Here is a 140,246-nt window from a genome sequence, read left to right on the forward strand (position 1 = left end):
AGACGGGTCCCATAACCATGGTCATATCTTTTTTATAAGTACACTTGAGAAAGATTATACGAGATTAACTTTTCGGAAAAAAAAAAGTAAGAACCGTGGTCATACATAAAAATTTATTACAGAGTTTATGTGACGCACAGACTAAGCAATTAGGGTTCTGCTAACATGAAATAAAGTTACGCCTTTTGCTGCGAAGTTCAATAACCGTTCGGCTTTCAATGTGTCAAACACTAAGTAACCTAGGTAACACCTCCTTTTCCTTTCGTCAGGGAAGCTAATGAAGTGACCTTGTCCAGCTAGAGAATCAAGGAATGCTCACCGACAGAGACTTGGAAAGGTAACTAACTAAAATAAAAGTAGTGTTGTTTAACCAAACTGAAAGTATTCGTAGGCCGACTAATTCTATGTCTCCAATAATGTTCCACCGAACTGAATATAGCGCCAATTTGTCAACCTAAGGTTGTGAACCCAATGATTTAGTGGAGTTGTTAGTGTTTTTCTTAGGACCTGAGAAATTTTCGTGTAAAGTTTCTTATAAATCTTTTGTTTGTGTGTTGAGATGAGAATCCTCTTACGTTGCAAAACCACTTATTTATAATAGCCATATATTTGCTTGGTTTGGCTTGTAATAAGGTTGGGCATGGGCCAGGCCGGGCCCAAATTTGAAGGAACAGGACCCTACTCGTTTTAAAATGTAACGGGGCAGGGCGAGTTGGATAGAGTGATTTTGAGTTTGAGACTTGAACCTAACCTAGTTCGAGGCAGGTCTGCGGGTAGAAGCAGATCTGAGATCAAAATTTGAGGGCTTTGACGAAGAATTAGCAGAAGAAGCAGACATTGGGGCCGATTTGCCAGAGGGCTTGAAGCCGAAATCAGAGGCCAGGAGACCTTTAAAGTCGTTGTGATTGGAATTTCTGGGTCTCATTCTTTCTCTTTCCTCCTCCTTGTGTTATTGGTTTTTGGCTGTACAAAAAAAAAAATGGAAGGATCTCTGAATTCTCTTAAAAGGTAGATGTGGAAATATATGAAAAGTTAAAGAGGTGATCTTGTTGCAAAAGAGAGCAGGGTCTGTGTGGGGATCTGAGGGAAAAAAACTTTGAGAGAGAGACATGAGGTGAGGGATGAGGGTAAAACATGTATCTGGGATTCGATGTGAGGTGAAAGAGATATGGTAAATTTGACGAAATCAAAATCGTAAAATCGAGAAGATGGGTGGTGCGGGTGCCTGGGTTCTGAGATGTCGTCGAGGACTCGAGGAGGACAATCGAGGTTGTTGGGCCATCGTGGTGGTCGCCAAGGCCCAAACTCGCAATGGCGATGATGTCAGGGTGGTGGAGGAAATAACTGACGGAGAGTGACAGAGTGTGGGTGGAACCGTGGAGGGGAGAGGACAACGCGCGAGAGACGGCAAGAGAGAATCGAGTTCGAGGACTCGAGTGAAAGAGTCGAGGTCGAGGATAAGGAGACCTAGGGTAAAACTAACGGATAAAATTGGATGGAGAGATGATCTCTTCAATCTCGTCCGTCCATTGTAATTACAAATGGGCATGTCCAGGGCCCCGTTTTTCTATACATCTGAAAACAAGCCGCCCCTAAAATTTCATCGACCTGCCCCACCCCGCCCTATTTCTCTTATTAAAAAATTAGAAACGGTCCGTACCCATCCCGAACCTTGATCCCATACCCGTTTGCCCACCTCTAGCCTGTATAGTCGAATTGCAATTCTAGCTCGTTGAAAACCATTACAATATATTGACTCAATCTCTGCTAAAGTGACTTGAAGGTGCCCAATGACTGCGTGCTATATCCTTCAGTCGTCTACCCATGAGTTTTTTCAAGATAGGACAAAGCTTATCACTCCGCATATTCTTTGAGGTTGAAGCTTATCACTTTGTGTTGCTAATTTCAACATAGGACAAAGCCTGTCATGTTATCAGTACCACGTGCCAAAACTCCCAAATCAATTCCAACTATACTGCTTGCTTCCCGTCTGCATTTATCTTGCATAAGAAAATGTCAAAGATAATTTCAAGATCATTTCAATAAATTTCAATAGTATAATATTATGATAAAAAAAATACAAATATTATCTGTTAATAATAACGGAAAGTTATCTTAATATCTGAACAATCATCCAACGGCTTAAATCATGTAAATAGATAGTGCAAAAGCGGATCCAAAATAATACCTAAATCCTATATAAATAGAGAACAACTTACATGATAGGGGGTACTCCATCACAATGATTTTCTTTGTCAATAAAATAAGATACAGAGTACGTGAACAAAAATATACACATGCTAGCTCTGCTTAAGCCATCTCTAGTCAAGGACTAGGTCATCTTCAGTCATGGAAGGCTAAACATAGCCCATGACCATATGTAGCCCTCGAAAATTTAATATTTTAAAGACTACTTTTAATGCTAATTTTATGATCTCTAATCACGGCAATATATTTTATTTTTCTTCGCATTTTATCACTTATTGGTTGGAGATTAATTTTGTCAATTCTAGAACTAAATGTGACCTGTAATGGAGATGACCTTACATACGTAACGGTCTTCAAAACCGCAACAATTAAGTCAAAAAGTTGAACATGCAACGAGAGTGAATAGAAAAACACACACACACACATTATCCTGCTTCTTTTTAATAGACAATGTAGAATAATTTTAATTAGAAAATAAATAAAATAGATTTAGTCATATCTTTCTGAGTAGATTCAATTTGTAGACTAAATTTTGTAAACTAAATGATATGGAAGTTGATGATTGAATTATTATTTGATCGTTGATAAACATGCTCATTTTTTATTGATGATACCTCATTTGGTTTGCTAATTTAGTCTATACATTTGGTCTCCCTAGCATTACTCTATCTTTCTAGACTTGTTTTTTCTTTTTTTGTTTCTTCGAGAGGGTTGATGTGCCTTGTCAGCGACAACGCAGATTAAGGATAATTCAACGCTGATAACTGCATGCGCGTGCTTTGATTAACAAAATTATCGACATAATTAATCAATGCCGTGCTTGACTCTTCTTGATCAATTGAGTCTCATCAGTCTCACCGCGTTTAAGGAATCTAACTAACGTTAGTGTAAAATTAACCATTCAGAAGCGTAGAAAAACATGCAGATCAAAATTACCAACGGCTCATAAACAATTATTATACATCTACGGTATCAAAAACGACATATATGCATTTTAAAAGTTAAAATTTTTTGAACTATTCAGAAAAAAACTATATCGTACTAGTGCATAATCATATAATATCCAAAACCAAGTGATAGAGGGAATTGGACTTTGTAACAAACGTACCTAACCCTATCTATCGGTTGAAGATTTTATGCCTTGTGTAGGCAAAGCCATGTGGGTAGTGGTATTAGTGATACCCCATGTACCTTGTTTTGTTTCTAATTATTTTCCTGTCTCAATATTATCTCCGAATTCACTAGTGTGTGTGAATGATCAATATCTGCGGCTATCCTCTTTTAATTTTCATCAAACACCGAATGCTGAGTGTTATAGTTTTATGTTGATACCAAATTAACTCCTAGGTTGAAAAGTGTTAGGAATTTGGCTTGTCATGTTAGTGTCTTATTTTGTTTAGAATTGTATTAAGAAAGGTGCACAAATTCTTTTCCTAAAAAGCATTAGGAAAGAATTAAGTTTTCTTGTACAATTTAAATTTGGAATCCTCTAAGCTTAATTGGGATAGGAAAGTACTTTCCTATCTCATATAGAATAGGAAACCCAATCAAGTTATAGGCATGTAAACTGCACCTTATACCTATAAATAGGGTGCGGCAAGGCTGAAAACATAGAGAAAAAACAGAGACAGCCGATAGAGGAGAAATATTAGTTCTAGGTTTTGCAAAAGTACTGTAACTTTATTGTTAATCAAAGAAACTATGGTTTCTCTATCCAGATAAATCACAACCACAACTGAACGTAAGCAAAAGTTATGCCGACCCAGTGTATATAAAACTTGTGTGTTTCTAGTTATTCTCTAATTTGCTAAATTTAACCTTTGCCGGATACATCAATAGAAAAATTCACTAGAAGAGAGCCAAAATTGTAACAAAAAGACCATTAAAAATACGTTGCAACATATTTAGGTAAACTATGCACAGAGACACATATTTGCCGTTTGTTATTGTCCATCAATGATTCAAATCCAGTTATTTAAAAATTATCAGATTACATATGTTGCGCTTGATAGAAGCCAAACTAGAAGAATAACTACGTATTCAACTAGGAAATCCAAAGAACCCACATGGAAAAGAACACTTGTTTTTTGTGAAGGGAAAAGAACACTTCAAATGAGACAAATTGAGATATATTATTGACTGATAGATGAGAAATGAGAAACTAAGAATACTAGATGATTCATGAGTATGCTACGTAAATGTGATCCATATATGGATCCTGGATAAATAAATGCATACATCAACTGAGAGATACAAATGTGTGTACTTTATTTAACACGAAAGATGAATCTAAGCTGAAACTCTTAAGATTTTATAGATTGGCGAAGGATCTATCACTAATTATATCAATATTGTCCAGAATTTACACATCTCTCGATGCAATTAGAAGTTAAACCACTTAATATAAGTTGTAATAGTTTATTCACCATGCCTCCTCATGTAAGACCACTATTTAGTGAGCTAGACATGAAGCCAATTCCACATTAGTCATCTAAGGTAAACCCAGTAGTACGCTCCGATACCATATTGTTAAGATTCAAAGAGACGGGTCAAATGGTCCAACACAAATATTGTTTCCAGCTTAACCATCTACTCGCCTAACATGAATATGAAATTTATCCTAAAATGACTCGGTGTAATTAAAAATAAAACCACTTGTTTGTACATCGTAATTTATTTTGTCCAATTCTCGATGTGTAATTTCTAACAAAAACGATGAACTTGACTACAAATCATATACAGGCATTAAACCTAAGTAGATAAATGTACCAAAGCCTAAATGTGGAATGCATTAACCATGTGATAAATTCCCTATTAGTATTGTGTTTATTTACGAACATAATTTTCCTTAAACATTTTCATTTTAATCTTGAGTTCGATATTATTTCCTAATATCAAGTTGTGAATTATATACAATTTTTGTTTGTTTGTTTTGCAAGAAGCATTGTTCTTAGAAGAAAAAGCTCACATGAGTGAGTTTTTTTTCTTTGCAATATAAGTAGTAAAATTTCACTTGATGGCAGACAACTTGTTTCAGAATAAAGTTTAGTTAAAAAAAAAAAAAAAAAAAAAAGAAGGATATTTTGTGTGACATCCCACATCGCCCAGGGGAGTGATCCTTGTATGTATATTCCCATCCCTACCTAGCACGAGGCCTTTTGGGAGCTCACTGGCTTCGGGTTCCGTAGGAACTCCGAAGTTAAGCGAGAAAGAGGCTAGAGCAATCCAATGATGGGTGACCCACTGGGAAGTTGCTCGTGAGTTTCCAAAAACAAAACCGTGAGGGAATGGTAAGCCCAAAGCGGACAATATCGTGCTACGGTGGTGGAGCGGGCCCGGTAAGTGATCCGCCCCGGGCCGGGATGTGACATTTTGGATGCGGTCTCTAATCCTTAACATTTTTTTATTAAAACCTTAATAGTATTCAAAGTTTGATCAAGGTCCCTTGACTTTGTACACCTCATTATATTACTATTAATATTTATATTTTTATAGTTTTGACATTAATTGTTTGATATTTTATGAGATTTATAATCCTATAAATTTAAAATCCCTCATTATAATAATATTAGAAATGGTTACAATAAAAATATTCAAACATTTTGATTGAATAAATGGATAAAAATTATGTAAAAATAATAAATAATAAATGGCAAAAGAATGTATCCATAGGGTTAAAAAAAATTAGTATATTTCACATATAACAAAGTGGTACATTAATAAAGAAGAATGGGTACATTATAAATAAATTAGGGTACAGATAAAAGATTAAAAATTATGAGTACAAATGAATTTTTAAAAATATAGGTGCTAAAAGAAATTAATACATGGGTACAAAATAAAACTAAAAAGAAAATACTACAAATTTAAAAAAAAATGTTGCAAATTAAAAGTGGGTACAAACTAAAATATAAATATATGATACAAAGTTTAGGCATAAAACAAAAATATACCATATGTAATTTTTCTATCATTGATTAAATATACAATGTCATGTGACGGTATACACATGGGTAAAAATACAAATAAAACTGTAAAAAATATGGGCACAAAAAGAAACTAATATATGGGTACAAATTAAAAATGAAAACAAAATTGGTACAAATTAAAAAATATTTTCAAATTAAAAATAGGCACAAACTAAAAATAAAAATATATGATAAAAAATTTAGCCATAAACATAAATATACTAATTGTAACATTTTTAACACTAAAGGAATATATTTAAAATTAAAAATATTTTATTATTCAAATAATTAATGATGTTATTAATACCCAAGAACCTTGATCAAAAATTGAAAATGAATAGGATTTTAATTAATGGAGTAACAAAAAGAAGGATGTGAACCTAATTTTCCCAAAAAAAAAAACTGTCATCTTGTTATATCTTGAGGTAAATGAAGGGGTTGTGATTTTCACACATCCTTAGCTACTTTTCCCACACCCCTCCATATTTTTTAATACTTAATTTGTATCCTACTATTTAATCTTCCATATATACCCCTCCCTATTTAATCTTTCATTAATTACCATAAAAAAGTAGGAAGGGTATATAAGGAAGATTAAATAGTAGGATACCAATTAAGTATTAAAAAATAGGAAAGGGTGTGGAAAAAGTAGTTAAGGGTGTGTGAAAATCACAACCCAAATGAAATGATGATTTCTTAACGACAATCGAATTCACAGTAATAAAAGGAAGATATATACATATATATATATATACACACATGTATATTTGCATTGTATTTAGTATATTATGTTGCCGACCTATTAATTTGTTAACATAATATGTTGAATGATAGTGCTATTCACACACCTATTTTTACCTTCTACACACCCTTGTTAACTATCTTCTTCAATTCATTTGATTCAACAATCGAAAATTGAGAGGGGTGTGTGAGAATAAAAATGGGTGTGTGTGTAACACTAGTGTTCGATGGAAAAAATAATAATATAATAAATGCTAAGTCCGGATAACTATCTAACTTTTAGGAGTAATTCTAAATTGGTCCTAACCTTTAAAAACATTGCAAATAACTACCTAAAGTTTTGAAAAATGGATGTCTATTAGGTTCACTTACGTTTAGTGATAACATAGATAAATATTAAACCTACCAAATGACCAATTTTCAAAATGTTAATCTGAAAATTACTTATATACATACTATAAAATTAGGTAGGTTTTTTTATACTTAAAACGAATAATAAATATACATATTATAAAATTATTATAGTGAGTACTAACATGTTTGGTTTATGATATGATGAAATTTAAGAATCCAAAGTACGTGGCAGCTTGGAAGCGGAAAAATGATGATGAAGACCACATATATATGCCTTCCCCGTTTTCAAATCAATCAAGTAGTTAGTTGGGGAATCATGAAACCCTACTTTTAATTCGGGATTTTGAAACCAAAACAAAAGTGATATGATTCTTGTAATAACATAGAGGAACACATGGGGGAGAGAGAGATCTAGAGAAAGAGAGAGAGAGAGAGATCATATATTAGAACTGTTCCAGAAGGCAGGTATGAATGATGGTGATAGCGTACTACTGCTTGCATATCTCTATATATTTAGCTCAATATGAAGGACCATGTGAGTGCATGTTACATCTGCTACCTAGTCAAATGGGTAACATGCCGACAACGTACGTGGCAGTGATTCACCAAAGCCTTCGGATTCAATGATACTAGCTAGTCGTTTCATTGATATTGATATCATAACCTACATATTATGAGAGGAATTATATATAATAAGTGTCAATAATCACTTATTATCTGATAATCTTTGAATTTTACTTAATTAAAATAATGTTGATAGTATCTAGTACTGAATACTAGATGACTAAAGATGTCTTTTTTAAGCGTCTATATTTCTATTTCCGCATAAGAACGTAGTTGAAAATTTACTGTATCGATTAAGTGTAAAACCTTGATAAACACATATAAAAGAAATGTGATTAGGTAAAACAGAGGTAAGCACCTAACCGACAATGACCTTACACAAAATAATAAACACAGATTTGGTGTATGATAGTTGGGGCCTCTCCTCTCTCCAACATGTTGATTTATTGATACTCTGTGCGTAGGGCGGGCGAGAGACATTTGAGGGGGAAGGAGTCAAATCTCAAAGACCCCATACAAATAATGGAAGGCTGTTGCATGTGATGGTTGGTGGGGAAGTTACGGTAGTTATGGAAGTTAAAGTGCCAGAACATGTCATGATAAAAGCAAACGCAATGCCTTCCCACCAACTTAATCCGGGCATGCAATTTTAAGGATGCTTGATATAAGCACGAAATTTCGAAACTTTATCCATCTTTCCCATAATTAATGGCTCAATCATCGTTTGTCTGTAAATTTGACATACATAGCTCGATTCATTACCTATTAACTTAAATCTTTCGAGACAACCAATTAGTTATCTCGTTCTATACATTTTTGTTAGTTTGTCAAGTTAAGCGACATTATCAGTTTAGTCGTTTAACACCACAATGTGTTTAATTGTCTGGCAAAATTATAAGCCGTTTTTTTCGGATTACATTAACTAAGATTACACGTCATCACTTGTCACCATTAGGGTTAATTGATTTAGTATTGTTGCGTAAACGGCCAAGTTATTAACCTATAAAATAAGTTAAAAAGTAACTGATCATACAAAATTAAGATACGAATCAATTGTTAATTGATCTGAGGGGAGGTCTAGTAAGGAGCATGATTAAGTACTGGACCACAATACCTTTAAAAATTCATACCAATAGGTCCTCCTCGGATTCCATCCGGCTCTGTGTGAAATATGCACATATAAACTGATCGAAATATAAAAGTAATTGCAAAAAAACTATAAAGTTGGCAGTTAAAGTTAGGTGGTTTTGTCAAATTTTAAATAATTATTGGGGTCGGAATGGAAACCGAAGGTTGAAGAAAGGAAATCTCCTTTGAGCCTATTGAAAGTCTAAAACCCCTTCACGTGTAAAGAGGGACAGATGAGTGCAGCAAATGTAAAAGCCTTATCCAGAATGCATGCCTATATTAATCAACTTGATGGTGACCCTTAAGATGTTTAGTGAGTAAATAGTCTTAGGTCCAATGGGGTGAAACCACTCAGCATCCTTACAATGAATCCACGTGCACTTTTTGTATTAGGGTTTTTCATTTCTACACCCTTCTTAATGTTGGTCCTTCGTTCTCTTTTGATTGTTCAACACAGTTGCTGGAAAAAAAGGTGTACATGTGATGAACAAGAGATCTGTAGAAATCATTTCCCTTATTATATGGTTTGTTTCGATCATTTTTCAATTTTCCCTACTATTGGATTTGATTAAAGAGTGTATTACTCGGTTTGATTAGATTAAAATATCGCTTCAATAAAGGAAAAAAATTAAAATTTCTCTCTCTTTTTCAGTAATTATTTTATGTTTTATTTTATCATTATCTTTTACAGTTGAAATCCAAGGTAGGTGGTGGTGTCAACCCAGAATAGTGGCCTGCTGCTTTCATGCTTGATGACCAAATTTAGGCTTAACAACAAGAAGCACAACAATCTCTACTTCTGTTCATGAATAATTAAATATTTATATGATTTGAATCATGAATAATTAAATATTTATATGATTTGAAAAACTTGACAACCTTCTTTATATCTTTCAAAAGGTTCATTGGATTCCCACATTTTGCAACCCCTACAGCTTTACAGCTTTTCCCACCATCTGCTTTTGCCTGGGTGGATCCATTGGTGGGCTGAAAACCAATACCTCTTATCATTTTGTTGGGAGAAAGGCATGTTCTTTTGGGCCTTTTTCTTCTTCTTTATTTTACTTCCATTGGCTGAATAACGTCCTACATAACAACTAACTCTTAGTCTAACGGTAATTATCTTCTCGTTCATGAAATTTCGATCAAATTGTGAATGTATCAACCAACTCTATCAATTTCGTTCAAAGGCCCTGTAAACCCAAAAAAATAAAAAATAAAAAATAAGGCCCTCGTTAAAGTTTGACTGCACAGCTGCATCCATAAAAGCAAAGCCATGCATCAAATGAAAACTTGGGCTCTGCCTCCAAATGCATCAGATAAAATTTGGGATTTTATTGGAAGCAACCAGAATGTACAAACAAGGTTCTTCATTATATTGTTCCAGAAAAATGAAAACCAATAAGCTTAAATCGTTTTACGATCTATGTGTACAAATTGATCGTAAGCCACCAAAACTGAACTGGGTTGTTCCCAGATAAAATGACAAACGCACCAGCGTTTCTTCGTTCTATTGAGGATCCCACAGACGGTTGAGCAAGTTAAATCCTCCGAGTAACCTTGATCTATCTTCTAGACTACATAACTTACGGATTTTATGGAACAAAGTGGAATACCAAGGCTAGCCGATGGTTTGATGCCCCCCCGCTCACTATTCATCAGGAAAGGCTCAGCTTCAGTAACTTGTTTCTCATAGCCTGAAGCACAACCTTTCTAGGTAAAGTGTGAGGCATCAGAGAAAATGTGTTTTGCTCTCTATAACGATAATGCCATTGAAAATGGACATGCAGCAACTTCAGGGATTTTGAGCTTCTCCGTGCTTTCTCTAAGGCCAAGGGTCACTGTATATGAATGAGAAATAAAAGTGAGAAATGGAAGGCACATACCCTAACAAGGATAGCCTTCCCGACATGTATTTCATTGTAAACAGACTACGAACAAGGAGAAGTTGATACTCCAATTACATTGAAAGCTTAAGTAAACTTGGTATAAGTTGCCCCTGGTAATTAATATTCACAAGAATGCATATCACATCCACCCAGTCAAAATTCCACATCCATTAGAAATCCATTAGGTCAACTAGTTAGTGTACTGTGTAACTTTATCTTGTCAGCTTGTATCGTAACAAATGTAATTTTATAGTCCAGATTGAGTAACAAACTTTTGTCACATGATAGATAATGAATTACATTCATCCTGAAGCTCATATGTCACATAAACAACATTCTATAATATAAAACGAGCATATATAAAGCTACGTGGTAGTTTTCACATTAATAAAAAAATATCACACTGCTTACCTATGGCTTACAAAGTATACAAAGCGATCCTAAAGAAGGCTAGGACTGGAACGAGTGTTCCCATCAAAAGGCAAACTTGAAGAACTTTCCTTCTCTTCCTTTGGCACAGAAAAGCAAAGTGACAAAGAGTCGACTCTAAAATAGATTCTCCATCCAGAAAGTACACCTACAAAATATAATTTTAGCAAAAAACACTTGATGACTGACGAAATAGCACAACTTGTATCGTTGTTTATGTACCGACCACAGACAATGTAAGTGGTTCAGCTGAATAGACACTACGCCAACATTAATTCACTCCCAAATTGTACAAACTTAGGAGGTACTAAACTGAATGAAAATGGTAGCAATACTAAAGGCTAAAGCATCCCAAAACCTATCACGGGACAAGCAGAACTAAACTTTAGTCTTGAACTGGCTTGGTCATGCTAAGACCACAAAGAAAGACCTCAGCCTAGAGGTGGCAAATCGACCCATTGGGTTGCTAATGAGTACCCATTGAGACCCATTTAGTTTGATTTCATCTTACACTATCACCACCACTACCAATCTCACCTCTATATTAAGGTGATATCAAATTAAACGGGTCTTAACGGGTACCCATTAACAACCCAATGGGTTGATTTGCCACGACTACAGTCAGCCCATGGTCAGCTTGATGGATTAATCAGGGTAAAAGTTGGAGCAGGCTTATAACAACTGAGCTAGGCTTAGCCCAAGCTCATCGGGATGAATTTTGGCCTCACGTATATGAACAACCTCAGCCAGATCATTCTCAAAGTAAGCTCAACTAACAGCATCTTAGGCTGCACAGAATAGGACCACCTTAACAGGAAGAATATGAGACCAAACTTGTTTCTCTTGGGGAATCTTTTAGGCTAAATTTACAATGTTATGGCCGACTAAGGGTGATAGGAAGGCCTTAATTTCATAAAAAAAAAAAGTCTATATTTGCATGGATCTGATGTGGCTAAAAGCATTATTAGATAAGCACGGGTATTGTGTTGTCTTTTCTCTGTTTGGAGCAGTCTGGGTTACACTCAGGTTCTATTGATGGTATCTTTGTATATCTTTTGGTGCTTATGGAGTGGAAGAAAGAGCAGGGCATTGATCAAATAGATCTCCATGCTCTTAGCAGCAAATAAGCCTACTGCTAGCCATGTGAGGTAATTTCGCAGAGGAAATGTGGAATTTGAGGTTAATATCTACGTGATTAAATACTATTGGTTCCTAGGCCTTACAAAACCTTCCTCAAATAATCTCTCTGCAAGCCAGACGGTATGCATGCATGGACATTCAATTTTGATATCCATGGTCATGCAGGGTTCTGATCAGGCTTGAAAAATCTTAATAAGACAATAGTAGAATAAATAAAATAAATAAAAAACTTACGGGCAAACTGTTGAGAAGGGCAAGTGTTAGAGAGACTTGGAATGTGCATATCAAAATCCTCTCTAGTACATTTGGAAGATATGTAACCAAGGGAAATGCCCAGCGAGGTCGATATGCAGTTAACTGAACCGAGCGTGCCATGAAGATAATGTCCCCAACAAACACAAAAGTCCCGCCACAGTTAGATTCCATGCCTTCAGATGTTCTTGAATCCACAAAAGATTTTCTTCTAACTCGCAAGCATTCCAGAGAATAGGGCCTTGAATATGTGACCTCAACCCATACCAAGCCTGGAATTGGAATTGGACTTGAGCAGGACTCGTCCTACAGGCATCAACAAATTGAATTTATTTGCATTGAAACAAGTAACTGAATTCCTAAAATTGCATCTTTTGCAAACAACAAGATACCGACCTCTGAACATATGCAGTTGCTGCCATTTGTTATAATCGCCGCCCATCCGTCACCGCACTTATTAAGTTTGATCACATCCTTGGCATTCAAGCAGTGGGCTTTCTCAATACTAATTGGATGACCATCACCTAACAAGCTTGCATAAGCACAGGGAACAGTTGTAAATGCAGTAAGATCATTGGGACAAGAAGACTGGTTATCAGCGATGATAATCTGCTTGCTTTCTTCCATCATAGAATTAGGCACACAGTACCCCTTCCTTCTATTGGCTGTCCCAAAGCCTGGGACATCTATGGAATGGTTTCTATCTCCAAGTGCCAATTGATTTATCAGAGATGTCATCTCCATCCATTCTTGGACATTATGGATAGGTACACCATCCACCGACACAATCACATCACCAGGTGACAAGTAACTGGACAAAGGCGATGTAGAAGGTACACCCAAAACCTATTTCCAGACAATCACAAAATATAGAAACAAACAGGTGATCAAAATTGTATTCCTTTCGGACCATTTTGATATCGACATTGTCACAAAAACATAACATGAATTCATTATACAATTCAATACGCTAGTAGTCAGTGATGTACCATGGGGCTGTCACCATGTACGTAAAACGGAAACAAGATGAAGGGCAGGAGTAGTAAGGCGAACCCACAAGCCGCACAACACTGCGAAATTCGAATACAAATCAGCATTCAATTCTGCAAACAAATTAACCCTTTCGATAAATAACCAAAACGCAAGTAAGCATACCACTGCGTTGTGCCAAATTCCAGCACAATATATCCGCAGAGCAGCAAAACAAGACAACTGATGCAGAGACTCCGAATCGAAAGCCACCAGAGCACCGGGAAACAGAAACGCAACGAACACAGCAACATACTCCATTTGCAGGCACTCACTGCTTGCAATCAAGCCTACGTTTCGCTTCAGAATAATCAAAAACAAAAACCCAAAAAGCACCAAATGCATAAAAGGTTAGGACTAAGAAAGAAACAGGACAAGGAGAGACCTTGCGGCCGCGAGAGCATGACCCAGTTCGTGGACAGCGACTGAAATCACGGTGGCGGTGATAATATAGGCTGCGTCGGCGATTGAGGTGCCGAAGGAGGAGAAAAATCTCGCTGCCAAGTCGACGAAGAAGCTTCCATGGAAGAGATTGAGAGCTCTGCCGAGCTCCCATATGAGGAGGAGGGAGGCGGAGAAGAGCAAGGTTAAACCGAATCCAACACCGACGGAGAACCAAGCCCTGAGAATCCGGCAATGGGTCTTGCCGAAATGGAAGAGGGGTTGGTTGAAAGCCCAGAATTTGAAGTCGCAGTAGCAGCAGGAGACGGTGGTCGAGGAAGGAGGAGGCGGCGGAGATGAGTTTGCGGGGGAGTGAAGGGGTAGAAGACTGCGATGAGTGTGAGGTTGTGATCTTGATCTGAACCTTCTCACTCGCCTCCCCTCCATTGTTGTTCGGTCCCTTCCACCTCTCAAAGACCAAGTTCCTCCCTTTTGTAATTTGGTAAGATGTGTAATTTGGTCAACCTTATTTATTTACGGTGGTTGGATTAAATAAATGGAACAAAATTGACGATTAAAATTAAATATGATTGTGTAAAAAAATTTAAAAGGTGTGTAAAACTCACTCTCATTTTTTTTAATTTGGTGATTAAAATTCTAAAATTCACTCAATTTTGCCCTAAAGTCCTTTATTTTAGATGGGATGCTCTGCTAGTTTGTCCCTAAATTTTATAGGCATTTTCAACTTACCATTAACTAAGTTTTTGGAAAATTACATCATTTTCTCAAATCAGAAATTTAAAGTTTTTTAAATTAAAAGAGTGGAGGTTTTGACATTGAGAAGAGGTGATATCACTAGACAAGTAACTAATTGGTGAAAATTTCACAGTTTAATTCATTATAAGATCTATTACTAAACGGCAAAATCATAGATAATCACATGTTAAAATTTGAAATGTCACAATTTTGGGTAAAATAACAAGTGTTTTGTTCTCATAAATGCTTGAATTCTATATATCTGATTAAATTTAGTAGAAATTATTGTAAATTCATAACAGAATTATTGAAAGCGATGTGTTTGAAATAATGTTTGACAAGAATGTCTAAAAGAAAGAAAATGTTTGACAGAATGTCCCATGGACATATGAAGCCAAGAGCAACTGCACAAAGTGGCATAACGATAAGAAGAGAGGGTGGGAATTTGGAATATAGGAAAGAATTAGGGTACCATTCCGGCATCCAAATTCCAAAAGGACCAAATAGAAAAAAAAGAGATGTAAAAGTTGAAGGAAAAAAAAAAGGTAAAAGCCAAAGACTTTGACGTTGTTGGAACTGCAGACTCCCTGAGCGACACGCCATGTCAAATTCTCAAGTGCAGATCCATCTCGGCCATTTCTGCATTTTCTGAGCTCTCTATCCCGACGCACAGATACTGAGAGCAGAGGCCACAGACGCCACAAAAACCCTCAAATCTTCAAACCCAATTCAGTCCCAATGATTCTGTTGCAGTCCCACTCAAGATTTCTCCTCGACACCTTGCTCAATCGCCTCCAAAAGTTCGTTCCTTTTCCCAATTCAACGGTCCAATTTCTTCTTTTTCTTCTTCCTCATTGTCACCCTCTCATTTTTGTATGGTTTTGCAGCATCGAGAAGGCGGTGGAGGCGGACTACCACTGGGCCGAGTTCGACGACGTTCGCTACCACATTCAGGTGATAACCCAGAATTCAATTTCGGATTTTGAACAGTTTTGGTTGGACGCGTTGTGTAATGGCATTGATGTTGTGCAGGTGACGATGAAGAACCCACATATATTGTTGCTTTCGGTATCGCTACCGACTCCGCCTCCGGAAACTGTGTTCGTGGGTGGCCTTCCCTCCGGAGCTATAGAGGCTATAAAGGCTGCATACGGCTCGGTGGTTCAAATTCTTGACCCCCCAAGAGATGGGTTTAATCTTACCTTGAAGCTCAATCTCAACAAACTTCCTCCAGATGAAGGTTCAACGAATTCCTTTTCTAAGGTCATTATAAAGCTTGTCATTGCCATGGATATATGTTTTCAAAACATTTATGAGATCTTGTTAAAGCCAGTCAAGGCAATGAATAATTGTCGTCGGGGTGTTTTTTCTGGTTGCTAATATTCTTTTCGAAGTTTTTGTGTTTTAGTATGCATTTAGCTTGTTAGACAAGATTGGCTTGTTTCCAGATAACTTTAGCTTCTTGGACTTGCTTGGTTCATTGGTATAAAACCCTTATTGGACTGCTTGGTCCATTGGTGTAAAACTGAACATTGTCTCACCTTATTTGGGTTGCTTTAGATTCTATTCTACTAGATTATCCACTTTCGGGCGTTCCTTTTTCTTATACATTCCAATTTTATGTATTTATGTATTGATTTTTTTGGCTGACTTCCAATTTTTCCTTTTTTGACTTTGTTATGCGAATGCAATTTTGCGTAGAGTACAGACATGCTCTTTTGCTAAAGATTGCATCTGTAAGAGAAGTGGTGCTAGGCGCTCCATTGCGAGGGGTTCTGAAGAAGCTTGGTGCAAGGAATGTTGCGTCCAATACTGATGGGCTTGTCGCTCTTTTGCATCGACCAAACGAATCCTTTTTCCTTATTCCTCAGGTAAACTTACATATTAAGGCTAACAAATTATCATTTTGCTCTTCGTTGCTTTTATGTTTTTGCACTTTAGCTACTTAGAGAGCTGTTGAAACCTTATTCTGATAAACCTTGCGATGTTTTTTGCAGGTAGACAAAGTCACTGTAGTGTTCCCGATGAGATTCAAGGACTCTATAGATATTGTTCTTGCAACTTCCTTCTTGCAGGTTTGATAAGTATATGATCTTAAATTGGAAATATGAATTTTTTACCCGGGAAGAGAATGTGAAGTCTATTAATTATATGTTGATGAAGTTAACAAGGTTTGCTAGATACCTTAGATAATGCTAGCTTGTTGAACTCTGCTACCTCCAAGCTATGCTGCCTTGGATCTATATACTCTTGTTTTGATGTGTTTTAATTGCTAAGTGTGATGGTTTTATTACCATTTAGGAATTTGTGGAAGCAAGACGTGCGGCTGGACTTAATAGCGCCCCTCCTTGTTTGTGGTCTCCTACCCCTCCTTTAGAACTAAAGGAAGCTCCCACTGAAGCACTGTCTGCGAATGCAGGATTTGTCACTTTTGGTAATGTCAGGGAAATGGGCAGTTTGTTTTTTATTTTTCATTTTAATAAAATGTATGGTGTACCAATGCAGTTATTTTCCCTCGTCACGTGGAAGGCAAGAAATTGGATCGAACAGTTTGGAGTTTATCAACTTTTCATGCTTATGTTAGTTACCATGTTAAGGTGACCTTTTTCCCCTAAACTTGTTACTTCCACCCTTTGTCCTCATCAACTGAACAAATTATGTCATACTACTTTCTATTGATAACCGGATATGATATGATCCAGAAATCGTATAAGTTAGTAGCTTATGTGCAGGAAGTAAGATTTTTTTCTTTGTCGTATATGTTTTTGCTTTGTCTGATTTACTCTTGTTTGCAGCCCATCGTTCAGTTTTCCTAAACTTCATTTATTAGTAATGTTGGACCAACTTTTTCATGCTATTAGTCTTTGTCCTGCACAACTTTTTTGTCTGTCCGTCTCTGTCCGTCTATAACGTACTGACTATGATTCCTGCTTGGAAGCGTACTATGTCATCACTGATTAATATGTATGTATTTCTTCATTTGATATGTTTGATCTCAATCTCCTTTTGTGCATATTCTTTTGCAGTGTTCAGAGGGTTTTATGCATACAAGGATGAGACGTCGCGTGGAATCTTTGATTGAGGTAGTATTTTCTCTTTCCAGTATAGTTTAAGCTACAGTATCTCCATTTCTTCGGTTGCTTGATAATATCTTGAGTGGTTCTATATTAAAACCCCAACGTTCTAAAATTTTTAAATTGATTTTTCCCTGAGAAAAGAGATCTTGAATGAAAAATGGAAATTTTTTCCCCATCGTCCACCCTCGCCTTCTCCCTCCTCTCTCGGTACATGCACATGTTTTGTTAACTTGACCGATCAGTATTTTGTATCACAAGCAAAGAGATCGAACACAGCTATTCTTTTACTTAGGTTTGATCCCTAGTTTGCAATGAATCCCATCTGAAATGAAATAGCACAAATGGAAACTCATAGCCTCAAATGATGCGAAGCCACGGAGCCAAATGTAGAGGATTGGTTTTAAGGACTGGGGAGACAAACTGTGTTGAGTCTGAGCTTAGTTTGCATTCTGTAATACAGCATTTTACTTTAGTCTATTATAGTGCGGCAGATAAGTTCTCTGCCGTTTTACCCAGTTGCATTGACAAATGTTTAAAATCTACATTTTTTTTTTTCCCTCAGGCTCTTGATCGTGCTAAACCCGGCATGGAAGATGGAAAGAACGCTGCTCAAAGTAGATCCTTCAAACGGCTGGTTTGTAATCAATTTAATTCTTTTTCAAAAACCATAGTGATGAAATCGGTCTACTCTTGCTGAAAGACGGATTTCTCTTAATGCGTTGCATTGTAGAGCCTGAAGGAAGCCAGGACCAACTCAAGCTAAAAAAGGCATGGTAACCAGATGGTAAAAGGGACATGCTCCTACTGGACCTCAAGAAAGAATGTCGTCAAACGAATTGCTCGAAGATATTAGAGAACCATTGTTGATGCAAGAACAAGTGGTATGTGATTTCTCTAGAAGTGTAAAAGAGAAGAATATATACGTGCGCTTATGTACTTTATGAACAAATCGTTATTTTGTTAAATTGCAACATTGGATGGTCTCATATATTATTATGCGATTGATAAGTACAAACTAGAATTTTTATTTAATTCCAGGTTAATACATAATTGTCTGTGGGAACATCTTTTGAAAGATAGAGTTCCTTTATTTGTATCATAGATTGCAAGTACAAAAAACACAAAGCAGAAAGTAAAAAACACCACATATGCATGGTACTCTCAAACTCAGAGAAAAAAAATCTTTTTGAAATGAGCCACTTTCAACGCGATTGCAAGTGTTATCTTATGTCCTCCACTATGTCTTCAACATATGAAGACTAAGGTCGAGCGAGGATAAGAAGTTGCCGAAGATTGCAAATGTTGGGAAATATGTCTGCTAGAATAGTTGGACCATAACCATAGCATATACAACATGAAAACATTTTGAGTGTCCAATCGATTGTATTATTTCATTTGGCTGTAATAGGCCGTGTTTGTGACACACTAATAGGGAATAGTCATTGTAAAATAGTCAATCATGGCCCACCCAAGCGAAAGCCTACCAGAAGTATCATAAAATAGCCATTGTTACATTCGTCGTTTTCTTATTTGTTATTCACTAATAGGAAATACGAATTTTTCTATGGAATGATATGGGTGGCCGTGGAAGTCTTGGCACACCAATTAGTAATTGGTGGAAAGGGTTTGGAAGAGAGAAGAGAGAGGGAATTGGCAATGCAATTGAGGATCATATGTTTTTTTAATACTAGCAATATTCCAAACTTATTCATCAAACATCCAGTGCAAGTACATTCGTAAATTCCAACAAAAGGAAGAACAAAAAATAAAAATCACACAGTACATGTATTTTGTAGTTATTTAAAATTTTCGGAGTTCAAGAACAACATTCATATTTCTACTCTAATCAAAACTTCCTTTGAAAACGAGCCATTTGCACTGCAATTGCTAGCAGTACCTTATCTTTAATGGCATCGAACCATCCAAAATAAGCATACCTCCATGTCTTCTTGACAACTAATGTGCCACAGACACCCCAAAAACCTACGATAAATCCAAGTGCCATGCTAATGTAGAACCAAAACTTATCATTTCCATCTTCATGATCATTGTCTTTTGTAGGAGTGTGATCATCTCCGGGACACTTGGTTGAAAGAGGAACCCCACACAGCGACGGGTTACCCTCGTAAATGGATGGATCCGTGAGTGTCTGAAGCTGGTTGCCCGAAGGAATTCTACCAGTCAAGTTGTTATAAGACAAGTTCAAGTGAGACAAGAACGTCGGAAGTGAAATACTTTGAGGAATCTCTCCTGAAAGGTGGTTGATCGAAAGATCAAGAGCTTCGAGCAACTGCAAGTTCCCAATCTTTGATGGAATGCTTCCTCTCAATTGGTTCATCGACAAGTTCAAGTTATGCAGTTGAGCGAGGCTGGATATTTCTTCAGGGATTTCACCTTCGAGGTTATTCGATGAAAGATCAATGCTTCTTACGAACATTATAGTCTGCGGCTGATAGTCGAGTTGTCTTACTTTCACCACTGATGTTTCTTGGTCATAATAAGCATACAAGTCATAAGCACTGAAATTTCCATGCGTCAGAGCACTCAGTTTATTCAAGCACTTAGGAATAGTCCCTGAAAAGTTGTTGTGTGCAAGGTCTAGGATATGAAGGTAGCCAAGATTGCACAGCTGTTGGGGGACTTCTCCGCTGAAAAAATTGGACCGCAGTCGTAAGATCGATACCAGTGGCACCTTTGATCCTATCCATGAAGGTATTTTTCCAGTGAATTTGTTATCTCCGAGATCAATATGCCTCAGAGAAGTGCAATTTTGCAAGGAAAGAGGAATTTCACCATCGAAGTTGTTGTTGTTCAGCTTCAACCCGAGAAGAGCGCCCGGGACACCAATCGAACTAGGAAGTTTGCCTGAGAGATTGTTGTGTGCAGCATCTATGACCAAGATCTCATGCAACTGACTCCATTTTTGAGGAAATTCTCCTGATAACTCATTGTTTCTCAGCGAAAGGACTAGCAAGTTTTGCATGTTGCAAATGGAGCTTGGAATAGTACCATTCAAGCGATTCTCCGCGAGATACAATGCCACCAGTTTTGGAAACCTTTCGTCCAAATTCGAAGGAATGTGCCCGAAAAATGAATTCATTTTAAGCTCAAGGCGGATCACGTGGTTACCAGACCAAAGTGGGAATGGCCCATCAATTCGATTGTTACTCACATCCAAAATTAGAGTATTCCGAAAATTCAATTCCAATGGAAGGTTTCCAGTGATTTGGTTGTAAGATAAATCCAAATATTCGACCTTGGAAGATAGTTTCAAGAACCAGTGCTTTGGTATAGAATCAGAGATCCCAGTACCCCGAAGTTTGACAAAGACTAGTTCAGTTTGAGATTGAAGCCATACCCCAAAGGCTGGACCTACTTTACAGTACCCAATGTTGATTGTGTGAAGCATGAAAGGAGGTACCCAATTATAAGACACATTGAAACTGAGGTGAATAGGTAGAGTTGGGAATTGATCCACTCTGCCTAATGCAAAGTATTTCAATTTTGTGAGGTTCATGAAATGGGATTCAGTTAAAATGCTTACCCACGAGTTGAATGACAGATCGAGATGAACTAGCTCAGGGAGTTGCCCTAAATTTTCAGGAATAGACCCATTCATAAGATTGTTGTAGAGGCTGAGATACTTCAAATTGCGTAGCATCCCCAAAGACGCCGGCAAATTGCTTTGCAGCATATTAGAAGACAAATCTAGCGACTCGAGTTTACTATTGGGACAACTTGATAATCCGTCGAACAGCTCTTGAATCCCCCCATCAAATTTGTTGCTGGCAAGATTTAAGGTCTTTAGACTGCAAAGATTTTCAAGCATGGGAATTCGACCTTCAAGTTCATTGAAAGATAAATGAAGGTGTTCAAGTGATTTGAGGCTCTCAAGTTCAATGGGAAAGGGACCAATCAACGAGTTCCCACTTAAATCAAGTTTTGTGAGGCTACCAAGACTGAAAAACCAATCAGGAAATGGAAACTTCAAATCATTATACGACATATCAAGGACCAAAAGTGATTTGAGGCTAATGTTTTTGAGTGAGAGTGGAAGGCTTTCGATTTGGCATGATGGTAAGTGTAATTCTAGTAGGGAGGGAAGCATGTTAACATTATGTAGCCAACTTGTGTTGCTAAGGTCCAACCCTTCAAGATTGAGGTATTTTAGGGAATAGAGACGAGAAAGCCAATTCAAGTTTTCGGAAGGTAGTTCAAGTAAGGAGTAGTCAGACTCTTCACTGAGATCAAGATAGTTCAAATTTGACAAGTTACCAAGATGAGGTGGAATCTCTCCTCCAAATGAAGCTGAGGAGAGATTGAGATACCTCAAATTTTTTAGCTGGCCAAAGAATTCGGGAATGTGAATCCCTCGAAAATCATTCCGGCTTAGATCTAAGTAATTCAAATGCTTGAAGCTAAGCAAAGAAGGATTTATCTTACCACCCAACGACGAGTACTCCATCTCATCTTGCGCTGCATCAAAGACCGATAGTGTATATATGTATGGATTCTGGAGACTCATCTTTTCGACATGACCTGTGTTGTTGTTACACGAAATTCCTTTCCATTGGCAGCAATCGCGACCGACCCAAGAAGAAAGCCTGCCGGAAGGACCAGTGAGATCTTCTTTGAAGGCGAGAAGCGCACGTCTCTCTTGGTCGATGCATTTGGCAGTTGGAAGTGCATCACCAAGACAGACTCTAGGAGTGTGTAGATATGAAGAGGCCAAAAGCAAAAGGAGCAAACAGTGGGCAATATTGAGGTGATAGGTGGGATTGCATAAATTTGCAAAGCTAGACATTGTTCTAAGAATCAAGTTTTCTTTTCTTTGTTTGGTGCAAAATGCAGATGGCTACTGAGCATAAGAACCGAGTTTTTATGGAGGTCGAAATTAGCCGCCGGATTTCAAGTGTTCTATCCACTTGCATGTTTACCACTTGCTAGTCCACTGAATTTGACTAGATTAGCAAATAGGGATTAAAACAGATAAGAGTCCACCATGTAAAGTTTTGGCATCAAAGTCTTTGTTGGGTTGGTGGGTTTCTGAAAGAGAAACGAGTAACCATTTTTAATTAGCACTAATCAGGACTTATTGACTTAAAGTCTTGGTAAATGGCATATCACTAATAGTTAATCATAACTGAATCTTTGTAGTAAAAAATAATTATTATGTGTGGAAATTCAGGAATAAAGTCTAATTTAGTTTTGCTCATGGTGGATTGTCCTTGCAGTCGGTTAATGTAGCCATTTTCAACTCACTGTATCTCGGATTCAAACATTTCCCTCACATTTTTGTGTATATCGCTTTTCAAGTTGGTCTTTCTGTGTGCATTTTCCTGTGTGCTTCTCATTCAATGAACTTACCTCTCCTTCCTCTGCCTTTTTCCCACTTTCTCTAGAGTACTGAATTTTTGGTGGGGGCATCTGCATTTTTTATATTTGAACACTTGTATTCTTGTTGGAAAATTTGTGCAAATTATCTAAACAGAAAAAAAGAAAGGAATTGCATACCAAGCTGACATTTTTGGTGCGTTCTTTCAAGTTGGTCTGTGTGTGCATTTTCCAGTTCCACTCATCTTTCTGTTGAACTTTCAACTGAGTTCCAATTTGATCATAATATTCTTTGAACTTTCTTCTCTTTCCTATGTCGTCTTCCACTTATTTCAACTTTCAATTTCTCCACACTATATGTTCATGGTTCAAAGGCATTGTTCCAGTATTAAATTTAATTTACTCTTTTTAACAAAATTGCAGACACTACAATTCGCGTAATTTCTCATACTTCTTCCCAAATATCCCCAAAGAAATATGCACGATGTTTGCCTTCTATGGAACTTGTATTCGAATACTTACTGGAAATTTCAAGAAAATATGGAAAAACATGATTTATTTAGTAGCTTGCAGTACATTACACATACATGATAGTCATAGATAAACTAAATACGTAGTACATGAACTTGGTAGTTAGCACTTGGCTTGTCGTATTTTAATCTTGAGAGATTTTCTTCTCGAATCAAAGTTTCCTTTGAAAACGAGCCACTTTGACTGCAATTGCTAGCATTACCTTATCTTTGATGTCATCGAACAATCGAAAATAAGCATACCTCCATGACTTCTTCACAAGCAATGTACCACAAACACCCCAAAAGCCCACGGTGAAACCCAGTACCATGTTGACATAGAACCACAACTTATTATTTCCATCTTCGTCGCTGTCTTTCGCATCTGTAGCAGTAAAAGTCTCATCTCCTGGGCACTTAGTTGAAAGAGGAACTCCACACAGTAAAAGGTTGCCCTTGTAAATGGAGGGATCTTCGAGTGTCTGGAGTTGGTTCCCAGAAGGAATCTTTCCAGCCAAGTTGTTATAAGACAAGTTCAAGTGAGATAAGGAGGTTAAAGAAGACAAACTTTGAGGAATCTGTCCTGAAAGGTGATTTTGTGAGAGATCAAGAGTTTCCAGCCAACGCAGGTTTCCGATCTTGAAAGGAATGTTTCCCCTCAGTTGATTTCTTGACAAGTTTAAGGTACTTAAAGCAATGAGGCTTGTTATTTCTTCAGGGATTTCACCTTCTAAATTATTCGATGAAAGGTCGATGCTTTTCACCAAGAACAAAGTTTTGTTATATACGAGTTCCCTTCCTTTCAACGTCAATGTGGCTTGCTCAATATAGCTTTCATAGTCAGTGGCATTGGAAAAACCTTCCACCAAAGACGTCATATTCTTCAAACACTTGGGAATGGACCCTGAGAAGTTGTTGTGACTAAGGTCTAGGATGTCAAGCAATGGAAGATTGCACAACTGGTCGGAGATATGTCCGCTTAATAAGTTGGATCGCAATCGTATGAAATACAACCCGGGTGCATTTGATCCTATCCATAAAGTCATATTTCCAGTAAATTTGTTCCCTCCAAGATCGATACTCCTCAAAGAAGTGCAGTTTCGCCATATAGAAGAAGGAATTGTGCCCCCAAGATTGTTATCATTCATCTTTAATACATGAAGTGAGCTTGGGACACCCATCGAACTTGGCATATTACCTGAGAGATTGTTGTATCCAACGTCGACAATAAATATTCGGGGCCACACACTCCATTCTTGGGGAAATTCTCCGAATAAATGATTATTTCTCAGAGAAAGGATTGACAAGCTTTGCAAGTTGCAAATGGATGGTGGAATTGTGCCTTCCAACTGATTATCAGAAAGATACAATCCTTGCAATGTTCGAAGGAATTGGCCCTGAAAATGAATTGCTTTCAAGATTAAAGATGGTAAGATTGGCGGACAGAAGTGGGAGTGGACCATCGAATCGATTATAGCTCAAATCTATATGATATAGAGTTGGACATTTCAGTTGGAGTGGAAGCCTTCCTCTGATATGATTGTATGATAAATCCAAATATTTGAGCTGCAATGATACCTTCAACAACCACTCTTCTGGTATGGTACCCAAGATTCCAGTACTACGAAGGGTGACATCGGAAAGTTCAGTTTGCAACTGAAGCCATGCAGGAAACTTAGGACCAACACTGCAATTTGTAATGCCAACTGTGTAGAGCTTGAAAGGAGGAATCCACTCATGAGTCAGTTTGACAATGAGCGACATAGGTCGATATGTAGACACATCAATAGATCGTAATATTGTGAGATTTGTGAAATGAGATTCTGTTAAAATGCCATCCCATGAATTCCCGTACAAATCTAGGTGAACTAGCTCGAACAATTGTCCCAAAGTATCGGGAATCGGTCCAATCATATTGTTGTAACTGAGGTTTAGAGTTTTCAAGGATGACAACTTTCCAATAGATTCCGGGATTTTACCCCAAAAATTTTTGAACTCGAGGTTTAGAGTTTTCAAGGATGACAACTTTCCAATAGATTATGGGATTTCACCTGAAAAATTGTTGAACTCGAGGTTGACATATTGCAAGTTGTGTAGCATCCCAAGGGAGTCAGGCAACTCATCTTCCAGCTTATTAGAGGACAAATCCAGCGATTCCAATACACTATCTGTACAGTTTGAGAAACCACTCAAAAGCCCTTGAATTCCCCCATCAAATTCGTTTTCTTGAAAGTTTAAGGTCTTTAGGTTGCAAAAGTTTAGTTTGGGAATATGACCTTCGAGTACATTACCAGAAAAATCAAGGCCTTCCAGATATTCGAGCCTTGCAAACTCACGAGGAATCGGACCAGTGAAATAGTTGAAATCTTGTCCACTCAGATTGAGTTTTCGAAGACTAGTAAGATTAGAAAACCAGCTAGGTAGTGGAGAAATGATAGAATTCATTGACATATCAAGTACCAAAAGTGAAGTCATATTTACGTTTTGGATTGAGAGTGGAATCCTTTCAATTCTGCAAAGAAACAAATGCAACTCTAACAGCGAAGGAAGCATGTTAACTGCAGATAGCCAACTTGCTCCCGCGCTGTGAAGATTGAGAAAGTCGAGATTGAGGTATGTTAAGGAAGAGAGGCGAGGAAGCCAATTCAAGCTTTCGGAAGATATTTTCAAGTAATTCCACCCGAGGTCAAGATGGTTCAGGTTTGACAGGTTTCCAAGGTTAGGGGGAATTTCTCCCCGAAAACCTGAGAAGGAGATATCAAGATAATTCAAACTCTTAAGCTGGCCCAAAGACTTAGGAATTGGATTCCTTTCGAAATAATTATTCGAAAGATCGAGTGTTTCCAAAGACGACAAGTTTCCAATAAACTCTGGAATCTCAGCTCCCTCAGATGATAATGCAGAGGAGAGGTTAAGATACCTCAAATTTTCAAGCAGACCATTGAATTTAGGGAGTTCGAAACTGTTCCCGCTCAAATCTAGGTAATTTAAGCGCCCATTGGGTCACCCATCTTGGGATTGCTCTCACGCGAACTCGCTTAACTTCGAAGTTCCTACGGAACCCGAAGCCAGTGAGCTCCAAAAAGGTCTTGTGCTAGGTAGATATGAGAATATACATATAAGGCTTACATGATCCACACCCCTGGACGATGTGGGATCTTACAATCCACCCCCTTAGGGGCCCGAAGTCCTCGTCGGCACACCTCGGACCTACGGAACCCGAAGCCAGTGAGCTCCAAAAAGGTCTTGTGCTAGGTAGATATGAGAATATACATATAAGGCTTACATGATCCACACCCCTGGACGATGTGGGATCTTACAATCCACCCCCTTAGGGGCCCGAAGTCCTCGTCGGCACACCTCGGACCATGGATTGGCTTTGATACCAAATTGTCACATCCCGGCCCGAGCCCCCACCACATTCCGGGCTTGACTCCACTGTGGCACGATATTGTCCGTTTTGGGCCCCGACCACGCCCTTATGGTTTTGTTTTTGGGAACTCACATGAGAACTTCCGAGTAGGTCACCCATCCTAGAATTGCTCTCGCACGAACTCGCTTAACTTCGAAGTTCCTACAGAACCCGAAGCCAATGAGGTCCCAAAGGCCTCATGCTAGATAAAGATAAGAATATACATATAAGGCTTACAGGATTCACACCCGTAGGCGATGTGGGATCTTACAGTTAACTTGTCATGTTCTACAGCTAAGGAAGCAATTTCATGAAAATTGCAAAAAAATGGCTATAACGCTTTCCCATAGATTCTTTAAGATTGTCATGAGCACCCATTCCATGGTGATCTTTCATACTTCTAGCCTTTGCCACTCTTGTCCATCGATTTAATATGTAATGTGATGAGATTTTTTTTTTCACATTATTCTTATCAAGCACTTTGATTGCAAGACCACATAAAATCCCTATGAGTTATTATGTATGGTAGTCAAATTGTTTTTTATGTTCTATTGAATTTAATTTAATGGTTATACTTTATCCTCCTATGAGTTATTACTGTTATTTTTACTCTGAGTAGGATTTGTTGAAGGACAAACTGCAAGGAGGTTTTCTTAAACGAATATGATATGCTATGAAACCGAATGAAGCTTATGGTCGTCTATTCCCTTTTGTTAATTTCTTGGTAAGTTTCTATAACACTGATTAGTTATGTCTTCGAGGTTCTAATGGCTAGAAATGCTAATGTAATGAACTGTGGAATATTGTAATAATTTATGGTTAATGTGATCCCATATCTATTTGATTGAAATATTGTTCTATAACAAGTTTAAACTTTGTTACAAGATATGTTGCAACCTGTGCTTTGATAAATTGCATTCAAATTGATACTGCTTAAGAATGCATTTGAACATGTTGAATTTCACGTCCGCAGCATCGCGAGGCAGCATTGCTAGTTAACACTATTCATAAGCTACAGTACAAATTTCCTGATTTTGATTTATTTACCAAATTGCCATTCTACAAAAAAATTTGCTTTGTTATGGATTTTCCAGGTTCGGCTTGCATTCAAAGGGCCCAGACAGAGGCCTAAAGGCCTGGACCAAAACGGCCCAGTCCCAGTCTTGAAACAAGCAAAACTACTCTTTTGCCCGTTTGGATTTCAGATCGGACGGACAGGGGGGACGATTGTGGGGGTAGTTTTGTGATTGGATTCCAGACCATGTTGTCTTCTTCATTCGATGCGATTGAGGGAGTGTTGTTGCACATGGAGACGAAGAGAGAATGAGAGGTCCTGCAGACAGACGGAGGTGCAGCAAAGCAAGCAGCGGCATGGGCTGCACTGAGAGAAGGAGAGAGAGATATGCTGAGTTTAATTTTGGCCTGTTCGTTTCTAGGGTTTGTCTTTCTCTGTTCGTTTTCTTATTTGTTGAGTTTAATTTTGGCATTTTGGTTCTCCGTTTCTTAATTTTTTACCCTTCATGTTTATGCTGCTTTTGGATTCAATTCGAATCAAATAATGTAGTTTATCTTGATGTGAATTCTCTCTACAACAATAATTAGGGGTTTTTGTTTAAATTATCGCCGATTTGTTCTTTGATTTGGCATTGAATCTTTGTTAATTTGGACTGCAGGTGGTTCTGATATGGAGGAGAAGCTGCAAGAGCTTATGATCTTGCCGACTTAAGTAGGGTCTTTCTTCAACTCATATAAACTTTCCGGTACGGTTCAAACTCTTAAGAGTTTTATGATTTTGCAAAATCATGTCTGCAGATGTTATCTCTTTAGTTGCACTTGCATCATTACATTATTACACTATACCACTGAATCTACTTAGAAGATAGATGAACTCGGTCAAAACTTAAAAGATTGGACCCTAACATGATCTATCTGACATCCTCAGCGGTACCAATTTAATCAATAAATTGATGACGCCACCAATACATTTACACCTTCAACTGATGCAATATTAAACGTTCACTTGTGTGAGAGATGAGGATAGTTAAGTACACCAACTTCCAGAGGCTGTTGATATATGGAAAATCCAAAGAACTAACCCTAATAGAAGGAGAAACTTCACTTCGAAAATAAGGATCGAATATGGTAGGGAAGATATAATATTTTGACAAATTAAAACAAAGCAATCACATAATTAGTACTTCACGCGAAAGTTAATGAGGAGTTCACGCATAACACGACTTTAGGAACAGCTAGGACCAATTTTAATGCAAGAGAACACTACATAGTTAATGAATCAGTGACCTAAATTTTTCTCGAGCACTCAATCTATGCATAAGATACTACAAATAAGAGCACAGTTCAAACCAAATGCAGGGCAACAATGTGCATTCTATTCCACAAATTAATTCCTAAAAATGAAAATCTGTCATAAAATCAGAACGGTGTTTGATCTCATCTTTCCTAAATCTAACAGACACCATCAATCTCAACGAAATAATAAATCACATGATTGACATTCTCTCTTTCGAAATAGCTAATTCAGTTGAGTTCTTATACTAAAACATGTAGGGAAAAGAAGCTTACAAAAAGCATATACATAACACATATTATAAGACATTGATACTAAGTATCATCTGCTGTAGTCAATCCGGTAAAAACTTGACAAAATTCAGTATCTACATGCATTTAATCAGAGACAAGCTGTGGTAGTCTCCATCTTCATTACATTTTTACTACTGTTTGACCGTTGGGAATATTAGAGAAGGTTTGCTGGCATGAAAAACCTCTAACCATACAAACAGACTCTTCTTTATTGAAAAGCTTTGAAAAAAAAAAACAGTGAATACTAGTAAAAATGCTCACGTGTTGCTGCGAGACTTGAATGCACACCTTAACCACATGAATAAGACACATTTAACCTAAAAAAAATGCAACATAATCATAAACGAACAAAAAGGATAGATGAGTGAACGGCGTTGGTAAGATAAACAGTTCAGCTTTTATATACATTGAACAGAGCTGATTACAAAAGATATGGTTGCAAAAAATGCTGAGAAACAGAAGCAACATGCATTTTACACATATATTGCTTTTCAAGTTAAGATGGCAAAATATTTTAGCAGTTAAACAAAAAAGGCATAAAAGTGTGTTCTTGTTTCAACAACTAATCTTTCAAGCATTAATGTTCAAAGCAAAAAAGATGCAGGATGCTTGTTTGTTTCCATAAGACACTGAAGAAACAGAAGCAAGATGCAGCCCACACATATTTTGCCCTTGTAGTTAAGGTGGCAAAATACATGTCCTGTAGGCCAAGCACCTATTTTAGCAGTTAACAAAAAGCATAAAAATTGTTCTGTTGTCGATTCAGCAAGGAAGTTTTCAAGCACATATGTTCAATGGCAAAAACATGGAGAATGCCTTTGTAGCAATTGATAACGGAGACTACGGTCATTCATTTTTTATGTGGGCGGACATCTTCTGCACTATAGCAAAAAACATAAATAGTAATTTAGCAAACACTGGTATGATGGATGTTATGCAGGCGCGCGTGTGAAAAGCAAATTGTAATTTATCTATCTTTGGTTTTTTTGGGCTTGAGACTTTGTTATGAGTGCGAAAGTAAGATTGCATAAACAATTTTACACTCAGAAACACGAATCATATAGAATCACAACCGATTTAACAATAAGAAAGCATATAACAGCTAAGACACTTTTGGTTGATCGAGGAGCAGGCTAACAGGATTAAATAAATTATCACATATTGCAACAATGAGAAAATCCGAAGATTAAAGTTTGCATTCACTATGTCTGATTCCGTAGATGCTGGAAAACATTTTCATTAAATCTGTTCAGGGAAACTTGACAATATCGAAATCGTGTTTGAAACCGTAATATAGGAAACATGAATAATTTCGACAGAAAGACACACAAATTGTTGAGGGAGTATGTGAAGCTTCTGTACGGAAGGTTTCTACTCTTGTACATCTAAAAAAATAAAACGAAGCAAGATAAATTCAACCAAAAAACTTGAAAACCCTTGCCCCAAAAAACTCACCAAATTCAAAGCGCAGCATCTACACCGAGTCACGACATGCATTGCTCAGTTAGGACTCTGTGACACTCATTATCCCTGATCAATGTAATCATATATTTCATAACTACACTCCCCAATCACATACATTGACATAGCATCTACTTTTTTGCTAACTTTATTCGCTCAGTTAAGCAATAACCAACATACACAATCTGACAATCATAGCAGCTACACCAATCATCTATAAACGGCAGAAATACAAATACAATTCTAATGGAGTTTAGAACAAATAAACCAATCATCCAATTCGAATGTTGTTTGGAACAAATACACCAACCATTCAATTGGAATGGGGTTTGGTAGAAATATATCCTTAGTTATCTCAAGCTTTACATAAATGGATACATACAGATACGTGCACAAAATAGAAAGAAGCCCATTTCCATTCTCAGCTCAAACGAAGAAAATTGAATTATATATTTAAAATCCAAGCATGAAAGCTTCACAAAGATAAATAAAAAAACGTCGATAACTAATTAGGTTTTGAATAAAAATGAGGGCGTATTATTATATACCTCAAAATGGCAAGGAACCAACTTCTTCATCCAACAATCCAAATTTCTGATATTTGCAAACAAAGTAAATTTGTTAGCAACTTAGAGACTTTCAAATTCAAAAACCAAATCTAATGAAATTTTAGTTAAAAGACCAAAAGCACACAAAAAAAAATATTTTGAAATATTTTGAATCCAACACAACTAATTTGGCCTAACAAAGAATTTGAAAGCTCAAGGCGTAGATGAAATGTTCAGTAAACTGCAAGGGGCCTCGGCCAAGGCCATAATTGAACAGTCATGTCATACAACTCACAATTACTTCAATGCATTTGATTATAAAGGAAAATTAAATTTGTTCAATTTTGATATAAAGAACTCAATGCAGGAACAATTTTTGTGCCTCAATGGCGTGAGAAGTAAATAACCAAGTTTATATACTGCAATTCGAATAACATAATTATAGGTTCATAACACTCCAAATAAACTTCACCCAACCAACATGAAATGACACGAAAAATGAGTCGACTACATAACTTTTAAATAATCTTGTGCCAAACAGCTTATGCTAGTATGCCCTCTCATGTTTAAGGAGGAATTGAAAGAAAATAGTTCATGAATGTCGCGCTTCCGCTGGTAGTGCAGTGCATCGAACGGATAGAATAGATTAAACAGAAACATGTATAGACAGAAACGACCACCTCATCATACAACATTACAAATAAACCAACCCACAAATGAGTTTGGTTTGTTGCCAAGTTGAAAGCAAGCAACAACAAGTGAGATTTGAAAGCAATGAAAAATGTAGTGTGGATCAAAATTATGTCAACGAAAAACTGCAGATGGTGAGATTTGCATTCCTAATAGTTTGATACGAAAAGAAATTTTGCGATCTTAGCATTTCCATATGACTAATCATTTCGGCATGATATTTGTCTTCACACAACAAATTGGAATGTGGGATTGCATACATTTGGGATTTTAACAGTAACCAGCAGTTATTCAAAATTTACGAGTCACAATAAGAGCTTAACTGATACCTTGATTACAGTCATCAATCCAGCCAGAAAACCTATGCCATCACTTTTCAGGTCCAGATTCTGCACGATACTATAACCATGTGTTGTAAGCATTGTGTGTAGATATGTAGAATCTATTTACATAACCATGTGTTGTAAGATCTATCTGTTGACAGAAAGTACACAACAGAGTACTGTTATGAAACTATATATAACATCGAAATTCACAATCAAAGCCAGCAAGGGCTTACCTTTAGCTCACTGTAAAATGCAAGGATAACTGAAGGAAATAAAATGTATGAATATGCAGATAAAGTTTTCCCTTGTGCTTGTTTCCACCTACTTGGAAAATACTGCAGAATCTGTAATTCATAAAATTCATAAGATGCTAAATGAAAAAACCTGGTATTTAACATCTGAAACTCAAAAATATTAAGAACAAAGGCAAAAGGTTGAAAATCAACAATTAATCCAAATAGTGATTCTTATACAAAAACAACAAATACTCAGAAATCAAATACAAAATATCATCTCTTTGAGGTTATTTCTCCTAGTAATACAATTCAAACAAATAAAAATTAAAATGAAAATGAAAAACCAAAAAGTGTATACCTCGGGATTAAATCGGTGGTGGTTTGGAGAGGATAGATAGTTAGATGACAGGAGGCATGGCTGGCGGCAGTCGCGGCGGAGAGAGAGAGCAGACGATTACAACACTAGAATATTGCTCTGAAATAAAAGAACTGATCATTTGAATTAGACTAATGTCCTCTTCAATGATTGTCTATATTGTTTTTAATTTTTAATGTTATAAATATGGTGGATGGCCCAAATGCAGAATTTGAAAGCTGATAATTGCAAATATTACTGTGCACATAAAGACTTTAAGCCTCATAATTCAATTGTTTACTATTTACATGAAGACTTTGTAAATAAGGTTAGTTTGCTTCTTGTAATTGTCAGATGAAAAACCTGTTGTAACATCACTGTGCACATGAAGACTTTAAGACTGATAATTCAAGTCTTTATTGTTTACATGAAGACTTTCATCCACATGGCTCCAGAAACATTTGTCCCCATTTCTCCTTTTTATTTTATTTATTATATTTTACTACTATTTCTAGAGTAATATTATTCTTACCATTTTTTTATATCATCTTAAGTAGTATTTGATGTGAACAGTCACATTATTTGAAAAATTTGCAAAACCCAAGAAGAGGAAGGAGAAAGACTCCTCGTATACCATAATCATCATTTAATTAACTAGTTTTTTTTTAATTATTAGTTTATTAAATAATAAACTAAATTTAAAAATTTGATTAATTCAAATGATGCGATTGTCTACATCAAATATTATTTAAGATAGTATGAAAATATGGTATAAAAATATGATATGAATAACATTACTCTTATTTCTGTGGTGATGCACTGTCGATGCGCCTCTTCCCTTTTATTATTTTTTCTTTCACCTTTTCAAAAGCACCATCCTTTTTATTTTTTATTTTTATTTTTTTCCATTCCTTCTTTTCAGTTGGTGCCCTTGCACCATTCCATAAACTTTGTCTTTTTCCCTGCATAGCCACAAACTGCAGAAATAATAGGAAGAAGTGAGGAAGAAGCAGGGTAGTGGTAGTCTCATGAAGGCTAAATTGCTAAAATGGTATTTGAGATTTACATAATACAATACTTTAGTCCTTAGATTTCAAATCAATAGAAGTAATTCCTGAGATTGTCCACCGTCCATTATTTTGGTTATTCTGTTAAGTGTCCCGAAGCTCTTGGCCGGAAATTTGGACAATTTTTAAAGTTTCGTAACTCAATCGTTTCTTAACCAAATTCGACCCATAATATATCAAAATGAAGATAAGAAAGTGAAGAATAAGATTATATCTATTTGGAAGCCCAATGGTTGCCAGATGATCGGAAAATAGCCTCAAAGTTGACTGATCCGAGGGAAAACTGGTAAACTGGCTGAAAATTGGGTAAACTTTAAACGTTCATAACTTCTTCAATACTCAACAAAATCAAGTGATTCAAAAACGAAAATCATACTTCTTGATGAGACGAAGAGAATGATACCTTTTTTTACGGCTAACTCAAGACCAAGATAGCCACTTTCGAGTCATTTTCTAGCCAAACCACGGCCATTTAGTAGTCGAAAAAGGTACCATTCTCTTCGTCTCCTCGAGAAGTATGATTTTTGTTTGTCAGTCACTTGATTTTGTTGAGTATTGAAGAAGTTATGAACGTTTAAAGTTTACCAAGTTTCCGGCGAGTTTTCCAGTTTTCCCTCGGACTAGTTAACTTTGAGGCTATTTTCCGGCCATCTTTGGAAACCATTGGGCTTCCAAATAGGTTTAATCTTATTCTACAGTTTCCTATCTTCATTTTGATATATTATGGATCAAATTTGGTTAAGAAACAATTGAGTTACGAAACTTTGAAAATTGCCCAAACTTCCGGCCAAGAGCTTCGGAATGACCAAAATGATGGATGGTGGACAATCTCATGAACCACTTCTATTGATTTGAAATATCAATGACCAAAGTGATTTATTATGCAAATTTCAGACATCATTTTGGCGATTCAACCTCTTGTAAATAAAGTGTTTATGGCAGACGAATTTTCCATTTTGATGTGATCCTTTATATATAAAAATTTATTAAATTACTTTGTGATTAGTTTTTTTATTATATCTTTTTGGTTGCTATCAATTTACTCGAGTCACCGACAGAGACTAGGAAAGCTGGGAGGAGAGAGGGAGGGGTGGGATGAGCAAACAAACTCCAGTAGCCCAAACACACGAAGCCAACCAGTGGCATGGACGTAAATAAAATGAAATCAACCCAAAATTGCACAGTGCCATCCTCCCCCTACTTTATACTAAAGTAACACACACACACACATGTTTGTTCATTAACTGATGATTTTTTTGTTTTAATAATTGATATGTGTAGAAATTAAAAGTATGGAACGATATTAACACGTGAAAACATTATCGATTAGTTTGGACAATATTATTTCTCATAGTTTAACTCCAAATTTGGATGGTTCTGATCCAATTTCAGATACTTCATGTCCGATACTAGGACCATCCAATGTTAGAAGTCTGGATCCATTATTGCCACGAGGTGCTCGTAAGATGTTCCTGGTTTTGTGCCTAATCGGAATCTGCCAAGGTCGGGGGAGGCGGGCACTCATCCAGATCTCCAGGTTTTGGGAGTGGCTCAGATTTGATTTAGATATATGTTACACAAGACATGTTCCTTTGTAAAGTTATTCCGCGTTTTGTAAATCTACATTTTTGTTTTGTTTGAATAGCTAATTAAGTCCTTGAAGGCAACTGTTGTTAGACCATTATTATTTTTATCTGCATCAAATTTGAATTTAAAACTTCAGACAAACAATTGAAGTTAAATCTTAATCAAAGCAAACAACTGAAGTACTTCAAACAGAACACATCGTGTCCTAGTAGCCTATTACACATTATAAAGACTGACAGAAAGCATTACGCATGGTAAGAATACTATATGAGTTCAGTACATATTTTTGAATCAAATTTTTCTTTGCAACCGAGCCACTTTCAATACAATTGTTAATGCTACTTTATCTTTCATATCGTCAAAGAAACGAAAATAGGCATATCTCCATGACTTCTTTACGATTAATGTGCCACAAACTCCCCAAAAACCTATGATGAAGCCGAGTGTGATACTGACATAGAGCCAAAGCCTTCCGTTATCATCTTCATCTTTATTATCTCCTGCATCACTAGGGCGAAAAGGCGGTGTTTCATCTCCCGGACACTTGGTTAAAAGAGGAACCCCACAGAGTAATGGATTGCCTTCATAAATGGATGGGTCCTCGAGCGTCTGAAGTTGGTTGCCCGACGGAATTCTTCCGGCCAAGTTGTTGAAAGACAAGTTCACATGAGCCAAGAGCGATAAAAAGGAGTAACTTTGAGGAATTTGTCCCGAAAGGCGATTGTGTGAGAGATCAAGAGTTTCCAACCACCGCAAATTTCCAATAGTTGAGGGAATGTTTCCCCTTAACTGATTTCTTGACAAGTTCAAGGTCCCCAATGCAATGAGGCTGGTCATTTCTTCCGGAATTTCGCCTTCTAAATTATTTGATGAAAGATCAATGCTATACACCCATCTCAAAGCAGTCTTGTAATAAACGAGTTCGCTTCCTTTCGTCGTGACTGTTGTTTGCACCTCATCATATGAAGGCACTGTATAATTATTGTATGGAAAGAAAGTCAAAGCAGTCAAATTCTTCAAACACTTGGGAATAGTCCCTGAAAGATTGTTATGGCCAAGGTCCAGGATGTGAAGGTAGGGAAGATTGCAAAGATTGCGCGGGATATGTCCACTTAAAAAGTTGGAGTGCAAACGCAGAGTAGACAACTTGGAGTAGTTTGATCCGATCCATAAAGGAACACTTCCGGTAAATTTGTTGCCTCCAAGATCAATACTGCTTAAAGAAGTTGCATTTTTCAACTCGAAAGGAATTTTCCCGCCAAAATTGTTGTTGTTCATCTTCAATATACGTAGAGAACTCGGGACACCTGCTGAACTCGGAATATTACCAGAGAGGTTATTGTCTGCCACATCAACAACCATTATATTTTGCCACACACTCCATGCTTCCGGGAATTCTCCGTATAACTGATTGCTCCTCAGGGACAGGTGTAACAAGGTTTGCATGCTGCATAGAGAGGATGGAATTGTACCATTCAAGTGATTCTCCGCAAGATTCAAATATGATAATTTGGGCATCAGTTGTCCGAAATTTGAAGGAATTGGCCCGGAAAAACTATTACTTTTGAGATGTAGGACATGGGCATCAGAAGATAAAAGAGGGAGTGGACCTTCAAATTGATTATGACTCAAATCCATATAATATAAATTTGGAAATTTGAGTTGGGATTGAAGCTTTGCACGGATTTGGTTGTGAGATAAATCCAAATTTTCAACTTTGGAAGATAAGTTCAAGAACCATTCTTCTGGTATAGAATCTGAGATTCTGGTACTACTGAGGGTGACATCAAGTAGCTCAGTCTGAGATTGAAGCCATACAGGAAAGTCAGGACCTACACTACAATTTATAATGGAAATTTTGTGGAGCTGGAAGGGGGGAACCCACTCATGACTCACATTGAAAATGAGCGGCATAGCTCCATCCGTGGACAGAACAATAGATCGCAGTCTTGTGAGATTTATCAAATGAGTTTCTGTTAAAATGCCTTCCCAAGAATTCTCAGACAAATCCAGGTCAACTAGCTCAGAGAGTTGGCCTAAACTTTCGGGAATAGATCCGTTCATGTTGTTGCCCCTAAGGTTTAGACTTTTCAAGGATGACAAGTTTACAAAAGAAGTTGGAAAAGAGCCCCAAAACCAGTTGGCTTCGAGGTCAAGGTACTGCAAGTTTGTTGGAACTCTTAAGGAGTCAGACAATTCTGTTGCAAACTCATTGAAAGACAAATCTAGTGACTCTAATCTGTTATTTGTGCAATTTGAGAAACCACTCAAAAGCTCTTGAATCCCCCCATCAAATTCATTGACAGCGAGGTTTAAGGTCTTTAGTTTGCAAAAGTGTCCAAGGAGTTTGGGAATTCTACCTTTGAGGTGATTATCAGATAAATCAAGGTGTTTCAGAGATTCGAGGCTTGCAAGTTGGGGAGGAAAACGACCGGTGAAAGAATTTCTACTTAGGTCAAGTGTTTTGAGGTTAGAAAGGTCGAAAATGCTTTTGGGAAATTCAGATTCTCCCCCAGATGATGCAGATGAGAAGTTGAGATATCTCAAAGTTCGAAGTTGACAAAGAATGTGAATCCCTTGGAAATTATTGTAACTCAGGTCTAAGTAGCTCAAATGTTTCAAGATAAGCAAGGATGAAGCTACCTTACCTGCCAACCAAGACCTTTCATAAGCTGACTCGTCCCACTCTTCATCACCTCCCAACTGACCTGGATAAGTATTACGGAGGTCAATTTTTGTAACGTGACCGGTGCGGTTGTCGCACGAAATCCCTTCCCATTGACAGCAATCCTGACCAACCCAAGAAGAAAGCCTACCGGAGGGATCGGCGAGGTGTTGTTTAAAGCTGAGAAGTGCTCCTCTCTCTTCCTCAATGCATGACTTCGCAGTGACTGAAAGATATGAAGAGGCCAAAACCAGAAAGAGCAAAATATTGAGGTGAAAAGTAGGGTTGAATAAGCAAGCATGAAACCTATCCATTTTTACCAAGTTTTTCTTTTTGTTGCAGATGGCTGGGTACTGAGGTGAGGATACAAGTGAATATATAAGAAGCTGAAGCTTGTTACAAGTGAATATACAAGTGAAAAGCTTGTTATTGAATATATAAGAAGCTGAAGCTGAGGTGAGGATACTAGTCTCTTACAGTCTCGTCTTTATTGAAAAGCTTTGGAAAAAAAAAAAAAAAAAAAAGTGAAGTATGTTTTATCCCAATTACAATTGGAATGATAAGCTTTATCTTTTTCATGTTTTTTTTTTTTTTTCAGAACCAAAAGAAAAAGAACGAGGCTTAGGTTAAATCAACATGCCGGTTAATGTAAGAGACTTTGTCCCATCAATCAATCTGAGGTGCATCTTCTAAATCGTCAAAATCCTCACCGACACTCAAACATATAAGCGAACTGGAGCGATTGCAACTTTTGTTAACATATACTTATGAATTCGCCATTTTGATTGTATATTGATTCTCGATGTCAACTTAATATAATATTGATGCAAACTGAACTGCTTATTTTATCGCATTGATTCGCCTATCTCATGGTTTTTCAATTATTTGGTGATGACTATTAATTTGTGGTTTTGTGGGAATTACTCAAGTCAAATGTGCATTGTCTAATTACTGCATTTGAGAATGCGATTGTAGTGCTGCAGCCTTTCGAGTGAATTTTTCTGTAGATATTATTCATAGCTGTTGTCGATTATAGTTTGAAAATCCGATACAGAGAGCGGACATTTTTCTAGTAATGCCCAAAGCCCAAATCTCTTTTTCCTCCTATTCCCAATTCCCTTTTTCCTTCCGTCCACAACCTACCAACCCTCCAAGGATCCACCACTTGCTCCACCTCTCCTGTCCACCACCACTGAATTTCTTAATTTCTATTTTTCATTTTTTGATAATGTCCTATTTTTTAAATTTAACTAAGCTTTCTAATCTTAGCCCAAATTAATAATACAGGATGCTATTGAAATAGATGTATAATGGATGAAAAATTTTGAATTTCTAATAGATTATAGTTATTGCTATGCTATATATATATATATATATATATAAATAGATATGTTTGTTCATTAACGGATATGATTTTTTGTTTTAATAATTGATAATGTGTAGAAATTCGAAGTATGGAACGATATTAACATGTGAAAACATTATCGATTAGTCTGGACAATTTTATTTGTAATAGTTTTAACTCCAATTTTGGATGGTTCTGATCCGATTCCGGATACTTCAAGTTCAATACTAAGACCACCCAATGTTAGAAGTTTGGATCCGTCATTGCCACAAGGTGCTTATAAGATGTTCCTGGTTTTGAGCCCAATCGGAATCTGCCAGATCTCCAGCGTTTTGGGAGTGGCTCAGATTTCATTTGGATATATGTTATACAAGACATGTTCCTTTGTAAACTTATTCAGCGTTTTGTAAATCCACATTTTTGTTTTGTTTGAATAGGTAATTAAGTCCTTGAATGCAACTGTTAGAACATTATTATTTTTATCTGCATCAAATTTGAATTTCGAACTTCCGACAAACAATTGAAATTAAATCTTAATCAAAGCAAACAACTGAGGTACTTAAAACAGAACACATCGTGTTATAGTAGCTTATTACACATTACAAAGACCAACAGAAAGCATCACGCAAAGTAAGAATACTATTATGAGTTCAGTACATTTTTTCGAATCAAATTTTTCTTTGCAACCGACCCACTTTCAATGCAATTGCTAATGCTACTTTATCTTTCATATCATCAAAGAAACAAAAATAGGCATACCTCCATGATTTCTTTACGATTAATGTGCCACAAACTCCCCAAAAGCCCGTGATGAAGCCGAGTGTGATACTGACATAGAGCCAAAGCTTTCCATTATCGTCTCCATCTTTATTATCTCCTGCATCACTAGAGGGAAAAGGCGGTGTTTCATCTCTAGGGCACTTAGTTAAAGGAACCCCACAAAGTAATGGATTGCCTTCATAAATGGTTGGGTCCTCGAGCGTCTGGAGTTGGTTGCCCGAAGGAATTCTTCCAACCAAGTTGTTGAAAGACAAGTTCACATGAGCCAAGAGCGACAAAGAGGAGTAACTTTGAGGAATTTGTCCCGAAAGGCGATTGTGTGAGAGAGCAAGAGTTTCCAACCAACGCAAATTTCCAATTGTTGAGGGAATGTTCCCCCTTAACTGATTTCTTGACAAGTTCAAGGTCCCCAGTGCAATGAGGCTGGTCATTTCTTCAGGAATTTCACCCTCTAAATTATTTGATGAAAGATCAATACTGTACACCCATCTCAAAGCAGGCGCGTAATAAACTAGTTCGCTTCCTTTCGCCATGACTGTTGTTTGCATATCATAATATGAAGCCGCTGTATTATTATCGTTTGGAATGAAATTCAAAGCAGTCAAATTCTTCAAACACTTGGGAATAGTCCCTGAAAGATTGTTATGGCCGAGGTCTAGGATGTGAAGGAAGGGAAGATTGCAAAGATGGCGCGGGATGTGCCCACTTAAAAAGTTGGAATGCAAACGCAGCGTAGACAACTCGGAGTAGTTTGATCCGATCCATAAAGGAACACTTCCGGTTAATTTGTTGCCTCCAAGATCAATACAGCCCAAAGAAGTTGCATTTTTCAACTCGAAAGGAATTTCGCCGCCGAAATTGTTATTGTTCATCTTCAATATAAGTAGAGAACTGGGGACACCCATTGAATTCGGAATATTACCAGAGAGATTATTGTCTGCCACATCAACAACCCTTATATTTGGCCACACACTCCATGCGTCCGGGAATTCTCCGTATAACTGATTGCTCCTTAGGGACAGGATTTCCAAGTTCTGCAAGTCGCATAGAGAGGACGGAATTGTACCATTCAAGTGATTCTCCGCAAGATTCAAAACTCTTAATCTGGGCATCAGTTGTCCGAAATTTGAAGGAATAGGCCCGGAAAAACTATTACTTTCGAGAAAAAGGTAAGTGGCATTAGAAGATAAATGTGGGAGTGGACCTTCAAATTGATTATGACTCAAAACCATATAATATAAATTTGGAAATTTGAGTTGGGATTGAAGCTTTGTGCAGATTTGGTTGCGAGATAAATCCAAATATTCAACTTTGGAAGATAAGTTCAAGAACCATTCCTCTGGTATAGAATTTGAGATTCCGGTACTACTAAGGGTGACATCAAGTAGCTCAGTCTGAGATTGAAGCCATACAGGAAAGGCAGGACCTACACTACAATTTATAATGTAAATTGTGTGGAGCTGGAAGGGGGGACTCCACTCATAACTCACATTGAAAATGAGCGGCATAGCTGCATCCGTGGACATATAAATAGATCGCAGTCTTGTGAGATTTATCAAATGAGTTTCTGTTAAAATGCCTTCCCATGAATTCTCAGACAAATCCAGGTCAACTAGCTCAGAGAGTTGGCCCAAACTTTCGGGAATAGATCCGTTCAAGTTGTTGTAAGGAAGGCGTAGACTTTTCAAGGATGACCAGTTTCCAACAGAAGTTGGAAACGAGCCCCAAAACAAGTTGCTTCCAAGGTCAAGGTGCTGCAAGCTTGTTGGAACTCTTAAGGAGTCAGACAATTCTGTTGCAAACTTATTGATAGACAAATCTAGGGACTCTAATCTGTTATTTGTGCAATTTGAGAAACCACTCAAAAGCTCTTGAATCCCCCCATCAAATTCGTTGTCACCGAGGTTTAAGGTCTTTAGTTTGCAAAAGTTTCCAAGGAGTTTGGGAATTCTACCTTTGAGGTGATTATGAGATAAATCAAGGTGTTTCAGAGATTCGAGGCTTGCAAGTTGGGGAGGAAAATGACCGGTGAAAGAATTTCCACTTAGGTCAAGTGTTTGGAGGTTAGTAAGGTTGAAAATGCTTTTGGGAAATTCAGATTCTCCCACAGATGATGCAAATGAGATGTTGAGATATCTCAAAGTTCGAAGTTGGCAAACAATTTGAATCCCTTGGACATTATTGTAACTTAGGTCTACGTAGCTCAAATGTTTCAAGGTAAGCAAGGATGAAGTTACCGTACCTGCCAACCAAGACCTTTCATAAGCCGACTCGTCCCACTCTTCATCAACTCCCAACCGATCTGGATAAGTATTACGGAGGTCAATTTTTGTAGCGTGACCAGTGCGGTTGTCGCACGAAATCCCTTCCCATTGACAGCAATCCTGACCAACCCAAGAAGAAAGCCTACCGGACGGATCGGCGAGGTGTTGTTTAAAGCTGAGAAGTGCTCCTCTCTCTTCCTCGATGCATGATTTCGCAGTGACTGAAACATATGAAGAGGCCAAAACCAGAGAGAGCAAAATATTGAGGTGAAAAGTAGGGTTGAATAAGCAAGCATGGAACCTATCCATTTTTACCAAGTTTTCTTTTTCGTTGCAGATGGCTGGGTACTGAGGTGAGGATACAAGTCAATATATAAGAAGCTGAAGCTTGCTAGGAAATCGATGGGGTCGAAAATTCCAAGTCCTCCGCCCATTCTACAAGTTAGCAAAGTCCTCTCAGGTTCCATGCTTGGGTCTATATCACACCGTTTTTCACGAATAAACTGTTGAGATTTCGTCAAATGAAATTTAGTTAGATCTCAACATTTGCTTCTCGTGTTTTGGTGTGCAAAAGGAGCATCACTCGTTTGAAAATGTTTTTAAAATAATTGAAAACGTTTTTAAAGAAAATAATTATGAGTTCCAAAAGCACTTACAATGCTTTTTCCAAAAAGCGCCCTTCTAGTAGGAAGCACTTGAAATGCTTTTTTCAATTATTCAAAATATATTTTTACTAAGTTTAATTTTGGCCTGTTCGTTTCTAGGGTTTCTCTTTCTCTGTTCGTTTTCTTATTTGTTGAGTTTAATTTTGGCATTTTGGTTCTCCGTTTCTTAATTTTTTACCCTTCATGTTTATGCTGCTTTTGGATTCAATTCGAATCAAATAATGTAGTTTATCTTGATATGAATTCTCTCTACAACAATAATTAGGGCTTTTTGTTTAAATTATCGCCGATTTGTTCTTTGATTTGGCATTGAATCTTTGTTAATTTGGACTGCAGGTGGTTCTGATATGGAGGAGAAGCTGCAAGAGCTTATGATCTTGCCGACTTAAGTAGGGTCCTTCAACTCATATAAACTTTCCGGTACGGTTCAAACTCTTAAGAGTTTTATGATTTTGCAAAATCATGTCTGCAGATGTTATCTCTTTAGTTGCAGTTGCATCATTACATTATTACACTATACCACTGAATCTACTTAGAAGATATGTAGACCACTCTCTGTAATCCAAGATAGATGAACTCCGTCAAAACTTAAAAGATTGGACCCTAACATGATCTATCTGACATCCTCAGCGGTACCAATTTAATCGATAAATTGATGACGCCACCAATACATTTACACCTTCAACTGATGCAATATTAAACGTTCACTTGTGTGAGAGATGAGGAGAGTTAAGTACACCGACTTCCAGAGGCTGTTGATATATGGAAAATCCAAAGAACTAACCCTAATAGAAGGAGAAACTTCACTTCGAAAATAAGGATCTAATATGGTAAGGAAGATATAATATTTTTGACAAATTAAAACAAGCGATCACATAATTAGTAGTTCACGCGAAAGTTAATGAGGAGTTCACGCATAACACGACTTTAGGAACAGCTAGGACCAATTTTAATGCAAGAGAACACTACATACTTAATGAATCAGTGACCTAAATTTTTCTCGAGCACTCAATCTATGCATAAGATACTAAAAATAAGAGCACAGTTCAAACCAAATTCAGGGCAACAATGTGCATTCTATTCCACAAATTAATTCCTAAAAATGAAAATCTGTCATAAAATCAGAACGGTGTTTGATCTCATCTTCCTAAATCTAACAGACACCATCAATCTCAACGAAATAAAAATCACATGATTGACATTCTCTCGCTTGGAAACACTTTTAAAATGATTGAAAAACACATTTACAAAAAATAATTTTAAGTTCCAAAAGCACTTCTAATTCTCTTTCCCGCACCATTTTTCACGAATGAATTGTTGAGATTTGACCAAATGAAATTTAGTTAAATCTCAACCTTTGCTTTTCGTGTTTTAGTGTGCAGTAAAAGCATCACTCGTTTGGAAACATTTTTAAAATGATTGAAAAACACTTTTAGAGAAAATGATTTTAAGTTCCAAAAGCACTTAAAGTGCTTCCTGAAAGAAGCCCCAGTTATGTATTTCTGGTAGAAAGCATTGCAAGTGTTTTTTCAAAATTCACTTTGCATTTTTATTAAGAATTAGTTTTAAAAATATTTTCATCAAAAATCCGCACATTGTTTTTAGTATGCTCTAATTCTCTTCCGCACAATTTTTACTCATGGCGTGTAAGACATACTTTTGGTAAGAAGCTAAAGCTTTAGGAAATCAATGGGATCGAAAATTCCAAGTCCTCAGCCCATTCTACAAGTCAGCAAATTCCACTCCGTTTGACTAGACTTGGGGCTAATTCTCTTTCCCGTACCGTTTTTCACGAGTGAACTGTTGAGAAATACCTTTACTTTTTGTGTTTTGATGTGCAAGAGCAGCATCACTCGTTTATAAGTGCTTTTAAAATGAATGAAAGCACTTTAAAAAAAAAATGATTTTGAGTTCAAAAGCACTTAAAGTGCTTTCTGCTAGAAGCACCAATTGGTAGGAAGCACTTGAAGTACTTTTTCAAGATTTTCATTTTTATCAAAGATTGGTTCCAAAAACATTTAAATAAAAAGTCTGCACATTGTTTTTAATTAGTATGCTCTAATTCTCTTCAACACAATGTTTTACTCATGGCGTGCAATACATACATCGAAGCATAGTAAAATTTTGTGTTTAATCCTCCACCCGTTCTACAAGTTAGCAAAGTCCTCTCAGGTTGACTAGACTTGGATCTATTTCTCTTTCATGCACCGTTTTTCATGAATACATTGTCAAGATTTGACCAAACGAAATTTAGTTAAATCTCAACTTTTGCTTTTCGTGTTTTGGTGTGCAGTAGAAGCCTCGCTCGCTTGAAAACGCTTTTAAAATGATTGAAAAACACTTTTAGAGAAAATGATTTTGAGTTCCAAAAGCACTTAAAGTGCTTCCTGAAGGAAGTACCAGTTATGTACTTCTGTTAGAAAGCACTTGAAATGCTTTTTCAAAATTCACTTTTGTATTTTTATTCAGGATTAATTTTAAAAACATTTTCATCAAAAGTCCGCACATTGTTTTTAGTATGCTCTAATTCTCTTCCGTGCAATGTTTTACTCATGGCGTGTAAGACATGTTTCTGGTAAGAAGCTGAAGCTTTACGAAATTGATGGGATCGCAAATTCCAAGTCCTCGGCCCATTCTACAAGTTAGCAAATTTCACTAAGTTTGATTAGACTTGGGGCTAATTCTCTTTCCCGCACCGTTTTTCACGAGTGAACTGTTGAGAAATACCTATGTTTTTGTGTTTTGGTGTGCACGAGCAATCGTTTGGAAGTGCTTTTAAAATAACTCAAAACACTTTTAGTAAAAATAATTTTGAGTTCAATAGCACTTAAAATGATTTCTACAAGAAGCACCAATTAGTTGGAAGTACTTGAAGTACATTTTCAACATTTGTATTTTTATTAAAGATTGATTCCAAAAATATTTACATCAAAAGTCCGCACATTGTTTTTAGTATGCTCTAATTCTCTTCAGCACAATGTTTTACTAATGGCGTGCAAAACATACATCAAAGCATAGCAAAATTTTGTGTTTTATGAGGAATCAGTAACAAAGAGAGAAGTGAAAAAGACCAAAAGATATTTGTAGCCAACATTAATTAATCGAGGTCAGAAAGCAATAAATTTAAATAAAAAATACCATTGAGAAAGAAAAAGAAAATTCTAGTTAATATTACTTTTATCTAATCGCCGGAGTTGGGTGGCGTCCAGAGTCAGACGACTCAGACCGAGTCATGAGGCTGAAACCTGCCCTTTAACTATCCCCGTGCATATGGTTGCTTCTCACTTTCTCAATCAGTGACCTCTGCTGACCAAAATGCCCCCACCATAAAGTCCAAAATCTCACAACAACCCCTGATTGCCCAAAGAACATCTCAGCCGTTGATCATCAAAATGACAAAACCATCACCATCGACATCAACGGTAGGAACATTGTGTCCTACAAAGCAAGGGCAGGTGGACTACGAAAAGGTTGGTGAGTGGGCCCTTACACCCTGACCCGGTAACAGTATTTGATTTTTGATTTTCTGAAACTTGGGGGCTCAAGTCTCACTTTTTTTTTCTTCTCTTTTTCTGTAATTTGTTTGAATAATTATGCAATTTTTGGGAATAAAGTAGTAAGATGGCTACTCGGAATCACAGTCGAGGCTGTCCATTCCCTTGAGTCCCCTTCGCTTTCGCTGCATATGCACGCACAGAGGTCGACCAAAATATTATGTGGCATTTACTATTTTATAATTTTATTTAATACATTTACCATTTAAAGATTTGAATTCAAAAGAGGAAGGCTTTTGATCCAAAATGGTCTATGAATTGACATAACTCTTTTACTTTTATTTTTGATATTTAAAATCGATAAAAATGGTTCTTCACCGTTCCATGAGATATCATTGTTAAATTGAGTGTATTTTTGTCGAATCAACCTCTCCTCTTGAACTGGTGGTTTATTCAATTTAACAAAGATTTTTCACTAAAAGACCAACATAATTGACGGTGAAAAATTTCAAGAACCACTTCTATCAGTTTTAAATCTCAAAAATCAAAATGAAAACTTACGACAATATCATAAACCATTTTAGCTAAAAAGACAGGAAAATCATGTCATTGACACTAAAAAATAGAAGATCGAATTCATTCATTGTATTCATATAGGTTCAATGAGTGTAGTTATAAAAAATCATCAAAATCGGAGTTAAAATAACCGTTAAATCATGATTTTTCGTTTATAACCGTTGAAAAACTTTGTCCCGTTACTTGATCTCTGAATGTTTTTTTTTTGTGATTTTTTGCTGATGTGATCTCCAAGCATATACAAACAATTTTGACGGTTTGGATCGTTGAAATTAGTTTTGGAGAATTCGTAAAACGATAGATTGACTAACACTTAGAGTTTATTTATACTTTTATTAAGTATAACATAAGATTTTGTGGTATCCACTTGTGTAAATATTTTAAATGGAAGATCAAATTCATTCATTGTATTCATATAGGGTGAAGGAGTGTAGTTATAAAAAATCATCAAAATCGGAGTTAAAATAACCGTTAAATCGTGATTTTTCGTTTATAACAGTTGAAAAGCTTTGTCCCGTTACTTGATATCTGAATGTTTATTTTTTATGATTTTTTGTTGATGTGATCTCAAAGCATATACAAACAAGTTTGACGGTTTGGATCGTTGAAATTAGTTTTGGAGAATTCGTATGCCATCAATCAAGTTCCGTGTGTGTGTGTGTGTATATATATTTATTAAGTAGATTTAAATCTATTTATTTTGTACGTATAAATTATAATTGACTGACTGGTACACGGAATAGTACATACATCACGTGTCACGTGTGTCATTATAAAAATAGTGAGATATGTCATGACAGTCATGTGTGTGATAAAAAGTTAATAACTTAAAAAAATAAAAATAAAAAAAAAATATTTCTCACCACTTCTATTAATTTTCATTTTTCCCTCTCATTTTTGTTTCCTTTTCAACTTTTTCTTATCATTTTCACTTTTCCCTCCAACATCTTTCCCTAATTCCCTCACTTTTTTGTTTCATTTTCAACTTTTCTTAACATTTTCATTTTCCCTCCATTTTTTTTTTCAAAAAGGGCGGCAAGTTGGCAACGGCAAGAAATTGATTATTGAAATTTGAATGGAAACAAATCACATCAAATTTCAATGGATGCAAAATCATGCAATGCATCATGCATATTAAATTATTAATTAATAATTATTATAGTTTTTATAAAATTTAATATATATATATATATATAATTATTATAGATAGACTTAATATTTTGGGGTATAATTATTATAAATTTTATAGTTAATTTAATATATATATATATATATATATATTTATTATAATTTTTAGGGGTATAAAATTGTAAAATTAATGTATATAATTATTACAGTATTTTTTTAGGGTTATAAAATTATAAAAATAATATTCTGCTTATCGTGTATCGTGTTACCCACGTGTATACCCGAACCAACCCGTTATCTTAACAGGTGCTTATCGGGTTACCCAATAACGACCCGATTCGTTATCGTGTCGACCCAAACACCTGTTAATTTCGTGTCGTGTCATGTCGGGTTATCGGGTCGTGTCAGAAATTGCCAGGCATTGGTAAGGAAGGTATAATATTTTTGACAAATTAAAACAAAGCGATCACATAATCAGTAGTTCACGCGAAAGTTAATGAGGAGTTCACGCATAACATGACTTTAGGAACAGCTAGGACCAATTTTAATGCAAGAGAACACTACATACTTAATGAATCAGTGACCTAAATTTTTCTCGAGCACTCAATCTATGCATAAGATACTACAAATAAGAGCACAGTTCAAACCAAATGCAGGGCAACAATGTGCATTCTATTCCACAAATTAATTCCTAAAAATGAAAATCTGTCATAAAATCAGAACGGTGTTTGATCTCATTTCCTAAATCTAACAGATACCATCAATCTCAACGAAATAATAAATCACATGTTTGACATCCTCTCTTTCGAAATAGCTAATTCAGTTGAGTTCTTATACTAAAAAATGTAGGGAAAAGAAGCTTACAAAAAGCATATACATAACACATATTATAAGAAATTGATACTAAGTATCATCTGCTGTAGTCAATCCGGTAAAAACTTGACAAAATTCCGTATCTACATGCATTTAATCAGAGACAAGCCGTGGTGGTCTCCATCTTAATTACCTTTTTATTACTGTTTGACCGGTGGGAATATTAGAGAAGGTTTGCTGGCATGAAAAACCTCTAACCATACAAACAGACTCTTCTTTATTGAAAAGCTTTGGAAAAAAAAAAAAAAAAAAAAGTGAAGAATATTTTATCCCAATTACAATTGGAATGATCAGCTTCATCTTTTTCATGTTTTTTTTTTAGAACCAAAAGAAAAACAATAAGGTTTAGGTTAAATAAACATGCCGGTTAATGTAAGAGACCTTGTACCATCGATCAATCTGAGGTGCATCTTCTAAATCATCAAAATCCTCACCGACACTCAAACATATAAGCGAACTGGAGCCATTGCAACTTCGGTTAACATATACTTCTGAATTCGTCATTTTGATTGTATATTGATTTTTTATGTCAACTTAATAGAATATTGATGCAAACTGAACTGCTTATTTTATCACGATCGACCTATCTCTTGGTTTTTCAATTATTTGGAGATGACTCTATTAATTTGTGGTTTTGTAGGAATTACTCAAGTAAAATGTGCTTTGTCTAATTATTGCATTTGAGAATGCGATTGTATTGCTGCAACCTTTTGAGTGAATTTTGCTGTAGATATTATTTATAACTGTTGTTGGTTATAGTTTGAAAACCCGATACAGAGAGCGGACATTTTTCTAGTAATGCCAAAAGCCCACATCTCTTTTTCCTTCCATCCACAACCTACCAACCCTCCAAGGATCCACCACCTGCTCCACCTCTCTCCTGTCCACCACCACCGAATTTCTTAATTTCTATTTTTCATTTTTGATAATGTCCTAATTTTTAAATTTAACTAAGCTTTCTAATCTTAGCCCAAATTAATAATACAGGATGCTATTGAAATAGATGTATAATGGATGAAATTTTTTGAATTTCTAATAGATTATGGTTATTGCTATATGCTTATTAGATTGTAATTTATGATTTTTTTACTATTTGATTTGATCATGTGTTAGTTAATACTAGTAAAAATGCTCACGCGTTGCTGCGAGACTTGAATGCACACCTTAACCACATGAATAAGACACATTTAACCTAAAAAAAATGCAACATAATCATAAACGAACAAAAAGGATAGATGAGTGAACGGCGTTTGTAAGATAAGCAGTTTGACTTTTATATACATTGAACAGAGCTGATTACAAAAGATATGATTGCAAAAAATGCTGAGAAACAGAAGCAACATGCATTTTACACATATATTGCTTTTCAAGTGAAGATGGCAAAATATTTTAGCAGTTAAACAAAAAAGGCATAAAAGTGTTCTTGTTTCAACAACTAATCTTTCAAGCATTAATGTTCAAAGCAAAAAAGATGCAGGATGCTTGTTTTCATAAGACACTGAAGAAACAGAAGCAAGATGCAGCCCACACATCTTTTGCCCTTGTAGTTAAGGTGGCAAAATACATGTCCTGCAGGCCAAGCACCTATTTTAGCAGTTAACAAAAAGCATAAAAACTGTTCTATTGTCGTTTCAGCAAGGAAGTTTTCAAGCACATATGTTCAAAGGAAAAAACATGGAGAACGCCTTTGTAGCAACTGATAACGGAGACTGCGGTCATTCATTTTTTATGTGGGCGGACATCTTCCGCACTATAGCAAAAAACATAAATAGTAGTTTAGCAAACACTGGTATGACGGATGTTATGCAGGCGTGCGTGCGAAAAGCAAATTGTAATTTATCTATCTTTGGTTTTTTTGGCTTGAGACTTTGTTATGAGTGCGAAAGTAAGATTGCATAAACAATTTTACACTCAGAAACACAAATCATATAGAATCACAACCGATTTAACAATAAGAAAGCATATAACAGCTAAGACACTTTTGGTTGATCGAAGAGCAGGCTAACAGGATTAAATAAATTATCACATATTACAACAATGAGAAAATCCGAAGATTAAAGTTTGCATTCACACTGTCTGATTCCGTAGATGCTGGAAAACATTTTCATTAAATCTGTTCAGGGAAACCTGACAATGTCGAAATCGTTTTTGAAACCGTAATATAGGAAGACATGAATAATTTCGACAGAAAGACACACAAATTGTTGGGGGAGGATGTGAAGCTTCTGTACGGAAGGTTTCTACTCTTGTACATCTGAAAAAATAAAACGAAGCAAGATAAATTCAACCAAAAAACTTGAAAACCCTTGCCCCAAAAAACTCATCAAATTCAAAGCGGCGCATCTATACCGAGTCACTACATACATTGCTCAGTTAGGACTCTGTGACACTCATTATCCCTAATCAATGCAATCATATATTTCATAACTACACTCCCCATTCACATACATTGACATAGCATCTACTTTTTTGCTAACTTTATTCGCTCAGTTAAGCAATAACCAACATACACAATCTGACAATCATAGCAGCTACACCAATCATCCATAAACGGCAGAAATACAAATACAATTCTAATGGAGTTTAGAACAAATAAACCAATCATCCAATTCGAATATTGTCTGGAACAAATACACCAACCATTCAATTGGAATGGGGTTTGGTAGAAATATATCCTTTGTTATCTCAAGCTTTACATAAATGGATAGATACAGATACGTGCACAAAATAGAAAGAAGCTCATTTCCATTCTAAGCTCAAACGAAGAAAATTGAATTATATATTTAAAATCCAAGCATGAAAGCTTCACAAAGATAAATAAAAAAACATCGATAACTAATTAGGCTTTGAATAAAAATGAGGGCGTATAATTATATACCTCAAAATGGCAAGGAACCAACTTCTTCCTCCAACAATCCAAATTTCTGATATTTGCAAACAAAGTAAATTTGTTAGCAACTTAGAGACTTTCAAATTCGAAAACCAAATCTAATGAAATTTTAGTTAAAAGACCAAAAGCACACCAAAAAAAAAAATTAGAAATATTTTGAATCCAACACAACTAATTTGGCCTAACAAAGAATATGAAAGCTTAAGGCATAGATGAAATGTTCAGTAAACTGCAAGGGCCTCGGCCAAGGCCATAATTGAACAGTCATGTCATACAACTCACAATTACTTCAATGCATTTGATTATAAAGGAAAACTAAATTAGTTCAATTTTGATATAAAGAACTCAATGCAGAAACAATTTTTGTGCCTCAATGGCGTGAGAAGTAAATAACCAAGTTTATATACTGCAATTCAAATAACATAATTATAGGTTCATAACACTCCAAATAAACTTCACCCAACCAACATGAAATGACACGAAAAATGAGTCGACTACATAACTTTAAATAATCTTGTGCCAAACAGCTTATGCTAGTATGCCCTCTCATGTTTAAGAAGGAATTGAAAGAAAATAGTTCATGAATGTCGCGCTTCCGCTGGTAGTGCAGTGCATTGAACGGATAGAATAGATTAAACAGAAACATGTATAGACAGAAACGACCACCTCATCATACAACATTACATGTTTACTATTTACATGAAGACTTTGTAAATAAGGTTAGTTTGCTTCTTGTAATTGTCAGATGAAAAACCTGTTGTAACATCACTGTGCACATGAAGACTTTAAGACTGATAATTCAAGTCTTTATTGTTTACATGAAGACTTTCATCCACATGGCTCCAGAAACATTTGTCCCCATTTCTCCTTTTTATTTTATTTATTATATTTTACTACTATTTCTAGAGTAATACTATTCTTACCATTTTTTTATACCATCTTAAGTAGCATTTAATGTGAACGGTCACATTATTTGAAAAATTTGCAAAACCCAAAAAGAGGAAGGAGAAAGACTCCTCGTATACCATAATCATCATTTAATTAACTAGTTTTTTTTAATTATTAGTTTATTAAATAATGAACTAAATTTAAAAATTTGATTAATTCAAATTATGCGATTGTCTACATCAAATATTATTTAAAATAGTATGAAAATATGGTATAAAAATATGATATGAATAATATTACTCTTATTTCTGTGGTGATGCACTGTCGATGCGCCTCTTCCCTTTTATTATTATTTTCTTTCACCTTTTCAAAAGCACCATCCTTTTTATTTTTATTTTTTTTTTCCATTCCTTCTTTTCAGTTGGTGCCCATGCACCATTCCATAAACTTTGTCTTTTTCCCTGCATAGCCACAAACTGCAGAAATAATAGGAAGAAGTGAGGAAGAAGCAGGGTAGTGGTAGTCTCATAAAGGCTAAATTGCTAAAATGGTCTTTGAGATTTACATAATACAATACTTTAGTCCTTAGATTTCAAATCAATAGAAGTAATTCCTGAGATTGTCCACCGTCCATTATTTTGGTTATTCCGTTAAGTGTCCCGAAGCTCTTGGCCGGAAGTTTGGACAATTTTTAAAGTTTCGTAACTCAATCGTTTCTTAACCAAATTCGACTCATGATATATCAAAATGAAGATAAGAAAGTGAAGAATAAGATTATATCTATTTGGAAGCCCAATGGTTGCCAGAGATGATCGGAAAATAGCCTCAAAGTTGACTGATCCGAGGGAAAACTGGTGAACTGGCTGAAAATTGGGTAAACTTTAAACGTTCATAACTTCTTCAATACTCAACAAAATCAAGTGATTCAAAAACGAAAATCATACTTCTTGATGAGACGAAGAGAATGATACCTTTTTTTACGGCTAACTCAAGACCAAGATAGCCACTTTCGAGTCATTTTCCAGCCAAACCACGGCCATTTAGTAGTCGAAAAAGGTACCATTCTCTTCGTCTCCTCGAGAAGTATGATTTTTGTTTGTCAGTCACTTGATTTTGTTGAGTATTGAAGAAGTTATGAACGTTTAAAGTTTACCAAATTTCCGGCGAGTTTTCCAGTTTTCCCTCGGACTAGTCAACTTTGAGGCTATTTTCCGGCCATCTCTGGAAACCATTGGGCTTCCAAATAGGTTTAATCTTATTCTACACTTTCCTATCTTCATTTTGATATATTATGGATCAAATTTGGTTAAGAAACAATTGAGTTACGAAACTTTGAAAATTGCCCAAACTTCCGGCCAAGAGCTTCGGAATGACCAAAATGATAGATGGTGGACAATCTCATGAACCACTTCTATTGATTTGAAATATCAATGACCAAAGTGATTTATTATGCAAATTTCAGACATCATTTTGGCGATTCAACCTCTTGTAAATAAAGTGTTTATGGCAGACGAATTTTCCATTTTGATGTGATCCTTTATATATAAAAATTTATTAAATTACTTTGTGATTAGTTTTTTTATTATATCTTTTTGGTTGCTATCAATTTACTCGAGTCACCGACAGAAACAAACTCCAGTAGCCCAAACACACGAAGCCAACCAGTGGCATGGACGTAAATAAAATGAAATCAACCCAAAATTGCACAGTGCCATCCTCCCCCTACTTTATACTAAAGTAACACACACACACACACACACACACACATGTTTGTTCATTAACTGATGATTTTTTTGTTTTAATAATTGATATGTGTAGAAATTAAAAGTATGGAACGATATTAACACGTGAAAACATTATCGATTAGATTGGACAATATTATTTCTCATAGTTTAACTCCAAATTTGGATGGTTCTGATCCAATTTCAGATACTTCAAGTCCGATACTAGGACCATCCAATGTTAAAAGTCTGGATCCATTATTGCCACGAGGTGCTCGTAAGATGTTCCTGGTTTTGTGCCTAATCGGAATCTGCCAAGGTCGGGGGAGGCGGGCACTCATCCAGATCTCCAGGTTTTGGGAGTGGCTCAGATTTGATTTAGATATATGTTACACAAGACATGTTCCTTTGTAAAGTTATTCAGCGTTTTGTAAATCCACATTTTTGTTTTGTTTGAATAGCTAATTAAGTCCTTGAAGGCAACTGTTGTTAGACCATTATTATTTTTATCTGCATCAAATTTGAATTTCAAACTTCAGACAAACAATTGAAGTTAAATCTTAATCAAAGCAAACAACTGAAGTACTTAAAACAGAACACATCGTGTCCTAGTAGCCTATTACACATTATAAAGACCGACAAAAAGCATTACGCATGGTAAGAATACTATATGAGTTCAGTACATTTTTCTGAATCAAATTTTTCTTTGCAACCGAGCCACTTTCAATACAATTGCTAATGCTACTTTATCTTTCATATCATCAAAGAAACGAAAATAGGCATATCTCCATGACTTCTTTACGATTAATGTGCCACAAACTCCCCAAAAACCTATGATGAAGCCGAGTGTGATACTGACATAGAGCCAAAGCCTTCCGTTATCATCTTCATCTTTATTATCTCCTGCATCACTAGGGCGAAAAGGCGGTGTTTCATCTCCCGGACACTTGGTTAAAAGAGGAACCCCACAGAGTAATGGATTGCCTTCATAAATGGATGGGTCCTCGAGCGTCTGAAGTTGGTTGCCCGACGGAATTCTTCCGGCCAAGTTGTTGAAAGACAAGTTCACATGAGCCAAGAGCGATAAAAAGGAGTAACTTTGAGGAATTTGTCCCGAAAGGCGATTGTGTGAGAGATCAAGAGTTTCCAACCAACGCAAATTTCCAATAGTTGAGGGAATGTTTCCCCTTAACTGATTTCTTGACAAGTTCAAGTTCCCCAATGCAATGAGGCTGGTCATTTCTTCCGGAATTTCGCCTTCTAAATTATTTGATGAAAGATCAATGCTATACACCCATCTCAAAGCAGTCTCGTAATAAACGAGTTCGCTTCCTTTCGTCGTGACTGTTGTTTGCACCTCATCATATGGAGGCACTGTATAATTATTGTATGGAAAGAAAGTCAAAGTAGTCAAATTCTTCAAACACTTGGGAATAGTCCCTGAAAGATTGTTATGGCCAAGGTCCAGGATGTGAAGGTAGGGAAGATTGCAAAGATTGCGCGGGATATGTCCACTTAAAAAGTTGGAGTGCAAACGCAGAGTAGACAACTTGGAGTAATTTGATCCGATCCATAAAGGAACACTTCCGGTAAATTTGTTGCCTCCAAGATCAATACTGCTCAAAGAAGTTGCATTTTTCAACTCGAAAGGAATTTTCCCGCCAAAATTGTTGTTGTTCATCTTCAATATACGTAGAGAACTCGGGACACCTGCTGAACTCAGAATATTACCAGAGAGGTTATTGTCTGCCACATCAACAACCATTATATTTTGCCACACACTCCATGCTTCCGGGAATTCTCCGTATAACTGATTGCTCCTCAGGGACAGGTGTAACAAGGTTTGCATGCTGCATAGAGAGGATGGAATTGTACCATTCAAGTGATTCTCCGTAAGATTCAAATATGATAATTTGGGCATCAGTTGTCCGAAATTTGAAGGAATTGGCCCGGAAAAACTATTACTTTTGAGATGTAGGACATGGGCATCAGAAGATAAAAGAGGGAGTGGACCTTCAAATTGATTATGACTCAAATCCATATAATATAAATTTGGAAATTTGAGTTGGGATTGAAGCTTTGCACGGATTTGGTTGTGAGATAAATCCAAATTTTCAACTTTGGAAGATAAGTTCAAGAACCATTCTTCTGGTATAGAATCTGAGATTCTGGTACTACTGAGGGTGACATCAAGTAGCTCAGTCTGAGATTGAAGCCATACAGGAAAGTCAGGACCTACACTACAATTTATAAAGGAAATTTTGTGGAGCTGGAAGGGGGGAACCCACTCATAACTCACATTGAAAATGAGCGGCATAGCTCCATCCGTGGACAGAACAATAGATCGCAGTCTTGTGAGATTTATCAAATGAGTTTTTGTTAAAATGCCTTCCCAAGAATTCTCAGACAAATCCAGGTCAACTAGCTCAGAGAGTTGGCCTAAACTTTCGGGAATAGATCCGTTCATGTTGTTGCCCCTAAGGTTTAGACTTTTCAAGGATGACAAGTTTACAAAAGAAGTTGGAAAAGAGCCCCAAAACCAGTTGGCTTCGAGGTCAAGGTACTGCAAGTTTGTTGGAACTCTTAAGGAGTCAGACAATTCTGTTGCAAACTCATTGAAAGACAAATCTAGTGACTCTAATCTGTTATTTGTGCAATTTGAGAAACCACTCAAAAGCTCTTGAATCCCCCCATCAAATTCATTGACAGCGAGGTTTAAGGTCTTTAGTTTGCAAAAGTGTCCAAGGAGTTTGGGAATTCTACCTTTGAGGTGATTATCAGATAAATCAAGGTGTTTCAGAGATTCGAGGCTTGCAAGTTGGGGAGGAAAACGACCGGTGAAAGAATTTCTACTTAGGTCAAGTGTTTTGAGGTTAGAAAGGTCGAAAATGCTTTTGGGAAATTCAGATTCTCCCCCAGATGATGCAGATGAGAAGTTGAGATATCTCAAAGTTCGAAGTTGACAAAGAATGTGAATCCCTTGGAAATTATTGTAACTCAGGTCTAAGTAGCTCAAATGTTTCAAGATAAGCAAGGATGAAGCTACCTTACCTGCCAACCAAGACCTTTCATAAGCTGACTCGTCCCACTCTTCATCACCTCCCAACTGACCTGGATAAGTATTACGGAGGTCAATTTTTGTAACGTGACCGGTGCGGTTGTCGCACGAAATCCCTTCCCATTGACAGCAATCCTGACCAACCCAAGAAGAAAGCCTACCGGAGGGATCGGCGAGGTGTTGTTTAAAGCTGAGAAGTGCTCCTCTCTCTTCCTCAATGCATGACTTCGCAGTGACTGAAAGATATGAAGAGGCCAAAACCAGAAAGAGCAAAATATTGAGGTGAAAAGTAGGGTTGAATAAGCAAGCATGAAACCTATCCATTTTTACCAAGTTTTTCTTTTTGTTGCAGATGGCTGGGTACTGAGGTGAGGATACAAGTGAATATATAAGAAGCTGAAGCTTGTTACAAGTGAATATACAAGTGAAAAGCTTGTTATTGAATATATAAGAAGCTGAAGCTGAGGTGAGGATACTAGTCTCTTACAGTCTCGTCTTTATTGAAAAGCTTTGGAAAAAAAAAAAAAAAAAAAAGTGAAGTATGTTTTATCCCAATTACAATTGGAATGATAAGCTTTATCTTTTTCATGTTTTTTTTTTTTTTCAGAACCAAAAGAAAAAGAACGAGGCTTAGGTTAAATCAACATGCCGGTTAATGTAAGAGACTTTGTCCCATCAATCAATCTGAGGTGCATCTTCTAAATCGTCAAAATCCTCACCGACACTCAAACATATAAGCGAACTGGAGCGATTGCAACTTTTGTTAACATATACTTATGAATTCGCCATTTTGATTGTATATTGATTCTCGATGTCAACTTAATATAATATTGATGCAAACTGAACTGCTTATTTTATCGCATTGATTCGCCTATCTCATGGTTTTTCAATTATTTGGTGATGACTATTAATTTGTGGTTTTGTGGGAATTACTCAAGTCAAATGTGCATTGTCTAATTACTGCATTTGAGAATGCGATTGTAGTGCTGCAGCCTTTCGAGTGAATTTTTCTGTAGATATTATTCATAGCTGTTGTCGATTATAGTTTGAAAATCCGATACAGAGAGCGGACATTTTTCTAGTAATGCCCAAAGCCCAAATCTCTTTTTCCTCCTATTCCCAATTCCCTTTTTCCTTCCGTCCACAACCTACCAACCCTCCAAGGATCCACCACTTGCTCCACCTCTCCTGTCCACCACCACTGAATTTCTTAATTTCTATTTTTCATTTTTTGATAATGTCCTATTTTTTAAATTTAACTAAGCTTTCTAATCTTAGCCCAAATTAATAATACAGGATGCTATTGAAATAGATGTATAATGGATGAAAAATTTTGAATTTCTAATAGATTATAGTTATTGCTATGCTATATATATATATATATATATATAAATAGATATGTTTGTTCATTAACGGATATGATTTTTTGTTTTAATAATTGATAATGTGTAGAAATTCGAAGTATGGAACGATATTAACATGTGAAAACATTATCGATTAGTCTGGACAATTTTATTTGTAATAGTTTTAACTCCAATTTTGGATGGTTCTGATCCGATTCCGGATACTTCAAGTTCAATACTAAGACCACCCAATGTTAGAAGTTTGGATCCGTCATTGCCACAAGGTGCTTATAAGATGTTCCTGGTTTTGAGCCCAATCGGAATCTGCCAGATCTCCAGCGTTTTGGGAGTGGCTCAGATTTCATTTGGATATATGTTATACAAGACATGTTCCTTTGTAAACTTATTCAGCGTTTTGTAAATCCACATTTTTGTTTTGTTTGAATAGGTAATTAAGTCCTTGAATGCAACTGTTAGAACATTATTATTTTTATCTGCATCAAATTTGAATTTCGAACTTCCGACAAACAATTGAAATTAAATCTTAATCAAAGCAAACAACTGAGGTACTTAAAACAGAACACATCGTGTTATAGTAGCTTATTACACATTACAAAGACCAACAGAAAGCATCACGCAAAGTAAGAATACTATTATGAGTTCAGTACATTTTTTCGAATCAAATTTTTCTTTGCAACCGACCCACTTTCAATGCAATTGCTAATGCTACTTTATCTTTCATATCATCAAAGAAACAAAAATAGGCATACCTCCATGATTTCTTTACGATTAATGTGCCACAAACTCCCCAAAAGCCCGTGATGAAGCCGAGTGTGATACTGACATAGAGCCAAAGCTTTCCATTATCGTCTCCATCTTTATTATCTCCTGCATCACTAGAGGGAAAAGGCGGTGTTTCATCTCTAGGGCACTTAGTTAAAGGAACCCCACAAAGTAATGGATTGCCTTCATAAATGGTTGGGTCCTCGAGCGTCTGGAGTTGGTTGCCCGAAGGAATTCTTCCAACCAAGTTGTTGAAAGACAAGTTCACATGAGCCAAGAGCGACAAAGAGGAGTAACTTTGAGGAATTTGTCCCGAAAGGCGATTGTGTGAGAGATCAAGAGTTTCCAACCAACGCAAATTTCCAATTGTTGAGGGAATGTTCCCCCTTAACTGATTTCTTGACAAGTTCAAGGTCCCCAGTGCAATGAGGCTGGTCATTTCTTCAGGAATTTCACCCTCTAAATTATTTGATGAAAGATCAATACTGTACACCCATCTCAAAGCAGGCGCGTAATAAACTAGTTCGCTTCCTTTCGCCATGACTGTTGTTTGCATATCATAATATGAAGCCGCTGTATTATTATCGTTTGGAATGAAATTCAAAGCAGTCAAATTCTTCAAACACTTGGGAATAGTCCCTGAAAGATTGTTATGGCCGAGGTCTAGGATGTGAAGGAAGGGAAGATTGCAAAGATGGCGCGGGATGTGCCCACTTAAAAAGTTGGAATGCAAACGCAGCGTAGACAACTCGGAGTAGTTTGATCCGATCCATAAAGGAACACTTCCGGTTAATTTGTTGCCTCCAAGATCAATACAGCCCAAAGAAGTTGCATTTTTCAACTCGAAAGAAATTTCGCCGCCGAAATTGTTATTGTTCATCTTCAATATAAGTAGAGAACTGGGGACACCCATTGAATTCGGAATATTACCAGAGAGATTATTGTCTGCCACATCAACAACCCTTATATTTGGCCACACACTCCATGCGTCCGGGAATTCTCCGTATAACTGATTGCTCCTTAGGGACAGGATTTCCAAGTTCTGCAAGTCGCATAGAGAGGACGGAATTGTACCATTCAAGTGATTCTCCGCAAGATTCAAAACTCTTAATCTGGGCATCAGTTGTCCGAAATTTGAAGGAATAGGCCCGGAAAAACTATTACTTTCGAGAAAAAGGTAAGTGGCATTAGAAGATAAATGTGGGAGTGGACCTTCAAATTGATTATGACTCAAAACCATATAATATAAATTTGGAAATTTGAGTTGGGATTGAAGCTTTGTGCAGATTTGGTTGCGAGATAAATCCAAATATTCAACTTTGGAAGATAAGTTCAAGAACCATTCCTCTGGTATAGAATTTGAGATTCCGGTACTACTAAGGGTGACATCAAGTAGCTCAGTCTGAGATTGAAGCCATACAGGAAAGGCAGGACCTACACTACAATTTATAATGTAAATTGTGTGGAGCTGGAAGGGGGGACTCCACTCATAACTCACATTGAAAATGAGCGGCATAGCTGCATCCGTGGACATATAAATAGATCGCAGTCTTGTGAGATTTATCAAATGAGTTTCTGTTAAAATGCCTTCCCATGAATTCTCAGACAAATCCAGGTCAACTAGCTCAGAGAGTTGGCCCAAACTTTCGGGAATAGATCCGTTCAAGTTGTTGTAAGGAAGGCGTAGACTTTTCAAGGATGACCAGTTTCCAACAGAAGTTGGAAACGAGCCCCAAAACAAGTTGCTTCCAAGGTCAAGGTGCTGCAAGCTTGTTGGAACTCTTAAGGAGTCAGACAATTCTGTTGCAAACTTATTGATAGACAAATCTAGGGACTCTAATCTGTTATTTGTGCAATTTGAGAAACCACTCAAAAGCTCTTGAATCCCCCCATCAAATTCGTTGTCACCGAGGTTTAAGGTCTTTAGTTTGCAAAAGTTTCCAAGGAGTTTGGGAATTCTACCTTTGAGGTGATTATGAGATAAATCAAGGTGTTTCAGAGATTCGAGGCTTGCAAGTTGGGGAGGAAAATGACCGGTGAAAGAATTTCCACTTAGGTCAAGTGTTTGGAGGTTAGTAAGGTTGAAAATGCTTTTGGGAAATTCAGATTCTCCCACAGATGATGCAAATGAGATGTTGAGATATCTCAAAGTTCGAAGTTGGCAAACAATTTGAATCCCTTGGAAATTATTGTAACTTAGGTCTACGTAGCTCAAATGTTTCAAGGTAAGCAAGGATGAAGTTACCGTACCTGCCAACCAAGACCTTTCATAAGCCGACTCGTCCCACTCTTCATCAACTCCCAACCGATCTGGATAAGTATTACGGAGGTCAATTTTTGTAGCGTGACCAGTGCGGTTGTCGCACGAAATCCCTTCCCATTGACAGCAATCCTGACCAACCCAAGAAGAAAGCCTACCGGACGGATCGGCGAGGTGTTGTTTAAAGCTGAGAAGTGCTCCTCTCTCTTCCTCAATGCATGACTTCGCAGTGACTGAAAGATATGAAGAGGCCAAAACCAGAAAGAGCAAAATATTGAGGTGAAAAGTAGGGTTGAATAAGCAAGCATGAAACCTATCCATTTTTACCAAGTTTTCCTTTTCGTTGCAGATGGCTGGGTACTGAGGTGAGGATACAAGTGAATATATAAGAAGCTGAAGCTTGCTAGGAAATCGATGGGGTCGAAAATTCCAAGTCCTCCGCCCATTCTACAAGTTAGCAAAGTCCTCTGTGAATATATAAGAAGCTGAAGCTTGCTAGGAAATCGATGGGGTCGAAAATTCCAAGTCCTCCGCCCAGTCTACAAGTAAGCAAAGTCCTCTCAGGTTCCATGCTTGGGTCTATATCACACCGTTTTTCACGAATAAACTGTTGAGATTTGGTCAAATGAAATTTAGTTAGATCTCAACATTTGCTTTTCGTGTTTTGGTGTGCAAAATGTTTTTAAAATAATTGAAAACGTTTTTAAAGAAAATAATTTTGAGTTCCAAAAGCACTTACAATGCTTTTTCCAAAAAACGCCCTTCTAGTAGGAAGCACTTGCAATGCTTTTTTAAAATTCAAAATATATTTTTACTAAGAATTGATCCCACACAATGACATGTAAGATATACATCGAAGCATAAGAAAATTGTGTGTTTTATGAGGAATTAGTAACAAAAAGAAAAGTGAAACAGCTTTGCTATTGAAGGGAGAATTACAGAAGCAAGCTTTACACACGAGATTAGCATAAAAAAACTCCAAAAGATATTTATAGCCAACATCAATTAATCGATGCCAGAAACCAACAAATTTAAATAAAATAAAAAACACATTTGAGAAAGAAAAAGAAATTTCTAGTTTATCTAATTGCCGAGTTGGGTGGCGTCCACAGAGTCACAGACAGACCGAGTCAAAAAGCCACGTACAATTCTCACTTTTCCGGTCAATGAATTCTGCTGACCAAAATGCCCTCACCCCAAAGTCTAAAATCTCATAACTACCCCTAAGAGCTCAAGAACATCTCAGCCGTTGATCCTCAAAATGACAAAAACCATCATCATCGACATCGACGGCAGGAACACTGTGTCCTACAAAGCAAGGGCATGTGGACTACGAAAAGGCCGGTGAGTGGGCCCTTACCCCCTGACCCGGGGTAACAGTATTTGATTTTTGAATTTCTCACACTTTTTGTTTTTCTTTTCTATAATAATTTTGAATAATTATACAATTTAGGGGAATTAAAATAAAAAAGGTGGCTACTCGGAATCACTGTCGAGGCTGTCCATTCCCTTGAGTCCCCTTCTCTTTTGCTGCACATGCAAGCCAACACAATCACCACAAGGGTCGACCAAAATATTATGTTACCTTTACTATTTTATCTATTTATTTGCTGAACAATACTAGTTGCCTTCTTCATTTTGCTTTTCCTATCTCAGTTCACATGCGTATTCCACTAGCAAATTAAACTATATTATATAATTCTTAATTTTATGATTTCAATGCATTAATTATGTAATTTAATTTATTAATGGAATACCCGTGTCAAGTGATTTCATTTCCTCTTCTTTGTTATCTTAAATTTTGTATACTTGGCATAAAACAAATAAAAGAGAATTTGGAGTTATTAGGCGTTACAAAGAAATCAAAATTTCAGTACTAGTCATGCTCCTACAACATTGTATTTTTGGAATTAAACGAGGAATTTTTTTTGTTTTTTTCCAAAATTGTTTATAAGATTGACATAACTCCTCCCTTGCATCCCTGATATTTAAAATTTATATAAATTGTCCAAAGTTTGCCCACCGTTCCATGAGAAATCTTTGTTAAATTGAGGATATTTTTGTCAAATCAACTCTTCCTCTTGAACTGGTTGTTTCTTTAATTTAACAAAGATTTTTTTACTAAAATACCAAAATGATTGGCGATAGACAATCTCAAAGATCACTTTTATCGATTTTAAATTTCAAAGATTAAAATACGGAGTTATAATAATTTCAGAGACCATTTTAAAAATCAACTCTTCCTCTTGAACTGGTAGTTTCTTTAATTTAACAAAGATTTTTTACTAAAATACCAAAATGATTGTCAGTGGATAATCTCAAAGATCATTTTTATCGGTTTTAAATCTCAAATATTAAAATAAAGAGTTATAATAATGTCAAAGACCATTTTAACTAAAAAGCCAAAAGAGGAATAACATGTCTAAAACACTAAAAAAATAGAATGTCAAAATACACTTCCATAAATAAATCAAATACAGGCTGTTTTTCACTTTTCACCACCAATAGAAATATTATTAATGTTGGTATGAAAAGACATTGTTAAATATTATTATTCTCCACTTTAAGCACCTAATTATTCCCTCCACTAAGAAAACAAAAAATGGATGACAATTAGTCGCAAACTTTTGAGCAATGTCAATTATATACGAATACCTTACATAAATTGTGTCTATCGTCGAAGTTACAGTCTAATAACATATTATCATATGTAAGTTTTTTATTCATATATCAATACATTTTTGAACTGAAACGCTACAGTAGCATTGAACCCGTTTCATATAACACCTGACCTCAAATCTAGTTGGATCTTGTTCTCTAGCAAAAATATATTTCCTTTTCCATAGTAATGAAGGTGTGTGGAAATTTAAAATTTATAAAAAACTGAGGAAAAAGACAAAAGAGGAAAACAGCAGGAAAGAGCAGCATATTACCTTCTTCACACATTTCTTCTCCCTGACCTCATATCGATTCCTTGTCAAGTCAGACAGCCACATCCCTGTAAAACAATACTGCCAACAAAAAAATATATTTAAATTATTAAACCCAAAAATTAAAATTAAAAATAAAATTGAAGAACAGTGATTTAAATTTTAACATACCTGCAGAGAGAACTATCAACATTTTTGGCTCTTTTTTTGGGTCTCTGAGGGAGCTTCGTGCCTTTCATTGCAAGGAAATCATCTTCCTTCTCCTTCCTCGACAGAGCAAATAATGTAGTTTATCTTGATATGAATTCTCTCTACAACAATTAGGGCTTTTTGTTTAAATTATCGCCGATTTGTTCTTTGATTTGGCATTGAATCTTTGTTAAGTTGGACTGCAGGTGGTTCTGATATGGAGGAGAAGCTGCAAGAGCTTATGATCTTGCCGACTTAAGTAGGGTCCTTCAACTCATATAAACTTTCCGGTACGGTTCAAACTCTTAAGAGTTTTATGATTTTGCAAAATCATGTCTGCAGATGTTCTCTCTTTAGTTGCACTTGCATCATTACATTATTACACTATACCACTGAATCTACTTAGAAGATATGTAGACCACTCTCTGTAATCCAAGATAGATGAACTCCGTCAAAACTTAAAAGATTGGACCCTAACATGATCTATCTGACATCCTCAGCGGTACCAATTTAATCGATAAATTGATGACGCCACCAATACATTTACACCTTCAACTGATGCAATATTAAACGTTCACTTGTGTGAGAGATGAGGATAGTTAAGTACACCGACTTCCAGAGGCTGTTGATATATGGAAAATCCAAAGAACTAACCCTAATAGAAGGAGAAACTTCACTTCGAAAATAAGGATCGAATATGGTAGGAAAGATATAATATTTTGACAAATTAAAAAACAAAGCAATCACATAATTAGTAGTTCACGCGAAAGTTAATGAGGAGTTCATGCATAACATGACTCTAGGAACAGCTAGGACCAATTTTAATGCAAGAGAACACTACTTACTTAATGAATCAGTGACCTAAATTTTTCTCGAGCACTCAATCTATGCATAAGATACTACAAATAAGAGCACAGTTCAAACCAAATGCAGGGCAACAATGTGCATTCTATTCCACAAATTAATTCCTAAAAATGAAAATCTGTCATAAAATCAGAACGGTGTTTGATCTCATCTTCCTAAATCTAACAGACACCATCAATCTCAACGAAATAATAAATCACATGATTGACATTCTCTCTTTCGAAATAGCTAATTCAGTTGAGTTCTTATACTAAAAAATGTAGGGAAAAGAAGCTTACAAAAAGCATATACATAACACATATTATAAGACATTGATACTAAGTATCATCTGCAATTCAGTATCTACATGCATTTAATCAGAGACGAGCTGTGATAGTCTCCATCTTCATTACCTTTTTACTACTGTTTGACGGTTGGGAATATTAGAGACGGTTTGCTGGCATGAAAAAACCTCTAACCATACAAACAGACACTTCTTTAATGAAAAGCTTTTAAAACAAAAAAAAAAAAAAAAAAAAAAGTGAAAAATATTTTATCCCAATTACAATTGGAATGATCAGCTTCATCTTTTTCATGTTTTTTTTTTTTTAGAACCAAAAGAAAAACAATAAGGTTTAGGTTAAATAAACATGCCGGTTAATGTAAGAGACTTTGTCCAATCGATCAATCTGAGGTGCATCTTCTAAATCATCAAAATCCTCACCGACACTCAAACATATAAGCGAACTGGAGCCATTGCAACTTCGGTTAACATATACTTCCGAATTCGCCATTTTGATTGTATATTGATTTTTTATGTCAACTTAATAGAATATTGATGTAAACTGAACTGCTTATTTTATCGCATTGATCGACCTATCTCTTGGTTTTTCAATTATTTGGAGATGACTCTATTAATTTGTGGTTTTGTGGGAATTACTCAAGTAAAATGTGCTTTGTCTAATTACTGCATTTGAGAATGCGATTGTATTGCTGCAACCTTTTGGGTGAATTTTGCTGTAGATATTATTTATAACTGTTGTTGGTTATAGTTTGAAAACCCGATACAGAGAGCGGACATTTTTCTAGTAATGCCAAAAGCCCACATCTCTTTTTCCTCCTATTCCCAATTCCCTTTTTCCTTCCATCCACAACCTACCAACCCTCCACGGATCCACCACCTGCTCCACCTCTCTCCTGTCCACCACCACCGAATTTCTTGATTTCTATTTTTCATTTTTGATAATGTCCTAATTTTTAAATTTAACTGAGCTTTCTAATCTTAGCCCAAATTAATAATACAGGATGCTATTGAAATAGATGTATAATGGATGAAATTTTTTGAATTTCTAATAGATTATAGTTATTGCTATATGCTTATTAGATTGTAATTTATGATTTTTTTACTATTTGATTTGATCATGTGTTAGTTAATACTAGTAAAAATGCTTACGCGTTGCTGCGAGACTTGAATGCACACCTTAACCACATGAATAAGACACATTTAACCTAAAAAAAATGCAACATAATCATAAACGAACAAAAAGGATAGATGAGTGAACGGCGTTGGTAAGATAAGCAGTTTGGCTTTTATATACATTGAACAGAGCTGATTACAAAAGATATGGTTGCAAAAAATGCTGACAAATAGAAGCAACATGCATTTTACACATATATTGCTTTTCAAGTGAAGATGGCAAAATATTTTAGCAGTTAAACAAAAAAGGCATAAAAGTGTGTTCTTGTTTCAACAACTAATCTTTCAAGCATTAATGTTCAAAGCAAAAAAGATGCAGGATGCTTGTTTCCATAAGACACTGAAGAAACAGAAGCAAGATGCAGCCCACACGTATTTTGCCCTTGTAGTTAAGGTGGCAAAATACATGTCCTGCAGGCCAAGCACCTATTTAAGCAGTTAACAAAAAGCATAAAAACTGTTCTATTGTCGTTTCAGCAAGGAAGTTTTCAAGCACATATGTTCAAAGGCAAAAACATGGAGAACGCCTTTGTAGCAACTGATAACGGAGACTGCGGTCATTCATTTTTTATGTGGGCGGACATCTTCCGCACTATAGCAAAAAACATAAATAGTAGTTTAGCAAACACTGGTATGACGGATGTTATGCAGGTGCGCGTGCGAAAAGCAAATTGTAATTTATCTATCTTTGGTTTTTTTGGCTTGAGACTTTGTTATGAGTGTGAAAGTAAGATTGCATAAACAATTTTACACTCAGAAACACAAATCATATAGAATCACAACCGATTTAACAATAAGAAAGCATATAACAGCTAAGACACTTTTGGTTGATCGAAGAGCAGGCTAACAGGATTAAATAAATTATCACATATTACAACAATGAGAAAATCCGAAGATTAAAGTTTGCATTCACTATGTCTGATTCCGTAGATGCTGGAAAACATTTTCATTAAATCTGTTCAGGGAAACCTGACAATATCGAAATCGTTTTTGAAACCGTAATATAGGAAGACATGAATAATTTCGACAGAAAGACACAAATTGTTGAGGGAGGATGTGACGCTTCTGTACGGAAGGTTTCTACTCTTGTACATCTAAAAAAATAAAACGAAGCAAGATAAATTCAACCAAAAAACTTGAAAACCCTTGCCCAAAAAAACTCACCAAATTCAAAGGGCAGCATCTACACCGAGTCACTACATACATTGCTCAGTTAGGACTCTGTGACACTCATTATCCCTGATCAATGCAATCATATATTTCGTAACTACACTCCCCATTCACATACATTGACATAGCATCTACTTTTTTGCTAACTTTATTCGCTCAGTTAAACAATAACCAACATACACAATCTGACAATCATAGCAGCTACACCAATCATCCATAAACGGCAGAAATACAAATACAATTCTAATGGAGTTTAGAACAAATAAACCAATCATCCAATTCGAATATTCTCTGGAACAAATACACCAACCATTCAATTGGAATGGGGTTTGGTAGAAATATATCCTTAGTTATCTCAAGCTTTACATAAATTGATAGATACAGATACGTGCAGAAAATAGAAAGAAGCTCATTTCCATTCTAAGCTCAAACGAAGAAAATTGAATTATATATTTAAAATCCAAGCATGAAAGCTTCACAAAGATAAATAAAAAAACGTCGATAACTAATTAGGCTTTGAATAAAAATGAGGGCGTATAATTATATACCTCAAAATGGCAAGGAACCAACTTCTTCCTCCAACAATCCAAATTTCTGATATTTGCAAACAAAGTAAATTTGTTAGCAACTTAGAGACTTTCAAATTCAAAAACCAAATCTAATGAAATTTTAGTTAAAAGACCAAAAGCACACCAAAAAAAATATTTAGAAATATTTTGAATCCAACACAACTAATTTGGCCTAACAAAGAATATGAAAGCTCAAGGCGTAGATGAAATGTTCAGTAAACTGCAAGGGGCCTCGGCCAAGGCCATAATTGAACAATCATGTCATACAACTCACAATTACTTCAATGCATTTGATTATAAAGGAAAATTAAATTTGTTCAATTTTGATATAAAGAACTCAATGCAGGAACAATTTTTGTGCCTCAATGGCGTGAGAAGTAAATAACCGAGTTTATATACTGCAATTCGAATAACATAATTATAGGTTCATAACACTCCAAATAAACTTCACCCAACCAACATGAAATGACACGAAAAATGAGTCGATTACATAACTTTTAAATAATCTTGTGCCAAACAGCTTATGCTAGTATGCCCTCTCATGTTTAAGGAGGAATTGAAAGAAAATAGTTCATGAATGTCACGCTTCCGCTGGTAGGGCAGTGCATCGAACGGATAGAATAGATTAAACAGAAACATGTATAGACAGAAACGACCACCTCATCATACAACATTACAAATAAACCAACCCACAAATGAGTTTGGTTTGTTGCCAAGTTGAAAGCAAGCAACAACAGGTGAGATTTGAAAGCAATGAAACATGTAGTGTGGATCAACATTATGTCAACGAAAAACTTCAGATGGTGAGATTTGCATTCCTAATAGTTTGATACGAAAAGAAATTTTGCGATCTTAGCATTTCCATATGACTAATCATTTCGGCATGATATTTGTCTTCACACAACAAATTGGAATGTGGGATTGCATACATTTGGGATTTTAACAGTAACCAGCAGTTATTCAAAATTTACCAGTCACAATAAGAGCTTAACTGATACCTTGATTACAGTCATCAATCCAGCCAGAACACCTATGCCATCACTTTTCAGGTCCAGATTCTGCACGATACTATAACCATGTGTTGTAAGTATTGTGTGCAGATATGTAGAATCTATTTACATAATATATGTAGAATCTCCCCATCAGTGTTTTCTAAGAATTTGAAAGTGCAACAATAAGAAAAGACACACTTGTATGTACCAATAACACGAAGGGAAAAAAAAGGGAGAAACAAACGAAGTTGGAAGGGTAAAAACAACATCATAAGCATTTAACCTTTAATCATCTCTATAAGCATGTAAAATCTGACACTCAATAAGATCTATCTGTTGACAGAAAGTACACAACAGAGTACTGTTATGAAACTATATATAACATCGAAATTCACAATCAAAGCCAGCAAGGGCTTACCTTTAGCTCACTGTAAAATGCAAGGATAACTGAAGGAAATAAAATATATGAATATGCAGATAAAGTTTTCCCTTGTTCTTGTTTCCACCTACTTGGAAAATACTGCAGAATCTGTAATTCATAAAATTCATAAGATGCTAAATGAAAAAACCTGGTATTTAACATCTGGAACTCAAAAGTATTAAGAACAAAGACAAAAGGTTGAAAATCAACAATTAATCCAAATAGTGATTCTTATACAAATACTCAGAAATCAAATACAAAATATCATCTCTTTGAGGTTATTTCTCCTAGTAATACAATAAATACAAAACCCTTTACCGATCAAACAAATAAAAATTAAAATGAAAATGAAAAACCAAAAAGTGTATACCTCGGGATTAAATCGGTGATGGTTTGGAGAGGATAGATAGTTAGATGACAGGAGGCATGGCTGGCGGCGGTCGCGGCGGAGAGAGAGAGCAGACGATTACAACACTAGAATATTGCTCTGAAATAAAAGAACTGATCATTTGAATTAGACTAATGTCCTCTTCAATGATTGTCTATATTGTTTTTAATTTTTAATGTTATAAATATGGTGGATGGCCCAAATGCAGAATTTGAAAGCTGATAATTGCAAATATTACTGTGCACATAGACTTTAAGCCTCATAATTCAATTGTTTACTATTTACATGAAGACTTTGTAAATAAGGTTAGTTTGCTTCTTGTAATTGTCAGATGAAAAACCTGTTGTAACATCACTGTGCACATGAAGACTTTAAGACTGATAATTCAAGTCTTTATTGTTTACATGAAGACTTTCATCCACATGGCTCCAGAAACATTTGTCCCCATTTCTCCTTTTTATTTTATTTATTATATTTTACTACTATTTCTAGAGTAATACTATTTTTACCATTTTTTTATACCTTCTTAAGTAGCATTTGATGTGAACAGTCACATTATTTGAAAAATTTGCAAAACCCAAGAAGAGGAAAGAGAAAGACTCCTCGTATATCATAATCATCATTTAATTAACTAGTTTTTTTTAATTATTAGTTTATTAAATAATGAACTAAATTTAAAAATTTGATTAATTCAAATGATGCGATTGTCTACATCAAATATTATTTAAGATGATATGAAAATATGGTATAAAAATATGATATGAATAACATTACTCTTATTTCTGTGGTGATGCACTGTCGATGCGCCTCTTCCCTTTTATTATTTTTTCTTTCACCTTTTCAAAAGCACCATCCTTTTTATTTTATTTTATTTTTTTCCATTCCTTCTTTTCAGTTGGTGCCCATGCACCATTCCATAAACTTTGTCTTTTTCCCTGCATAGCCACAAACTGCAGAAATAATAGGAAGAAGTGAGGAAGAAGCAGGGTAGTGGTAGTCTCATAAAGCTAAATTGTTAAAATGGTCTTTGAGATTTACATAATACAACACTTTAGTCCTTAGATTTCAAATCAATAGAAGTAATTCCTGAGATTGTCCACCGTCCATTATTTTGGTTATTCCGTTAAGTGTCCCGAAGCTCTTGGCCGGAAGTTTGGACAATTTTTAAAGTTTCGTAACTCAATCGTTTCTTAACCAAATTCGACCCATAATATATCAAAATGAAGATAAGAAAGTGAAGAATAAGATTATATCTATTTGGAAGCCCAATGGTTGCCAGAGATGATCGGAAAATAGCCTCAAAGTTGACTGATCCGAGGGAAAACTGGTAAACTGGCTGGAAATTGGGTAAACTTTAAACGTTCATAACTTCTTCAATACTCAACAAAATCAAGTGATTCAAAAACGAAAATCATACTTCTTGATGAGACGAAGAGAATGATACCTTTTTTTTACGGCTAACTCAAGACCAAGATAGCCACTTTCGAGTCATTTTCCAGCCAAACCACGGCCATTTAGTAGTCGAAAAAGGTACCATTCTCTTCGTCTCCTCAAGAAGTATGATTTTAGTTTGTCAGTCACTTGATTTTGTTGAGTATTGAAGAAGTTATGAACGTTTAAAGTTTACCAAGTTTCCGGCGAGTTTTCCAGTTTTCCCTCGGACTAGTCAACTTTGAGGCTATTTTCCGGCCATCTCTGGAAACCATTGGGCTTCCAAATAGGTTTAATCTTATTCTACACTTTCCTATCTTCATTTTGATATATTATGGATCAAATTTGGTTAAGAAACAATTGAGTTACGAAACTTTGAAAATTGCCCAAACTTCCGGCCAAGAGCTTCGGAATGACCAAAATGATGGATGGTGGACAATCTCATGAACCACTTCTATTGATTTGAAATATCAATGACCAAAGTGACTTATTATGCAAATTTCAGACATCATTTTGGCGATTCAACCTCTTGTAAATAAAGTGTTTATGACAGACGAATTTTCCATTTTGATGTGATCCTTTATATATAAAAATTTATTAAATTACTTTATGATTAGTTTTTTTATTATATCTTTTTGGTTGCTATCAATTTACTCGAGTCACCGACAGAGACTAGGAAAGCTGGGAGGAGAGAGGGAGGGGTGGGATGAGCAAACAAACTCCAGTAGCCCAAACACACGAAGCCAACCAGTGGCATGGACGTAAATAAAATGAAATCAACCCAAAATTGCACAGCGCCATCCTCCCCCTACTTTATACTAAAGTAACACACACACACACACACACACACACACATGTTTGTTCATTAACCGATGATTTTTTTGTTTTAATAATTGATATGTGTAGAAATTAAAAGTATGGAACGATATTAACACGTGAAAACATTATCGATTAGTTTGGACAATATTATTTCTCATAGTTTAACTCCAAATTTGGATGGTTCTGATCCAATTTCAGATACTTCAAGTCCGATACTAGGACCATCCAATGTTAGAAGTCTGGATCCATTATTGCCACGAGGTGCTCGTAAGATGTTCCTGGTTTTGTGCCTAATCGGAATCTGCCAAGGTCGGGGGAGGCGGGCACTCATCCAGATCTCCAGGTTTTGGGAGTGGCTCAGATTTGATTTAGATATATGTTACACAAGACATGTTCCTTTGTAAAGTTATTCAGCGTTTTGTAAATCCACATTTTTGTTTTGTTTGAATAGCTAATTAAGTCCTTGAAGGCAACTGTTGTTAGACCATTATTATTTTTATCTGCATCAAATTTGAATTTCAAACTTCAGACAAACAATTGAAGTTAAATCTTAATCAAAGCAAACAATTGAAGTACTTAAAACAGAACACATCGTGTCCTAGTAGCCTATTACACATTATAAAGACCGACAGAAAGCATTACGCATGGTAAGAATACTATATGAGTTCAGTACATTTTTTTGAATCAAATTTTTCTTTGCAACCGAGCCACTTTCAATACAATTGCTAATGCTACTTTATCTTTCATATCGTCAAAGAAACGAAAATAGGCATATCTCCATGACTTCTTTACGATTAATGTGCCACAAACTCCCCAAAAACCTGTGATGAAGCCGAGTGTGATACTAACATAGAGCCAAAGCCTTCCGTTATCATCTTCATCTTTATTATCTCCTGCATCACTAGGGCGAAAAGGCGGTGTTTCATCTCCCGGACACTTGGTTAAAAGAGGAACCCCACAGAGTAATGGATTGCCTTCATAAATGGATGGGTCCTCGAGCGTCTGAAGTTGGTTGCCCGACGGAATTCTTCCGGCCAAGTTGTTGAAAGACAAGTTCACATGAGCCAAGAGCGATAAAAAGGAGTAACTTTGAGGAATTTGTCCCGAAAGGCGATTGTGTGAGAGATCAAGAGTTTCCAACCAACGCAAATTTCCAATAGTTGAGGGAATGTTTCCCCTTAACTGATTTCTTGACAAGTTCAAGGTCCCCAATGCAATGAGGCTGGTCATTTCTTCCGGAATTTCGCCTTCTAAATTATTTGATGAAAGATCAATGCTATACACCCATCTCAAAGCAGTCTCGTAATAAACGAGTTCGCTTCCTTTCGTCGTGACTGTTGTTTGCACCTCATCATATGAAGGCACTGTATAATTATTGTATGGAAAGAAAGTCAAAGCAGTCAAATTCTTCAAACACTTGGGAATAGTCCCTGAAAGATTGTTATGGCCAAGGTCCAGGATGTGAAGGTAGGGAAGATTGCAAAGATTGCGCGGGATATGTCCACTTAAAAAGTTGGAGTGCAAACGCAGAGTAGACAACTTGGAGTAGTTTGATCCGATCCATAAAGGAACACTTCCGGTAAATTTGTTGCCTCCAAGATCAATACTGCTCAAAGAAGTTGCATTTTTCAACTCGAAAGGAATTTTCCCGTCAAAATTGTTGTTGTTCATCTTCAATATACGTAGAGAACTCGGGACACCTGCTGAACTCGGAATATTACCAGAGAGGTTATTGTCTGCCACATCAACAACCATTATATTTTGCCACACACTCCATGCTTCCGGGAATTCTCCGTATAACTGATTGCTCCTCAGGGACAGGTGTAACAAGGTTTGCATGCTGCATAGAGAGGATGGAATTGTACCATTCAAGTGATTCTCCGCAAGATTCAAATATGATAATTTGGGCATCAGTTGTCCGAAATTTGAAGGAATTGGCCCGGAAATTTGAAGGAAAGTCAGGACCTACACTACAATTTATAAAGGAAATTTTGTGGAGCTGGAAGGGGGGAACCCACTCATAACTCACATTGAAAATGAGCGGCATAGCTCCATCCGTGGACAGAACAATAGATCGCAGTCTTGTGAGATTTATCAAATGAGTTTCTGTTAAAATGCCTTCCCAAGAATTCTCAGACAAATCCAGGTCAACTAGCTCAGAGAGTTGGCCTAAACTTTCGGGAATAGATCCGTTCATGTTGTTGCCCCTAAGGTTTAGACTTTTCAAGGATGACAAGTTTACAAAAGAAGTTGGAAAAGAGCCCCAAAACCAGTTGGCTTCGAGGTCAAGGTACTGCAAGTTTGTTGGAACTCTTAAGGAGTCAGACAATTCTGTTGCAAACTCATTGAAAGACAAATCTAGTGACTCTAATCTGTTATTTGTGCAATTTGAGAAACCACTCAAAAGCTCTTGAATCCCCCCATCAAATTCATTGACAGCGAGGTTTAAGGTCTTTAGTTTGCAAAAGTGTCCAAGGAGTTTGGGAATTCTACCTTTGAGGTGATTATCAGATAAATCAAGGTGTTTCAGAGATTCGAGGCTTGCAAGTTGGGGAGGAAAACGACCGGTGAAAGAATTTCTACTTAGGTCAAGTGTTTTGAGGTTAGAAAGGTTGAAAATGCTTTTGGGAAATTCAGATTCTCCCCCAGATGATGCAGATGAGAAGTTGAGATATCTCAAAGTTCGAAGTTGACAAAGAATGTGAATCCCTTGGAAATTATTGTAACTCAGGTCTAAGTAGCTCAAATGTTTCAAGATAAGCAAGGATGAAGCTACCTTACCTGCCAACCAAGACCTTTCATAAGCTGACTCGTCCCACTCTTCATCACCTCCCAACTGACCTGGATAAGTATTACGGAGGTCAATTTTTGTAACGTGACCGGTGCGGTTGTCGCACGAAATCCCTTCCCATTGACAGCAATCGTGACCGACCCAAGAAGAAAGCCTACCGGACGGATCGGTGAGGTGTTGTTTAAAGCTGAGAAGTGCTCCTCTCTCTTCCTCGATGCATGATTTCGCAGTGACAGAAAGATATGAAAGGGCCAAAACCAGAAAGGGCAAAATGTTGAGGTGAAAAGTAGGGTTGAATAAGCAAGCATGGAAACTATCCATTTTTACCAAGTTTTTCTTTTTGTTGCAGATGGCTGGCTACTGAGGTGAGCATTCAAGTCAATATATAAGAAGCTGAAGCTTGCTAGGAAATCGATGGCGTCGAAAATTCCAAGTCCTCCGGAAGTTGGCAAGGTCCTCTCAGGCTGACTTGGGTCCAATTCACTTTCCTGCACGTTTTACACGAATGAATTATTGAAGGGAGAATTGCAGAAGCGTGCTTTGCATGAAAAAACGCCAAAAGCTATTTATAGCCAACATCAATTAATGGATGCCACGAACCAATAAATTTAAAACCATCAACATCGACATCAACGGCAGGAACACTGTGTCTGACAAAGAAAGGGCACATGGACAACGAAAGGGTTGGTGAATGGGCCCTTACCCCCTGACCCGGGTAACAGTATTTGATTTTTGAATTTCTCACACTTTTTGTTTTTCTTTTCTATAATAATTTTGAATAATTATACAATTTAGGGGAATTAAAATAAAAAGGTGGCCACTCGGAATCACTGTCGAGGCTGTCCATTCCCTTGAGTCCCCTTCTCTTTTGCTGCACATGCCAGCCAACCCAATCACCACAAAGGTCGACCAAAATATTATGTGACCTTTACTATTTTATCTATTTATTTGTTGAAAAATACTAGTTACCTTCTCTATTTTACTTTTCCAATCTCAGTTGACATATGTATTTTACTAGCAAATTAAACTAGATGATCCATACTTTTAAGGTGAAAAAGTGGAATTTATGATTTCAATGCATTAATTATGTAATTTAATTTGTTAGTGGAATATACATGTCAAAGGGGTGAGTGAGAAATATAGATAGAGAACGACAAATGGGGAGTGTTGGAATATATGTGGCAGCATGATGTCAGCTATCAATGGCTAGTTGACGTCACTTAGCTATTGGATTTGAATTTAAGTTGTAGTTTTTAAATAATAAATTATGTTTGGCTCTCGGTTGGAGATGGAGGCAAATATAACCATGTACTGTTCATTAAAATATTAATATTTTGAAGGGCCATATAGCTAAATGAGCCCTCTGGCCAGCCCTCGTTTTAGCCTTCTGGCCCTCCAAGATATTAATATTTTAATGAACAGTACAGTGTCATATTTGCCTCCATCTCCAATCGAGGGCCATAGAGCTTGTTGTAGCCCTGTCACAAAAAATCGTTTCCAACCGAGGGTCAAAGGACCAAACATAATTTATCATTTAAGTTTAAAAACTACAACAACTTAAATTTAAAAACTACAACTAAAATTAAAAAAATACAACTTAAATTTAATAACTACAAGTAAAATTTAAAAAATACAACTTTTGTATTTCAAGTCAAATGTGAGAGGTTTTATTTAGAGTAAAAAAAAAATAGGAAGTGGGTGGGAGAGTCCCACATCAACTGTGGGAAAGGAAGTAGAAAAAAAGAAAAATGGAAGTGGGTGGGAGAGTCCCACATCGGCTGTGAGAGAGATTTGAGTAACCAAACATGCTTATAAAAGCCACATCCCAACGCCCATGTTTGAACAAATCACAATTGGGCCTATAATTAAATATATTTTTTGAAATACCTGCATAGAGGCCGTGTTATGCCAAGAAAGCCACCACATCGCTTACCTTAGTAAAGCTTTATCATAACGAAATCTTGCTCTCTCCACTTACGACAAAGAGCTGTTAGCTATTGTCTTTGCCGTCCAACATTGGAGACCATATATGCTAGGCCAACAATTTTGCATCATTACAGATCACAAGCCAATCAAGTACTTTCTCAAGCAACGTATTACAACTCCACATCAACAGAATTGGCTTGTCAAACTTTTGGGGTATAACTATTCAGTAGAATACAGACCAGGGTCTCAAAATGATAAAATTTTGATTTTATAATTATACACTTAACTATTCGGTAGAATACAGACCGGGGTCTCAAAATCAACAGAATTGGTTTATAATTATACACTTAATACGATGATAAAATTTTCAGTGTGATACATAACAGTATGTAAGATTTGATTTCTTGCTATTTGTTAATCAATATGTAGTTGCTATATGTTGGTTGGGGTTTAGTCTATTTATACATGTCAATGACGAATAGGCATAGGTCTCATTTGGTTAGTAGGCATGTTGAAGTTATAACTTTCCTTCATGACCAGGTTCCATTACATATGGGGCTAACAAAAAACATTGAATTGACACAAAGATGGCCGTAGTTACATATTTTTTGCAAGGGGGATGATGCATAAAGAAATACAAGGTTTAAGCTGATACCATACATACCTAAGGTTAGTATATGCAATAATTGTTGTAATCCAATTGGAAAAGCATTCTCGGTCTTATCCCGTCATCATTGTCAAAATGTACACTTAACACACTATATGTGACACCATTTACTTGAAAAGGAAGAACGCAGCTTTACTGATGTTGTTCAGGTATTTCGATCTCGAACTTAGATTAGTTTTATTTTAACCTTTCTCTGTTCAACTTCTTAAAATTGAGTAAATGCTATCATTTGATATTACTTTGGACATGAGTTTTCGAGTTCGAGTTTTGATTGTGTGTATTGGTACTGTAGAGTTTTAATTTTTGTTTATTTGGATGTATGGTTGGGAATGAGATATCTAAAACTTTGTGGAAAAATTAGTGGCCTCGAGAGGGGCAATTTGATAAACATACTTAATTACTTGAGGTGATGATAATTATGTTAGTAAAATGACTACAATGATGACAACTACTAATGATACAAGCACCTGAAGTTAAAGGTGCATGATTTTGGTTATATGTTGCACTTGTTTGTACGTTTCCATGCTTCGTCGAATTAGTAGAAAATTAAAATTATGTTCATAATACTGTGTATATAATTTTATTCGTTGTATTATGACTGAGTTTGTAATCGGCGAATCTTGCATATTAGGCTCTTGATCGTAACTCGTAAGTCTCATGAACATGACACATTTATGTTTGAACAACACGGTAGAGAAGATAACATAGACAAGAAAGAAGATGAGGCACCTCAACAACCCAATGTGAGAAGAATGAACATCTCTTGGTACACCATCTAGCATATCTAGTAAATATATATCCGCCTAATCTTTTGTATGTAAATAGTATGTACAGTTAGTTGTACACACATTCAAGTGTTATTTTTTGTATGTAAATAGTACTGTAATAGAATTTCCAATCCCGCACCATCGCGTGTGCATCCTCTGCTAGTTACAATAGTCCAAAGTTGAGGAGGAAATTTTGACACTATTCATAACCTAAAGTAAAACTACCCTGATTTTGATTTATTTACCAAATTGCCTATCTACAAAAAAATTTGCTTTGTTACGGATTTGCCAGGTTCGGTTTGCATTCAACAGGCCCAGACAGAGGCCTAGGCCTGGACCAAAACGGCCGAGTCTTGAAACAAGCAAAGTTACTCTTGGACCCGTTTAGATTTCAGATCGGACGGACAGGGGAGAAATTGTGGGGGTATTTTTGTCATTGTATGTTTGGGATTTGGGGATACTGTCTGCTTCGTTCGATGGGATTGAGGGAGTGTTGTTGCAGACAAGGGTACGGCCTGCAGATAGAGAAGAAGAGAGAGAGGGAAAGAAGGAGAAATCTTGCAGACAGACAGAGGTGCAGCAAAGCAAGCAGCGTTATGGGCTGCACTGAGAGAAGGAGAGACGGAGAGATATGCTGAGTTTAATTTTGGTCTGTTCGTTTCTAGGGTTTGTCTTGCTCTGTTCGTTTTCTTTTGCTGCTTTTGGATTCAATTCGAATCAAATAATGTAGTTTGTCTTGATATGAATTCTCTCTACAACAATAGTTAGAGGTTTTTGTTTAAATTATCACTGATTTTCTTTGATTTGGCATTGAATCTTTGTTAGTTTGGACTGCAGGTGGTTCTGATATGGAGGAGAAGCTGTAAGAGCTTATGATCTTGCCGACTTAAGTAGGGTCCTTCTTCAACTCATATAAACTTTCCGGTACGGTTCAAACTCTTAAGAGTTTTATGATTTTGCAAAATCATGTCTGCAGATGTTTTCTCTTTAGTTGCACTTGCATCATTACATTATACTACTGAATTTACTTAGAAAATATGTAGACCACTCTCTGAAATGCAAGATAGATGAACTCGGTCAAAACTTAAAAGACTGGACCCTAACATGATCTGACATCCTCATCGGTACCAATTTAATCGATAAATTGAAGAGGCCACCAATACATTTACACCTTCAACTGGTGCAATTTAAGCATTCACTTGTGTGAGAGATGACGATAGTTAAGTACACCGACTTCCAGAGGCTGTTGATATTTGTAAAATCCAAAGAACTAAAGCTAATAGAAGGGGAAACTTCACTTTGAAAATAAGGATCTAATATGGTAGGGAAGATATAATATTTTTACAAATTAAAACAGAGCAATCGCATAATTAGTAGTTCATGCGAAAGTTAATGAGGAGTTCACGCATAACACGACTTTAGGAACAGCTAGTACCAATTTTAATGCAAGAGAACATTTCATACTTCATGAATCAGTGACCTAAATTTTTCTCGAGCACTCAATCTATGCATAAGATACTACAAATAAGAGCACAGTTCAAAACCAAATCCAGGGCAACAATGTGCATTCTATTCCACAAATTAATTCATAAAAATGAAAATCTGTCATAAAATCAGAACGGTGTTTGATCTCATTTTCCTAAATCTGACAGACACCATCAATCTCAATGAAATAATAAACCACATGATTGACATTCTCTCTTTCGTAATAGCTAATTCAGTTGAGTTCTTCTACTAAAAAAATGTAGGGAAAAGATGTTTACAAAAAGCATATACATAACACATATTATAAGACATTGATACTAAGTATCATCTGCTGCAGTCAATCTGGTAAAAACTTGACAAAATTCAGTATCTACATGCATTTAATCAGAGACAAGCTGGGGTAGTCTCCATCTTCATTACATTTTTACTACTGTTTGACCATTGGGAATATTGGAGAAGGTTTGCTGGCATGAAAAACGTCAAACCATACGAACAGTCTCTTCTTTATTGAAAAGCTTTGGAAAAAAAAAAAAAAATGTGAAGAATATTTTATCCCAATTACAATTGGAATGATAAGCTTTATCTTTTTCATGTTTTTTTTTTTTTTCAGAACCAAAAGAAAAAGAATGAGGCTTAGGTTAAATCAACATGCCGGTTAATGTAAGAGACTTTGTCCCATCAATCAATCTGAGGTGCATCTTCTAAATCGTCAAAATCCTCACTGACACTCAAACATATAAGCGAACTGGAGCGATTGCAACTTTTGTTAACATATACTTCCGAATTCGCCATTTTGATTGTATATTGATTCTCGATGTCAACTTAATATAATATTGATGCAAACTGAACTGCTTATTTTATCGCATTGATTCGCCTATCTCATGGTTTTTCAATTATTTGGTGATGACTATTAATTTGTGGCTTTGTGGGAATTACTCAAGTAAAATGTGCATTGTCTAATTACTGCATTTGAGAATGCGATTGTAGTGCTGCAGCCTTTTGAGTGAATTTTTCTGTAGATATTATTCATAGCTGTTGTCGATTATAGTTTGAAAATTCGATACAGAGAGCGGACATTTTTCTAGTAATGCCCAAAGCCCAAATCTCTTTTTCCTCCTATTCCCAATTCCCTTTATCCTTCCGTCCACAACCTACCAACCCTCCACGGATCCACCACTTGCTCCACCTCTCCTGTCCACCACCACTGAATTTCTTAATTTCTATTTTTCATTTTTTGATAATGTCCTATTTTTTAAATTTAACTAAGCTTTCTAATCTTAGCCCAAATTAATAATACAGGATGCTATTGAAATAGATGTATAATGGATGAAAAATTTTGAATTTCTAATAGATTATAGTTATTACTATGCTTATTAGATTGTAATTTATGATTTTTTACTATTTGATTTGATCATGTGTTAGTTAATATATATATATATATATATATAAATAGATATGTTTGTTCATTAACGGATATGATTTTTTGTTTTAATAATTGATAATGTGTAGAAATTAGAAGTATGGAACGATATTAACATGTGAAAACATTATCGATTAATCTAGACAATTTTATTTGTAATAGTTTTAACTCCAATTTTGGATGGTTCTGATCCAATTCCGGATACTTCAAGTTCAATACTAGGACCACCCAATGTTAGAAGTCTGGATCCGTCATTGCCACAAGGTGCTCATAAGATGTTCCTGGTTTTGAGCCCAATCGGAATCTGCCAGATCTCCAGCGTTTTGGGAGTGGCTCAGATTTCATTTGGATATATGTTATACAAAACATGTTCCTTTGTAAACTTATTCAGCGTTTTGTAAATCGACATTTTTGTTTTGTTTGAATAGGTAATTAATTCCTTGAATGCAACTGTTGTTAGAACATTATTATTTTTATCTGCATCAAATTTGAATTTCGAACTTCCGACAAACAATTGAAGTTAAATCTTAATCAAAGCAAACAACTGAAGTACTTAAAACAGAACACATCGTGTTCTAGTAGCTTATTACACATTACAAAGACCAACATAAAGCATCACGCATAGTAAGAATACTATTATGAGTTCAGTACATTATTTCGAATCATATTTTTCTTTGCAACTGAGCCACTTTCAATGCAATTGCTAATGCTACTTTATCTTTCATATCATCAAAGAAACGAAAATAGGCATACCTCCATGACTTCTTTATGATTAATGTGCCACAAATTCCCCAAAAGCCTGTGATGAAGCCGAGTGTTATACTGACATAGAGCCAAAGCTTTCCATTATCGTCTTCATCTTTATTATCTCTTGCATCACTAGAGGGAAAAGGCGGTGTTTCATCTCCAGGGCACTTAGTTAAAGGAACCCCACAGAGTAATGGATTGCCTTCATAAATGGATGGGTCCTCGAGCGTCTGGAGTTGGTTGCCCGAAGGAATTCTTCCAGCCAAGTTGTTGAAAGACAAGTTCACATGAGCCAAGAGCGACAAAGAGGAGTAACTTTGAGGAATTTGTCCCGAAAGGCGATTGTGTGAGAGATCAAGAGTTTCCAACCAACGCAAATTTCCAATCGTTGAGGGAATGTTCCCCCTTAACTGATTTCTTGACAAGTTCAAGGTCCCCAATGCAATGAGGCTGGTCATTTCTTCAGGAATTTCGCCTTCTAAATTATTTGATGAAAGATCAATGCTATACACCCATCTCAAAGTAGTCTTGTAATATACGAGTTCGCTTCCTTTCGCCGTGACTGTTGTTTGTATATCATCATATCCAGGGTCTGAATAATTGTTGGATGGAATGAAATTCAAAGCAGTCAAATTCTTCAAACACTTGGGAATAGTCCCTGAAAGATTGTTATGGCCGAGGTCTAGGATGTGAAGGAAGGGAAGATTGCAAAGATGGCTCGGGATGTGCCCACTTAAAAAGTTGGAATGCAAACGCAGCGTAGACAACTCGGAGTAGTTTGATCCGATCCATAAAGGAACACTTCCGGTTAATTTGTTGCCTCCAAGATCAATACTGCTAAAAAAAGTTGCATTTTTCAACTCGAAAGGAATTTCGCCGCCGAAATTGTTATTGTTCATCTTCAATATAAGCAGAGAACTCGGGACACCCATTGAACTCGGAATATTACCAGAGAGATTATTGTATGCCACATCAACAACCCATATATTTGGCCACACACTCCATGCGTCCGGGAATTCTCCGTATAACTGATTGCTCCTAAGGGACAAGATTGTCAAGTTCTGCATGTCGCATAAAGAGGACGGAATTGTACCATTCAAGTGATTCTCCGCAAGACTCAAAGCTCTTAATTTGGGCATCAGTTGTCCGAAATTTGAAGGAATAGGCCCGGAAAAACTATTACTTTCGAGATAAAGGTGAGTGGCATTAGAAGATAAAAGTGGGAGTGGACCTTCAAATTGATTATGACTCAAATCCATATAATATAAATTTGGAAATTTGAGTTGGGATCGAAGCTTTGCGCGGATTTGGTTATGAGACAAATGCAAACGTTCAACTTTGGAAGATAAGTTCAAGAACCATTCCTCTGGTATAGAATCTGAGATTCTGGTACTACGAAGGACGACATTAAGTAGCTCAGTCTGAGATTGAAGCCATACAGGAAAGGCAGGACCTACACTACAATTTATAATGTAAATTGTGTGGAGCTGGAAGGGGGGAATCCACTCATAAGTCATATTGAAAATGAGCGGCACAGCTCGTTCCGTGGACAGATAAATAGATCTCAGTCTTGTGAGATTTATCAAATGAGTTTCTGTTAAAATGCCTTCCCATGAATTGCCATCCAAATCCAGGTCAACTAGCTCAGATAGTTGGCCCAAACTTTCGGGAATAGATCCGTTCAAGTTGTTGTAATGAAGGCGTAGACTTTTCAAGGATGACAAGTTTCCAACAGAAGTTGGAAACGAGCCCCAAAACAAGTTGCTTCCAAGGTCAAGGTGCTGCAAGCTTGTTGGAACTCTTAAGGAGTCAGACAATTCTGTTGCAAACTTATTGATAGACAAATCTAGTGATTCTAATCTGTTATTTGTGCAATTTGAGAAACCACTCAAAAGCTCTTGAATCCCCCCATCAAATTCGTTGTCACCGAGGTTTAAGATCTTTAGTTTGCAAAAGTTTCCGAGGAGTTTGGGAATTCTACCTTTGAGGTAATTACGAGATAAATCAAGGTGTTTAAGAGCTTCGAGGCTTGCAAGTTGGGGCGGAAAATGACCGGTGAAAGAATTTCCACTTAGGTCAAGTGTTTGGAGGTTAGTAAGGTTGAAAATGCTTTTGGGAAATTCAGATTCTCCCACAGATGATGCAGATGAGATGTTGAGATAGCTCAAAGTTCGAAGTTGGCAAACAATTTGAATCCCTTGGAAATTATTGTAACTTAGGTCTACGTAGCTCAAATGTTTCAAGGTAAGCAAGGATGAAGTTACCTTACCTGTCAAGAAAGACCTTTCATAAGCCAACTCGTCCCACTCTTCATCACCTCCCAACCGATCTCAATAAGTATTACGGAGGTCAATTTTTGTAGCGTGACCAGTGCGGTTGTCGCACGAAATCCCTTCCCATTGACAGCAATCCTGACCAACCCAAGAAGAAAGCCTACCGGACGGATCGGCGAGGTGTTGTTTAAAGCTGAGAAGTGCTCCTCTCTCTTCCTTGATGCATGATTTCGCAGTGACTGAAAGATATGAAGAGGCCAAAACCAGAAAGAGCAAAATATTGAGGTGAAAAGTAGGGTTGAATAAGCAAGCATGGAACCTATCCATTTTTACCAAGTTTTTCGTTTCTGTTGCAGATGGCTGGGTACTGAGGTGAGGATACAAGTGAATATATAAGAAGCTGAAGCTTGCTAGGAAATCGTTGGGGTCGAAAATTCCAAGTCCTCCGCCCATTCTACAAGTTAGCAAAGTCCTCTCAGGTTGACGAGACTTGGGCCTATATCGCACCGTTTTTCACGAATGGATTGTTGAGATTTGATCAAATGAAATTTAGTTAAATCTCAACATTTGCTTTTCGTGTTTTGTTGTGCAAAAAGAGCATCACTTGTTTAGAAATGTTTTTAAAATAATTAAAAACGTTTTTAAAGAAAATAATTTTAAGTTCCAAAAGCACTTACAATGCTTTTTCCAAAAAGCGCCCTTCTAGTAGGAAGCACTTGAAATGGTTTTTTAAAATTCAAAATATATTTTTACTAAGAATTGGTTCCACACAATGACATGTAAGATATACATCGAAGCATAAGAAAATTGTGTGTTTTATGAGGAATTAGTAACAAAAAGAAAAGTGAAACAGCTTTGCCATTGAAGGGAGAATTACAGAAGCAAGCTTTACACACGAGATTAGCATCAAAAAACTCCAAAAGATATTTATAGCCAACATCAATTAATCGATGCCAGAAACCAACAAATTTAAATAAAATAAAAAACACATTTGAGAAAGAACAAGAAATTTCTAGTTTATCTAATTGCCGAGTTGGGTGGCGTCCACAGAGTCACAGACAGACCGAGTCAAAAAGCCACGTACACTTCTCACATTTCCGGTCAATGACCTCTGCTGACCAAAATGCCCTCACCCCAAAGTCTAAAATCTCATAACTACCCCTTAGAGCTCAAGAACATCTCAGCCGTTGATCCTCAAAATGACAAAAACCATCATCATCAACATCGACGGCAGGAACACTGTGTCCTACAAAGCAAGGGCATGTGGACTACGAAAAGGCCGGTGAGTGGGCCCTTACCCCCTGACCCGGGGTAGCAGTATTTGATTTTTGAATTTCTCACACTTTTTGTTTTTCTTTTCTATAATAATTTTGAATAATTATACAATTTAGGGGAATTAAAATAAAAAGGTGGCTACTCGGAATCACTGTCGAGGCTGTCCATTCCCTTGAGTCCCCTTCTCTTTTGCTGCACATGCAAAGCCAACACAATCACCACAAGGGTCGACCAAAATATTATGTTACCTTTACTATTTTATCTATTTATTTGTTGACCAATATACTAGTTACCTTCTTCATTTTACTTTTCCTATCTCAGTTCACATGCGTATTCCACTAGCAAATTAAACTATATTATATAATTCATAATTTTATGATTTCAATGCATTAATTATGTAATTTAATTTATTAATGGAATACCCGTGTCAAGTGATTTCATTTCCTCTTCTTTGTTATCTTAAATTTTGTAGACTTGGCATAAAACAAATAAAAGAAAATTTGGAGTTATTAGGCGTTACAAAGAAATCAAAATTTGAGAACTAGTCATGCTCCTACAACATTGTATTTTTGGAATTAAAAGAGGAATTTTTTTTGTTTTTTTCCAAAATTGTTTATAAGATTGACACAACTCCCCCCTTGCATCCCTGATATTTAAAATTGATATAAATTGTCCAAAGTTTGCCCACCGTTCCATGAGAAATCTTTGTTAAATTGAGAATATTTTTGTCAAATCAACTCTTCCTCTTGAACTGGTAGTTTCTTTAATTTAATAAAGATTTTTTTACTAAAATACCAAAATAATTGACGATAGACAATCTCAAAGATCACTTTTATCGGTTTTAAATCTCAAAGATTAAAATAAGGAGTTATAATAATTTCAGAGACCATTTTAAAAATCAACTCTTCCTCTTGAACTGGTAGTTTCTTTAATTTAATAAAGATTTTTTACTAAAATACCAAAATGATTGTCAATGGACAATCTCAAAGATCATTTTTATCGGTTTTAAATCTCAAATATTAAAATAAAGAATTATAATAATGTCAAAGACAATTTTAACTAAAAAGCCAAAAGAGGAATAACATGTCTAAAACACTAAAAAAATAGAATGTCAAAATACACTTCCATAAATAAATCAAATACAGGCTGTTTTTCACTTTTCACCACCAATAGAAATATTATTAATGTTGGTATGAAAAGACATTGTTAAATATTATTATTCTCCACTTTAAGCACCTAATTATTCCCTCCACTAAGAAAACAAAAAGTGAATGACAATTAGTCGCAAACTTTTGAGCAATGTCAATTATATACGAATCCCTTACATGAATTGTGTCTATCGTCGAAGTTACAGTCTAATAACATATTATCATGTGTAAGTTTTTATTTACATATCAATACATTTTTGAACTGAAACGCTACGGTGGCATTGAACCCGTTTCATATAACACCTGACCTCAAATCTAGTTGGATCTTGTTCTCTAGCAAAAATATATTTCCTTTTCCATATTAATGAAGGTGTGTGGAAATTTAAAATTTATAAAAAACTGAGGAAAAAGACAAAAGAGGAAAACAGCAGGAAAGAGCAGCATATTACCTTCTTCACACATTTCTTCTCCCTGACCTCATATCGATTCCTTGTCAAGTCAGACAGCCACATCCCTGGAAAACAATACTGCCAACAAAAAAATATATTTGAATTATTAAACCCAAAAATTAAAATTAAAAATAAAATTGAAGAACAATGATTTAAATTTTAACATACCTGCAGAGTTCTATCAACATTTTTGGCTCTTTTTTTGGGTCTCTGAGGGAGCTTCGTGCCTTTCATTGCAAGGAAATCATCTTCCTTCTCCTTCCTCGACAGAGCAATATAAATTCTCGGCCACTCCACCACTTCGTAGTTCACCTTCTCCGCTGCCGCGCGCGAACCAGCGGCTAATTGATCCGATTGCAACAAAGTAGAATCAGCATGATTCACACGTTCAGCTTGAGCTCCATTTGGCTTGCTGTCATCTTTGGCTGCTGCTGATGACCTGCCCAAGCAAGCTGGCACCTTTCTCTCATTTTTCTCCGGCGGAGGAGATCTTTTCCCCGCCGTAGATCTAGAAGCGGCTCGGCCGTTGCTACCACCAGTAGGGTTTCTCGATGGCGACCTATTAACGCCGGCAGATCGATCTTCCAAATTCCTGATCATGGCAGAAGAGAAGAGGAGATTGCAATAAACGGGTGAGTTGGGGAGATTTAGATGGATGAAAAAGGTGGTGACTTTTGGAAGTGGGAGGGATCAGATGGAGGTTTTTTTTTTCTACACTTTCCCAGAACAGAGATAATTAATCAGAGGGAAAGACAACAGAAAAGGACATGATTTAAGACCCAATGAAATGAAGAAAAAGCATGATTAACCTTCTATTATATACTAATTAATTAGATAAATACTCTCACTATCTCCAAGAATATCTAAAAACAGTACCACAAATTCCAATGAGGAAAAAGGTAAATTGGGAGGGAGGATTTTCAAGGAAGGTGATGAGATTTTTATGAAATTTTCTATAAATCCACTTCACAAAAAGTGAAAAACAAAGCAAAAAACAGAGAGAGAGCACAAAACAGAGCATTTGAAATTCTTTGGTCTCCTATGAGAGATAAAAGCTGAAAGACCATGAGAGAGATGGATGATTAATGAAATTTTATGGTGTGTCCAGGGGTAAAAGGGTCAAACAAATGAAAAATTGTAAAAAAGCGTAGTTTTTGAAGTTGGATTGAACAGGATCAGCTGGACAAGAACATGGGTTGGTTGTACCAAAAAGGACCCAAAGGGTTTGTAAATTTTAGATCTTGAACCAAAGGACTAAACAGTCTCTGAAGAAACAAAATCTCAGCCTGCAAACCCTAATTGGAAAAAACCCCAAATAAAATCATACCATATATTAGGAAAAAATGGGTGGACAAAAAAGTAAAACCAACGTGATTGGAGGACTGGACTTTAAATATTTTTGACAAGAACAGATCTAATGCAAGATCTACCAAGTGATCCGGAGCAGTAAAAAATGCATTAAAAGTGGTAAATATTATTAATCCACAGCGAGAAAAAAGGAAAGAAATAAAAACAAAATAATGAAAGGCATTGATACTCGGAAGGTTGGTATACGGTACCTGCTAGGAAGCGACCCGGAGGCTTCCTTTCTCGGTCTGCCGCCATTAGAAAACGACGACGTAGTGGAGGAAGAAGACGGAAGGGGCAGCGGCGGCGGCGGTGGCGGCTGCATGGACTTGTCTCTCCTCTGCAGCTTTGAAGCCTGCCTCGCTTGGGCTGACGAAGAGGACTCATCGGTGACAGCTCGGATCTCAGTCCTGGAGACTCTCGACCTCTTTCTCTGGCCCCACTGCAGCAGCACGTCGCCGGCGCCGCGGATTGGGCTGGGAGTCCGGCTGGGACTCTTGTCCAGCCGCTGCTGGGTCTGGTGGTGGATTTCGCCGTCTGGGGAAGTGGGTCGGGCTCCGAATTGGGATTGGGTCGGGTCTTGAGGCGTGGGTTGGGATCGGAATCTGAAGGGTTTGGTGGGTTCTAGAGATGTGACTACACTGTTTGTTGTCACGGTGTCTGTAATCCCGTCGTCTTTGGATATGGTTCTCACGGTTGGTTTCTTGCCATTGCTCAGAGGAACGCAATCTGGGCTCACTCTCAGGTACCTAAAAAAACAAAATTCAAGAACCCAGAATTCATTAAATCGAAGAATAAATCGACATCAATTTGGACGAATTGAGAAGGAAATAAGTAAAACGAACTCAGAATTTCTGGTTCCAAGATCAAATTTCTGGGTAGGATTATCTGTTTTACTGAAGAGATGATAAAACCCAAGATCTTAGCTGTAATTTTTGGAAACAATTTTGCAATCTGATTGAAAACGGGGAATCGAAATTGGTCAACAGAAGCTGGGTATTGGTGAGAGTGGTTTGAATGTTGGTGAGGAGTGATTCGAAACCGAAACCAGTTTTCAAACACCATTTTTCTGCAGCTGACAACAGAAAGCTGAATCTGAAGAACAGAAACAGAGAGCTCTGTTATCTGCGGGAGCCGAAGCATTTCTGCATCAGCAACCGAATCCGATTGGAACCAGAAGCTGATTTCGACCCAAGTGAAAAAATCAGAGAGAGAGAGAGGAGAAGATCTCTCATCCAGTAAACAACCGATTGTTCAGAAAATTGAAAAAAATAAAAATTAAAGTTACAGAAACAGGAGGAAATGATGAAGCCTGATCCCAAGAACCAACAAGCCAACAAAACCAATCGACGGTTCGGACTAATTCGCTGAGAATCGCACACCAATCAAGCAAACAAAAACCAAGAAACATGAAAAGAGGAGCAGCAGGCAGACCTCATCATCATCCGGTGAAATATTCTACCTCTCGGACTACCAACTCACAGCATTAACATCTCCTTTTTGGATACAACCCAAATGAAGAACCGAGTCAAAATTGTTGTCAGAAATCAATGGTTTGTTTCTGAGGATTTGTTCATCAACAATGGCACGAACAACGACGGGGAGGCTGAAGAGCTAGAGAGAGAGAGAGAGAGAGATGGGAGGCAGAGAGGCAGGCAGAGGCAGAACCCAAGTGGGCGATAACATAAATTTATACAACGCGACCAAAATATGGTTGCCGCTGGAGGCTAACAACAAGACGCACTATGCACTTGTACCAGTGCTTAGCAGACTAGCTGCAATGGCTGGGTCGGCACTCTGGACACGTTTACTTGGTTTGGGCTTCTCTGTATTCACACAGCCCATTATACAAACATTGGAGGATTGGGCCTAATCTCTACTTAGATATGAACTTACCCAGGTAAAAGGGTAGGCGCACTTGTGCTCTCGCCAATTGCATATTCGGCGAAGACTTAATTGAGTCGTAGTTTGGGAAAGTTGAGATTCTAACATTGAAACACGAAGAACATTTTTTTCTTTTTGACGAGGATCTAGTCTAAACTCATGTGATCTCTCGGGCAACAAATCAAACTCAAGTGTAGGTTGCGAGTACATCGTCTCGATCAACTGCTAAACTTGTTGATTAGAAATCTTCTTTTAATTACGATATTCGATAAAATTTTGATAGTATATCTAAAACGTGTTCAACAACGAACCTCAGCTCCATATCTCGAAAATTGTGGATTTTTATTTTTATTGTACCAACTACACTTTGTTAATGTAATTAATTTCATACTTTTCTCAATAGATAAACGAGGTCAACAAATAAATTCATATTTTGACATAGACATACAAACACTTTTTCTCTTCGTTAACAACTCCTTAAAGCACAAAGCGTTGATTGACTTAATTCTAAAACATAAAAATATATTTTGACCTCAAACAAAATAAGCTCAAGTACACAAATTTGTGACCTCGACCAAAAGAAATACAAAATGTTGTGACACTTGCTCAATTGTTGGGTATGCTAATGAGGGTGCATCAAACCATGGGCAATCATGCAATTTAGTTTTCAACTTTTCAATTCAACAAATATAAAAATCAAGGAAAATACACACAAACATAACGAGTTACATATTTTTTTTAATAAAATATAAAGCTAAAGCAACAACAACAATCAGCGAGATATAAACCACAATTTAATCCCCTTTTATTAGCAACTTAAGCGTCCATCAAGTTTTATTACTCAGTACAAGTGATATTTTTTTTCACTTATACATGAAAGATCCAAAATTCACATATCATCGAAACTAAATTCAAACTAAACTATTATTTCCATTGTGTAGCTTAATCTAAGTTCCCTACCTACTTAATGTAAATATGATCTTTTTTTCCCTTTTAAAAGGGGAACCAACCGACGACGATCCATCTTACCGGGGGCGGGCCAAAAAAGACACAAAAACTCTCCTGGCCACCATCGTGCGATCTACCAATTCCAGAAATCAAACTCAAAACGTGCCACCCCATGGTGGTTGTCATTGCTTACCAAAAAAATATACATTCCATTTTCCCTTTAAAAGCATGTAAGCATTTTCATTTGGGTATTTCCAAAAATAAATAACAGCAGCGGAAATAACCAATGAATTCCAAGTCATACATTTTCGACCCGACCCAGTGACATTCAGTATCTTTATAAACTCATTCATCCACATGCAAAATATTTTAACGTATCAGCAACTGAACGATACAAATTACAATGACTACACAGGTCCAATATCTTATAATACATCCAATCAGTCGCTTGGTTGCGAGCAAAAATATGCACCAACATAGCACGGACGGCAAATTACTAGCATAAGTGTCATGGGTCACAAGTCAAAACGGCAACAACAAACGAAGCTGGCAACATCATCGTTATTGTGATTTAAATCGCACCTTCATTGTCTCCCAAAAAACGCGATCGAAGAGGAAGAAACTACCACAAGTGATGATGAAGTGCAATACGTCTGGTCTTTAATCGTATGGTATATGTACTGCATCCCAGCTCCAACTTACAGATATGTCGACCTTCAAATATGAGCAGAAGAAAGACCGATTTAGAACAGAAGTAGAACAACACGGTAATAAATTTCTTCACATAACAGTATATTTTACAGATTTCATCAAACAGTTTTGTGTCAGGATAAAATGAAATGATTTGTATACTGTAAAGCAATGTGCCACCAAATAGCCTTCCACTCAAAGAAAAACGAAAAAGAAACAAATAGATGTGTATACCATGTTTGGGGTTGCAAAAAGCAACATGAGAAAGGACTTCCTATCTTCAGTATGCTACAGCTAAACCAATTATAAAGAATGAATCATCGGCAGCTGTACATTTTTAACTCTTCACGGAATAAACAAACAATGGGATCGTGATCTCGTCCTTTGTTCTTGAGATCAGGAGCCTAGTCATAAGATCACATTTCCGTCATGGGCTGATATTCCCGTGTATTCCTAGCACACATTAATCAATGCTCAAACTAACCAGACGTGTTTTACTCACGGGCTGATGTTTCTAAGTCTTCCAAATAACCTTCAGAAAACAAACCTATCCAACAACCAGACACCACTTGTGATATTTTTACCTTTCAAAGAGACGGGGAGGATCTCAAAAACAACTTTAAGAGAATAACAGTGGCCTAACTTATGAAGGTTAGATGACTTTGAACTTGACAATCACAGCATCATGGTGCAGAGTTTTGAAGCAACTTTACTTCATATAGATGAAAACCAGCATTTTTGTTCTAGGTAGAAAAACACCCTCGTTCTATAACAAATTCTCTATCTGCTTCTCTCTTGTTTTCATATGTTTTCTATTTGCAGTTTTCCTTTTGAAGGGTTTGGTGTTCTCAATTCGACTGCCTAAAAGGTAGGGGATGAGAATGCCATCAAACACACAATAGATTTCCATGACATCTAACAAGGTTATGAGTAGTAACCTGTCCAATGAGCACCAGAATGTGAAATTGGTCATTCTACCGGAAGAGCCTAGACGGTGATCTCTTTGGTACCTTCCCTTCAAGCTTCAACCTTCTGTATGCTTCTCTAAGGTGGCATGGCCTGATTGGCCCAGACTCTTTCCTCTCCGACATCACTATTCTGGCTGCAAGTGAACATAGAGGCTCTTGGTAAGCCAAATAAATGTTGGGCCATTAACATTCATGTTACTTTAAATTTTTTATAACATACCTGTCTCAACAAGTTCACCAACAAACATCTTTGCTATCCCTGACACTACAATATTCATTGGCGCAGATATTTTTGGAGTTCCACTAATGCTAGTTAACAACTGCAACAAATAATGCACACAAACATTAATGCCAAATGGCTACTGTTGAAAATATGAAAATTCTATGCAGGTTCCAGAAATGCCTTCTTTATGGAAAGGTAACAAGGAATCACACCCTTTTCATGTTGGCTCTCTGAAATCCAGCTCTGCGAAACGACTCGTACCTACTCATCTGTTCCTCTGAGAACTGCGATAAAATAGCCCTGAAAGATTATTCAAATCTAGGAGTTTAGAAGGACAAGAATAATCACCAACCAGATGTATTAGATGAGATACAACCCAAGTTAGAACAAGCTCAAGGAAGCAAGCATACTTAGAAATTAGAATACTGCAAAGTACATCTAGCGAGCTTACAACTTTTGTTTCAAACTGTTGTCATTCAAAACCTACTTGGACCCTTCATACCCTAGTCGAGTTGCCTCACCTTCCCCCTTGTTTTACTAAACCCAAAAAAACACCCCAACGACGATAAGCTTTATAACAAAAACACTTCAACAGCTCAATTGGAGAAAACAAAACCCTCATCTATACACTAGTCATGCTCTAATCGATTCTTAGTTACGAAATCCCTTGGTTTTACAAAGTAAGTCGAGTTTCTCTTTAAATATCTGAGTTCGAAGTGTTTCCCCTTACTGCTATAAATCAAAGTATGATGAATCTGCTCCATCAAGTTACAAAGCACTTTTATCTACAAACCCTAATTAGTAAATTGATAAAATAGACACTCAATTTCTTGAAGAAAAAAAAAAAGCTGAATTACGAATTGGGGTTTATGAAAAAGTGATTAATTACTAAAAAATAAGCTGAATTATGAAATGCTGTTAAATAAAAGTGAAAAATTCGAAAGCAACATACTGCATCTTGGCCATTTTGTCAGGATCACCGGTGGCGGAGAACTTTCCGAGCTCGACATCCATGTTGTCTTCGTCGTCATCGTCGTCGTCATCCTTGTTCTTGACAGCGGGCCGAGCAGAGGCGGAGGGCGCCGTCGCAGCAGAAGTTGGCGTTGTTCTTGTTCTGGTAACTGCTGTTGCTTTCGGCGCTGCAGCCGATGGCGCGGACGAAGATGACGGGCCAGGAACAAGAAGAGGGTCGTCCTCTTCTAGGGCACCAAAGGCGGCGCGCGCGGCTTCAGCGACGGCTGGAGAATCGGGCGGTGAGTCGTCTTCTTGCTCCTCGAACGCCGCTTCGAATGGGTCCTTGGATTGCTGCTTCATTGTCGATCCCTCTGGAATTTGGGAACTTTCGTCCGACGAGACACTGTTCTATTTCTTTTTGTTCAAATTTCAAATATATAATGAGCAAAAGATTGGTGTGGGCCGTTTGGGCTTTCCATTGGTATGGGTTTTTTGGGCTTTCCTTTGTTTAGGCCTTTTTCCTTCCAGGAATCCTTTGGAACCCAAAAAAGAAAGCCTAATGGGGAACAAATTATGCAAAGAACATGATTATTACAACTGTAATGTTAGTTGGTATTCTTTTTCACTTATAAGTAAGAGGTTTTAGGTTCGATTCTCGCCAAAGGCGAATTTGAATCACATTATTGTTAGCTTATTGTCAGGATAAGCCTACCCGTCGCCCTTAATGTAGATAATATCGTTGTTCAAAAAAAAAAAAAAAAATTAGAGGCGGGCATGGTTAGTTTAATTCGATTTAGGACTCATACAATACTCAAAATCAATGTAACATCACGGCTCAAAATGATTTGATTTGATTGATGCCTCAAAATAATAGCATAATCGAACAAACTCAATTCAATTAGCGGTCAGTTTGGTTAAGTCATTTTTTCCTAAAGAGATTTGGTTCAGAGTAAGAGGACAAGTAGGTCAAACTGAACTGAACCAAATTGTGTGCTCGGATGGTTTGAATGTTTTAAGCCGTATTTTGCACACCGCTTCACCAAAAATTCCAAAGAATGACTAATGTTATGTGGTATGCATGACGTCATTTCTAATGACTAATGTTATGTGGTATGCATGACGTCATTTCTAGCGTTACATCAATGGTAACTAAAATTCTTAGTAAATTTAACAGGTAATAAGGGATTAAACGTAGTTAGGTGGTGGGAGTAGTACAGCGATGTGATATCCTCAGCAATATCAACCAAATTATGGCACTAAGGAGGTAAGCTATTGGTTTCTCGACTAAAGCTAAAGAGATGATTAACATAAAGCCACTTTCTTTTCAGATATGGTGATTCAAAGGCAGATCTGGTGATGCCAATATCACTGCGTTCGTCCATATCCTTAAAAAGATATATATATATATATATATATTGACACGCATATGTAAAACATTGTAGGGCAGTTTGTAGGGCAGTAGTGCTGCTGCATTGACACTCCACCAAACCCTAATCAGTGTTTGTTTCTTTCTTTTTGTGATGAGTCAGTCAGCCTAACTGAATCAGTCATCACTTTCATTCTCTCTCTCTGCACGTACTAGACTTGTTATTTATACTTAACCACCACAATTTTGTGCTCATTCGGAGACCAACATACGTGTCATCATTGATCTCTCACCGTTGAACTTGGACTTCAATGGTGGAGAATAATCAGACGTATTTTGTGTTTTACTTTCAACCCTTAAGTGATCACAAATGTCTGGTGGAGAATAAATATATGTGTTTTTAATGCTATCATTAAGCATGGATGTCTTCGGGGCAAGATATTTGACAAGATACTTCAAAGAGGTTAAGGCATGGTAGCTAAATACAACTAGGCAAAGTGGCGTGTGGGCTTCATCTTGCTCTGAGAAAAAAAAACTTACAAGTCTGCAACTATCAGCCATGCATCGAAAGTCCTGTGTTCGACTCCCTAAATCATACTTATATTGATGTTTGCAAGAAAAATTCCTCAACAATGTGAATCCAAATGTTTGTTCAAACATGTTGGAGATGGAGTTGAATATTGGTGACTTTAGGAGGGTCATTAGTTATGCAGTCCAATGATCCATATAATTATTATTAAGGCTAAAAGTAGCCAACTAGCAAGGAAGATTCCGCTGCTGATGATGATTGCGATGATGGACCATTGGTGCATGAACCAGCATCATCATCAAAGTGTGTAGAGGCATGGAAGCAAGCAATCACCTTACACGAGCTCAGACACCATTTCCATTTGGGGGAGGATCAATCGAGTGTTTTGTCTTCTTTTTTCTAAAAATTGAATCATAATATAAAGCAGTAGTTTTTTATCTTCTTTAGTGTCCCGTTTGGCGACATTGTCAATTATTGTGGTCTTTTTAAACCAAGGCAACCTTATGATATTATCTCAAGGGTTCATTCCACTTGAGGAATCTACTTTGTGTACGTATTTATATGTGTATAGATCGGCCTAGAGTCCTTCAGTTCAGGTGAAAAAGATTCAAACATGTCAACAAAGAGAGGGAGAAGGGGGAAAGCGTAGGGAGGGAAGGAGGGGAAAAAGAGATCGGTTTATGACGAACTTGAAGAAAGTTGAAGTGCTACTATAAAATCAATCGACAATATGAGAAGTAGTCTAATTACATATAAGCACGTGCAAGGTTTATTCTTTTCTTGATATGGGATTCATACTCTCAACATGTCCTCTCACATGTAGTGAACTTTTAAGCCTAGTATGTGGACAACAAAAACGGGATGACATGGAGCACGTGTGTTTGGGCTTCACACATGAGACAACTTGCCATGGTACCATAAATAAAGTTGACGTTCTCTTATAAAACCAATTGGCAATATGGGGAACAACTCAATTACTTATAGGTACATACAAGGTGAGTTAGAACATGTTGTTCGAGAGGGTAAAACGAATCACTATGAGTTTCAGAGGGCAATTTGAGGTTTAACATAGTTTCAGAGCCACTGGCATAATTAAGCCTATATAAAGAAACTCATATTTACTTACAAATCATAGCTTGATAGATATACAAAAGTAATTTGTTGAATCATAAAAACAAAAGGTTATGTCTCATATATCAAACTGCAATTTGTCTATCTAAAATTCTTTTTCTTTCTAAATTCAAAAATACTTATTTACGGAAACAAAAAAATCAAACTTAAGTGCAACAATATGACAACCAACTGACCAAACTCATATCCCTCAACCTAACGAGAGTTGTTGGTTTAAAGAGAAAATTGAACAGTAATAAGCTTCCCAAACCTGGCTTTATTGCATTCATAATTATGCTTCCTAGGGAGAACTACATATTATAACTCATTGACCAAATAAAAATAAAGAAAGATTCAAAAGAGGCCCACAAAAAGAGAGGGAGGGAGAGCGAGGAGAATGACATAGATTAAGGCGATGAATCCCAACATCTCCAAAATCAATCTATATGCTTTTTCTTTTTTCACGTTCTGGTCTAAAGCAAAAGGGGAAGGAGGAAGGACGGAGGGCTCCTCCTCCTCCTTAATAATATACTAGAGTACTGTAAGAGAATGAATTTTAGATTGAGGTGAGAAGGAATTTTGCATACACTTATATATAAGTTGGCCTACTCGTTGTATTGTCAATTGATTTTATTGTGGAACCTCAACTTTTTTCATGGTATGAGAACAAGTTGTCTTACGTGTTAAGCTCCACGTCACTCAATTGTGTTGTGACGTGTTGAATCAATCCCACATCGGAAAAAGAAAGGACCTTGCATATACTTATAAGTAATTTGGCTACTCCATGTATAACCAATTGATTTTATAATGAAATCTCAATTTTCTTCAATTACTTTTGCTACATATTCCAATCAAAATGCCGAGGGGAGGAAGATGGTCTAAAAGAACCCAATTAATGTGTCAACTTTAAAAGCTGGAAATCATGGAGCTTTTATCTGCTTCTTCTCCCAACTTGATCATATCTTTCTTTGGCTCTTAGTTAATCATCATTAGTTCAACCCAAAAAGACCCCCTCATCAATCCTCTTGGCTTCATTTATAAGTATAAATGTTGGTGTAATGCAACAAAGTTTACACAAGAAGTTAAGGTATCTGATCAAAGTGATGAGTTTGTAGCTGAAGCGATTAAAAGTATTAATTCGTACACCAAAGTCATATGTTTGGTTTCTTTTACTGATATCGCATGTATCAAACAAAGTATCCAACCAGAGAACAAAGTGAGACCTAGAAGAAAAGTCAGGTTTATTGTATCCATCACAATAACAAAATTAAGTGATCGTTTGATAACCATATCACTTTTTAGCATTTAGTTTTAGTATTTGTACTAGAGCTAGAAGGAAATACATGGGAGAAATGAGAAATGAAAAAGGATGAAGGGCGGTAGTAGGAGGAATAAAAAAGAAAAGAAGTAGATTATACGAAAACAAAAACTTGAAAGTGAAAAAGAACATGTAATTGTTTTCAGTTCGTCGTTTTCATTTCATCTTTCTTTCTTTTCATATTTTTCAACCAAAACCAAAATTATATTACAATGCAATGGTTGAACTATGGTTCAAACGAACATGAATTGGAATTAATGCATATCAAGCCTCCAATCAATTTGGTTTGATGAAATGATTTCCTCCTTATGATTGTCACTTTAAAATTCTCACTTGGGTCTAATCTCTTTCTTTTTTTTTTCAATTAGATGAATAATAAGCATAAAGCAAAGGACTTTGAAGGGTAAAGCAAATTTTGAATATTGGTTGATCAAACGGTCCGCTGTTGCTATGAATCTCTTTATATGCAAAAAATGCGTGACGCTGCTTTTGCTTTTCCTTTCTATAAAGTTGAAAGATGCAACCAAAAACATGCTGTGCTACAAAGACCTCCAAAATTCCAAGCCAAAGCTGAAAGCTTCTTACTAATAGTATCCAAGGTCATCTCTCTCCCTCTCTCTCTCCAAAAAAAAAAAAAAAATCAGATCACACATGAATGGAATGGTTGCAGTTGTTCTATAATCCAGAAACCCTTCAATGGCGAATTCCGAAATGATGTCTGTCTTCCTCTGCTCTCTCTTTCTGTTCCTCACTTGTTTTTCTTCTGTTTCATCACTTAATCCGTCTCTCAGGAGGCAAGCATCAATTCTTATTTCTCTCAAACAAAATTTCGAAGACTCGAAAAATCCTTCTTTAAGTACTTGGAATGTGTCAAACTACATGTTCCTCTGCTCTTGGGCTGGCATCAAGTGTGACAGCCTCAACAGATCAGTAGTCTCTCTTGACATATCCAACTACAATCTCTCGGGCACCCTTTCGCCAGTGATCACTGAACTCCGCACCCTTGTCAATGTTTCGGTGTCAGGAAATGGATTTTCGGGTATTTTTCCTCCTGGTATCCACAAACTAGCCGAGCTACAAAACCTCAACATCTCCAACAACAGGTTCGGTGGAAGCTTGGATTTGGAGTTTTCTAAGTTGGAGGAGCTTGTAATGCTAGATGCTTACAACAACGATTTCAATGGATCACTTCCATTAGGTGTCACTCAGCTTCCGAGGCTGAAGCGGTTGAACTTTGGCGGGAACTACTTCAGTGGGAGCATTCCTCCTAGCTATGGAAACATGGTGCAGCTTGATTATCTGTCAATTGCGGGAAATGACCTGAGCGGTTACATACCGAGCGAGCTCGGAAACCTCACTAACCTACAGCAGCTTTTGTTGGGATATTACAACGAATTTGAAGGCGGAATCCCACCAGAAATTGGCAAGCTGATCAATCTGTTTCATTTAGACCTCGCAAACTGCGGTTTGGAGGGGCCAATCCCTCCGGAGCTAGGCAATCTGAAAAAGCTAGACACTTTGTTCTTGCAAACAAACCAGCTCAGCGGTTCGGTTCCTGCTCAGCTGGGAAACTTGAGTAGCTTGAGGTCTCTTGATCTTTCGAACAATGCACTGACGGGAGATATCCCCGCTGAGTTCTCTAGCCTCCACGAGCTCACACTACTGAACCTCTTCATCAACAAGTTTCACGGTGAGATTCCTCGCTCTATCGCGGAGCTACCGAACTTGGAAGTCTTGAAGCTGTGGCATAACAACTTCACTGGAGCCATACCTTCAAAGCTTGGTCAGAATGGCAAACTGATTGAGCTTGATCTTTCGAGTAACAAGCTCACCGGGGTTGTCCCAAAATCTCTTTGCTTTGGGAGGCGGCTGGAGATCTTAATTCTGCTCAACAATTTTCTCTTTGGGCCTCTACCTGATGACCTTGGCAAATGTGATACTCTAGTAAGAGTCCGAATGGGGCAGAATTATCTCACTGGATCAATCCCCCCGGGCTTTCTTTACTTGCCAGAACTCTCACTAGTAGAGCTACAGAACAATTATCTCACTGGACAGCTTCTGCAGGAAAGAAGCAAACAACCCTCAAAACTCAGTCAGGTGAATCTGTCAAGCAACCGCTTATCCGGGCGCCTTCCTGCATCTATCGGAAACTTCTCAAGCCTGCAGATTCTTCTATTGAGTGGAAACCAATTCACTGGAGAAATCCCATCTGACATAGGCCGGTTGCAAAGCTTTCTCAAGTTGGATGTGAGCAGAAACAATTTTTCGGGCACAATACCTCCGGAGATTGGAAACTGTATCGCTTTAACCTACTTAGATTTGAGCCAAAACCAGCTCTCAGGTCCAATCCCAGTTCAGATTGTTCAAATCCACATACTGAATTACTTCAACGTGTCGTGGAACCACTTAAACCAGAGCCTCCCAAAGGAGCTAGGCTCCTTGAAAAGCCTAACGTCTGCTGATTTTTCACACAATAACTTCTCCGGTCCAATCCCACAAACAGGGCAATACTTGTTTTTCAACTCCACATCCTTCGTTGGTAACCCTGAGCTCTGTGACTCTTCTGCGAATCCATGCAACTACTCCTCAGCCTCATCATCAAAGGATCACAACCAAACCGGCATGCGCTCTCATGTCCTTGGCAAATTCAAGCTTCTCTTTGCTCTAGGACTCTTGCTTTGCTCGTTCGTGTTTGCAACATTCGCAATCATCAAGACCAGAAAGGTGCGAAAAAATTCGAACTCGTGGAAGCTCACAGCATTCCAAAAGCTTGAATTCGGAAGTGAAGACATCTTAGACTGCGTAAAGGATAACAATGTGATCGGGAGAGGTGGAGCTGGGATTGTCTACAGAGGAACAATGTCGAAAGGCGAGCAAGTAGCTGTGAAGAAGCTGTTGGGGATCAACAAAGGCTCGTCACACGACAATGGCCTCTCTGCAGAAATTCAGACACTGGGAAAAATCCGCCACCGGAACATCGTCCGATTGCTGGCTTTCTGTTCAAATAAAGAGACCAATCTGCTGGTTTACGAGTACATGCCGAATGGAAGCTTGGGTGAAGTTTTACATGGGAAGAGAGGAGGGTATCTCACGTGGGAGACTAGGTTGAACATAGCCATTGAAGCAGCAAAAGGGCTCTGTTATCTGCACCATGATTGCTCACCATTGATTCTTCACAGGGATGTGAAGTCCAACAACATTCTGCTCAACTCAGAATTTGAGGCTCATGTCGCAGATTTTGGGCTTGCCAAGTTCTTGCAGGACACCGGAACATCAGAATGCATGTCTGCAGTTGCTGGCTCATACGGTTACATTGCTCCAGGTAATTCTATTGCTACATCATTACTCCAATTCGAGCGGAGATTCTTGCATGTAACTGGGATGTATCCTCATTCATCACGTGAATTACTGTTTTTCTATCTCACACATCATGTGAGTCACGTTATGAGTGAGAGATAAACCGAATGTCTTCGGTTACACCCTAATTTTGCTCTTGTTTTGAGATTTTTTATTTTTTTAATATTAAAATCATGCAATTTAATAGGCTACTAAGTAGGGACAATAAGCTAAAATTGACCTATATACTTTGATGCAGCACTTTGTTAAAGTAATTAAAGCATATTCCATGTGTCTCCTCTGACTTGGTGGATTAAGTCGGCCACTTTCAATAACAAAAGAGAGAATGATTACTTCAGATCTTGATTTGTTTTGTTCAATTTGGTATTAAAATATTAATAGATGAATAGAGGATAGGAAAACGTACGCATACAAAAACAGGTCACAAATTTTTAATCAAAAATAAAGTTCAAAAGGCACTAAGATGTGGAGGAAGAGACACAAAATCAGTTTTATTACGCGTATTTCTCTAGAAAATACATGTTTCCTTTCATATGTATGTACTTTACTTTTTACCAAAGTAGCAAAGTAGGAGTGGCATATGGATTCCAAAATAAGCAAAGGCTCCACTGACATAGGTAAATTCTCCTTTTGCTTTTTATATTGCTCTCTACACAGAGTGTAGTGTAATGCAGTATACATGTCTTGAAACCATAAAATTCCATGTTCCTTCAGCCCAATCACATGCCCACTTTTTTGACCAAAAACCCATATGAACCCAAAATCCACAAAACTCCATACAACCCATTAAGAATCTTGCTTGGGATCCAAGCTTTACTTTCCCTAAACCCTAGAAAGTGGCACAACTGTAAAGAATATGGCATAACCCTAACTTTTTCTTTTACACCCACACCCCCATTGCTTTACCTTTCCTGTGTTGTTTACCTGTGTTGTGCAGAGGAGTAAAACAAAATAGAACAGTGGATATATCACGTCTGTATGAGTCATTTTTCACATGAGACTCGTCTGTATTTTAGTCTCATTCGACTTCATGTTGTCTCACTAAATGTGAGAACTATCATAGTCAAGCAGCTTTACTGAAGTATCTTTTAACAAATCAGTTTCCCTTTTTCACTTGTTTTGTGTATGTTATGAACTTTTACAACCAGCTAAACTTTTTTACTGTGCCTCATGGAACAGAATATGCGTACACATTGAAAGTTGATGAGAAGAGCGATGTGTATAGCTTTGGAGTTGTACTGTTGGAGCTCATCACAGGAAGAAGGCCAGTTGGTGGATTTGGGGAAGAGGGAATGGACATTGTTCAGTGGACCAAGATTCAGACCAACTCACAGAAAGAAGGGGTGATAAAGATCCTCGACAAACGACTAGACACTGTTCCGATGGACGAAGCAATGCAAGTGTTTTTCGTCGCGGTTTTATGCGTTCAAGAGCACAGTGTGGAGAGACCAACCATGAGAGAAGTTGTTCAAATGCTTGCACAGGCTAAACAACCAAACACATTTCACATGCAATGATTCAGTACTTGAATCAGATCATGGAGCAGCAACATTTTGGTGACAGCGACAAAAATGTCACGAACATGCATAATAACAGATGATTTTCGGATCAAGTAGCGAGCACGGTTGAGTAACTGGTATAGCAGTACCAAGCTGGGAACCAAAAGTAATAAGTGAAGAAGGCAGCCAGTCCACATAGTATATACAATGTTTTATGTTTTTTTTTCTTCTCAATATTTTTGGGTTTTTGTTTGGTATTATTGTTGTATTTGTTAGAGTGAAGGTAGATCTGTTGTGGTGATTAGTGGCAGGCAAAGGTGGCGATATTGGTACTGGTTAGTTTGTATTATTGTGTCATCATATAAATGTATGACCAAAATGATTTGACGTTGCCTTTATTATACTGTAATAAACTTTTAGATTTTGTACTCGAACGTTTTGTGCTTTTTCTGATTAGCTAAATCCCACTTAATCAGACTGATGTCTTCAATCATGCCTGATTGGGGAACGCACTAGATGTGGTTGTAATTAGATGTGTCAAATCGACTTATTGGATTGTTAATGGTACTTGTTAAGACCCGTTTAATTAGGTCTGATTTTAGTAGTGGTGATGACGGTGTAAGATGAAATCAAACTAAATCGGTCTTAATAGGTGCCCATTAACAACCTAATGGGTTGATTTGCACCTCTAATTGTAACTCTGCAACTTACAAACCAACGTATTTCAGAGTCTAATCAATCTTTTCTTCTTCTTCGTAAGATTTTCAAGGAACATATACAAATGTAACTGGTTACAAACTTTGAGTAAAAAATTGAGCTCAAGGGACACTAATATGTCGATAAACGGGACAAAAACCGATGTTCATATACAACTAGTTGAGCACCATTTAAGGGCTCTTATAAACCTTCTCAAACGCTAGATACAATAAGGTAACAAGAAGTGAATATATAGGGTAACAATCATCACATGTTGTAGAACAGACTAAATTAAGTAGGTTTCAGACAACATTTTTCAAGATCCAAGATCAATTAACACTTCTTCAAACCAAAACAGACAACATTCTTACTACTTATGATTCCTGGACTTTCGTCTACCACGACTCGAGCTTCTCTCAGATACTCTACCCCTTGAATCAAGGTTTGAGGCAGAAGTATTATCTGAGGTTTCACTAGAGTATCTCCTGCGCCTCTCTTTGGCTTAAATGACACATGATATCGTCGTATCTGATCGAGCTTGTCCTTTCCAGCAGAGAGTGTGTGAAAGCAGTCACCCAAGCACTCCAACTTTCTGGCAACGAACACATCGTCATTGACGCCCTTGTGTCATCTTCAAAATTGACATTGTTAAAGGAAAACTCAGTAGTTATAGCTTCAAACTTGCTCATATGCTCGTTGCGCGCCTTCTTTCATCTTCAGATTCATTGACGGTTGCAGCAGTTGCACCTTATTGTACGCTGTCGATTTCAGCTCAATCACGTCAGTCCGAGCAGCCATTAAACCTTATGTGGTCTTCTCATTTGCTGTTCTTAGGGCAATGCTCGTTGATAGACAGGCACTAAAAACTATCTGTGCGACATTGTCAAACTTGACGTTGATAAGGACAATTGAAAGATAATGTAGTTAACGTTGATAGAGGACAACTGAAAGATAATGTAGTTGAACTTGCTCAAATGCTCGGTTGCGCTAGTGCCTGCTTTCATCTTCAGATTGAGTAACTGTCGTGTGAGTTGCACCTTATTGTACGCGGTTGGTTTCAGAGCGTACAAGTCAGCCAGAGTAGCCATTAGACCTGCTGCAGTGTTCTCATTCGCTGTTCTTTGCACAATTTTCTTTGACAACCTCGCACGGATAATTTCTAATGCCTACGCATCAAGGAGTTCCCATTCGAAATCCTCCATACTTTCTGGTTTCTTTCCTTTAAGAGGAAGATTGAGATCATTTACACATAGGTAGGCCTTGATCTTAATCTTCCATGTCTCAAAGTCTGTACCGTTGAACATGTTAACATACTTCCCGACTTCTTTAACCATTGATCCTCTGCAAAAAAAATTAGTGAAGCAAAACTCGGATACTAGCTGTTTGGAGAAAATTCAGTATCCAAATCAGGAATATCCAAAAGCAATCGGGTAAAATTAGGGTTAATAAATGACATGATATAGGGTTAATTAAAAACAGAAATCTAGCAGTACAAAACGAAATTTGGTGAATTTAAGGAACAGAATTAGGGCACAATTACATTAAAAAATTTACACATAATTAACAGGCCACCAATTGTGCTCGTTAAATTATACAATTTGATTAATTTTCATTGAAAAAGTCTGAAGATTAACAGGAAATTTTTTATAATAAAAATATAGACGAAACTAATACAGAAACAAAGAAAGAGTGCACTATGAAAACTAGGGGTTTTGTGGGATGGTGATTGAAGCTGAGTTATGGGGTTTCTTACCTATTTCAGCTGTTGCTCTCTCTTCGACTTCTCATAAATTATAAAGGAAAATTGGTAAAGAAGAGGATTTTTGGACTCCTCCCCAGCATGAAACAGTGCATTAAACCCATAAAGAAAAGAGCTTTGAATATTTGGTCCAAGGTCTTATAATATTTGGCTCGTTTGAAAGTGTTTATAAAATGATTAAAAGCGTTTTTGGTAAATATGTTTTTGAAATCAATTCTTAATAAAAACGCAAGAAGCACTTCAAGTGCTTTTAGAATCCAAAACATTTTCTTTAAAAGAGCTTTTAGTTATTTTAAAAACAATTCTAAATCAATTCGTGTCATCAGGAGCATATTTTTGTATCACATGATGAGTGCTGCACTCACATAGATACACGAATGAAAAATTTACTCCGGTGACAATCAAGTCTTTGGGGATTCGACATCATGTTTGCAATTTTGAGTACAATGACTATCCTTGTGAAGAAGCCGCATACGACCTCATTTCAAAGAACTTGTTATCATTAAACAGAAACGTCCGCAATGCCGAAGGAAACAAGTATGATTGCAACCCAAATAAACTCTAAACTGATCAATCGTTTGTACAAAATAATTCACATTACAAGCCAAGTTTCTTCGGCCTCAAGTATGTAGAAGAGCCCTGGTGTGAACCCGGCATTGAGACGACTTGCTGCTGCTGCTGCTTGGATCTCTTTTCCCTCTCCTTCTGCTTGCTTGCTTTCTCTGCCTCTGCTCGAGCCTTTCTCAGATTCTCCATTTCCGCCTGCATCGCTGTCTTTTCCCCCTTTTGTCTCTTCTTGTGCTCCAACATTGAGTTATCCGACTCCTTCACATAATAGAACATGGATCCGAACTCAGCCAACCATTGCGGTTCCACTGCAGTGGCACACTGCATATACTCCTTCCTTGTCAAAACTAGCTCATGATAGACCACGTACTCTGGATTGCAGCCCATGCCATAAAGCGCACTGCTCGGGTGTAAATAGCATGGCATTCCAGTCCGGCAGTTAACATATTCCCCCACACCCTTTAGTCTTGCTGCATTCTGAAAGTACGAGGAGCAAATAGCTTGTCTCACCTTATCAGTATCAGGCCAACAGGATGTGAGTGGGACTTTGACTTTGAGTGTCTTTAGTATCTCTAGCAGTTGGGACCTCACCTCTCTAACCTTTCGCAGCCCTTTAACTTGCAAAAAGTGGTCATCACACCAGTCCCCACGATACTGATGTTGTTCCCACTGCTGATAAACATTGTACAACGTCAAGTGGTCGGACTCTGGGAAGGAGAATTTCTCCCTTGCAGCATCACTCTCCTCTGCCCTATCTTTGGGCCTAAAGAATACCGACGGCACTGAAAGCATGGACACAATTGTCAAAACCTCATCTAAACATCCTAGCTTTTCACCCATCAATAGCATTTTAGCGAGTGGAGGGTCCAACGGCAATTCCACCATTTTCCAGCCCAGGTCAGTTAACTGCCCCTCATTGTTAAGAGCACCCAACACCCACAACTGGTACATAGAATGGAGAATATTATCCTTGGGAGGCGGGTCTACGAAATCAAAATCTAGTATCCTATCAACCTGAAGTGATTTGAGCAACAAGATCACATATCCGAGGTTGGTCCTCTGGATCTCTGGCACAGGATTGGGCAGCATTTCATTTAAGTACGCATTCTCTGTGTACAGCCGATAACATGTTCCAGGCTTAGTTCTGCCAGCACGCCCAGAACGTTGGTTAGCAGCAGTCTGACTAATAGGAAATACTTGAAGAGCATCCATACCCATTTTCGGGTTGTATACTTTCATTTTACCATATCCCGTGTCGATGACATATGAGATTCCATCTACCGTCAAAGATGTCTCAGCAATGTTGGTTGCCACAATACATTTACGAGCCCCATCTTCAGCTTTTTGGAATATCTTTGCTTGCAAGTCAGCAGGCAACTGTGAATATATAGGGAGTATCAAGAGTGTTGGCACCTCTTTAACCGAGGTGGAGATAATTTGTTCCATCCGCTCTGAAAGGGCATAACAAGCTGCCTCAATCTCATCCTGGCCGGTCATGAAGATGAGAATGTCACCTTGAGTGCCGGTGATATGAATAGTTATGGCCTCCTTCACTGCAGCTTCAACATAATCTTCACATGGGGTTTTACTATACCTGATACTTACTGGAAATGTTCTCCCAGGAATTTCAAAAATCGGTGCACTTCCAAAAAAGTTTCTAAACTTCTGAGCATCTAGTGTTGCAGATGTCACGATGAGCTTAAAATCACGCCGCCGGGCAACCACTGTTTTCAAAATCCCAAGCAGCACATCCGTGTTCAGTGACCTTTCATGGGCTTCGTCCATCACAACTACGCGATACTTGTCAAGCTCAGAATCTCTTAGTGTTTCACGCATAAGTACTCCATCAGTCATGTACTTTATTATGGTATTTGGTCCAGTCACATCCTCAAAACGAATTGCGTACCCAACTTTATCACCAAGCTCAGTCTCCATCTCTTCACTAACTCTCTTTGCAACACTCATGGCTGCCACACGTCTTGGTTGCGTGCAACCCACAATGCCGTTTACAGTGTAACCCTCTTCGTGCAGATACTGTGTCAGTTGAGTTGTCTTTCCAGAACCAGTTTCTCCAACAACAACAATAACTTGATTTTCTCGAATTACCTGTAGTAAATCATCCCTCACAGAATATATGGGCAAAAACTGTCGTTGCTGTGAGATGGCTTTTGACTTTGCAAATTCACTCGCTGCTTCCTCATTCTTCATATGCTGTGCAAACTTTGCATCTTCTTTGAAATCAATTTCACCGTCTGCACCTGCAGCAGCAGTATCTGCATCAATCTGCTCCGCTGTTTTCTCAACACCAAGGATATCGCCTAGTTTAGAACCTGCAAGCTCCCAAAAACGTTGACGCGATTTGTTCATATTTTGCTTCTCGTGAATTTTCCTAACAAGAGCAGACCCTTTGCGAGAAATAATGGCCATATCAGACGTGGAATCCTTTATTGGCATTATCATCTCTGCTCGCTTGGTAAAAACAACAGTTCCGTCCTTTCCAATTACATTGTCCTCAAGGAAAGGAGGCTTTAAATTTGTATCATGTACAAGAAGAATAACTTTGTGCTCTTCTTCATCATCGAACTCGGTCTGCACCTCAGTCCCTCGAACAGCACCAGATCTTATAAGTTGACGATCCTCCCACCGCGCAGTATCAGCAGTGAGCTGAGACAACTTTTTGCTCTGAGCAAGGGTCATCTTAGTTCCATCTCTTCGAACCAATCTTTTCGCCAACTCCGCTTCCTTCTTTTGAAAAGAAGCATCATCTCCGTAAAACAAAAACGAGCTATCAACTGTATCGAACATTGTGTTTCCTTCTTCCCTATCATACCATGCTCGGTCAGAATTGTATTCCATCTCTAGACGCATGCTTTCGCTAATCTCATATTTCTGTCCTTCATCCAAATGAGCCGTGTCTCCTTCTCCATCCTTGAACGATTGTGAATTTTCTGAGTGAGAAGCAATTTTACGAGGACTCACACCATGTTTCGAACTTGAAGATTTAAACGCATCTCCAGAAGGACAAATTCGAACTGGAGACGAAGAGATGAGATCCCACGGAGAAGCATCAGAACCAGAAAAATTACATCTACTCCGCTTTCTTCCATATTGTCCACCACATTGATCATGTTCATATCCCTCACATGCTTTCCTTCGACGACAAGAATCCTTAGCATAACTACCACTCCCATCTTTGCAATCTCTCCTCCTACCACCATGCTCTTCCCTGTCGTAATCATACCTACCCTCACAATCTCTCGGTGCCTCGAATCCGCCATCAACGCCCCTAAAACCTTCCCGTTTCGCATTAGCGTTGACATCGAAACCCAAGACAGATTTCTTCTCCGGACGCCTAAAAACAACTCTGTCCTTCCCTGAAACATATAATCCCCGACCACCACTGCTATTCTTTTGTTCCATTGTCACCCTTGCCTTGTCCAAACCAACAGATTCAGACCTTTGTTTTCAATAGAAAATCACAAACAAACAACTTATACAGCAAGAAACCTATATATATAAGGACTTTATAAAAACCTGGTACGACAACCTAGTCCCTCACAATTGTCTAAGAAAATTGGATAAGTTTTACGTGGGAAACTTCTGGAAACAGAATTTGGGCAGAATTCACCAGCCCCAAATCAATTTTTTTTTAAAAAAATTTATATAATTTGTTTGATTTATTAAAAATATCTAAATGCCAAAAAAATAAATCAAATCAAGAGTGATAGATTAGAAACAGAATTATGAGGTCTCTCTTACCTTGGGGTGGATTCAGGGCGGCTGTCGAATTATGAACATAAACCCAGAAAAGTAGTCAACTTTGTAAACCGTGTTCGATCAGAAAAGGTCAAAACTTTGGTCTGGGTAGCAATATTAGGCTGGATCCTGTTTTGGGTCGGTTGTACTTTCTCTATTTGGTCCTTGGGCCTTTGTATTGGGTCAGCGCAGCCCAATGTGGTAAAAACAGAGGCCGCCCACTAGGCACCATCCTCTGCAAGTTCCCGCTTTCACCTGGACTGAGTAAACAAACACCAGAAACCCTAGAGAAATATTGCCAAGCAAGAAGAGGACGCAGCAAGCAACCCAGTCAGTCCTAAATATTTGATTTCTGAAGGTACGTTGGGGTTTTTTGTTAAAGGTGGCTCCTTTATTTCAATCAGTTATTGTTGGGCTGCAATTTCTCATACCATTGTGCTTTTATTTATTTTTTAATTTCCTTCCCAACTCTTATGCTATCTCAGATCATAAATTGTAGTTTATTGGATTACCCAGATGCTTAATATTTTATGTCTTGAGTACTTCGTGCCTTCACTAATTGAACATTGAGTTTTTTTCTTTGATTAGTATTATAATTAAATTAAAATTCTGGTGTAATTATTTAGTTAATTTTGTGAGTTTTGGAACTTAGAGCTGGAACCCAGAAAATATTGTTTACTTTCTGTCCAAACTACTAGCCAAGGCAAGAATGGAGTAATGGGCAGGGAAGAGGATTGTAATTTGTAATTCATTCAAACAATCATACTCATAGATTTGGTTCTAATTTGTTGAGTTTATTATCCCAGTTGCATTAATTTGTTGCTTTTGGTTCTAGGTTGTACACAAGATGGCCTCCAGAATCGCCCAAATCCGCCTAGTCAGTTCTCACCCCGAGGTTTATGAGCCGTGTGATGATTCGTTTGCTCTAGTAGATGCTCTTTTAGCTGATCGAACAAACCTGTTGCAGCACCAACCGGCATTGTGCCTGGAACTGGGTTGCGGCAGTGGCTATGTCATTACTTCTCTAGCTCTTATTGTTGGCCAGGAGGCGCAGTATATTGCGACTGACATTAACCCCCATGCGGTGAAGGTGACTCATGAGACGTTAGAAGCACATGGGGTTCATGCGGAGTTGATAAATACTAACATTGCATCAGGACTGGAGAAGCGTCTGAAAGGTTTGGTTGATGTAATAGTTGTGAACCCACCTTATGTGCCGACCCCTGAAGATGAAGTGGGACGCGAAGGAATAGCATCTGCTTGGGCTGGCGGGGAGAATGGGCGTACTGTGATTGACAAGATGCTGCCGGTTGCTGACACTCTTTTGTCAAAGAAGGGCTGGTTGTACATGGTCACTCTTACAGAAAACAATCCCTCGCAGATATGCCTTCAAATGAGAGAGAAAGGCTATGCTTCCAGAATCCTTGTCCAGAGATTGACAGAAGAAGAAAATCTACAAATCATCAAGTTCTGGCGGGATTCCGATTCACAAGTAGTGGAAAAGGAAAACAAAACAGTGTCAGTTCCTGCAAAGGACATTGAGTCTTTGCTCTCTCAGTTCCATATATTCCCGTTTCTGAGAGGCAGCAACAACGACAGTAGCTGATGGATAGAGAAGAGGGGAAACGTAAGTTTCTTAGTATGTACATGATGGGAAAATGGTTCCTATTCTCATAATCTTATGAGTTCTGGAAACCTTTGTCTGAACTTGAGATGCACACCATTGAACTGTTTGGTGCCGTCGGGGACTTTATCATTTTCTACGAAAATTTGTAAGTCCCGGATTCGTGTTTTCACAAGCATCTGCAGAACATGTTCATCATATTGTCATAGTTTTATACCAAGTAATTTGGGTGTAATTCTTACTAGTACGCTACAATAGGGTGCAACTGAAGAGATTGCTCAAAAATGTCAATGAAGACGTGATTATTTTGTGTTGCTTGAAGTACTTGTGGTGATTCTTTCTACACAAATTGTCTAGGAATGTCAGGTGCAATCCTTCCAGGTTTAGGTTTAGTCGAGGTTCGAAATGATAGCAGAAAGTAACAAATGGAGAGCTGCAAATTTCTTGAACGGGTATTTCTTGAAAGCCAAGGTAACAAGCACGGTTTACAACCCAAACAAACCCCAATTGCTAGAGAACAGAAATAATATTCATATGATCCATTCTTTTGAGAACACGCATCCTTTTAAAGAAAACCGACAAGTTGATCCATATAACATACCTATACAGAAAAACGATCCATAGTTCTTCCATTAAGGAGATTTACAGAGCTGTCAATGGTAAAACCTGCACAAAACTACGTTTCAGTTTCTCTGGTACCGCACTGAATGAACAGTCGTTTGACGTTCAAGCGAGATCACATATTAGAGATCTTTTTGGTCCTCCTTACGGCAGTCTTAGCAAGAGTATCACAAATCTCTCTATTCCGTTTGGAGCCTGCAACTTTGTTGCCGCCAATGGCTTCAGAAATCTTCCCCTGGACTTTACCGCCAATGGCTTCAGGACTTTTCCCCTGAACTTTTAGTGCCTCCTTTACAAAAACCTTTAACCTCCATAATGTGCATTCATTCTGTGTAGGTGGGATGGAAGAAATGAAAGAATAGACATCTCAATTAGCATCATGCCAAATGAATTTAAACGTAAATACGATGGTTTGATATTGTACTACTACATTCAATTTAAATGACTGCCAGATCACAGCAAAAACAAATAGATAAATAGATAATGACCTGAGCATCAATGTCAAGATCCACTTCTTGCGCGGTTGCTTGGAAGTTGGGGTTACTCTGTGCAACAATTTCTAGAGCCTTGCTCAGATCTTCGGCAGATAACTGCGAGAGAGCTGTCGAGAGTTTTCTTTTATCATCCGAAGACATTTTCCTAAATCAATCCACAGTTAGACGCTTCACAGATGACAAAATGATCAATGAAAAATAACAGACACAACAAGACCATGCCCATGCAGTTGCAAGAACAATGCTGGATTCAGCTGTTGCAAGAACAATGCTGGATTCAGCAATTCAGTAAGGCCCATTCACAGTTTAACCACCCAACTAACATAAAGCTACATATCCAATTTTGTCGGTTGCAACACGGCAATAAAATGCACTTTGATTTGAAGTTTCTAAAACTATATACAAACCCAAGCAAAAACACAAGCAATTTAGTTTAATTGTAGAGTGGATATGGGTTCTTAACAAACCTGCACTTCTGAACCACTGTTTGTCTGAGGTTCCTCAAATAATCATCAATCTCAAAAAGCTGAAAATGATTTCGTTAAAAAAAAATGTAGATCATGAGTCAGAATTTACTCCTAAAAATAATCGAACTTTTGATTGGCATTGTGTATGTAAATGCATGTTGCTATTAAAAATTAGAATAACGAGAGAAAATTGAGAAGCTTCGTTACAAATTACTAAGAGGACTCTGAAATTTGACAAACCTCATTGCTTAGATCCTTAGCTGTGCTGGCATATGCAGCATCCTGAGATAGTTGCATGTTTCGCCGTGCCTCTGCTTCCTCGTCTGCTCGTCTTGTTTCCTATGAATAGTTAAAACTTAGGTTGAAAGTTAAAAAACTATACTGAAACAAGAAGACAGGCAACCTAAAACACATCCATTCACAATGAAAGGCTACTGAATTTGTTAAAAAAAAAAAGTGTTGGTAACAAGGTCCACAAAGTCCTACATAAGATATTTTCGCATTAAGAATAGAAACTTACCTCTTCAACAACTTTAGGCAGAAGCTTTAGCCATTTTTCTTCAAATTTTTTCAACAACGATTGGGCCATCACATAGACATCGTCACCTTCATCATTATATTTCATTGCATTCTTGAAAACCAGCCTCACATCAGCATATATCTCCCTGACATTCTTATACTCACTACCATCCTTGGCTTCCATTCTATTTTTTATGGTACCAAGGTCCATGGGCTTCTCAATGACCTAATGTAAGACATGAAACAAATTAGGCAGACCATCAAAAGGAATTTTCTTCTTTGTTGAAAAAGAAAGATGTATAATAAAGAATGAATGAACACTACGTGAAAGACGACGGACCAACAACAGAGAAATCAGTATGATACAAGTAGATATATGCATCTTCAAGTTGACAACTAAAAGTTCGACAATTTTTTGCTTTTTTAATACTTTAATGAGGACCTTTGGAAAAAGTACAGCGTGTCCTCATCAGCATAGTGAGTAAATTTTGAAAACAATTAAAAATGTATGAAGTCTTTTTGATAAGTGAACAAGATGATAACATTTGCCCATAAAGGAAGAGATTACTAATCAGAAAATTCTAAAGGAAGAAAACTTTACTTGATAATAGTCATGCAATCCAAGACTTTCAACATCTACAGGATCCATAAAGGGCCACGCCCATTCAAGCTTAGTGATCTGAACAGTGCCAAGTGAAGCCATATTAACTAGTGTTAACCCAGATAAATAATTTTTATTACTGTTTTAGCAACAAAGCATCTAATTGAAGTTTTAATGAAAAACCATGTACAAGTTAGTGAATGCGAAAAAAATCAATGTCCACTCAAATCTGCAGCTGGTACTTCGCCCACGTAGATACAGCGTAAATACCAGATATCAGAATATTTTCCTACATTAAAAAAAGACAATTTTCTTCTAGCAAGAAAAAATTCAACATTTTATAAGTCTCCTTGCTTCTGCTTTTTCTGAAAAACATTATCCACCTAAAAGAAACCGTGCAAGAGGGTCCGGACTCTGACAAGTAACAACTAAAGTTTCTCATTTAGCTTGTATGTGAAATTAGAAGTATCACTCAACATGAACATCTGGTCACAAAAATTGACAATGGCGTCTAGCTTTTTATAGAAATTTTATAGTAGTAAATTAGAAAAGGTGCAAAATGGGTAGAGGAAGACCAAGGAAGACCTGGATTGTGCTCTAAGCAAAAGGGGTAGATCAAGACCTAGGAAGACTTGGATTGTGCTCAAAGCAAAAGGGGTAGAGCAAGACCTAGGAAGACTTGGAAAGAGACTTTAAGAAAAGACATAGAGTACTTGGAGCACACAATTTTATAAGGTTTTGTTGTAGAAAAAAAAACACCCCGACAACTATAAGTTTTATATAAACCGTTCAAGAACTCAAGGAGAGGAAACAAATACTTCATCTATCCACTTGTCATGCTTTAGCGGATTCTTAGTTGTGAAATTCTTATGATGCCCTGCTCCCATTACAAAATCAACAGGATTTTTGCCCTAAAGTATTGGGTTTTAACTTTGAAGTGTTTTTTTCCCTAAAATGTCATGTTATCAAGGGCCGATATGTGAAAAGCTCTTCTAAAACTGCTGCTATTTGTTCCTCACAACAAGTCCAAATGACTGTCTTTTACGAAGAGAAGGTATTAATTAGGATGTTATAATTTGACCAAACATATTCGATTTTGCTCCGCTTCCAACACTATATCATCTGACTTTTCCCCTTCCCCAGGAAATTACTTCTGAACTTGCTTCAAAAAATCATATATCCAACAATATTATAAAGAAGGAACATAATTAAAAAACATGTGAAGAATTAGTTAAAGAAAGAACCCTTAGACGCAAGAAAATATCTTCATTAAAATATACCCAAGTACTTGCATCCATTGCAAAAGTTTGGTGCTTGCCTGACGGAACATTGCAGAAAATTGGCGCATAAGCTCTTGCATTCTCTTTGTAGCAGCGGCTTCCCTACGTGATGCATCTTGCTGCTGCTTCTTAGAAGCAGTTAACTGTCTATCCTTCACGACTGCAACACCTTTTGAAGTGGGTAGATTCAGATTTCCCGTAGTCAAGTAAAACCGTTCCACCTCATTCACTCTTTTCTCAAGCTGCAAGTAAAAGACAAGTTAGCCAATCTTGTTCACAAGTTTTAAAATTTTGGACAGATTTCCCATAAATGAAAAAATTGCACAAAACCATAGATGTAAAAGTAAATTCCATAGTAGAAGCTGACCAACATATTGATAATTAATGACGAAAAACCAAACTATTGGAGTGGAAAATCATATAACACCAACCAGATTAGACGACGAAACTAGAACTCGAATTACATAAAGAAGATGCCGGTTTATAATTAGTGAAAAGAAGCCTCACCGTATCGACCTTTGCAGAAATCTCATCAACAGAACGATTAAATCCCTCCACTACAGCTGCACCATCAACACTTGTAAAATCTGGGTTTGATGAACTTGCTGGCTCCATCTGTTAGGACAACAAAAAGATTGAATTTAAGCAAAATCATTCCAGAATTTATTCCCAATTTCTAACTATCTGGAATTTTTCAACTAAAACAATTCGAAAAGGCTGAAATTAATAAAAAAAAAATTGTGAATTTGATCCAAATTAACTAGATCATTGGAAAGAAACAATTAAAGATTGTATCTTGATCGTTAAAACTCTAAACCCCTTTTCGTTGCATCAATCAAATAAGAGAGAGAGAACCGAATTGAACCCAACCAGCGTAAGCCTTCCTCTTCCCTAACAAATAAAAAAATACAGTTGTTCAGGATATAGATATGGGTGTACCTGGAAGAGCAGAGACGCATACCGAGTCGGAGAGGTCAGAGAGAGAGAGAGAGACGGGAAGAAGCTGAAGAAGAACGCAATGCCCGATCACCAGTTGTTCAGTATTTGATCCGAACGAACTCGAATATTTTGAAATTGGGCTGTTTATTTATACTTATTGGGCTCGTGCCTTTTGTCTTTCTCATTTTGAACGGCCCAATATTGCTTTTTAATTTATTCAACTTAATAATCGTGAATAATCAGAGGTGAATAAAGCCGAAAGGGAAACAGGAGTGAGGAGATCACTTCTCTAATTTTACCACAAGAAACTTGCCTCAGATGAAGCTTTTAAAATGTCAACTTCATGTTTCATTCGTTAAAAATATTTTTTTTAATTAAAGTGCATATAGTTATATTGTTTAGGGTTTTGTTTTACAATAGAGAGTGAGAATGATTTCGAGAATTAAAGAAGATAAATAATCTTAGGATATAAACATTTAAAGTGATTTGAGGTTGAAGTTATAATTGCATATTAAGGTGTATAAGTAAGTCAGTAATAATTTTAATTGTAAAATGTATTTAACAATAGGGTGATTTTATATAAAATCAATAAAAAAATCCGTATTTAAAATATTTCATTCATTCTTTTATTTTTCGATTCAAGTACACTTACATTTCATTGTTTTTTTTCTACTTTTTGTGCTTTTTATAACATATTGTAAATCTACCAACAATTTAGTGTCTTCGCATCGGCATGAGCTGGAGATAACCAAGTGCTGATGGACCAATTAATCAAGTACTAGGTCTACTTTTTGTGTTTTTAGTAGATCTCTTCCAATAGATAATGTCCTCCCATATGCGTATGCTCTGATAGGAGATTCTAATCAAGGACAGAGGCAGCTAAGCCCCGTCGAGGGCAGGTGCCCCCACTGGACTGCTGAAGTTTTGTGTAGAGGAAAAAAAATCATAGAACTTGAATTTATCATATTTAAGTGGTTAGTTATTTATTATTTAAGTACTTTAAATGATTAGTTGAAATTTTCAAATAATATGTATAGCAAGCTATAATTGTGAAAAAAAAATGTCTACAAGTTGGCTTAATGAAATTTGAGAAGAAAAGAAAAGCAACGAAATTATAAAAAAAATTCAACTATCATGAATTTTTTTTCCTCAAGTCTGAAGGTTGAGGTTGCCCCGCTAAATAAAATTTCTAGCTCTGATCCAAAATGTGATTATGTAGTGACGAAGGGGCAAGTGATTGGTGTGGATAGAATAGGTTCAAAATTTGATTATCTTCAATGTAATAAGATTGATACATACATACGCAGACTGATACACAATAAATTACACATAAATGAAAATTTTTGGAAAAACAAATATTCCGAAATAGGTTACAAGTATTGAAGAATAACAAATCAAATATATTTTACCAAATTATAACACTTTTACGCAGAAGTCATCACTGACTTGGGGAGGAAGGACTTGAAAATTTTTAAACCTTTTTAACCCATGCATGATTGATTGAATGTTCTTCCTAAAGCTTTGGTGGTTCTGCAGCAGCAGATTCCTCCACCTTGGGAGGAGGAGCCTCAGCAGCAGCATCTGGCTCAGTAGGTTTAGGTTTCTCAACCTCCTCCTCTTTCTCCTCCACCACTACCTCTTCTTTCTTCTCCTCCACCACCTCTTCTTCAATCACTATCTCCTTTTCTTTTACACCACCACTTGTTTCCTCCTCAGTCTTTGCTGCTTCGGCTGGCAGCGGCGGCTCCACCTTCTCCTCAGTCACAATGAATGTTGACACCTTCTCAAACACAAAGAAAACTGGACCTGAAACGGAGGCTGGCCCATATTTTGAAGAGGCTTCTGATACTGGTTTGGATCCTGGGAATTCTGTTCATGCATATAAAGATATAACCCAATTAAACACACGAGAATTTTGAAGAATTAAACCCAAAAATCATTGAATATGTTTTAAATAAATTGCATACCAATTTTAGCCAACTCTTCAAGGAACTTCAGGACTGCAGCTGAATACTTCTTCAACCCTGACTCCTTGCGCTCCTTAACCAAAGTCTGTTTAAGATGAAATTAAGTTTATGCAGAAGAGCTAATTAGTACTTAATAATTGGTCTAGTAATTCCCTCTTTCATTGTTTTATCTCTTAATTTGTCTTATGCACGAGATTTTTGGTGTGACAGAACAGACAGACTTATTTTGTATACAACTAATGATAAGACATATTTTCTCATCAAATATGTTACCTTGATTTCAGATGAGGAAGCTTCATATAATTCAATTACTTTTGCTTGAAGCTCAGCCTTCTTTTCCTCAAACTCCTTGGTTATTTCCTCCTGAAAACAGATGCATATATAGTTATATACCACATATATATAATTATAAATTGTTCTATTTGTAAGATCTTCTGCAGAAAATAAAATAATTTGACCAAAACATAAAAACAAGAGAAAGAAAAAGGGAAGAAATATAACAAACCTTGGAGTCATCAAAGGACTTGCAAGCCTCAGCAGCAGCAGCCTTTTTTGTACTGGTTTTGGTCTCAAACACCTTCTTGATCTTTGGAAGCACCTTTGTTTGCCAATAACCCATCTCACTTCTCAACTCAAATACCCCTTAAGTCTAAAAACCGATAAAAAAAAAAAGCAAACTGAGAATCAGAAAAACTCAAGTATAAGACTGAAATGGTTATCAAATGAGCTTTTAAAGTTACGCAACAAAAAACTGAAATCAAGTACTGAAACTTTGAAGAGCACAAAGAGATTGATAAACTAAGCTAATAATAATCTCTATATCTTACCTACTTGGGTGATTAACTCTCTTCCTTTATTTCTCTCTCTTTCTCCTCCAATCAAACTCGCAAGGTCCACCTCAATTCTCTACGAATGTAGCAGCCAACTGTCTCTCCAAACTAATACCACAAAAAGCTTGAGAACCTGGCACATCAACATATACACATATGCTTCAAACACATAAATACCCCTATGGTTCGATTTTAATTGCCAATTACCTAGTTATTCACTGATAGCAGCCAACCTCCCCATGCAAATTGCCTAAACTACCCTCCACCGTCGGCTTATATAATTAAATTCCAAGGGCTATGACAGCACAAAAATTCACAGGTAGGTTTGGCTATTATTTCACAATTCGATATGTGATTCAAGGCCAGGGTGGTCAGTGGCGGGGTTGTAAATTAGCGGGGTATATGGGAGAGAGAGAGACTCACCTACACTTTGACACATTATCGTATTGTATCTCAAATCAATAACAAATTATTAGTGAAAAAGTTAAAGTATATGACAATACATTATTGGTTTAAAATATTGTCACAATTGTAGTTTTGACATAAATTTATTTTCTACATGTGGCGATGTGTGTATTTTTACAGGAAGCAGAATTCGAACTCAATACTTCAAACACAATGAAAATGATCTTAACCAATCAAATTACGAATTCTTGACGTGAAAGATTAGTTTGAAATATCCATACGGTTGCATACTAGGAGAGTTTGTAAGTTTCTCTATGAAAATGCAGATGGGATTGTGGTGAGCCTTTGTTGGGGGAGGTGACAGCTGGCAATCACCTCAAGGGGGAGTAGAGAAACGTGGGACCCTTGAAGGGTTTTGCCAATTTTGGATGTTGATCTGTAAATTTAATTGTACGTGTGCCAGTATATGCATCTTCTTCTTGTTCTTCCTTTGACTTGATGGAAAATACTTGTCACGTGGCTTCGCTGGATATTTAGCAATCACGCCGTCAATGACTGAGAAAAGTTCTTCGAAACAAACCAGCCCCCCATGGCCTCATTTGCAAACAATGCAGACAAAAATTCATGCCATGTTACTCTCTGCTTTCTTTATTTTTTTGTCAAGCCATGTTACTCTTCGTTTGATTGTATGTGTATACAAAAAACCAAAAATTATTAAATTAAAATTAAAAAAACATTAAAAATTAATAAAATACAAAAAAAAAAAAAAAAAAAAGCAAAAATATATACAGATGGCTGCCTAGCCTACCACATGGAGGTTGATTATAATTTTATATATTTTTCTTTTTTAGGGTTTAGGCCATAACAAGGAGTGCGATAGATGTGTCTCTTCCAACCCTCGTAAAGTGGGAAGTCTAGTTAACTTGGATCGCCCTTGTTAAGGTTTTGGCCATAACAAGGGGTGGGAGACCAGAAAACTTTCTATTAGTTTCGAAGTGGGGCTAAGACAGGTTTAATTAGCTGCATATGATTTGGTTTTGGTACTACAAAGGTAAGTGCTGCTGGTACGAGACATCATATACGTTAATTTTGAATTGATGACAACGTTCTGGCTTTTGCTGTAAGAATAATTGTATTTTTGTTTGAAGACCAACTAATTCGTCTTACTCATTTGCAAATTACAATCAGAACCTATGCAAACATAACTCGACAAATCAAAGAAAGAGTTTTCACACATATGTCAAACCGTAATTTATTGTTTGTACGACAGGTAAAAATTGATATTCAAGTTGAACTCTATCTGAAACAGCATTTTTGGTTTTACCAAAAAGAGATTCTGTGTATCATGTATAGTAGTTGGACTAATTTGCCACCTGAGTTTGTATTACAATTTTGATATTATATATTTTTCAGAGAAAAAATATTTATTTATCTGTGAAACATCCATCTTTGCTAATCTGTCAGCCACCCATTTTCCTCAATTAATATTGAAGTTTAATCTGACTGTTGGAAAATTCTCCAGCATCTTGAAGTTTAATCTGAAGAATTTGTAGTACATTTGGTTAATCAGATTGATCATTGCATCTGACGTTCCGAGTTCAACTCTCTTTCACTATCGCTTGACTACTATTAAGAAAAAAAGCAATTCTTTAAAAGGAGAAGCATGTTGCACGACTTGGCTAAACCCATGTTTGTTTTTTGAGTCTTGTAACAATTTTTAATTAGATTGGACTTGAAAAATAAATGAATAAGCCAATTAACAGTAGTCAGCTAATTATAAATTTATGAGAATTAAAACAAACCAAAGCAATCTAAATATTTTGAGTATCATAAGTTGTAGTGTTATTGTTTATGAGGTATCTTATGAAGTTGGTGGAGTTATAGAATTTTATTCTCCTTCAAGAAAAAGCCTCAAAGACCACGACTGAGGCCATATTAAAATATTTATATAAAAAGGATAATTAGTGAATTAAATTTGTCATACTTGAATTAAAATAATGTTTTGTCCGAAAAAAAGAAAAAAATTACAACCTCAACTATTCTGTCTCCAAATGAGAATTTGGACCAATTCACTGTAAAAATAAATAATAAAACGAGTGTTCACTAATTTGAATTGGATGAAGTTATGTTTATGAGCGACATAGTTGTCTGTGTTATTTTTATCTGCTATAACTTTGTATTTTGCAATTTTATGTCTGCTGTTTTGTTACTCTACAAAGTGTGATATTTTTTGTCTTGTAGACGTCGTTGTTGTAATCCCAAAGTTTATCTATTGAATTTTTTTGTCATTTCGATTGAAAGGAAAAGTTTAAGTAGTCTTCGTCAATGGCTTGGGCAAGCTTAAACATGAGAAGCAAAAATATTCAAGAAGACAAAGGATGAAGCGGAGGGTAACGTTTGAGTGCAAAACTCTATTGAAAATGACATAACATTATACCATCAACTCTATGTCACTCTGACAAAGAAGGTGATTAGCTTTTAACATTAAGAACCTTCACTAATTAATATTTGCCTTATCCAACCCTGAGGTATTTCCAACTTAAGTGTCTTCCCGAAAGAGGAGAAATTCTTCCTTGCATACAACAGCACTCATAAACGGGTGGGACCCACCGAGGGTCTCACGTTACGGGTGTGTTGCCTTATCCAACAGCCGGCACGGTAGAATTTCACCTCAAAAGAAAGCCTCTAATTCATTTATTAAAGAAAACATGAAACTGTTAATCAGTCTTCATCTGCAAAGACCATAATCCGTAGTTCATTTCATTTGTAAATCGCGTTAAACTACATTACGAACATTTCAGCTCTAATAAATTACCGATCTCTCTTTCTGTAACAAATTTTGCCGCAACACGGCAAAGCCAAACTAAGCTCAAAACTGTGCAACAGGTTATAATCGGGGGATTGTGAACTTACCAACAAGTGATGGTTTGATGGTTTCCTACTTAAATAGTATCACCAGATCAATCTATAACATAGTTGGGATTCACAGTCAATATTCTTTCTTTTCTAGATTTTTTTGACGGTTGCCCTACACCTTCGCCTTCACCCTCGCCTTCTGCTGCTTGACTACCGTCATCTAGTACTATCAGATGTCCTTCTCTTGTTATCAACCACTGCATTTCACGTGTTTATTTTTCTCTTTTAGTAAAAGATAACTGCTATTATGTCCAGATAATATAGCAACTTTTACACTAACATTGCGGGTGCAAGGTAACGGTACTCTTACCTCTATTATGGCACTGATTATGGTGACTTCACGCTCCGCCTCCTCCTTGGAACTGTAAGCATTTTTCTCGTCCTGCTGTCTCACATACCATTCAATCAAATCCCTCTGCCTCATTCCAGCCAGCCCTGTCCCTGAAACAAGGAACCCGTTAATTATTTTAAGAACTTTCTAGAAAATGAATACAAATTACATGGTAATAATTACAAATAACGGTTAGAGTCCATTTGGAAGAAGTGGTTTCAAATCTAGAGATTTAGCTAAGATTCTACAGTTGGATTGCTTGACGGGACTATCACAATGCATAAACATCTATCTTTACTATTTAGTGATTTATACAGAATTGGAACCAACATTCCAAAGGAAAACTGATCTAACATTTCATCATTATCTACACGTTAACAAGCAAAAAAAATAAGCAGGGTAGATGGCTTACCGCTTTGCCTAACATCTTCTTCATGCTGTCTAAGACGCATGACAAGGGCCTGGGCAATCCTCTGAAAGTATTCATCACTTACTTTAATCTTTCCTTGGTCAGCTGCACCATCATCATTTGCTACACCTATTACCCACATAAAGTGATCATGTTAAGATAAAGTTTGAAGAAAGCACATAATTAAAAAAAAAAAAAAATTAAAAAAAAAAAAGGGTCCTATAATAATGCCAGCATCCTCAGAGGCTGGCTCAGCTTTGGCATTTGATCATCACCTTGATCAAAATCGGACAGATCAATCTCACTAGACTCCACACTGAATGACAAAAGAAAACGCACGTTATTGACACAAAGCCTCAGAATTTGGAGAGTGTGTGTGTGTGTGTGTGTGTGTGAGAGAGAGAGAGAGATGATACGAGAGGAGGATATTCAACATAGTCTCATAGATTTCATACCTGATCACTGATGTTTTCAGCAATCTCACTGCTAAACGGACATGGGCCGGTTTTACCTGCAAGAATTTGTTAAGAGTTAAAAAACATGTATCTTATCTTAAACCCCGATAAACAATGCCACAATATTAGGCACCTGAAGGTCTAAATGACTTCGAGCAATGGCTTCGGACAGTCTAATCAATGCCTCTAGTTGCCTAACTGTCATGCGATAAGCAACTCTACTACCAGGAGCAGTATCACCTCTTCTGAGAGCAACATAAGATTCCACCAACAGCTTTCTAGCATCGGAGTTTAACTGCGTGATTTATTCTGCTCTGTCAGATACAGATAGAGAGGGGGTGAGGTTATGGTTTTGGAAGTGCAGAGAGAATACCTTAGGTTTCAGAGTTTTAGCAAATGCAATATAACGTTTCAGCTGTGCAGTAGTGAATTCAGGAGTGAGTGCCTCTTCACGCTTTTGATGTACTCTTACAATGTGGTGGGCAATGTGGTAATCAGTTTGATCATCTGGGTCATCAATCATAACATATACCAGATCAAACCTTGAGAGGATAGGAGGAGGAAGAGCCACATTATACTGGAAAACACAAACAAAAAGGTGATAAGTCCATAGCCTCCATACAGAAAATCTATAAAACATTTCCATTTCAAAATAGTTTTCCCCTACGGAACGTCACCCAGGGGAACAACACCGCACTTATTAAAACAGTTCTTAAAATTTAAGTTTCAAGCATATATATACCTTGAGTGGTTTAGATTTATCATAACGTCCGCCTGTGGGGTTAGCAGCAGCAAGAATTGATGTTCGAGCATTCAGTGTTGCCTGTATTCCTGCTTTTGTAATGCTTATTGTCTGTTGTTCCATGGCCTCATGAATCGCAACCTAAAGTCCATTACATACCAGTTAATGATAGTTTATGCATCTAGCTCACGCCATCGAATTGTACCAAAAAATAAAACAGTTACCTGATCCCTAATGTCCATTTTGTCAAATTCATCAATGCAACAAATACCATTGTCAGCAAGCATTAATGCGCCTGCCTGAAATGAAATCACAGGTGACAAATCAGCATTTCTGGAAACAGATTGGTAAAGAGATTGCCAAAAGAAATAGGATGCCGAGGTATGTACTCCCTCACAATTCACAAAAAATATGACAAAATCAACCTGAAAATGCAGCACTGAAAATCTATTAAGTGAGCTATAATTCCATAGAAACAAATAAATATGTGCAAAATGGTTAATAAGCATCCATAAATTTAGATGCTACCTCAATACAAAATTCTCCTGTTTCTGGTTCTTTGGCAACAGTTGCAGTTAAACCAGCAGCAGAGGAGGATTTCCCAGAAGTGTAAACGGATCTTGGAACTATTCCTGCCGTATACCTACAGTTGATAGAACAACATAAAAAATGTGGATGTGTCTATAAACTAGGGGAACTGAAATGATAAGCAGTAGAAGGGACATACTTGAGGAACTGAGATTTTGCACAACTGGGGTCCCCCACTATACAAACATTGATGTCTCCTCTCAAGTTGATGCCTTCATGAGTAAACTTGTGGACACCACCCAGGAGCATAAGCAGAATTGCACGCTTGATATCTTGATGGCCAAATACAGTTGGGGCAATGCTATCAACAAGCTTATTGAAGAAATCAGGGGTATTCCTCATTCTTTGAACTTCGTCTTTCTCTTCTTCCTGCCAAATTAATGAACAATAAAAGTGGGTCAGAAAATTGTTGCCCAAAAATACTAAATATCCATGCAGAGTTCCAAAACATAGTGAAGTCTTAGTTTCGAACAATAGCCAGATGAGAAGAAAACAATTGAAGGATCAAAAGTGAAATCCGAAATGACATTGAACAACAACAACTAGAGACTAGCAGATGGGAAAAAAGCACAGAAGGTTGTATCAGGAACTAACAGTGAACTGCTGGTTGTCATCGTCGTCAGCATCCTTCTTTCTATTCCGGATATCAGTATCCTGTCTACCATCAGAAATCTGGAGGAAAAGAACCAAAAATGCAATTGTAAGGCAAGGATCATAGAAAAAAACCAATCACATAACCAGAAATACTAATCAAATCTACTCAATGGAAAACCTGAACTGAGTTGGCAATAAAGGCAAGGCGATAGGAGAGGTCTCTCACTCCCAATGCTTTTAGACCCCTCACTCCTTCATGTCCAGCCATAGAACCATTGCGCTGGGATGCTTGTCGAGAACACTCTGCTCTGTCTCCAGGGGAGGCCAATGCCATTATGTCTGGTATGACAACCACTGTGCCCGTGAAAATGACCCTATGAGTGCACAAAATGAAATAGACATGGAGCTTAGATACATGCTACTAGTATGCTGAAAAAAAACACTAGTTGGAATCAAGCAAAGGGGGTGACTTTGCTTACGTGTCACCAGCCCTGGCCTTCTCAACAATCTCGTGGCGGATAATAACATCCAGTGATCTAGGAAGGGAGCCCGCAGGTATCTCTTTGGACGTCTCCTGCATTCGTACCCTCTGCCAGTCTGCAAATTTGCTCTCTTGCCGAAGCAACGCCCACCTTGCTCTATTAGAGCAGGTGGCATTGACACAGATTGTTGGCTTTGAACCCACAATTAAAACAAAAAATCAGAATCACCCACCAGAATGCTCAAAACAAACATTAAACTATTGGAATAAAAAAAACAATTGTGCCATTAAATGTAAGCTGGCTGACCTCGGTGTACTTGAATTGTTGTTCGACATTCTTGATGACGCCTCCGCACTCCAAGCACTTGAATGTCCCGTGGAGAAGCTCTGGTCGAACCTCACTGGTCCGAGTCACCACACCTTTCACCGATACCAATTTCCCAATTTCTGCTGTGGTCAATTCCCTCAACCTAGAATGAAAAAAAGTTCCATTATTTTCCATGTCCCATTTGGAAGCTCAATCAAATTCTGTAATATTAAGTAAAGAAATCAATAAAAAGCACACCTCTTGGAGACGGGAAGGTTGAAGAAGGCGACATTGATGTCCTTGTTCGTATCGTCGGAGATGAAGTTGGGGCGGAGCTGCGTCACGAATGTCTTGCAAGCGTTCTTCAAATAGGGTTCAAACCTAATCAATAGACCTGGCAATTTCTGACACGACCCGATAACCCGACACGACACGACACGAAATTAACAGGTGTTTGGGTCGACACGATAACGAATCGGGTCTTATCGGGTAACCCGATAAGCACCTGTTAAGATAACGGGTTGGGTCGGGTATACACGTGGGTAAACACGATACACGATAAGCAGAATATTATTTTTATAATTTTATAACCCTCAAAAAATACTGTAATAATTATATACATTAATTTTACAATTTTATACCCCTAAAAATTATAATAAATATATATATATATATATATATATATTAAATTAACTATAAAATTTATAATAATTATAATAATTATATATACTATAATAATTATACCCCCAAAATATTAAGTCTATCTATACTAATTATATATATATATATATATATATATATTAAATTTTATAAAAACTATAATAATTATTAATTAATAATTTAATATGCATGATCATGCATTGCATATTTGCATGATTTTGCATCCATTGAAATTTGATGCGTCAGGACTCATATGTGATTTGTTTACATTCTCAAATTTCAATAATCAATTTCTTGCCATTGCCATTTGCCAACTTGCCGCCCTTTTTGAAAAAAAAAATGGAGGGAAAATGAAAATGTTAAGAAAAGTTGAAAATAAAACAAAAAAGTGAGGGAATTCAATTAGGGAAAGATGTTGGAGGGAAAAGTGAAAATGATAAGAAAAAGTTGAAAAGGAAACAAAAAAGAGAGGGAAAAATGAAAATTAATAGAAGTGGTGAATCTAAGTATAAATAAACTCTAAGTGTTAGTCAATCTATCGTTTTACGAATTCTCCAAAACTAATTTCAACGATCCAAACCGTCAAAATTGTTTGTATATGCTTGGAGATCACATCAGCAAAAAATCACAAAAATAAAACATTCAGAGATCAAGTAACGGGACAAAGCTTTTCAACGGTTATAAATGAAAAATCACGATTTAACGGTTATTTTAACTCCGATTTTGATGATTTTTTATAACTACACTCCTTGACCCTATATGAATACAATGAATGAATTCGATCTTCAATTTAAAATATTTACACAAGTGGATACCACAAAATCTTATGTTATACTTAATAAAAGTATAAATAAACTCTAAGTGTTAGTCAATCTATCGTTTTACGAATTCTCCAAAACTAATTTCAACGATCCAAACCGTCAAAATTGTTTGTATATGCTTGGAGATCACATCAGCAAAAAATCACAAAAATAAAACATTCAGAGATCAAGTAACGGGACAAAGCTTTTCAACGGTTATAAATGAAAAATCACGATTTAACGGTTATTTTAACTCCGATTTTGATGATTTTTTATAACTACACTCCTTGACCCTATATGAATACAATGAATAAATTCGATCTTCAATTTAAAATATTTACACAAGTGGATACCACAAAATCTTATGTTATACTTAATAAAAGTATAAATAAACTCTAAGTGTTAGTCAATCTATCGTTTTACGAATTCTCCAAAACTAATTTCAACGATCCAAACCGTCAAAATTGCTTGTATATGCTTGGAGATCACATCAGCAAAAAATCACAAAAAAAAAACATTCAGAGATCAAGTAACGGGACAAAGCTTTTCAACGGTTATAAATGAAAAATCACGATTTAACGGTTATTTTAACTCCGATTTTGATGATTTTTTATAACTACACTCCTTGACCCTATATGAATACAATGAATGAATTCGATCTTCAATTTAAAATATTTACACAAGTGGATACCACAAAATCTTATGTTATACTTAATAAAAGTATAAATAAACTCTAAGCGTTAGTCAATCTATCGTTTTACGAATTCTCCAAAACTAATTTCAACGATCCAAACCGTCAAAATTGTTTGTATATGCTTGGAGATCACATCAGCAAAAAATCACAAAAAAAAAACATTCAGAGATCAAGTAACGGGACAAAGCTTTTCAACGGTTATAAACGAAAAATCACGATTTAACGGTTATTTTAACTCCGATTTTGATGATTTTTTATAACTACACTCCTTGACTCTATATGAATACAATGAATGAATTCGATCTTCAATTTAAAATATTTACACAAGTGGATACCACAAAATCTTATGTTATACTTAATAAAAGTATAAATAAACTCTAAGCGTTAGTCAATCTATCGTTTTACGAATTCTTCAAAACTAATTTCAACGATCCAAACCGTCAAAATTGTTTGTATATGCTTGGAGATCACATCAGCAAAAAATCACAAAAAAAAAACATTCAGAGATCAAGTAACGGGACAAAGCTTTTCAACGGTTATAAACGAAAAATCACGATTTAACGGTTATTTTAACTCCGATTTTGATGATTTTTTATAACTACACTCCTTGACCCTATATGAATACAATGAATGAATTCGATCTTCAATTTAAAATATTTACACAAGTGGATACCACAAAATCTTATGTTATACTTAATAAAAGTATAAATAAACTCTAAGCGTTAGTCAATCTATCGTTTTACGAATTCTCCAAAACTAATTTCAACGATCCAAACCGTCAAAATTGTTTGTATATGCTTGGAGATCACATCAGCAAAAAATCACAAAAAAAAAACATTCAGAGATCAAGTAACGGGACAAAGCTTTTCAACGGTTATAAACGAAAAATCACGATTTAACGGTTATTTTAACTCCGATTTTGATGATTTTTTATAACTACACTCCTTGACCCTATATGAATACAATGAATGAATTCGATCTTCAATTTAAAATATTTACACAAGTGGATACCACAAAATCTTATGTTATACTTAATAAAAGTATAAATAAACTCTAAGCGTTAGTCAATCTATCGTTTTACGAATTCTCCAAAACTAATTTCAACGATCCAAACCGTCAAAATTGTTTGTATATGCTTGGAGATCACATCAGCAAAAAATCACAAAAAAAAAACATTCAGAGATCAAGTAACGGGACAAAGCTTTTCAACGGTTATAAATGAAAAATCACGATTTAACGGTTATTTTAACTCCGATTTTGATGATTTTTTATAACTACACTCCTTGACCCTATATGAATACAATGAATGAATTCGATCTTCAATTTAAAATATTTACATAAGTGGATACCACAAAATCTTATGTTATACTTAATAAAAGTATAAATAAACTCTAAGTGTTAGTCAATCTATCGTTTTACGAATTCTCCAAAACTAATTTCAACGATCCAAACGTCAAAATTGTTTGTATATGCTTGGAGATCACATCAGCAAAAAATCACAAAAAAAAAACATTCAGAGATCAAGTAACGGGACAAAGCTTTTCAACGGTTATAAACGAAAAATCACGATTTAACGGTTATTTTAACTCCGATTTTGATGATTTTTTATAACTACACTCCTTGACCCTATATGAATACAATGAATAAATTCGATCTTCAATTTAAAATATTTACACAAGTGGATACCACAAAATCTTATGTTATACTTAATAAAAGTATAAATAAACTCTAAGTGTTAGTCAATCTTAAAAACAAAAACTCTTTATCCTTGCACATTTAATATTTGTAATAGATTAGTAGTGTATGTATTATTTTTTTTATTAGGCTTTCATTTTCGAGTGTAGATATAGTACTTGAACGAGAAATGTTTTAATGTTTTCAAGTAATATTTATGTCGCAATGTGTGGTATGTGCAAATTTAAAAAAAAAAATATTTTTTTCTTAACGGGTCATAACGGGTCGGGTCACTTTACCCGTTGGGTAAAGTGACACGACCTGTTAAGGACCCGTTAAGATAACGGGTGTGACACGACACGACCCGTTAAGATAACAGGTGTTACACGAAAACGACACGAACACGACAGACACGACCCGTTTGCCAGGTCTACTAATCAATCAAAAAAAAAAATTCAATCGATTTTGAGTGAACGCACAAATCAATCAAGTTGGGGGTTTTAGGGTTTTCAGAAAATGGACCTGAGAAACTCGTCGGAAATGGCTTTCTGGAGGAGATTGTTGAAGACCATAACGTGGGAGAAGTCAATGAACATGGTGCTGGATTCGTTGGCGGCCATGGCTTCGATCTCCGCCTCGTAATACGCCTCTCCTCCTCCGCCGGCGATCCTGAAGTTCTTGAGGAAGTCCACGAAGATGGACTCTACCCTCACCGCCTTCTCATCCACCAAGTATCCTCCGTCGGCCTCCATTTTTGCTTCCTCGCAGTCTCTCAGTCACTTCTCTCACTTCTGAGTTCTCTCTCTCCTCTTTCTCTACAGTTCCCTTCTCACTCCGTGCCGCTTTCTGGTTTCTGGCGCCAAAATAAGACCTGCCAGTCTGCCACCACAACGCCTTCCCGCCAAAAAGCACCTAACAACTTGGGCCAACTGTTTAAAATGGGCCTCCATCACCATTTACCACTAGTCCAATGCAAATTTAAATTACCTAGCATTTGAAGCCTCATCCTTATTTAGTGCATCCAAATATATATATATATATATATAATGGTTTTTATAATAAATAGTCTCTGAAATTGACAATTATCATCAAGATGGCTTTTGAAATTAAAAATCAATCAATGTACTTTTTGAAAATAGGTATGGCAAATCAATGTGATCCTTTTATCACAATTCTATTAAAAATTCCGTTAAATGCTGATGTGACATATAAATGGACCCACAAGATTTACAAGTTTTTATCACAAATGGTCCCTGAAATTGACCAATACCATCAATATGGTTCTTAAAATTGAAAATCAATCAATATAGTTCTTGAAAATAGGTGTCGCAAATAAATATGATCATTTTGCCACAATTCTATAAAAGAAATTTGTTATGTGTTGATGTGAATTTAATAATTAATTAAAAAAGTTGTCTAAATACCTTTTTGCACAATGAAATTTTTTTTTTCTTCTTATAGTAGGGCCTACTCTGAAGAGAGATCTCTTCCATAAATTCTTAAAGGTCGTTGTCAATGGGCCAAGCCGTCACCAAAGGTAATCTCGATCTAAGTTCAATTCAATGAATAGTGTTGAAGTGTGTAAAGATGTGTATATTGAAATTATTTTTTAGAGAATAGAGAGCAAATGAGGTATAGAAATGTGGAGGGATCGGAGGTAATTGCAAGACTAGGTTTTTGGGTTGACAATTTTTTTATTAACTATTAAATTATTCAGCCTATTTGTAATTTTTTTTTTTAAATTAATCAGACTTGTGTGACCCATTTATGTGTCACATCAGCACATAACAAATTTTTTGACAGAATTGTGACGGAATAACTACATTGATATGAAACACTTACTTGCGGGACTACATTGATCAATTTTCAATTTCATAGACCATTTTGATGTCGCATGTCATTTTCATGAACCATTTTGATGTCGTGGGTCAATTTCAATGACTATTTGTGAGAAAAAATTGACTTATAGAACCCATTTATATGCCACATCAGCACTTAAAAGATTTTTTAAATAGAATTGTGACGGAAGGACCACCTTTATTTGCAACACCTATTTTCAGGGACTACATTGATTGATTTTCAATTTCAGGGATCATCTTGATGGTGATGGCCAATTTCATGGACCATTTGTGATGAAAACCAAAAAAAAAAAAAAAATCCAAACTACACTAAAGAATGGAGAAAGATTTTGAATCTAAAACGTAGTGGGTTGAAGAGAAGACCATAACCATAAGAATAATCCACCACTTACAACATCAAAATTATTTATATGTGAGTTTTTTTTTTTCTTTTAAAAAGGGAGACAATTTGTGGCAAGCCATGATTATCCATCACTTTCAGGGGCCAAAAATACTCATAGAAAGATTTATGCCTATATATGAGTTATGTTAATTGATTGATCAAACTCATTAAAATAGCGTATATGTCATTTTGTACCTGAAATTTTATTTATCATGCTAATTAACGACTCTCAGTCGCACACGCGTCCTGAGCGAACATCCTTCGAATTGGTACGTGTTGCTAATGCTATTCTCATGTAAATGTAATTAAACTAGAAAAAAAAGGTTAATATAAGAATGGAGGATGAGTTTACTTCCAATCCAAGCATGCACCAAAGGATGACTTGCCTGCAATTGGAATTTTGAATTAGTCACCAAATATGAATGAATGTACAAGAAAATGAATTTTTAATGACCCTTTATCATGGATTTTTTGCCGTCTCACAATTTAACGTCAATTCTCGTGCTAACATTATAAAACATTGTGTCAAAAACATGAAATGATAGAGAATTCATAAAAAATCCCACTTTAAAATAGTTTCCTTCACATTTCTCAATCAAAATATGCAATTATAGGTCTGCATACCATATTGATATACGTAGAGGTTATATTATGAACCTTATCAATATGGCTACGACCTACTTCTGAACTCTGAATTTGGCAAAAGCTTATCAGTCATTGCTAGCTAATTTAATTATATTAATTTATTTTTAAGCTCCTTGATGAAACATTTACTGTTAAGTTCTAAACTTTTATGTAATCTAGATCTACCATAACGTATGGTGTAAAATTCTTTTCCTTTTAAATTTCTTTTCCCTCTGGTTCAAGGATGGAGCCATCTGGGGCCCAGTAGGGGCATCCGTCCCCACTCATGTTTTTTTGGTGAAAAAATTTACATACTTATGACATTAGCAAGTTGTATCACCAGTTTACTTGTTTGTGGCATTAGCATTAACTTTTCTAGTTGTTATTGCCAATGTTGAAAGAACATTTTCGACCATAAAATTTATGAATAATCGATTGAGAAATCGAAATGGAAAATCAATTTATGAATGATAACATGGTTATTTTTAGAGAAAATGATATTTGATGATACTGGTAATAAAGATTTCATGCAAGGGTTTCAAAACACGAAAACTCGTCGAGGGATATTGTAATATGTCATTCCGTACAAATCTCTAGCTTCATCCATGCTCCACTCCTTTTATTTTGACTAGTCACAATTAAATTACGTTAACATCTTGTATTGACATATTTATAAAAATAAAAAATAAACAAATGAAAAAAGAAGAAACTGAAGAATAAAAAATTTAGAAGGAAGAAAATCTTACACGATAACTTATATTGCTGCACACAGTTCATCACATGACGGAGTGCATTGTCCATGACCTTTTTGGCCAAAGCATCCAATTCAAATTATACATTCAATCGTAGTCCCACAAAAATCCCCAGTTAACTACTGATATTGGCTATATATTTTTAATGTAGGACATTCAATTTTCTCTGAAGCAAAAAGTGATCAAACGGATGAATTTTGGAGTGATTCCAATTGGAGGATGTTCGTGTGTTTTTCAAGATGATTGTATCAAAATTCCAAATTTTTCTACCAGACCGTTTGATCATGGCGATGAAATAAAGGCCCAACGTGCAGTTTTACCAAATTGACGTTTTTGGACGTTTTGGGTATTTTGAAGGTCAAGCTGACATATTTTGAGGAAGATTTCTTCTGAGAATTTGTAGGGAACATCTTTCAGTTTTAAAATGAGACATTTTAGGACCAAATCGAAGTTTATTTGGTCAGTCAAAAGTCTGATTTTCTCTGCAGTCCAAATTTTAGTTTAAATAAGAAACCTTTTATTTCATAGTTATCTTATTCTATTGTGTTGAAGATCTTTTCTAGTAAGGATTTTATTTTAAAGTAGTATAAATAAGGCTTTTTAGTCATTAGGAACAAGGGAGGAAATGCATGCACACTTTAGAGAGCTTTGAAGTTTATTTTTCAAGGTGTTTTATTTCCATGTTTTTAATAATATTTTGTTTTATGATTGTTAGTAACTAGTTTCGTTTGCTAGGGCGAGGCTACGAGCCTTAATAAGAATATGTGGTTTCTTTTCAATTTACTTATGATATTATGCATACAAGTTTTGAATTATTAATCACCGTGTTGAAACTATCTAATTGTCTTGATGATTGGCCACCATTAGGATATTGATGAGTAGATTTTATATTATATATTTTAACCTTATTCTTAGTATATTTTGGTTATTATTTTGGAAGAATTTTGATACTTTGAATTATATTTTCAATATAGAACTTTCGACTTCCTTTGACACACCCCGACTGAAATCAGGGCGTGTTGGCCGTCACGTGAGGGTGACGTAACCATGTGCACAGTGCAGAAGCTAAGAATATTAATAAAAGTACGAATAAATAAAAACCAAACTACACACATAGTAGTTAATATACATGTGCAAACATAAGTGTGAAAAACAATATTCAAAGCACAGAGAACCTAGTGCAGTCCAGAGGAACAAACACTAACTAAACACACCCAGAGGTGGTCCTACACTGGTGATAATCTGTTAGATATGTCATGGATTCCTCGTAAGCCACCAAAAGAGCAAACTAACTAGAACCTGGAGGGGCGCAAAACAGAAAGTGTTAATGGGCAAAAACAAAGCTTTTCAAAATCATTTCATTATCAAAAGTTCTAACCTCTCGCCGTAAAACCTGTATAGTTTCCCAAAAAATAGAATATACACATATATCAAAAACATGCTCAGAAATATGCCATGTCGAATGCCTACACATAAAATGTAAGTAACCCAGGTAATGTCAATCAATGCAAATAACATGTCAACCGGAGTCACCTAACGTGACCTGTACGGCTGAATCTAGAGCTCAAATCCCCAACTCACTAACTATACCTGCACACGAGTCAGAACCACCTAAAGTGGTCTGTACGACAAGACTGGATGTAAATAAATACGCTCAAGTGATACGATCACGTGAAGACTGGGCGAATAATCGCGAGTCACCTACAAGTTAGAACCACATATAGTGGTCTGTACGACATGACTGTGCACCTAACTTGGATCTAAGATGAGCGTGTGATGCGGGAGGTGAACATCACGTGAAGGACTGTGCCCTACTCTAGGCGAGAGCACTAACACCGGGGGTGCAAGTTATGAGCTCTCTATGCATCTCACATAGCCACTAATTCGCAATCATAAACCATAAACTTACTTGGCACTTACCTGTGCGTTCGCAACACCAAATATACATATATATGCAACCACTAATGCATAACTAAATAGACAAACAATATGCATGACATTTAAAACATATAAGCATTCCATATCATTTTCTGGGAAAAACCACAAGTATACAAGTATATACAGAAAACCAAAAACCCACTCACTGGTATGTGGAAGGGTCGTAACCCCCTTGTCTTGAGTGACTGCGCTCATCCTCGGGATAGGTCTCACCTATATGTAAAACAACTATAAAAACGTTAATTTAAAGCACATAACCAAAACTAGGTAATAACTTCTTATACAAAGCTCAAATGGGGTGTGTGAATATACCAGCGTGATCTACTCAACCTCATGAACATCCCCATATTTTTAAAATAATTTTCTAACATCACACGCGCTAGCCAAGGCACGGCCAGACGCGCCGGGCAAGCGTAGGCACGTGTCTGGCATACAGATGGAATCCCTAACGGCGTTAGGAATATTCTGTCCAACAACAAGCATATTCCGTTAAAACTAGCCTGATGCCGTTAAGAATATTCCGTTAACTTAACGAAATATTCCTTTGTCTTCTCCGGTGAGTCTCACCGGAGCCGCCGCTGTCTGCGTTGCCGAAAACTGGGAAAAATTTCAAAACTTCATATCTTCTTCATTTCTCAACCAAATTCCATCACAACAAGTAGAACAAAACCTTACCACTTTGAAGCCCTAAAACCAATGGAATCTCATTGAAAAAACCCACGATATTCTGGCCAACCTGCAACTCACTGAAACTGGGCTTTCCAACGTTCAATTCGTTCCAACTTTCTTCCCCGAGCTTCGTGAGGACCTCCTAAAGTTCCCTGTGATCCTTAAAACTCCTAAAAACATCATGATCACGTGTGCATGAACAGTGCACAAAATCGGGATTCCCTGGTTCTCGGGTTTTCGAGGGTTTCATGTCTAAAAATTGGTATAGATGAGTTCATGATGACGAGATGAAGGTGATGGCATTAAACACGAGCTCGATCTGCACAGAAATGGGTTGGTTTGGTGTTGTCCGTACAACTTGTACGGACGTTGCAGAAAATCGAAAGAGGGAAGAGAGAGAGAATGCACGAGAGTGATATGGGTGTGTGTGTGTCTTGTAGAGTCAACCCCCAAAAACAACAAAACAACACCCTACAACACCAATTAACGTCCAAGGGCATTTTAGTCTTTTCATACCTACAGTACAAATAATCCGGGACGAGCTGTCACATCATCTGGAGCAAAACGTGGTCAAATGGACGAATTTTGGAGTAATTTTAGTTGGAAGACGTTCATGAGTCACTTGACTTGATTGTATCAAAATATCAGATTTTTCTACCAAGAGATGATTTTCTGGCAATAAAATAAAGGAGCAATTCACGATGCTGGAATAATGACGTTTTTGCCTTAACTTGCATTTTTTTTAGCCCAATATGACATTGGATGGGTTCGTGGCCTTCTAGAGAGGTGTTCAAAACGTCCCGATCTTCAAAACAAGCTCTAGGCCGGATTTGGAAGATATTTGAGACTAAAACATGGCTGGACAAGTACTTGGCAAATTCTCCTAGCTTAATTAGGATTTTATGTTCTAATATATTTTATTATTATTCTTAGTTTCCTAGTTGGAATAAGGACCTAGTTTTTAGGGTTTGTGCGATAGCTAGAGGGGATTTTAAGGCTTTTGCGGTTCTTACTTTGACGGGTAAGCTTTCTTTTATGCAACTTTGGAGACAAAGAGTAATTGCTAGGGTTCTTGGAGATTTTCTACTTTAAGGTGTTTTCATTCCTTTTATTCTTAATAATATTTTCTATGATTTTAATTATGAATATGCGTAACTAATTTCTTTTGCTAGGGCAAAGCCTTGAGCCTTAGCATGAATATGTGATTTTTATTTAATTGCTTATGATTGATTGCGTGCACACTTTGAATTATTAAACACCGTGATTAAAACTATCTAATTGTCTTAATGCCTGATCACCATTAGGATATTTAAAAAAGTAATTTGATCCAATTTTGGTCGGAAGGTTCCTGAAATTGACGTTGACTTCTTGTGGTTAATAATTGTAACTTCACTTAAGATGAACAACACGTCTTAAGGGTTGCATGGTTTTTCAAAGGGTTTTCATAAAACTTAATGAGTCTCTCATGTTCATATTTGATCCGAACGTCTGGACAAATTGCATATTAGATATACATTCTATGTTGGAGGTTCCAAGTAGGATATATATTAGGAAAACCTAACCTTCAAAGTGGCATGTGTAGATCATAAATAATTGGTAAAAATGCATAGGATTGCTAGGTGATGGTGGAACCCTAATGCTTTTGTAAATTGGTATTTTAAAAACTGTTCTTTTTCTTCATCTTTAATATTGCATATTAGT

General features: G+C 36.7%; 15 protein-coding genes, 4 long non-coding RNA genes and 3 pseudogenes across 26 annotated transcripts; 5 read left to right on the top strand and 17 right to left on the bottom strand.

The window, feature by feature from the left end:
* Nucleotides 1-10,278: 10,278 nt before the first annotated feature.
* Nucleotides 10,279-14,561, bottom strand: LOC137730006 (membrane-bound transcription factor site-2 protease homolog). 3 transcript variants are annotated; one of them, XM_068469065.1, is made up of 7 exons: nucleotides 14,088-14,561; nucleotides 13,829-13,976; nucleotides 13,663-13,743; nucleotides 13,070-13,519; nucleotides 12,656-12,979; nucleotides 11,264-11,429; nucleotides 10,279-10,804 (listed from the first exon to the last, which is right to left on the bottom strand). In XM_068469065.1, exons 1-6 carry the CDS (start codon nucleotides 14,528-14,530, stop codon nucleotides 11,271-11,273), a joined length of 1,605 nt encoding a protein of 534 aa, XP_068325166.1. In that variant the 5' UTR covers nucleotides 14,531-14,561; the 3' UTR covers nucleotides 10,279-10,804; nucleotides 11,264-11,270. The 3 variants fall into 3 exon arrangements, with proteins under 3 accessions (XP_068325166.1, XP_068325168.1, XP_068325167.1); XM_068469067.1 differs by having other exon boundaries at nucleotides 13,829-13,992; nucleotides 14,088-14,240; XM_068469066.1 differs by lacking the exon at nucleotides 11,264-11,429.
* An 844-nt stretch (nucleotides 14,562-15,405) lies between these two features.
* Nucleotides 15,406-18,963, top strand: LOC137729465 (actin-related protein 2/3 complex subunit 2A). The gene is made up of 10 exons (XM_068468424.1): nucleotides 15,406-15,639; nucleotides 15,727-15,793; nucleotides 15,872-16,079; nucleotides 16,541-16,710; nucleotides 16,837-16,914; nucleotides 17,141-17,273; nucleotides 17,345-17,436; nucleotides 17,866-17,922; nucleotides 18,479-18,550; nucleotides 18,647-18,963. The coding sequence occupies exons 1-10, from the start codon at nucleotides 15,578-15,580 to the stop codon at nucleotides 18,677-18,679; spliced, it is 972 nt and encodes a 323-aa protein (XP_068324525.1). The 5' UTR covers nucleotides 15,406-15,577; the 3' UTR covers nucleotides 18,680-18,963.
* Nucleotides 18,964-19,233: 270 nt separating this feature from the next.
* Nucleotides 19,234-22,810, bottom strand: LOC137729464 (receptor-like protein EIX2). The gene has a single exon (XM_068468423.1). It carries the CDS (start codon nucleotides 22,718-22,720, stop codon nucleotides 19,763-19,765), a length of 2,958 nt encoding a protein of 985 aa, XP_068324524.1. The 5' UTR covers nucleotides 22,721-22,810; the 3' UTR covers nucleotides 19,234-19,762.
* A 1,011-nt stretch (nucleotides 22,811-23,821) lies between these two features.
* On the bottom strand, nucleotides 23,822-26,744 carry LOC137729967 (receptor-like protein EIX2; annotated as a pseudogene).
* Nucleotides 26,745-27,047: 303 nt separating this feature from the next.
* LOC137729878 (uncharacterized) lies at nucleotides 27,048-30,925 on the top strand. Its single transcript, XR_011068050.1, has 3 exons — nucleotides 27,048-28,608; nucleotides 28,845-28,931; nucleotides 30,371-30,925. It is a non-coding gene; the product is annotated as an uncharacterized lncRNA (long non-coding RNA).
* A 170-nt stretch (nucleotides 30,926-31,095) lies between these two features.
* On the bottom strand, nucleotides 31,096-33,690 carry LOC137729877 (uncharacterized). 2 transcript variants are annotated; one of them, XR_011068049.1, is made up of 4 exons: nucleotides 33,392-33,690; nucleotides 33,031-33,141; nucleotides 32,801-32,945; nucleotides 31,096-31,827 (listed from the first exon to the last, which is right to left on the bottom strand). It is a non-coding gene; the product is annotated as an uncharacterized lncRNA (long non-coding RNA). The 2 variants fall into 2 exon arrangements; XR_011068048.1 differs by having other exon boundaries at nucleotides 31,146-31,827; nucleotides 32,801-32,870.
* A 2,604-nt stretch (nucleotides 33,691-36,294) lies between these two features.
* Nucleotides 36,295-39,049, bottom strand: LOC137730111 (receptor-like protein EIX2). Its single transcript, XM_068469175.1, has one exon. The coding sequence runs from the start codon at nucleotides 39,019-39,021 to the stop codon at nucleotides 36,334-36,336; it is 2,688 nt and encodes an 895-aa protein (XP_068325276.1). The 5' UTR covers nucleotides 39,022-39,049; the 3' UTR covers nucleotides 36,295-36,333.
* A 1,585-nt stretch (nucleotides 39,050-40,634) lies between these two features.
* On the bottom strand, nucleotides 40,635-43,687 carry LOC137729876 (receptor-like protein EIX2; annotated as a pseudogene).
* An 11,936-nt stretch (nucleotides 43,688-55,623) lies between these two features.
* Nucleotides 55,624-58,719, bottom strand: LOC137730277 (receptor-like protein EIX2). Its single transcript, XM_068469338.1, has one exon. It carries the CDS (start codon nucleotides 58,711-58,713, stop codon nucleotides 56,026-56,028), a length of 2,688 nt encoding a protein of 895 aa, XP_068325439.1. The 5' UTR covers nucleotides 58,714-58,719; the 3' UTR covers nucleotides 55,624-56,025.
* Nucleotides 58,720-60,325: 1,606 nt separating this feature from the next.
* Nucleotides 60,326-63,158, bottom strand: LOC137730127 (receptor-like protein EIX2). Its single transcript, XM_068469190.1, has one exon. It carries the CDS (start codon nucleotides 63,094-63,096, stop codon nucleotides 60,412-60,414), a length of 2,685 nt encoding a protein of 894 aa, XP_068325291.1. The 5' UTR covers nucleotides 63,097-63,158; the 3' UTR covers nucleotides 60,326-60,411.
* A 6,456-nt stretch (nucleotides 63,159-69,614) lies between these two features.
* Nucleotides 69,615-71,962, bottom strand: LOC137730085 (uncharacterized). The gene is made up of 3 exons (XR_011068084.1): nucleotides 71,737-71,962; nucleotides 70,952-71,021; nucleotides 69,615-69,978 (listed from the first exon to the last, which is right to left on the bottom strand). It is a non-coding gene; the product is annotated as an uncharacterized lncRNA (long non-coding RNA).
* Nucleotides 71,963-74,137: 2,175 nt separating this feature from the next.
* LOC137728467 (receptor-like protein EIX2) lies at nucleotides 74,138-77,160 on the bottom strand. The gene is made up of 2 exons (XM_068467247.1): nucleotides 75,974-77,160; nucleotides 74,138-75,939 (listed from the first exon to the last, which is right to left on the bottom strand). The coding sequence occupies exons 1-2, from the start codon at nucleotides 77,114-77,116 to the stop codon at nucleotides 74,689-74,691; spliced, it is 2,394 nt and encodes a 797-aa protein (XP_068323348.1). The 5' UTR covers nucleotides 77,117-77,160; the 3' UTR covers nucleotides 74,138-74,688.
* Nucleotides 77,161-80,345: 3,185 nt separating this feature from the next.
* Nucleotides 80,346-83,265, top strand: LOC137730084 (uncharacterized). The gene is made up of 3 exons (XR_011068083.1): nucleotides 80,346-80,804; nucleotides 80,993-81,079; nucleotides 82,251-83,265. It is a non-coding gene; the product is annotated as an uncharacterized lncRNA (long non-coding RNA).
* Nucleotides 83,266-83,271: 6 nt separating this feature from the next.
* On the bottom strand, nucleotides 83,272-86,533 carry LOC137730083 (receptor-like protein EIX2; annotated as a pseudogene).
* Nucleotides 86,534-86,931: 398 nt separating this feature from the next.
* Nucleotides 86,932-91,975, bottom strand: LOC137730086 (uncharacterized). Of its 2 annotated transcripts, XM_068469151.1 has the most exons (5): nucleotides 91,734-91,974; nucleotides 90,512-91,048; nucleotides 89,121-89,544; nucleotides 88,953-89,030; nucleotides 86,932-87,547 (listed from the first exon to the last, which is right to left on the bottom strand). In XM_068469151.1, exons 1-5 carry the CDS (start codon nucleotides 91,742-91,744, stop codon nucleotides 87,494-87,496), a joined length of 1,104 nt encoding a protein of 367 aa, XP_068325252.1. In that variant the 5' UTR covers nucleotides 91,745-91,974; the 3' UTR covers nucleotides 86,932-87,493. The 2 variants fall into 2 exon arrangements, with proteins under 2 accessions (XP_068325252.1, XP_068325250.1); XM_068469149.1 differs by lacking the exon at nucleotides 86,932-87,547 and having other exon boundaries at nucleotides 88,360-89,030; nucleotides 91,734-91,975.
* Nucleotides 91,976-93,418: 1,443 nt separating this feature from the next.
* On the bottom strand, nucleotides 93,419-96,358 carry LOC137729411 (transcription initiation factor TFIID subunit 11). Its single transcript, XM_068468355.1, has 5 exons — nucleotides 95,965-96,358; nucleotides 95,225-95,312; nucleotides 95,010-95,109; nucleotides 94,760-94,923; nucleotides 93,419-93,845 (listed from the first exon to the last, which is right to left on the bottom strand). The coding sequence occupies exons 1-4, from the start codon at nucleotides 96,324-96,326 to the stop codon at nucleotides 94,796-94,798; spliced, it is 678 nt and encodes a 225-aa protein (XP_068324456.1). The 5' UTR covers nucleotides 96,327-96,358; the 3' UTR covers nucleotides 93,419-93,845; nucleotides 94,760-94,795.
* A 4,461-nt stretch (nucleotides 96,359-100,819) lies between these two features.
* Nucleotides 100,820-105,566, top strand: LOC137729218 (leucine-rich repeat receptor-like serine/threonine-protein kinase BAM3). Its single transcript, XM_068468079.1, has 2 exons — nucleotides 100,820-103,611; nucleotides 104,826-105,566. The coding sequence occupies exons 1-2, from the start codon at nucleotides 100,986-100,988 to the stop codon at nucleotides 105,161-105,163; spliced, it is 2,964 nt and encodes a 987-aa protein (XP_068324180.1). The 5' UTR covers nucleotides 100,820-100,985; the 3' UTR covers nucleotides 105,164-105,566.
* Nucleotides 105,567-107,977: 2,411 nt separating this feature from the next.
* On the bottom strand, nucleotides 107,978-111,991 carry LOC137729006 (pre-mRNA-splicing factor ATP-dependent RNA helicase DEAH7-like). The gene is made up of 2 exons (XM_068467823.1): nucleotides 111,927-111,991; nucleotides 107,978-111,599 (listed from the first exon to the last, which is right to left on the bottom strand). Exon 2 carries the CDS (start codon nucleotides 111,585-111,587, stop codon nucleotides 108,198-108,200), a length of 3,390 nt encoding a protein of 1,129 aa, XP_068323924.1. The 5' UTR covers nucleotides 111,588-111,599; nucleotides 111,927-111,991; the 3' UTR covers nucleotides 107,978-108,197.
* A 76-nt stretch (nucleotides 111,992-112,067) lies between these two features.
* LOC137729613 (uncharacterized) lies at nucleotides 112,068-113,796 on the top strand. Its single transcript, XM_068468591.1, has 2 exons — nucleotides 112,068-112,281; nucleotides 112,759-113,796. The coding sequence occupies exon 2, from the start codon at nucleotides 112,771-112,773 to the stop codon at nucleotides 113,527-113,529; it is 759 nt and encodes a 252-aa protein (XP_068324692.1). The 5' UTR covers nucleotides 112,068-112,281; nucleotides 112,759-112,770; the 3' UTR covers nucleotides 113,530-113,796.
* A 185-nt stretch (nucleotides 113,797-113,981) lies between these two features.
* Nucleotides 113,982-118,611, bottom strand: LOC137729611 (transcription factor GTE1-like). Of its 2 annotated transcripts, XM_068468589.1 has the most exons (9): nucleotides 118,469-118,611; nucleotides 118,037-118,144; nucleotides 117,568-117,771; nucleotides 116,250-116,327; nucleotides 115,650-115,874; nucleotides 115,370-115,468; nucleotides 115,130-115,188; nucleotides 114,657-114,807; nucleotides 113,982-114,496 (listed from the first exon to the last, which is right to left on the bottom strand). In XM_068468589.1, exons 2-9 carry the CDS (start codon nucleotides 118,142-118,144, stop codon nucleotides 114,284-114,286), a joined length of 1,137 nt encoding a protein of 378 aa, XP_068324690.1. In that variant the 5' UTR covers nucleotides 118,469-118,611; the 3' UTR covers nucleotides 113,982-114,283. The 2 variants fall into 2 exon arrangements, with proteins under 2 accessions (XP_068324690.1, XP_068324691.1); XM_068468590.1 differs by lacking the exon at nucleotides 116,250-116,327.
* Nucleotides 118,612-119,711: 1,100 nt separating this feature from the next.
* LOC137729977 (plasma membrane-associated cation-binding protein 1-like) lies at nucleotides 119,712-121,406 on the bottom strand. Of its 2 annotated transcripts, none has more exons than XM_068469030.1 (5): nucleotides 121,263-121,406; nucleotides 120,941-121,084; nucleotides 120,709-120,798; nucleotides 120,436-120,520; nucleotides 119,712-120,337 (listed from the first exon to the last, which is right to left on the bottom strand). In XM_068469030.1, the coding sequence occupies exons 2-5, from the start codon at nucleotides 121,052-121,054 to the stop codon at nucleotides 119,982-119,984; spliced, it is 645 nt and encodes a 214-aa protein (XP_068325131.1). In that variant the 5' UTR covers nucleotides 121,055-121,084; nucleotides 121,263-121,406; the 3' UTR covers nucleotides 119,712-119,981. The 2 variants fall into 2 exon arrangements, with proteins under 2 accessions (XP_068325131.1, XP_068325132.1); XM_068469031.1 differs by having other exon boundaries at nucleotides 121,267-121,376.
* A 2,881-nt stretch (nucleotides 121,407-124,287) lies between these two features.
* LOC137729794 (DNA replication licensing factor MCM6-like) lies at nucleotides 124,288-133,179 on the bottom strand. Of its 2 annotated transcripts, XM_068468816.1 has the most exons (18): nucleotides 132,844-133,179; nucleotides 128,752-128,874; nucleotides 128,494-128,656; nucleotides 128,185-128,378; nucleotides 127,884-128,079; nucleotides 127,706-127,783; nucleotides 127,251-127,480; nucleotides 127,052-127,166; nucleotides 126,748-126,822; nucleotides 126,524-126,664; nucleotides 126,155-126,358; nucleotides 125,915-126,076; nucleotides 125,782-125,837; nucleotides 125,602-125,642; nucleotides 125,330-125,455; nucleotides 124,897-125,027; nucleotides 124,584-124,783; nucleotides 124,288-124,402 (listed from the first exon to the last, which is right to left on the bottom strand). In XM_068468816.1, the coding sequence occupies exons 1-17, from the start codon at nucleotides 133,071-133,073 to the stop codon at nucleotides 124,631-124,633; spliced, it is 2,418 nt and encodes an 805-aa protein (XP_068324917.1). In that variant the 5' UTR covers nucleotides 133,074-133,179; the 3' UTR covers nucleotides 124,288-124,402; nucleotides 124,584-124,630. The 2 variants fall into 2 exon arrangements, with proteins under 2 accessions (XP_068324917.1, XP_068324916.1); XM_068468815.1 differs by lacking the exon at nucleotides 124,288-124,402 and having other exon boundaries at nucleotides 124,410-124,783.
* Nucleotides 133,180-140,246: the final 7,067 nt, after the last annotated feature.

This window comes from Pyrus communis, chromosome 3 (genome assembly GCF_963583255.1).
Source record: "Pyrus communis chromosome 3, drPyrComm1.1, whole genome shotgun sequence".
NCBI classification, from domain to species: Eukaryota; Viridiplantae; Streptophyta; class Magnoliopsida; order Rosales; family Rosaceae; genus Pyrus; species Pyrus communis.

What these genes read in the sequence shown, in the direction of transcription:
- LOC137730006 (XM_068469065.1), bottom strand. Translation starts at nt 14,530, where the DNA reads ATGGAGGGGAGGCGAGTGAGAAGGTTCAGATCAAGATCACAACCTCAC. An exon ending in GCAACTGCATATGTTCAGAG is followed by an intron (nt 12,980 to 13,069) that starts GTCGGTATCTTG and finishes TGATGCCTGTAG; the next exon opens with GACGAGTCCTGCTCAAGTCC. An exon ending in CCCTTCTCAACAGTTTGCCC is followed by an intron (nt 11,430 to 12,655) that starts GTAAGTTTTTTA and finishes TATATTTTGTAG; the next exon opens with GTGTACTTTCTGGATGGAGA.
- LOC137729465 (XM_068468424.1), top strand. Translation starts at nt 15,578, where the DNA reads ATGATTCTGTTGCAGTCCCACTCAAGATTTCTCCTCGACACCTTGCTC. An exon ending in TTGCAACTTCCTTCTTGCAG is followed by an intron (nt 16,915 to 17,140) that starts GTTTGATAAGTA and finishes ATTACCATTTAG; the next exon opens with GAATTTGTGGAAGCAAGACG. An exon ending in GCGTGGAATCTTTGATTGAG is followed by an intron (nt 17,923 to 18,478) that starts GTAGTATTTTCT and finishes TTTTTCCCTCAG; the next exon opens with GCTCTTGATCGTGCTAAACC.
- LOC137729464 (XM_068468423.1), bottom strand. Translation starts at nt 22,720, where the DNA reads ATGTCTAGCTTTGCAAATTTATGCAATCCCACCTATCACCTCAATATT.
- LOC137730111 (XM_068469175.1), bottom strand. Translation starts at nt 39,021, where the DNA reads ATGGATAGGTTTCATGCTTGCTTATTCAACCCTACTTTTCACCTCAAT.
- LOC137730277 (XM_068469338.1), bottom strand. Translation starts at nt 58,713, where the DNA reads ATGGATAGGTTTCATGCTTGCTTATTCAACCCTACTTTTCACCTCAAT.
- LOC137730127 (XM_068469190.1), bottom strand. Translation starts at nt 63,096, where the DNA reads ATGGATAGGTTTCATGCTTGCTTATTCAACCCTACTTTTCACCTCAAT.
- LOC137728467 (XM_068467247.1), bottom strand. Translation starts at nt 77,116, where the DNA reads ATGGATAGTTTCCATGCTTGCTTATTCAACCCTACTTTTCACCTCAAC. An exon ending in TTTCCTTTATAAATTGTAGT is followed by an intron (nt 75,940 to 75,973) that starts GTAGGTCCTGAC and finishes ATTTCCGGGCCA; the next exon opens with ATTCCTTCAAATTTCGGACA.
- LOC137730086 (XM_068469149.1), bottom strand. An exon ending in TCCGGGTCGCTTCCTAGCAG is followed by an intron (nt 89,545 to 90,511) that starts GTACCGTATACC and finishes TGCCATGATCAG; the next exon opens with GAATTTGGAAGATCGATCTG. An exon ending in ATGTTGATAGAACTCTGCAG is followed by an intron (nt 89,031 to 89,120) that starts GTATGTTAAAAT and finishes TTTTGTTGGCAG; the next exon opens with TATTGTTTTCCAGGGATGTG.
- LOC137729411 (XM_068468355.1), bottom strand. Translation starts at nt 96,326, where the DNA reads ATGAAGCAGCAATCCAAGGACCCATTCGAAGCGGCGTTCGAGGAGCAA. An exon ending in AGAGAGCCAACATGAAAAGG is followed by an intron (nt 95,110 to 95,224) that starts GTGTGATTCCTT and finishes TATTTGTTGCAG; the next exon opens with TTGTTAACTAGCATTAGTGG. An exon ending in TGGTGAACTTGTTGAGACAG is followed by an intron (nt 94,924 to 95,009) that starts GTATGTTATAAA and finishes GTTCACTTGCAG; the next exon opens with CCAGAATAGTGATGTCGGAG.
- LOC137729218 (XM_068468079.1), top strand. Translation starts at nt 100,986, where the DNA reads ATGGCGAATTCCGAAATGATGTCTGTCTTCCTCTGCTCTCTCTTTCTG. An exon ending in ATACGGTTACATTGCTCCAG is followed by an intron (nt 103,612 to 104,825) that starts GTAATTCTATTG and finishes CTCATGGAACAG; the next exon opens with AATATGCGTACACATTGAAA.
- LOC137729006 (XM_068467823.1), bottom strand. Translation starts at nt 111,587, where the DNA reads ATGGAACAAAAGAATAGCAGTGGTGGTCGGGGATTATATGTTTCAGGG.
- LOC137729613 (XM_068468591.1), top strand. Translation starts at nt 112,771, where the DNA reads ATGGCCTCCAGAATCGCCCAAATCCGCCTAGTCAGTTCTCACCCCGAG.
- LOC137729611 (XM_068468589.1), bottom strand. Translation starts at nt 118,144, where the DNA reads ATGGAGCCAGCAAGTTCATCAAACCCAGATTTTACAAGTGTTGATGGT. An exon ending in CTAAGGATCTAAGCAATGAG is followed by an intron (nt 115,189 to 115,369) that starts GTTTGTCAAATT and finishes AATCATTTTCAG; the next exon opens with CTTTTTGAGATTGATGATTA. An exon ending in ATCTTGACATTGATGCTCAG is followed by an intron (nt 114,497 to 114,656) that starts GTCATTATCTAT and finishes CCACCTACACAG; the next exon opens with AATGAATGCACATTATGGAG.
- LOC137729977 (XM_068469030.1), bottom strand. Translation starts at nt 121,054, where the DNA reads ATGGGTTATTGGCAAACAAAGGTGCTTCCAAAGATCAAGAAGGTGTTT. An exon ending in AGTCCTTTGATGACTCCAAG is followed by an intron (nt 120,799 to 120,940) that starts GTTTGTTATATT and finishes ATCTGTTTTCAG; the next exon opens with GAGGAAATAACCAAGGAGTT. An exon ending in CTTCCTCATCTGAAATCAAG is followed by an intron (nt 120,521 to 120,708) that starts GTAACATATTTG and finishes CATCTTAAACAG; the next exon opens with ACTTTGGTTAAGGAGCGCAA.
- LOC137729794 (XM_068468816.1), bottom strand. Translation starts at nt 133,073, where the DNA reads ATGGAGGCCGACGGAGGATACTTGGTGGATGAGAAGGCGGTGAGGGTA. An exon ending in GAAGTCATTTAGACCTTCAG is followed by an intron (nt 125,838 to 125,914) that starts GTGCCTAATATT and finishes AAATTCTTGCAG; the next exon opens with GTAAAACCGGCCCATGTCCG. An exon ending in AGAAGATGTTAGGCAAAGCG is followed by an intron (nt 125,028 to 125,329) that starts GTAAGCCATCTA and finishes TCCTTGTTTCAG; the next exon opens with GGACAGGGCTGGCTGGAATG.